The sequence below is a fragment of the Rosa chinensis genome, chromosome 6 (genome assembly GCF_002994745.2).
Source record: "Rosa chinensis cultivar Old Blush chromosome 6, RchiOBHm-V2, whole genome shotgun sequence".
In the NCBI taxonomy this organism is placed as follows: Eukaryota; Viridiplantae; Streptophyta; class Magnoliopsida; order Rosales; family Rosaceae; genus Rosa; species Rosa chinensis.
In genome coordinates this window covers 57318338-57420378 of record NC_037093.1, presented here as the reverse complement: position 1 = coordinate 57420378, position 102041 = coordinate 57318338, and the positions used below count along the sequence as shown (strand labels likewise).

The 102041-nt window shown below is 37.7% G+C and overlaps 8 protein-coding genes, 1 long non-coding RNA gene, 2 other non-coding genes and 2 pseudogenes across 23 annotated transcripts; 5 read left to right on the top strand and 8 right to left on the bottom strand.

Moving 5' to 3' along the window:
- Positions 1 to 34541: 34541 nt before the first annotated feature.
- On the bottom strand, positions 34542 to 36002 carry LOC112174422. The gene is made up of 3 exons (XM_024312191.2): positions 35812 to 36002; positions 35430 to 35498; positions 34542 to 34926 (listed from the first exon to the last, which is right to left on the bottom strand). The coding sequence occupies exons 1-3, from the start codon at positions 35971 to 35973 to the stop codon at positions 34732 to 34734; spliced, it is 426 nt and encodes a 141-aa protein (XP_024167959.1). The 5' UTR covers positions 35974 to 36002; the 3' UTR covers positions 34542 to 34731.
- Positions 36003 to 36019: 17 nt separating this feature from the next.
- Positions 36020 to 37766, top strand: LOC112174423. Its single transcript, XM_024312192.2, has 3 exons — positions 36020 to 36161; positions 36300 to 36397; positions 37254 to 37766. Exons 2-3 carry the CDS (start codon positions 36351 to 36353, stop codon positions 37552 to 37554), a joined length of 348 nt encoding a protein of 115 aa, XP_024167960.1. The 5' UTR covers positions 36020 to 36161; positions 36300 to 36350; the 3' UTR covers positions 37555 to 37766.
- Positions 37767 to 37991: 225 nt separating this feature from the next.
- On the bottom strand, positions 37992 to 41321 carry LOC112171642 (agamous-like MADS-box protein AGL104). 5 transcript variants are annotated; one of them, XM_024308796.2, is made up of 12 exons: positions 41198 to 41321; positions 40203 to 40488; positions 40038 to 40091; positions 39912 to 39927; positions 39782 to 39843; positions 39611 to 39641; positions 39389 to 39450; positions 39174 to 39273; positions 39041 to 39091; positions 38823 to 38950; positions 38512 to 38732; positions 37992 to 38223 (listed from the first exon to the last, which is right to left on the bottom strand). In XM_024308796.2, the coding sequence occupies exons 2-12, from the start codon at positions 40385 to 40387 to the stop codon at positions 38102 to 38104; spliced, it is 1032 nt and encodes a 343-aa protein (XP_024164564.2). In that variant the 5' UTR covers positions 40388 to 40488; positions 41198 to 41321; the 3' UTR covers positions 37992 to 38101. The 5 variants fall into 5 exon arrangements, with proteins under 5 accessions (XP_024164564.2, XP_040365164.1, XP_040365163.1 ...); XM_040509230.1 differs by having other exon boundaries at positions 38512 to 38729; XM_040509229.1 differs by having other exon boundaries at positions 41234 to 41257.
- A 6322-nt stretch (positions 41322 to 47643) lies between these two features.
- On the bottom strand, positions 47644 to 48964 carry LOC121050080. The gene is made up of 2 exons (XR_005801695.1): positions 48654 to 48964; positions 47644 to 48386 (listed from the first exon to the last, which is right to left on the bottom strand). It is a non-coding gene; the product is annotated as an uncharacterized LOC121050080 (long non-coding RNA).
- A 525-nt stretch (positions 48965 to 49489) lies between these two features.
- LOC112171640 lies at positions 49490 to 54883 on the bottom strand (annotated as a pseudogene).
- Positions 54884 to 58987: 4104 nt separating this feature from the next.
- On the bottom strand, positions 58988 to 61565 carry LOC112174674. 7 transcript variants are annotated; one of them, XM_040508725.1, is made up of 8 exons: positions 61428 to 61527; positions 61244 to 61274; positions 60770 to 60912; positions 60542 to 60680; positions 60354 to 60455; positions 59862 to 60261; positions 59671 to 59764; positions 58988 to 59461 (listed from the first exon to the last, which is right to left on the bottom strand). In XM_040508725.1, the coding sequence occupies exons 3-8, from the start codon at positions 60881 to 60883 to the stop codon at positions 59000 to 59002; spliced, it is 1311 nt and encodes a 436-aa protein (XP_040364659.1). In that variant the 5' UTR covers positions 60884 to 60912; positions 61244 to 61274; positions 61428 to 61527; the 3' UTR covers positions 58988 to 58999. The 7 variants fall into 7 exon arrangements, with proteins under 7 accessions (XP_040364659.1, XP_040364658.1, XP_040364657.1 ...); XM_040508724.1 differs by having other exon boundaries at positions 61215 to 61274; positions 61428 to 61501; XM_040508723.1 differs by having other exon boundaries at positions 61383 to 61474.
- LOC112174672 (DIS3-like exonuclease 2) lies at positions 61313 to 67330 on the bottom strand. The gene is made up of 7 exons (XM_024312472.2): positions 66817 to 67330; positions 65960 to 66366; positions 65793 to 65846; positions 65636 to 65704; positions 63152 to 65386; positions 62508 to 62579; positions 61313 to 62388 (listed from the first exon to the last, which is right to left on the bottom strand). The coding sequence occupies exons 1-7, from the start codon at positions 66926 to 66928 to the stop codon at positions 62011 to 62013; spliced, it is 3327 nt and encodes a 1108-aa protein (XP_024168240.1). The 5' UTR covers positions 66929 to 67330; the 3' UTR covers positions 61313 to 62010.
- An 8650-nt stretch (positions 67331 to 75980) lies between these two features.
- Positions 75981 to 77258, top strand: LOC112172562 (40S ribosomal protein S5). Its single transcript, XM_024309954.2, has 4 exons — positions 75981 to 76162; positions 76247 to 76518; positions 76618 to 76821; positions 76971 to 77258. Exons 1-4 carry the CDS (start codon positions 76064 to 76066, stop codon positions 77023 to 77025), a joined length of 630 nt encoding a protein of 209 aa, XP_024165722.1. The 5' UTR covers positions 75981 to 76063; the 3' UTR covers positions 77026 to 77258.
- A 797-nt stretch (positions 77259 to 78055) lies between these two features.
- On the top strand, positions 78056 to 78117 carry LOC112174922. The gene has a single exon (XR_002926233.1). It is a non-coding gene; the product is annotated as a small nucleolar RNA snoR101 (small nucleolar RNA).
- Positions 78118 to 78258: 141 nt separating this feature from the next.
- LOC112174921 lies at positions 78259 to 78320 on the top strand. The gene has a single exon (XR_002926232.1). It is a non-coding gene; the product is annotated as a small nucleolar RNA snoR101 (small nucleolar RNA).
- A 1756-nt stretch (positions 78321 to 80076) lies between these two features.
- On the top strand, positions 80077 to 84188 carry LOC112169031 (G-type lectin S-receptor-like serine/threonine-protein kinase At5g35370). 3 transcript variants are annotated; one of them, XM_040509089.1, is made up of 2 exons: positions 80077 to 80739; positions 81449 to 84188. In XM_040509089.1, exon 2 carries the CDS (start codon positions 81544 to 81546, stop codon positions 83977 to 83979), a length of 2436 nt encoding a protein of 811 aa, XP_040365023.1. In that variant the 5' UTR covers positions 80077 to 80739; positions 81449 to 81543; the 3' UTR covers positions 83980 to 84188. The 3 variants fall into 3 exon arrangements, with proteins under 3 accessions (XP_040365023.1, XP_040365024.1, XP_024161732.1); XM_040509090.1 differs by lacking the exon at positions 80077 to 80739 and having other exon boundaries at positions 80773 to 82423; positions 82745 to 84188; XM_024305964.2 differs by lacking the exon at positions 80077 to 80739 and having other exon boundaries at positions 80774 to 84188.
- Positions 84189 to 86964: 2776 nt separating this feature from the next.
- LOC112173441 lies at positions 86965 to 90201 on the bottom strand (annotated as a pseudogene).
- Positions 90202 to 91006: 805 nt separating this feature from the next.
- LOC112173037 (flavonol synthase/flavanone 3-hydroxylase) lies at positions 91007 to 95704 on the bottom strand. Its single transcript, XM_024310584.2, has 2 exons — positions 95164 to 95704; positions 91007 to 91809 (listed from the first exon to the last, which is right to left on the bottom strand). The coding sequence occupies exons 1-2, from the start codon at positions 95661 to 95663 to the stop codon at positions 91263 to 91265; spliced, it is 1047 nt and encodes a 348-aa protein (XP_024166352.1). The 5' UTR covers positions 95664 to 95704; the 3' UTR covers positions 91007 to 91262.
- Between the last annotated feature and the right edge of the window lie 6337 nt (positions 95705 to 102041).

Genomic DNA, 102041 nt, shown 5'->3' with positions numbered 1-102041 from the left:
GGTAGAAGAGTTGGATATTAGGGAGCGATCATTTTCACATGTTGTGAAGGTGAACGTCAAGTGGGAAGTAATTAGTAATTGGTATCGGTCAAGATATTTTGGTTGGTTAGTTATTTATTTACTTTTTACTTTGAAGATATTTTAGTTAGTTAATTATTTATTCACTTTTTACTTTGATTCACTTGGCTGAGGATATAGCTCAAGAATCATGAGTCGTGTGAAGCAATTGACTCTTCCCCAGTATACTAAATCCGTGTGGCCAACACATTATTTTGTGCATGCGTACTCTTCTATCTTAGTACGTTTTAGAAAAAGGTTCGCAAAGGTCAAATTGTTATAATTTAAGTAAAAATTTTGGTGAAACAAAAGCTGTCTTTAGTGAAATAAACTTGAAACTCTTGATGAAAAATAATTTGATTCGATTTTGATGAACTTATGAGCTAAAAAATAGAAAATAAATCATACGTACAGTGGTTCTGTAATAGTATTTATCTTTCTAAATATTTTCATTAGCTTTTCCATTATTTGGCAAAAATATAGTGGCCGTGTATACCATATTACCATTTGAAAATAATTAGTATCGTTGGAAACTTTGAAATGTTCTTGCTTCTAGTATGAATAGTGAAGTTTCATATTTGCAAAAACATCAATGTAATAGTGAAGTTTCATATCTACATTTCCTCCTGACCATACTTCTCATTGATTTTTTAAACTGTTCAAGGTTGAAACGCTGAGTAGCAAAATTAATTCCCAACCCCATAGAATAGTTACCTTACTTAATTCTTTAACTCAAGTACTCGCAATCAAGTTCTTATTTTAATTATCATCTTTCTTTTTTCGTAACTTCTATGTTCCTTCCATTTGCTGTTCTGCTAAATAAAAGAAAATTTTATCGTCTTAATTTCTTATAGCAAAGAATATAATTCGTTTATATATGAACCAAGCAGACCAAAAACGTGTACACGAGGAGTCTAGCTAGCTAGCTAGTTATTATACGAGAGAAATGAGAACTTTTCTTTTTGCTTCAAACTTCGACAACAGTGCCACACATAAACAAGGAAGATGTGTAGTTTTGCTTACGAACGAAAGATGCTCTTCCAGTCTTCCGCATGTGCTGTCCATTTCGACGAAGCTCAATAGCATAAACCCACTAACGTACTAATTTCGGGACTTCTTTTTTGACCGCGGAGGGATTTTTATTCCGGAGTTGTGTTCTATGTACTCATATATATTATAATTACACTGTTTTAGATGTCTACTAATTTATTTTTTGTATAAATGTTAAATATTGAACCCTAAACTCATAACTTTAAAATGATGGTCTGAATTTATACAAGCATAATATAATATCAGTAGAAAGTAATTATAAAAAAAAACTTTTTCATATAGACATTTATCGTTCATGTTATGGATATGTCAATTGTCAAATCTAGTGAAAAAGTAAATGTAACTTTTTGAAAAAAATCTGGATGACAAAATTCTCATGTGAAGTATATCGCACAATGGAGAAAAAATGACATTGCAAAAGTGCTTAGAAGGATGTGAGTGATCTCTTCATTCGTTACTAGTTGATTTTTTGTGTGACGCTCAAATTACTCTTTTATAATCACGTATCTAAAAACAAATGCATAATTAAATAAATACGAGAGTGCTCTAACTGTGAATTGATAAATAAAATTTGGGGAAGGAAGTGCAAATGGAAAAGGCATACATGGAAACAAGCGGAGTTAAGGGAAATAATAAGTGCTTAACAGCAAATTAAACTCCCGACATACTAGAGTAATAGTACGACTATGGGAGAGCGACCACTTAAATTCGCGTAGAAATCATCAAAGTGAAAGCTCCGCTGCTGAAAAGGGCTTTTGGACAAAGCTTTAACCGCATGCATACAACAACATACTTACTCAATCTGAGGGAGTAAGAGTCGACTGTAACACCACCTTTGTCTCTGGCACTTACGATTAAGCTATTCCAAAGCCTTCGAAAATTCTCAAGGTGAGTTTGACTGCCCCGGGACACGTCACAGTCCCTCGCCGGCTTGACCGGCTCGTTTCAACTTACTTCTTCATCAGTTTTTTGAGAGGGTCGACTGTGAGATTGAGATGGACGTACGTACGTACGTGGGTAAACGTTTGTTAATTTGGATTAATCAAAGAGAGAGGGGTTCATGAAGTTTGATTAGTCGATCTGCCACCCACTAAGTTCTCACTTTCTTTCACTTTCATTTGCCAATTTTTGCTTTGAGAATGTCTTTGTGTCTTTGGCGGAGTTGGATCATGCCAAGGGTTTGAACAATGCAGCAAGCTAGGTCAAAAGTACGTGGTTGGGGAATGAATTCACTTGATGCACATATGTAGTATAGGACTGGGTACCCTTGATTCACACCTAAGGTATAGGATTGGGGAACCCATTTTCGTGAATTTAAGAAAGCACAAATATTTCTAAATTACGGAGTAACGTATAAAAATGTTCTCCGGTCCAACAGTTAAAACACAAGGCATGCAGGAAACAGCAACTTGTGCCAGACGTTTCTATATATTGAAAAGGGCAATGATATAGGGCCTCAATGAGGCCTAAGATTTGTGGCCTCAATCCTAAGTGTCAAGCCATGTCACCTATACACCTCACTAATTTGTCAAATCATGTCATGTCATTCTTGAATAAAAAGACTATCTTATCCTTTCAAAATCTAATGGCTCTAAATTATTTTAGCTTCTAAAAAAAATATTGTTTGGTTTTTTTTCCTTTCTTTCTTTTTCATTATTTTGGATTTTTTTTCATTATACATATTCAAAAAAAAGTATGGGTGTATATATATAATTCATTAAAAATAAAGTTATATATATATAATTCGTCCAAAAAATTTATATATTTTCGATGGAGAATGACTGTGGTGTGTATATATATATATATTAATATCGTAATTATAATCCATGAAATCTGATAAATTAAAGTAATATTTAAATCTTTTAATAAATAAAATTAATGGAAGATTAGTTACCTTACATTAACAAGTTAATTTGAAAAGTCAAAAATTAAATTGGATTCACAAAAATGGAAAGAAAATGTATTTAAATCGTAATTTTAACTCATAAAATTTGGTGATTGAAAACCTAGATATCTAAATTGATTGGGAAGTTGATATCTGAAGAGAAATTGCTTAATATGGAATACAATATATTGCACATGAGGAAATTAATTTTTGAAAGTATACTTGTTTTGTTGATCCCAAATTTTTCAATAGACAATAATGATTTTTAAATGTGAATGATAGCTTCTATTTTAGTGTAAATATGTCATTAGAAAAAAGTTCCAAGTGAACTCTACTTGTTCATTATTAGCTACTTAGTACTTTTTTGTTCATATAAGACATGTTAGTACTTAGCTGACTTTCAATTTCAATGTGAATGATATATGGCTTCCATTTTAGTGTGAATATGTTATTAGGGAAAGATTCCCCATTGAACTTTACTATCGGCTACTTAGTACTTACTTGTTCGTGCAAGACACATTAGCTTATTTTAAGTTTTAATGGATGATGGCTTCTATTTTAGTGTGAATATGCCATTCGGGAAAGGTCTCTAGTAAACTTTACTGGCTCATTATTAGCTACTTAGTACTTATTGTTTGTGTAAGACATACTAGCTAACTTTAAATTTCAGTGTGGATGATGACTTCTATTTTGTGTAATTATGTCATTAGGAACAGGTCCCCAATGAACTTACTAGCTTATTATTGGCTACTTAGTACTTATTTGTTACTGTACGACAATGTGGATGATGACTTCTATTTTAGTGTAATTATGCTATTAGGAAAAGATCCTCAGTAAACTTTACTAGCTCATCATTGGCTACTTAATACTTACTTGTTCGTGCAAGACATGTTAGCTCTTTCAGTTTCAGTAGATAATAGCTTCTATTTAAGTATGAACATGCCATTAGGTAAAGGTCTCCAGTGAACTCTACTAGCTCATCATTGGCTACTTAGTACTTATTTGTTACTGTAAGACATGTTAGCTGACTTTAAATTTAAGTGTGGATGATGATTTCTATTTTAGTGTAAATATGCCATTAGGGAAAAGTCCCCAATAAACTTTACTGGCTCATTATTAGCTACTTATTACTTATTTGTTCGTGTAAGACATGTTAGCTGACTTTAATGTTAATGTGGACGATGACTTCTATTTTACACCTTCCTTAATTGCACTTTTTCTTTGATTATTGTTGTGTTATACACCTATTGTTCATTGAATTTCTACATAGTATTAATAACATTATAATTGTTTTTTCATGTAAAAATAAACGAACAGTTGTATTAATGAAGTCTCACTTGACCTTTAAGGAACACTTCCTAATGTTGCGTTTGGATGAGACAATATTAAATTATCGAGAAATTTAGAAATGATGGAATCTAGAATTTTATCAATTCAATTTATTAATGATATTTTCTTACCTCTTCAATTACCAGATTTCATAGGTTTTAATTACAACTTCAATACTTTTTCTTTCCATTTTTGTGGATCCAATTTAATTTTTGACTTTTCTAATTAACTTGTTAGTGTAAGGTAAACTAATTTTCCATTAATTTTATTAAATTCATTTATTAAAAGAGTTGAATATTACTTCAATTTACCAAATTTGATGGGTTATAATTAAGATATTAATATGTTTTCTTTCCATTTTTGTGGAATCAATTTTAAATTTGACTTTTTTTTAATCAAATTTTTTTTATAAATTTTGTGGGTTAGAATTATGACATTAATATATATATATATATATATATATATTTATACACACAAACACATATTTGTATATATATTTTTTTTGACGAATTATATATATATAATTATATATATAACGAAAAAAAAAAAAACTAAAATAATATATTTTATTTTTAGATGAAAACCAAAATAATTTAAAGTCATTAGATTTTGGAAGGATAAGATAGTCTTTTTACTCAAGAATTACATGGCATGATTTGACAAATAGGTGATGTGTGTAGGTGACATGAAATGACACCTAGGATTGAGGCCACAAATCTTAGGCCTCATTGAGGCCACAAATCATTTTCCTATTGAAAATATATACATCCCACATGGGAAAAATGAGACATTGTCTATGAGTTTATAAGGGATTGAGCCACTTCATCCATTGCCAATTGGTTTTGGATGTGAACCCCAGATTACTTTATCATGATATCAGAGCGGATTACCCACGTGTGCATGCCTCATGGCCACACGGGCTCCACGTCACCCAAAGTTATCCACGTGTATGGCTTGAAAATTCGGCACATGTGCGTGGGCGTGTTGAGAATATATACATCCCACATGGGAAAAATGGGACATTGCCTATGAGTTTATAAGAGTTTGAGCCACTTCATTTATTGCCAATTGATTTTGGATGTGAACCAGCAGGGGCGTGTTGAGAATATATACATCCCACATGGGAAAAATGGAACATTGTCTATGAGTTTATAAGGGTTTGAACCACTTCATTCATTGCCAATTGATTTTAGATGTGAACCACAGATTACTTTATCACTATATAAGTCACATATTATACACAAGATTTCTTTCATTTTGACGTGCTCGATCAATCTACATGAAACAAAAGAAAATTTCATTAGCTTTTGCAGCCATCATCAAACTTCTATTGTCGCCAAAACCTACCCTCTAATGAAGGCAAAATTTGGTTGTCACCAACGATTCAATACAAAGTAGAATTTATGCATCGCAAGTGACATAATGTTCACCAACAATTCAATACAAAGTAGGATTTATGTGCCACAAGTGACATAATGTTCACCGATAATTTCAACCTAGATTGACATGAATTCGCAACTTGTGTTAGACATTTCTACATGAGTCACAGAGTTAGAAAAATTATATTTAAGACTTCTCGTCTTATAGGTCATAAGATTTTATTAATTTCGACGTGCTCGATCAATCTTCATGAAACAAAAAAGAATTTCATTAGGTTTAGTAGCTCGCGTCATCTTACTTTTGCTGTTGCCAAAACCTACCCTGTAGGAAGGCAAAATTTGGTTGTCACCACATACTACGTTTTAGTTAATCAACCTAACTTTTACGGTGTAGCTTATGACACTACCCTAAATAGTTTAGCATATCTTGTTTAATTTATGATCTCACATGGAAAAATGGGGACATTGCATATTAGTTTATAAGGATTTGGGACAACTTTAATCATTGCCAATTGATTTTAGTTGTAAAGCTCACATTACTTTATTATGTTAACAGAGCAGGTTATTCCAGATGTGAATATCTCGCGACCACACAGGTGGATTCAGGGACGTAGCCAGCAATTGAAAATGGATTAGGTTAATTTTAGCCGGGGACGGAGCCATGATGTCAAGTTCGGATGGGCTAGAATAATAAGCTATTTTTTTCTGCTAAAAGCATATAAATTTAAAAAAAAGATTGATTTTATTTTTAATACCTATGTGATACACGTTTTATCGATTAACAATTTGCACCACAGTAAATAAATGAACTTAGAGAAATACATCTCATTTACTATACTCAACCCTATCATGTAAAAGAATAGATAAAACTATAAATATTTTGATGTATAATTAGTAAAAAGAATAGACCCAGAAAAGAAAAAGAAAATGAAAATTAGTAAAGGAAGAAAGAAAGAAAAGGAAAAAAAGAAGAAGAAGAAACCTATTATATTGGTGATTGAACCAATGGCCTAATCTGTGTTATATCAAAGCTTTAACCAGCTAGTATGTGAGAAACTCATGGAAGTATGCTACATTTTTGGGAGAAATTTGGGTTGGGCTACAGCCCAAGCAGCCTTGTACATGGCTACGTCCCTGGGTGGATTCTAGGTCACCCAATATAGGTTGTTCACGTGCATAGCTTGAAAATTCACTATACATGCGAAGCGTGTTGAGAATATGATCCCATATGGAAAAAATAAAGACATTGTCGGTGAGTTAGTAAAAATTTGTGTCAACTCCAACTATTTCAATTGATTTGATATTACATTATCGAGATCAATAAAGGCAATTTCTTTTCCAATCAAGTCAATTTGTCCCAGAACAACCATCATAAATAGAGTCGTGATTCATGGGGACGCACACAAACTTATACAAATCATAGAATAATTATGCCGTTGGTGTCACATCTCTTTATTAGCTACGGAAGATAATTGTTTACAATAATTGTTGGTCACCAAAAAATAAGACAAAGAGTTGCCCTAGGAATTTTACACGAAAGGTATGTCTCTAAACATAGCATCGAGGGGTTCTACTGATTATGAGATTACACTCTTTTTATCAATAATTTAGAGTCAAAGTGCCTTTTCGACAAAGTTTGAAAGTAATACCTCAAATTCCTTGACTTTTCTTTTTAGGGTTACCGATCATGTAATCTTTTTTTTTTGTCCGAAGTGATTACTGAATACTGATAACCCATAAATTTATGTATGTATGTGCAAACCAGCCACCGATTGGCGAGGATATGTGATGGTAACCACGAAATAAGGGAATAGTTGTAATTCAATAGTTAATCTTATGTTACTGAATTGACAAAGAATTCTTATATAAACTTGAGGATATGTAATCTAATTATATGATGGTGAGAAAAAGTGAAACGGAAAGGCATGCATTAATTGTGATATATGAAGTAAGCATAGTACAGTATCAAAGGACACACTTTTGAACAGTAAAATTTCAACAGATGTAGGAGTGATTGTACTTAAAAGATTAATTTGTTGGTTTGAAGTTTAAACAGACATTTTTAAATTGGCATTAAAAAGTTCAAGTTTTTAATTTTTTTAATTTTTGTTTTTATAAGCCGAGGGGGCGTCAATCCATTAAATGTAAAAGTAGGTAACATTACAAAATGACTCATCGAGATCTCCCGGCTACGAAAAAATTGAGCCATGAATAGAAACCCTAAAATAAAACCTTAAAGAATCTAACATAATGTTACCTTAGAGTGAAGCTCCAAGTAACCAATGACCAGTAACTTGACGGTACTAGAGAAGGCCTCGAACACAGTCAAAAGCCTTCTCCAATATATTGAGAACCTAATAAACTTGGTCCTCAATCCACCTGGATCCCAAATACGGGCCCAAAAGTGAGCGGGCCTAACCAACACAACACAACCCCAGAACCAACGGGTCTTGAAGCAGCCCATGACACCAGAAAGCAGGCCCATGCCCCTGAAGAAGTGCTGAGGGCACCCAGACCACCACCCCGACGCTGCCACGTTGAGCCATGCCACCGTCAGAGTCCACCATCTCCATCAGCCTCTGCGACTTTCGTCCTCACGGGTAACTGCCACTGCCTAGAACTCAAAGCCATCACCAGCCCACGAAGATCACCGATCTTGGAACAAATCGAGGAACACCATGAGGCCATACAACCTAAAGCACTGCCGCCGCCATAGGCCAGATCAGACCTAGCCACCACACGCCCGGACGCCCTCAGACTCCTAGATTGGAAACCAAGCCGACCTCCCAACAGAGAGCGAACTTGGTCACCATCACAATAGCCCCACCTTCCCCGTGAAAGAGAAAAAGTAGAACCAGGATCCTAAACTCGATTTTCCGCATCAGAGAGAGACTTCGTACGACGAAATTCCCTAAAACAGTCAATCTCCCAACCTCTCTCCTTGTTAGCACCATTGTGTAGTTTTGAATAGCAAGCCAACAAGAGTCGGATGCCACAACCCACAGGTTGAACATAAGGGAAGTACGACCTCAAGAAGCAAGACAGACAGGCTTCACGGGGGGAAGAAGCCTCCTCGGATGCCAAGGATCTCAACGAGCAAAACTCTAGAGATAGGGTCTACCGCTGCCAGAAGAGAGGGGGGCAAGCTCTCATATGCAAAAGCTCCTACTTGTTTGATATTCTTAAGTACAAGTTCAAGTTTTTTTTTTTGACTTTGTTAAAGGAACCCAAAGGCTTCCTAGGCCCAAGATAAACCCATTCGGCTCATGTGAAATGCTCTAACTGTGCATTGCAGCATAGTGCCTGATAACTTTGACAGTTTCGGGGTTCGAACCTAGGTTGAGAAGCACAATCAACTAGGCAAGAACCACTAAGCCACTTGCAGTGGTTCAAGTTCAAGTTAGCCAAGAGACAGTTTGAGATATATAAATAAGGTCTCAAAATGGTAAAACTTATCTTCAATGCTAGATGCAGTAATTTCAATAAGCGCTTGAAATCTTTTTCTAAACTCATGGTAATCGTCCCAATATGTTATTCAATGTAAATTTAATAAGTTGCTTGTATGTAGACGCATTAATCAATAATGATATATAGCAATTTTCTTTGTAATGTACAAGATATATTGCTAGAGGATTATATTCGATCAATGTTTGTCAATTACTGTACCATCTAAGGAATAGATAGATGGCTATTACATAAGATGATTGCAATGATCTGATCCATTGATTGAGGGAAGCTAGATCATCTTGTGGTTTATGTTTATCTCTATTTATTTCTCAATAAATAAAATTGTACGCTTTTGCATGACATGAGCTAAGTTGTAGAAATGTTATTTGTCAACAAAAAAAAAAAATTAATGCGAGTTAATTAGTAACTTTATTATAAGGGTTATTATCACAAATGGTATCTGAACTTATCATCTATTTTATCGATGGTACCTGAATTTCAATTTTGATCACAACCAGTACCTGAACTTTTCGATTTCATTTTAAATGGTACCTAAGACCACCTTCAGTCACTATTCCGGCCAAAAAAGCCAAATCTAAGAAAACAAAAAATAAAAAAAAACAAGTTCAAGACAAGTCTATTACCAAAAAATCATCACTATATATGTTTGCAACCCTCGAAATCATCAAAAATCATCACTCTAATCGCCTTTCATGTCGTTTTTAGTCGGAATAGTGATCGGAGGTGGCTCTAGGTATCATTTAAAATGAAATCGAAAAGTTCAGGTACTGGTTGTGATCAAAATTGAAGTTCAGGTACCATCGATAAGATTAAGGTATAGTTCAGGTACCATTTGTGATAATAACCCTTATTATAATGTTACTGAATTGTAGTAGCTTTCAACGGCCGCACGAGAAACATACACAAATGCAGTTTCAAATTTTTATGCTTGCGACATGAGCAGATAACAAAATACCAGTAAAACCTCTCTCCAATGAGTCCAAAACTTTATTGCATTTATTATTTATCTACAATAACCGTCCAAAGTTTTTAAGGATGTTGCTTGGATTTGGGCTCATTCTTGGACCAAAATCATGGGCTCTAGTTCTCTAGAGTTTCATATTAGAGATTCCGGCGACTTGATCCAAAAAACTACGTCTATGTTTGACATTTGTGGTACTAGTGAATCTTCTGGAGTAGTATTGAAGGATGATTCAAGCTATTCTATAATGGCGGCGTATGAAATGTCAAATAGTAGACCTATTTCTATGTACCACCGTGGGTACTACCACATCTTTTTATTCTGTCTGTTAATAGCAGCGGAAAGGTATGTAATGACTACTCTCTTGCCATAGGCTAACACAAATTTCTACAAATTTGATCACGCTCCACGAATGTTATATGAATGTGTTACAATATGATTGTAACCAACTCTATTGAGTTCCTATCTATAAAGTCATTTTCTTGATTCAAAAAAAAAAAAAAAGACTAACAAAAGTAAATGACACTTGTAGAAATAACTGTATCGTTAATTTCCTAATAATTAAAAAGAAGTTATAGAGATAGAGATAAATAAAGTATCTTCAATTTCAAAAAGACCATATTAAAAGTGATTTTTTTTATTTGAGAGCGCTTTTTGGCTCATGTATGTCATTGGTAATGACAGACCTATAATTGGTTCATTTCTTAAGGAGAGAGTGGGGAGTTCTTATCCATACCGATCATTCTCATATTATGTAATTTTGGTTAGTTGAATAAGACTTCTTATTCTCAATAAAAAATATAAAAAATATGTAAAAAAATTTCGTACATCCACCTTTAGCATGCGGACCTCCTCAAATTTTTGTAAATATTTATATCCCACTATACCTCTCCAAAAAATTGAAAGAGAAAAATATAAACTAGCAAGCTGTCTTCCGTCTTCGGCTATCTTCTTCTATGATTCTCCCTCACGTAGTCTTTTTCTCTCTGTTTCTCCTTTTCTCTTTCTCTCTTTGTTGCTTCTCTCACTGTTTGTGTCTTGTTGTGATATGTGGGAAGCTAGTATTTAATTGTTTATGCCAATTATATTTCCAAGTTTGGAGGATGCTTCCTTGTAGACTTGAATTATATGACAATTGCAGGATTGCAAATTGCAACTGCTAAAACCACATAGCAAAATACGTATGGTATAAAACTTGATAAAGTAGAAAAGGATCGAGATATCAAATCTAATGACAACATAGAAATATAGACCCCCGCAACACAATTTACCCTTTCTATACAGGAAGAAAGGGAGAATTTCCCAAATCTAAAACCAAAACCCCATCCTTGAATCTCAAATCTCAACTCCTGCCAAAATTAATTGGAAAAATAAATCTTCAACCAAAGAGAGTGAGAGAAACAAAGAGAGAAAAAGTGATGAGAAAGTCTGTGAGAGCAGGAGAGATGGAAAACGACAGTCTTGGTTTTCGTATTTTTTTTATAACTTTTTCTTTGTGGAAGGGCAAAATAGGATTTAAAAAGTTACAAAAATTTGTGGAGGTCTATATACCAAATATGGAGGTATGAATAGAAGTACTCTATCAAAAGGGGTGTCAATTCATTAAATAAGTAAAGAGAAGCATACAATACACAATAGAGGTGGCAAACGGGCTGGCCCGGCCCGACCCGGCCCATTTTAAGCAGGCCTAGTCATGCTCCGTGCTGTGCTTGGGCCGACCCATTTATTATCGTGTCGGGCTCGTGCCGGCCCATTTACATAAACATTAAGCCCCGTTCGGCCCATGGCCCGAGCCCATATCGTGCTGGGCCGTGCTCGTGTCGGGTCAATAAACGGGCCGTGCTCGTACCTACCCATTATAAAGCACGATTTTAAAATCTTAATTTGAATAAATAAAAATTAATTTTATTTAACTATTTAGAAAATTAAAATAAATTAAGTTCTACAATATTTTTCTTAATCTTAGCTTTTTAAGATTAGTTTTCTAATATTTTTGAGGACTAAATACTGTTTAGTCCTTGAGCTTTTAACCATAAAACACTTCAGTCCCTGACCTTCTAATTTCACACGTGTAGTCCCTGTACTTCAAAATTTCAGACCAATAGGTTCTTACCGTCTAAAAGTAGCAGCGAAATGTTTATTATACTCTCAGTTTTTTTTTTAATTAATTAATTATTTTATTTTTTTTGAAAAAGGATTTTTTTTTCCTTTCTTTCAGTTTGAAAAAAATAAAAAAATAAATAAAATAAAGAAAAAGAAGAAAAAAAAAGAAATGAATAATTTTATTAAAAAAAAGAACTGAGGGTATAATAGACATTTCGCCGCGTCTTTTAGACGGCAAAGACCTATTGGTCTGAAATTTTGAAGTACAGGAACTAAACGTGTGAAATTAGAAAGTTAGGGACTGAAGTGTTTTATGGTCAAAAGCTCAAGGACTAAACAGTATTTAGTCCTATTTTTTATATTCCACTACAAGAAAGAAAGAAATAAAAAAATAACTCAAAATATATTGCTTGTAGTATATTATTGTGAGATTAATCTTTATTAATATAATGAAGATTTAGTATCATATTATTCTTTCCTTCATTCTATAGTCCTATTTTTTATATTCCACTACAAGAAAGAAAGAAATAAAAAAAATAACTCAAAATATATTGCTTGTAGTATATTATTGTGAGATTAATCTTTATTAATATAATGAAGATTTAGTATCATATTATTCTTTCCTTCATTCTATAGTTGTATTATGAGACTAACAGGGCCCACCCACTATATGTGTGGAGAGAAATTAAAGGTAGTGGAAAAACTTCCCGTACAACTACCACATTTTATGCTTTTAATTTTTTTTTTCTATTTTACAATTTACCATATTATCCTTATTGATTAATTATATTTCATAGTTTTTTAATATATAAAAGTTAAATTAGTAAAAAAATTCAATTTTGGAGAGCAAGCTCTCTTCACTTAATAATAGTATAGATTAGAAAAAATACTTTATGTCAAAACAAGGATATAATGTTTTATTTCACTATTTTTAAAATATAAAAAAATAATATTGGTGGAATTGTCGTGAGATTTTAAATAAAGATGTCTAATATTTAAATATCATCATTTGGTTTTTAAATATTTTTAAAAACAAAATGAAATTTTGTGTTTGTAACGGGCCGGCCCACAATATGTGGTGCTCGGGCCGGGCTAATGGACCAATTTTCCTAGGCCCAACCAGGCCCGTTATTCTAACGTGCTCGGGTCGTGCTGGGCCACTAAAGGGCTTGGGCCGTGTCGGGCCTCTTTTAAGCGTGTCGGGCTAGTGTTGTGCTCGTGCTTAGCGGCTCGTTTGCCACCTCTAATACACAGTAACTCACTCATAAATAGGCCCGTCATAATCAAATTACTGCCTAGAGACCCTAGAATACCTAGAGCCCTAAGAGCAAGTTTACCTATTGGGTAGGTCAAGGTCATTAATCACTGGGTTAGACATTATTCACTTCTTTTTTTATGTTTGTTTCCACCCGTTGAGTCTGGGTCACTGGAGCAGTTTCTAAACTAACCTGGGTCACTTTAGGTGAGTTTGTAGGTCAGGGAACTGACCCAGAGAGTGACCTAGGTTAGTTTGAAAAATGACACAGTGACTCAGACCCAACGGGTAGAAACAAACATAAAAAGCAGTGAACAGTGTCTGACCCAATAACTTGACCTAGTAACTCAACTGGTGGAAACAAACATAAGAAAATAGTTAACAGTGTTTGACCTAGTGACCCAACGGGTGAACTTGCTCTAAGTAATGATGTATTAGACCCTAAGTTAACTAGTAGAAAGAAATAAAGGAAAATGAAAACTAGTAGAGCCTCTCTGCTAGGGTTGGGATTTTGCCTACTCTGGCCTGGCTTCTCAAGAATTGTCCCTCATCCTCGATGGGGCTCGTTTCCGATATCATCAATGGGATCAGATGATTTGTCTTCATTGTCTGGCGGTGCCATGCGACAGGGGCTGTTTGGTGGTCAGGAGATCGAAATTTGTGGATTGCGATCGAGCTTTGGCCAAGGATTTAAAGAGCCGTCTACGATGGGCCAGATCAGAACTTTGGCTGAACACCTGAAGCCTTTTCTTAAGGGTAAGCCGTCCGGCGGTACGCAAATTGCGGCGACAAATTGGACAATGTGTGGGTTGTCGATTCGACGTCTAGGCGGATTGATGACGGTAGAGAGCAGTGGAGGATCAGAGCGACCAAGGCGGGCGAGACTTAAAGATGGGGCTAATCAGTCTGATTTTGTGTCGGAGGAACTTTCCCGGTGAGTGATGGCAGGGTATCAGTTTGTAGGCATCGGCTGTGCAGCAATCAGGCTTGGAAGTCAATCCAGTCTAGGTGATGGCTATTGGCGTCAACCTGATGGTGTCGGATTGGACCTTTGCCGGGGAGATGATGGGGCCGGAATGACTCTTCTTCGGCGAAGGACAGTGGTGCAGCGGCCGGGCACGAGGTCAGGGATGGCCTGGGTGCGAAGAGAGATGTTGGGTGCCCAAAGTTGGGCCTGGGCCTCTGCTCTGTTGGATTGCTCTAGCAGGGTTTGGGGTTGGGCTTGCCTACTTGGGTTCCTGCGAATGGTGGTTGAGCCCGTTGCTTTTAGGGTTCGTATCTGGGACCCGGGAGACTTTTTATAGGCCCTAAATTTTTCTGCATTTTGGAATGGCTTCTTTGGTTACTTAGGTAGAAGATTGCTCTCTATTCGGAGTATTTTTTTGTGTGGAGTAGGCAAGGTCGGTCACACTACCGCCGGTCATCTTGATAGAAGGTTACCCTCTATTCGGCGTATATCTTTGTATGGAAGTATGGTTGACCATACTATTGGTGCATTTTACATAGCCCAGATCTTGTCCGGTGCTTCATCAAATGCCTAATTGCATCCCTGTTTAGGTTTTATTTCCGATGTTTTGCATCTAGTATTAATCTTGTTATTTTATATGTTGATGTAGCTTCTGCATCCATAAGTTGTAATTTTTCTTATGTTTATTATTAGGATTAATTCCGGTTTACCTACCTGAACTTATGGTCATTCTTCATGTTAGTCCCTAAAATTTCAATTTCATCAAGAATACCCCTAGACTTCTAATTTTCATCAGCCGTGTCCAATTCTTAAAACTCCATCCAAAATTTCCGTCAACTGATGATGTGGCAGGAGACAGAAGGGCTAAAATGGTCAATTTACATTTCATCTGCTTTTTTTAAGATTTTTTTTTTTATCTGAAGGGGATCATTTTCCTTTTCTTTTTGATATCTTCGACATAAGGACCAAGCTTCACATCTTCTTCTCTGTCTCCGACACCAAGGATCTCCAGATCATGAACCTCACTCTTATGGTTCTCTATCACCGTGAGGTGAATCGCCTCCATTAGATCTTCAAAACCCTAGGGATCAAGTACGACGAGAAGGTCCTCCCTTCGGCAACCGCAGAAAGGCCTCACGGCGATCTGCTTGTGAAGCTAGCGTCAGAGTCAAGGTGGCGGAAGTGCTCGAGCGGCTTTGATGGTGGTAGTGAGTTCATGGACGACTTGGGTCGCCGGTATTTGAATTTCGTTGGTTGGGATTTTCTTTTTCTGTTTTGTTGCTGGGTTCAAGAACGTAAATATCTAGAATTGATGGATTCAATTGTTACAATTTGGATTCAATTGCTGGGTTTTCTTCTAGCTAGATGGTTTTAATTATCTGTGAATTTTTGGTGTTGTGGTTTCCAATTTGGTAGTGGAGATGAGAGATTGAGGAAAGCATATAGGTTTAGAAACCTGCTGCAATTCTGAATTTAAGAATCTATCGAAGAAAAATACATGCTTTGGAGAGATAGGCTTGAGATAAGGCCATGGGATTAGATAGATTGACCATAATATATAACTTAGAGAGGCTGCCAAATCTAGCACCATTCAATTTCCGATTCGATCGAGTGCGAGATGCGGAGCTGGCCGTACACTAGGTCTGGGCAAGCTAAACTTGGCCGGAAAAACGTACCTGGAAGCTGTCAGAGTCATTTTGCTTCAGATCGAAGGGACTGGTCGAGGTTCATTTTCTAGGTATATAACTATATACGCCTTTGTTGAACTCGATTTGTTTATTTCTAGGATCAAATTCACAATCTTTAATCTGAAATCTCTGTTTCCGTTGGTAGAATGAGGAATTGAAATCATGTCTATGAGCTGGATATAGAAAATCGGTGGGGAAGGGGATAGAGAAGTGCAAAGTGGTCGATTAAATTTTGAATTGAAGACTGAAGGAATGGGTTTCGGAGTGCGAGAGACTGAGACTCTCAGTTTGAGAGAGAGTTAGATAGTAGACTGCTGAAAAAAAAAACTGAACAAGACTTGATATTGTGGCTCAGAGTCTCAAAATCTTGGAGGAGATGTTGTGTTCATATAGAAGAAAGAATTTGTCAAGAAATCGTGATTATGTATGAATACAAGACTTGATATCGTGGAAGATATTATTCCTATAAGTTCTTATTTTCATTTTAAAAACATTGGCTTTTTTAATTATCGTTTTTAATTATTATTTATTTATAATTATAATCAAATAGGGTTATTGTCGGAATTTCGCCCTTCTGTCTCCTGCCACGTCATCAGTTGACTGAAATTTTGGATGGAGTTTGAAGAATTGGATACGGCTGATGAAAATTAAGAGTCTAGGGGTGTTCTTGATGAAATTGAAAGTTTAGGGACTAATATGAAGAATGACCATAAGTTCAGGTAGGTAAACCGGAATTAATCCTTATTATTAATAAAGTGGTTGACTATTACTCTAAAAAAAAAAAGTAATGATGTATTGGACAACGATGTAAATATTACTAACCTAACACTACTAAAATTTGAACTGAACCAAGCCAAATTTCAAATCTCAATTTATTCATAAAACTTATAACTATGTAGAGGAGGCTTCCCCATAAACACCTACCATCTGATTAGACAACTTAACCTGCATCAGCTTTCTATGAATCTTTACTCCCTTAGCCATGGTACCCTCGTGAGCAAAAGGAATTTTTGACTTATTCTTGCTACCACGCGAGCGACCAAGCCTGCGCTTCTTTATGGCCCCAGTTTTATATGACAAAGCAGAGTAGCATCAAAATCAAGCTAAATCGGCTGGAAAGGATCGGAATGACCTACTTCGCTCGTTTAGTATAGGTTATTAAGTCTGACTCCACTCCACGCTTAAACACAGAGACCGGAGCACCATCAGACTGATTAAAAGAATTTGTTTAACTATTATATTATATTTTTTTATTTTTGCATAACAGTTATCGCAAAGCAATAGATGATAATCAAATACAAGAATTTATGAAAGAGTAGTACTAGGTATTGCAATGCTGTGATCCATACACACCTTTGAGTTATTTGTATGGATTTGTTTGCAAAACACCTGAATAAATTAATCCTTGAAATAATATATATGAGTCATTTTAATCAAAACTTAACAACCACCTTACGATTTTGATAAAGCACATGTATCATAACGTTAATTATCACACTAGGATTCATTCTCTACCAACATAGCAAATTTTTTTTTTTTTTGTTGAGAAAATAAGAAATTCCATTAATCCAAAAGATTACAAAGACAGGGATGACATCTTAAAATCCCAACTACTCCAACAAGAGAATATGACCTACTCATACCCCTACCATAGAACCGGTGGTTACAGATACCATGAGCCGATAGGGGCTCAACTCTAACCACATGAATCGCCCTTTCTTCCGGGCTACAACCAATCAACTTTTTCCAGGAGTCTAGATACATCCTTACAGCCAACCTCAAGAAAAGACTAATCTCCTTCCACACCATATACCAATAACGCCAGTATACGTGCAGGGACATCTCCCCATTACATTGACAACAAGAAAACATCGAAATTAAAAAAATTAGTCCCTGGAGATGATACCATAACAATGGCACAACCAATGGGGAAGACCACCAAAACCCTCGCTCAAAGGAGGAGGGACTTATTAAATCTAACCAAAAACCAAAACATAAAAACCTAATAAAACAAAGTACTAAGCTATGTTGAACCACTTCCATCTTCCTCACCATTGACAACAAACCACCGGCAAACCACCATGAGTGTAGCCAAATAAGCGCGCCCCACCATCCTCCTTAGCTGAACTCATTACAGACCCATTGTGCAAATCCGTCCCAAACTGACCTGAAACCAAACCGGCTTCCCATCAATTCGAGAACCCCTTTCAAAAACTCGAAACTCCACCCAACCATTCGCCTCAGAAAAGAGACCAGTGCCATACAATCCATGGCCTGCCGCCACCATGATCTGGTCACTGACCACCTTCCCGTCACCGATAGCCGAGCACCCGTCACCAACGTCTGCGCCATTGCCTGAGGTAGAAGAAAAGGCATACACAACCAAGACCACCGAAAACCAGAGAAAAAAAAGAATCCTAAAGTCCCAGGAACCCGTCCGGCCGCACCCACCACTCGTCGACGAGGCAGGAAGCCGCCGTCAACGCGGGGGCGCCGCCGGACAAGCCACAATGCCAACCCCTGTCTTTCCAAACCGTAGATCTCTCTCGCCTGTTTTCTCAAAGCAACGAAAGAGATTGACCCTACCGACATAGCAAATAGAAGGAAACATCTATCTAACAATAACAGAAGAAGAAAAAAAATCCCTTTAAGAAAAAGAAAAAAGAAAAAAAAAACAGAGAGAAAAAAGAAACCTCAGCCTAAGCTAGGTTTGTAGTTTCATAATGCTTCCATGATATCTGTTCATCCATGTACCTTACGTAGCAAGATTTCTGCTATATATTATTGGTCCAATATTGAGATGCAATGCAATTGGGTTTTAATAATTTTTTATTTATTATTATTATTATTATTATTATTATTATTATTTTTTTTTTTTGAAATAGAAGTTGAATTCATTAAATTAATAGCTAAAAGGTTAGAGTCTACCATAACTTATATAAGTAAAACTCGGCAAGAAAACCTGAACTAAACTATCAAAGGTAGAGCAGATCATTAAAATATCTGGGATGCTCACATTTAAGCGAGCCTATACGAGAATGAAAAAAACCTCGCCTCTTACGGAAAAGAAATCATTCAACTAGCTCCCACTTGTCAATCACGTAATTGTGATATAAGCAAGACATTAGAAACGTTATAGAAGACTCATAGAAGTTAATCCAACCTCACACAGGCTTAGTACCCTAATACATTAGGGCCCTGATTGCCTTAACCTGAGCCCAAACTCGTAGGCCCAAGCCCAAATCAAGTCTTGCTTAGCAAGAAGATTCCCCTGCTTCATGAGCCCAAATTTGAGCTCAGGCCCAAACCCAAGCCAACAGAGAAGGAGAATCATGCTGCTCCTTTGCCTCCATCGCCGTCATGTCCTCTGGCGACATACTGTTTGACCACAACTCTGGCAGCCGGCTTTTCTACCTGTGCATCAACATCGTCGACCTGTTACACGCAGTCAACAATCCTCAGTCCCACAAAAGACCGACTGAAAAAGAGAATCCCCACCGCCCTGACCTCAATGGATTCTCCCTGGCCTCGGCGAAACGGAATCTGTGCAACGTCGATACCCAAACACCTATACCTGTTCCACTTCCCGATCTGGCAATCCCACCAGCCCGAGATCTTATCAAACACAACGATCGTTGTATAAACCCAACCACGAAAGCCAACTCTTTCTCCCTTTGAAACCGCGATCTAACAAAGGCTAGAGACCGACTCAACTCGATGTGGAGAGAGACTGTCGGTCCCATTTCTGCCGTCGTTGCTATTCTCAAACTCTAGGGTTCGCTTTATCCTAGTGATACTAAATTACCCTCCTTGGCTTCATTTAATTTTCTTTCTTCTGTTAATTAAATCAGCTAATTAATAGTAGTGTTAATATCCAGTCGAAAAAAAATAGTAGTGTTAATATAAATACTTTACATACTTGAGCAGAATGGGATAGCAAAGGTGACGAGAGCAACAGTGTAAAAGCCAGATATATTAATCCTAGTCAAAGCACCTCTATTATTGGCCGCGTCCCAGAAAATTATGGATACGAATTATCTATTGGCTAAGTCCTAATTGTCAACTCCCGTAATTAAAAAATTCAGGAATAGAAAGATGCACTCGTATATACCTAGTAATTAAAGATTAAACTGAAGATTCTCTGTCGCTTCCAATGGCATAAGATTCCCCCTTCATTATAATATTTTTAGCAACTATTGCTTCTGCTAGTACAGCGGTAGTACATGTTATGATAAATTAACCATTTCAATTTTATTTTTCACTTGGAGGTGGCAAAATCTGATCTTTTGGGACATGAACCTTCCTTTTTAGGTCAACCTTTGAGGACTCTTAATTCTTCATATGTTTCTAGTTTTTCATATGCTAGATCTTATTGTCTGCGTACGCTTACAAATTAATGGCAATAAAATAAGGGGACATAAGGGGATGATTTTCACAACTAATTTTTAACAGTAAAAAAAAAAACTAATTTTTAACAGTTTAGGCATGCACTTCTCTTTTTTATGTAAAATGTACTTGAAACGAGAGCACAAGTGAAAAAAAAAAATTACAAAAATAATATTAATCCGAACTTGATACTTTTATATATGTATTTACATAAAAAGGAAATTACTTCAACAAAAATTATAATAGAAAGAGGTGGCCTGAAGTTCGGAGAAAGTGAAGGAAAACGCTGGGTTGAATTTTTTATTTTTTTACTATATACGATTCCTTTAGTTCGGAGAAAGTGAATGGTGGGAGAGTTAGCTATGTGCGTCTTTCAATTTATTTATTTATTTTTTTTCTTACAGGTTGGTGTGGAAGTGTTTTATATATAGTGTATATATAAATGATATGTCGGTTACAGTTCAGAGAATCAATACCTGGGTACTGACCAATCGATTCACAGCAGCCAGCTGCTCAAATACAGATGATATCCGTATTAATTAAGCCATAATCAAATTGTGATTAAGCTAATCACGGGCTGTGATTTATATTATATTCAATGATGAAATTAGTGAGTCAGGATTAGGGTACTGCTTCTCAAACAACCAGCAGATCATCAGCGCAAACTGGTGGGATTAAATTACAATACAAAAGCTCGGGAACTTGAACCTTGTTGTTTTACTCCTTGTCTGTGTTTGTGATTATTGTTATATTAAATTACGTAACCAACGAAAAAACGTCATACTTTAATGGGTTTGGAAATTTTTTATGCACCGACGGTGTAAGTGACCCAACCTTTATAAAATAATCTCAATCCTTGATATTTATTATCAACTTTATTTTTAATAAACAAAAAGTGTATTTAATGCAATCTAACCATTCATTTATGTTGGTGCAAGTGCACGGCGGTGCTCTGAATAATCTCTCAAACTGATTAATTGTAATACTAATTAATGCGTTAAACTGATACATGAGAAAGTTGTTTTCTATTCTTAATCCTCCCCCAATACACTCCCCGTTAGCAGGTCAAGTTCATTTTTGTAATTATGTTTATATGTGTGTCAGTGTGTGTCTAAACACACACACACACAGAGTTTTGTTTAGAGATTAAAATAACCGTCAGTGCACTTACACTGTCGGTGCATACAATCTTCTTAGCAGCTATTCTACATCTTTCTAGGGTTATCTTCACTCCTAAAAGTTTATGACCTCATCTATGATATGATGCATCCCAAGATATGGTACTTTAGTAATTAGATGGGCAAGCCATAAATAATAAAGAAAGAACAAGTGTTATTACTAGCTAACTGTATATTTGGCCGGCTTTCCACTTCGTTCTTTCTAATTTTTAAAAAAATCTACTTGCAGTCAACTTCAATATAATTAAACTCACACATTCTGCTAAAATGAAGTCCAATATAACAATGTTGAGGTTAAAGACTAGTTAACAATTAATTAAATTAACAAAAACCTTGCTTTTGAGCTTTAATCAAGGTAGTTCATCCATTTACAGATTTGCGGTTATTGAATTAAGGTAATGTTAAACAGTTTGGAGTTGATTGGAAATTCTATGAAACTACAAAACCTTATGTGTCAAAAATTAGTACTACAAGAACCACAGTTAAAAATCTAATATTTGTAATTTTGCGAGATGAAAGAGTGCGAGTGAGAATCGGATGGAGATCGCATATTGACATCTTTTTATCTTATATCTCATTATCACGTTTATTGTACTTGACTAAAATATATAAATATAATATGTAGAACCTATAGTTACGTTTTACGTAAGTCTAAGCATAAAATTTATTATAACGCATTGTAACCCATCATAAACTTGTAAGAAACACACGAGAGGAAGTTAGATATATGTATAAGAATCCTCGGAAAGATAGGAAGACATGCAAAGGGAAGTCAACCAAAAATTTAGGTCCACACAAAAAACACCACAATTAACTCAGAAAGTAATAAGAATTAAAAGTTCGTTGCAATTTTTTCTTTCTTTCCAATGGTCCAACTATTATATCTTCGAGAGCTGACATATATTTTGTGGGATAGTTGCAAATAACTTAATAACCTGCTCCTAGCTAGTATTTTCACTTATCTATCTCAATAAAGCTTTTTTGTCACAAATTCATCTAATGCTACTTCTGCTCCCATGAGAGCTTTGTTCATGGACCCTTTTCTTTTTTCTTTTTATGCAATTTGTTTCCCCGTCAAAAAAGAAAGACTGAATAAAATAAATGTTCACCATATTTTGGCTCGACTGTTAAAGACAAACTTCGTGATGGTTTGAATTTTGAAGTACAACAATATTTTGGTATTTTCAATATGACAGTCAATGTATCCACTTATATATATATATATATATATATATATATATATATATATATATATAGAGCCGTTCAGAAGAGGACATCCGCAACTCAGAAAAAGTGCGGACGTCCCTCCTCCGGCGTCGAGAAGGTGGCGATAGCTGCGCTGTGGTTGCCGAATGAATCCTCTGGACATCCTGGACGGCGTCACCATCAAGGTGAAGGGTCAGCTGATCGGAATTGAAGTTGTGTGCGGCGAGCTCGCCTGAAACCATGGAAGCTCATCGAGGTTGACTTCGAACTCTTCATCGACGACTCCAGCAGCAAGTAGAGACTTGACATCGAGGCCTGGTTTGGGTCCGGCAACCGCATCGTAGCCATCACAGCTTTCTCGACGCCGGAAGAGGGACGTCCACACTTTTTCTGGGTTGCAGACGTCTGCTTCTGATCCAACCTGATATATATATATATATATATATATATATATAGTTTTTTTGACAGAACTTTTCTACATACATTACAAATTTACAAGTCGTGGTTTTGGAAAAGCTCTAAACCACGTCCTTCATTATCTAACTTTAGACTGAGAAGTGTTTAGGTTGATAGATAAAACTAATATGCACAGTTTGATGATGATCATCCATCCATTAGATATTTATCCATGTATGCTATAGTAATAAGGCTTTTGATCCCGTAGCGTACGATTTTCATATATATAACGTCTCAAAAGGACCCAGCAGAGAGTCTACTTGTCTCCTCACAGGGAATGATATATATTCTGGTGTCTCTCGTCTTTTTCTCTGATATGGTTAGCTAAGGGGAGTGACATTAAGCTCTCTTTTTTACATTCTCCACTCCCACTTCAGTTTTTGTATTAATTTATTGAAGGAAATTCCAATTTTGCCCCAAACAATTGTGCAATGCTACTCTCTCTTATCTCTGCTTCCAGCAAAACTTCTTCTCTGTATATTCAGTTCTGAGGTTGCTCGAAATGGGTTGATGGCAATTGGCAAATCCGTGTCAATCCAATCATCCTTCAAATGACCAGACCTCCACAGAGGGCTCCCACTCTTGGGCAAAGGTGAAGTCCTTCGCTTCCATATGCATATTATTCCCTTTGGCAACAATTTTGATATACCCTTATCAAACAGGTTGTCATTCTACTGGATCAGAACCCTGGTGCCTAGCACAAGCTGGTAATAGGCAGATAGAGATTGTCATTGTGCAAGAGGCCTGATGGTAATGTTAGTGTGAGTCATCGTTCCCTATTAGGAATTGACTATAAGGGAATATATCGTTGTAATTACTTACCTTGTATAGGTTGTGTAGTACGTTGTAGTACGATTGTAATCTGTTTATATACACCACAGAATGGGTGTAATAATATATCAGAAAATTCATTCTCTATCTCTTGTCTTATTTGACTTGGTATCAGAGCAGAGATCCGCAAGGACTTTGTCTCGTCGTTTTCATCTCAATTAAGGAGTTAGAATCCGTTGTTAGGGTTCACCTCTTAACTATATTCTGAGCGTCCGTCAAACAACAAGGTTGTTTGACTTCGGCGGTATCATCTCCAAGACCAGATCCGGCATCAAAGTCTGCATCGGAACCGACTCCTTTCGTCTGCATCAAGCCCGAGTTCCTTCTCGTTCCGGATCGCATCGGACCCGATTCCCTCCTCGTTCCGGATCGCATCAGACCCGATTCCCTCCTCGTTCCAGATTGCATCGGACCCGATTCCCGGACCCGATTCCCTTCGTCTCCTTCGCTGTCGATCTCTAGATCGCCCAGAATCAGCGATCCTTGCTCGTCCAGAATCAGCGATCCTCGCTCCGCCGTCAGTTCCCTGGACCAGACCGGCCTCGCCTCTTGTCAGCCGCCTTCGTCTGCCTCTTACATCACATCAGAGCCTGATCTCCAATTTCTCCAATCGGTCACTCGGTCAAACTGGTTCAGTGAGTCAACTCGGTCAACTGGTTCAGTGAGTCAACTCGGTCACTCGGTCAACTGGTTCAGTGAGTCAACTCGGTCAACTCCAGATCTCCGAGTCAATTCTAACAGGTTCAAAAAAAAAAAAAAAAAAAAAAAAAAAAATCTGTTATTATTAATTTTTTGGAGCATTCTATTCTTCTTAATTCCGCTGCGTACTTTGGGATTCGTGTGTTTATTGCTCTTGTACTATTACAATGGGTGGTGATGACAGTCAAAGTTCTAAGGCCAATGAGGTCCAGAAGGTTGAGGTCTCTGTCAAGAGCTCAGAAGGTGGTTCTTTCGGGGGTACCAAACTCACTGGTACAAATTTCCGAACGTGGAAGAAAATTATGTCAGTTTATCTCCGTGGAATACACAAAATGGGGCATGTGACTGGAACAATTAAGGCTCCTGGTGAAGATGATGTGGAGGCCTATGCTAAGTGGGAAGATGATGATGGGTTTGTAATGTCAATTCTATTTCGAGCCATGACTGATGATGTGCTACAGATGGTGGAGGAATGTGAAACTGCTGAGGCGATCTGGAAGACATTGGGGGATTTGTATACTAACGAGTCTGATTTTATACAGGTTCATGAATTGATGTGTAAAGCTGCTAGTATGCAACAGAATGGGCAACCAGTAGCTGTGTATTTCACCAAGCTGAAGAATGTATGGGCTGAAATTGATCAGAAGCGTCCTTGCAAGATCAAGAATCAGGAAGATCTTGTGTGGTACCAGAAGGAGAAGGAGCTAGAAAGAGTTCATGTATTTCTGAGAGGGCTTGATGAGAAGCATAGTAGTGCCAAGGGAGAATTGCTCAGAATGACAGACCCTCCTAGTTTGAACACAGCTTTTACATACATTCGTAAGGATGAGTCTCAACAGGAGAGTGTCAAACATGCACAGATTGAAGTATCTAGCTTAGCCATTCAGGCCAAGTCACCGGCACCTTTCCTTCAGCAGCAGAACTCAGCCTCATTTCATCAGCAAGGTTCACCACAAGGCTTCACCAACCGTCCTCGTCCTCAATGTTCTTATTGCAATGACCTTGGGCATGTTCGGGAGACTTGTTGGAAGTTGAACCCACACCTTAAACCTAAAAAACAAGGTTATCGTCCTAAGGCGAAAGCAGCTGCTGTTCAATTGGTCCAAGAACCGGATTTCTATGGAGTAGTTGGCCAAGATCATCATACAGCAGGTGGAGTTAATCCTACAGCCTCTATAGCTGGTCGAGGTAAAATTGGTATGGCTTTAAAGGTTTCTACTTTTGTTGGTTCTGATACATGGATTATTGATTCTGGTGCCTCCGATCATATGACTTATGACAAATCATATTTTACTGAATTGTCTTCCCCACCAGTGTCCTACGTAACTAATGCCAATGGTGAGGCATTTCCTGTGTTAGGGTCAGGGTCAGTTCGTATTACTCCTACCTTAGAACTTCATAATGTGTTATATGTGCCTGACTTGTCCCACCATTTGATATCTGTTCCCCAGTTGAATACTGAGTCTAAATGCTCTGTAACCTTTTTTCCTATGTATGTGATTTTTCAGGATCTTCTCACCAGGGAGATAATTGGTCGGGGGTATCTGAGGGGCAGGTTGTTCCATCTGGATCAGACATACGCAGGAGAGAAACCAGGAGCACAGTCCCGCGCCGCTTTGACTTCGAGTTCTGATAAGCTAAGTGAAATCTGGTTGTGGCATCGCCGTTTAGGGCATCCCTCTTTTAGTCTTATGAGAAAAACCATGCCTACTTTGTTTATTGGTGTGGATGAGTCTAGTTTACATTGTGAAACATGTGTTTTGGCCAAGAGTCATCGTGCTACTTATTCTCCTAGTATTTCTAATAAAAGTGTTGCTCCTTTTGAGTTGATTCATTCTGATGTTTGGGGACCATCTAGAGAACCCACTGTGTCGGGTATGCGATACTTTGTGTTATTTATTGATGATTGTACAAGATTGTCGTGGGTTGCTCTGCTAAAAACCAAAGATGAAGTCTTTCCAGCTTTTCAAACTTTTCGTACTCTTGTTCAAACACAATACCATAGCACCATTAAAGTCCTTCGGTCTGACAATGGGGGGGAATATGTTAATCATGTTTTCCAAGAGTTTTTTACAACTAATGGGATTGTTCACCAAACTACATGTCCACAAACACCAGAACAAAATGGAGTGTCTGAAAGGAAAAACCGTCATTTACTTGATATGGCTCGTGCCATTCTCTTTAGTGCTCATATGCCTAAGTATCTTTGGGGCGATGCTGTACAGGCTTCCTCCCATCTTATTAATCGTCTTCCATCTAGCGTCCTTCAGGGAAAAATTCCATTTGAGGTTCTTGCATCTCATGTCTCCTTACCTTCCTTTCATAATCTTCCAGCTCGTGTCTTTGGTTGTGTTGCCTTTGTCCATGTTCCTAAAAACCAGAGGTCTAAGTTGGATGCCCGGGCACTTAAGTGTGTCTTCGTTGGCTATGGAGGGAATCAGAAGGGATACAAGTGCTATCATCCACCTACCAGGAAGTACTATGTCACTATGGACGTTACCTTCTTTGAGGACATGAGTTATTTTTCCTCTTCAGATACAACTCTTCAGGGGGAGAATTCATATTTTGAAGAGCTGTATCATGGAGAGGGGGAGGAAACAGAAGGAGGAGAGGAAGAAGTCACACAGACAGGAGGTATTTTGACGGATCCAGTTGAGACCATAAGCTCGCCACCTCTTGAAGCAGTAGCTCCAAGCATCCAGGCACCAGTTTCTATGGCTGAAAATGAAGTTGAAGACCCGACTGCCCCTCCTGCCATCGCTTCTACCCCTGACCCACAGCTTCCTGGTACGGAAGATCACTCATTTGAGGTATGTCCACCCACTAGTACTAGTAGTAGTGAGTCTAGTGTTGAGCAATATGTGTTACCAAATAGGACCACTCGGGGTCAATCAGTCAAAAGATATGAACCTACTCTTACTGCCAAATCAAAATACCCAGTAGCTAATTATATGTCCACTAGGAGATTGTCTAAGTCATATGAATCATTTGTGAATCATATATCTTCTGTATCAGTACCTAACAAAGTGCAGGATGCGTTGGGGGATCCAAAGTGGAGGAGGGCAATGGAGGAAGAGATGGAGGCGTTGCAGAAGAACAACACTTGGCAACTTGTGCCTCCACCACAAGGCAAGAAGGTTGTAGGTTGTCGTTGGGTGTTTACTGTGAAACATAATGCAGATGGATCAGTGAATCGGTACAAAGCACGCCTTGTAGCAAAGGGGTTTACTCAGACATATGGTATAGACTATGATGAAACATTTGCCCCTGTTGCCAAGATGAACACTATTCGGGTTCTGCTCTCATTTGCTGCTAGTTTAAACTGGCCACTCCGACAGTTTGATGTCAAGAATGCATTTCTTCATGGAGAGTTAGCCGAGGAAGTGTACATGAGCCTTCCACCTGGGTATGTAGTTGCTTCTCCTGGTGATTTTGTCTGTAGATTGAGAAAATCTCTGTATGGTCTCAAACAATCACCACGTGCTTGGTTTGGAAGATTTTCACAGTTTATGCGGAAGGTTGGTTACAGGCAGAGTAACTCAGACCATACCTTGTTTCTCAAGCATCAACAAGGGAAGGTAACAACTCTAATTATTTATGTGGATGATATGGTAATCACTGGTAATGATACTGTTGAGATGGATAGACTGCAGAGACAGCTAGCCTCTGAGTTTGAGATGAAGGACTTGGGTGAGCTTAAGTACTTCTTAGGAATTGAGGTAGCCAGGGGGAGAGAAGGAATCTATCTGTGCCAGAGGAAGTATGTTCTTGACTTGCTGACAGAGACAGGTTTGTTGGATTGCAGACCTATTGACACTCCTATTGAGCAGAACCATTGTTTAGCTGAGTATCCAGATCAGGTACCCACTGATCGAGCTCGCTATCAGAGGTTAGTTGGGCGCTTGATTTATTTGGCTCATACTAGACCAGATGTTGCATATGCAGTGAGTGTGGTGAGTCAGTTCATGCATAATCCGAGTGAGAGTCACATGGATGCGGTTATGCGGATTCTGAAGTACTTGAAGTCAGCTCCAGGAAGGGGAGTACTATTTTCTAAACATAACAACATTCTTGAGGTTTGTGGCTTCACAGATGCAGATTGGGCTGGAAATATCACAGATAGGAGATCGACATCAGGTTACTTTACCTTTGTGGGAGGTAATCTGGTTACATGGAAGAGTAAGAAACAGAAGGTTGTGGCACGTTCTAGTGCTGAGGCCGAGTATAGAGGTATGGCTCACGGAGTGTGTGAATTGTTGTGGCTGAGAAATCTGTTACGTGATCTGGGTTTCAAACTCAAAAATTTCATGCAGTTGTATTGTGATAACAAGGCAGCTATTGACATATCACAGAATCCAGTACAGCATGATCGTACTAAACATGTGGAGGTTGATCGTCACTTCATAAAGGAGAAGCTAGATGCCAAAATTATTAGCTTTCCTTTTGTTCCAACTGAAGAGCAACTTGCAGATGTACTTACCAAAGGAGTTTCCAGGAAGGCATTTTATGACTCACTTAGCAAGTTGGGCATGGTTGATGTATATGCGCCAACTTGAGGGGGAGTGTTAGTGTGAGTCATCGTTCCCTATTAGGAATTGACTATAAGGGAATATATCGTTGTAATTACTTACCTTGTATAGGTTGTGTAGTACGTTGTAGTACGATTGTAATCTGTTTATATACACCACAGAATGGGTGTAATAATATATCAGAAAATTCATTCTCTATCTCTTGTCTTATTTGACTGGTAAATGGGTTTCCAATCCCATCTTTGCTTCCAACAAAGAAATGTAAATTGACGACATAGTTAATGCAGTAGACAAAAATGGGTTCTTGTGGTATAGACCCAAAGACTCCATTTTATGTCAAACCTCTGTTAATTGATCTCTGTTACTAAAGAAGTTGAGCTTTGAATACAATTACAAAACAAAACCTTGCCTAAATTTCTTACTGTTCTAAACTATTTGTTAACTTTCTTAGAAACCCGGTCCTTAATTCCCTTTCTCCATTGACTTACCCATAAAAGTTCAATTGATTTTCGAAAGCACGAACTCAATTTTTTGTACGTTTAGCTGATTACAATATTTTTGAAACTTACATTACATTGATACAATTAAATCTAGAACCTTGTAAACACTTACATCAAACAAAGAAATACACAGCTGAAAATTAAGAGAGGGTCTCTATGAACTAAGAGATTGGTTTTGTGAAACACAACAGAAGAAGAGAGTGAAACCAATAGGGCATGCTTTGTTAATCTTCAATGACATCTGGTCTTTATTCTGCTTTGGGTCGATAATTTCTATAGTGAATCTCATAAACAAAGAAGAAGAAGATGAAGATTCAAGATATTTTGGAGACCAGAGACCAAAGATGCCGGAGGATTTGATGACACTGGTCTGCGTTTTTTGGAGACTGGTATAAGGTTAAATTGTTGTTGATTTTGAGGGCAAAGTTGGAAACTCAATTAACAAAAAGTGAGCAAGAGAGCATAATGTAAAATTTACACTCTCAATTTCACTCTGTTCAGCTAATTGACTCAATTGGGTACGTGCATACATTAAAATTTTCTCATACATATCATATATTTTTCTTTTTTTTGATATCATATATTAAACAACCCAAATTGAAATTTCTACTCTCATTTATCAGGTATCTTTATAATTATGTGCTAATGTGCTTCGACAACTGCCATCTGCCGGACTAATAATTGATTAAGATAAGCTAATCATGATTAACAATTCATAATCCAAGTCAAGGCTTACTTTGTAGAAAAAATAAAATTATTAATTAAGTACTAACTAGTTCATGATAATCGCATCTAATTTCTTAAACATAGTTAATGATTGTCAACTGCCATCAAAATGTCAAATGTATACTAGGTATCCATATGTGTGTGTAACATATTTATCAAGTGAGAGATGAGATTCTTAGTCTGTGGCAAGTTTTCAATTGCAGAAACAAGAGATTCCCTTCTCTAAAATAAGCTTCATTAGATTTAGGTCAAAGATGACAACGGGCAAATCGTGAAACCCTACACGAAGCACACCAGCAGCTAGCGTGCATTGCGTGATCACCAACATATGTGTGCGGCAATGATGACCGTTAAATTGTTAATGCAAGGGTTTTAGGGTTTCACAACACCCACAACCTTCCTTACTTGTAACGCGAGTTGAGCCAAACATATCAAGAATATTTATTGGGCAACATAGAACTGACACGGTCTTAACAGTTATATGATTTAGGTTTGTTAACAAGATTAAGAAAAATAATTCACACATGCATCTAAGCCACAACTAATTGCACATGAGCATAGTGACTTGACTTTATAAACAAATCTTCTTTTTGATAAATATTTCATAAAATGCTCTATTGCGCATTATACTTTTGAATTCGGAATACAAATATAACCATGCCCTAGAAATCCAGAAATTATACAATATGTTATGTAGTGATACATTAACACTCTGATATTGTTAAACTTGATATATAGACCAACTTCATGCAGTTGTACTTGTCAAAAATAAGGGAAAAAAAAAAAAATTTCTTCCTAAAACAAGAAGTTGAAAGAGATCAGAGTTTCGTACTTTTACTTTTCAAGTTCATGCCTTGGATATGTATTCTGTTAGGTTAAGTAAAGAAAATTGCATGATGCATACTTTTCTTTTCAGTTTTCTTATTTTTTTTTGGCTCTCTTCTTGTTAAACTATATAAATCGATGACAGATGCGTGACTTCTTTTTAATTTCTGGAACTGATGATCTGTGGCTGTTGCAACAAATATAAAAGGAATTATAAATTATTTAATCACAGATGACAAATCAAAGCAACATTCTGTGGTTGTTGGACGTAATGAAAGATTACAAGATGGAACTCGGCAACTCCCACTCCTTTGTTTTTCTCATTGTCTTTGCCATTAGATACTTTCCTCTGAAATCAACGAATTAAATGCAACTATTGGAATAAAGTCTCTCTCTGAACAATTAAAGGTACAAATAATTATATGCATTCTATTCATCTAGATAAGTTTACATAAGGTCAATGTCTTGGCCCTTTGATTTTCTAGGACATTTTAGGGTAGATTTTGGCTGAGCTTCATGATCTTTAAAAATGTTGAATTACTTAGGTAGTGAGTCAGTCCCACTGGGATGGATCATTATGTGTAATTTCGCTGATCAATGCAATGAGTTGACAATTCTCTAAAAAAAAAAAAGTCAAAGCATACCAATACATTGTCTACCACAACTTCACATAATTGATGATTGTAGATTAGCTCCGTGCCTATATGAATTTGCCTATCTCGTTCTGGAGTTGGTCTACTATTGCATTGAGCGAGTTTAACATTATTGAAAAGTAAAGCACTGGTTTGCTAATGCACCTCAGGGAATCCTACTATATATATAAACACGCAGACACCCAGTAAACTGATCACAACTTGGATGAACTTGAAAAATCAATGGAAAAGGGAAAATGGCTCTTACTGAGTCGAATGGCTAAAGACATGTATAAAATCAACTCCAAACTTGACAAAAGAGATCAACTCCAAACAGTTGGAGTAAACGCTTACCCTTTGTCTGTACGAAAGATAAGAATGAGCTCTAAATGCAGGGGCAATTTCATATTTGCATATTTTACAAGTCAAACTTTTCTTATCAATGAATTCATAACATGTCATGACATGTAGATGTGAGTGAATCCTTTACAGTGCCCGTATACATTGGCATCGAAAGCAACGGGTCTACTGTACCATCTTAACTTATTATGCCAAGCAAATAGCTCAAAATTTCGGGTCCATACTTATCATCATCTTCTTTTTCTAATCTCATCCTTTTTAAAATGACTAGCAAACCTACTAGTTAATTTGGCAACCACCACTAAAATGATGCCTACTGTGAGTCTGGTAAACCTTTGCGAAATTTCATAGAGTAGGTAGATTCCTGCTATGCGAAATTTCATAGTGTAGGTAGATTCCTGCTATAATGTAAGTGGTAGTTAACCAAACCAAAACCAAAACCAAAACCAATTTGGCTTATAGTGTCTTTCAAGTTTCAGCCATATATGAAGATGAACAGGACATTTAAACAGCGTGATGCATATGGCAATCTTACCAATAACATATCTCAAAGAGGAACGTGCTGGTCCTATATGTCAACTAGTTCGACACCACGTCCTAATGCAATTTTAGCTCCATAACTGAGACCAAGTACAAATATCTATTAAAATAGATAGATGAGGCATGTAGACCTAGGTTGGTATCAAGCCCTACCAAGTCTAAGAACTAGGAGAGTATGTGTGTGTCCTCCACGTGGAGAGCGAGCAGTTGTTCCACATCTTGTGTTCAAAATTTTATCAATGGAGATGAACAAGAGTAACGGAAGTTAAGTTTGAGAGGCAGTGATGTTACAGCTTCAGATACATTAAAAACTAATAAGGTAGTGACAGGGTGATGGGTACTTGATTGTCTTATTCGGCGAGAATCATGTAATTGTTTATGTTAAGATTTTAAATTAGTTTCAAAGAATCACCAATTGGGGAGTTTTTTAGGGCACAAAAGACGGTGACCTTATTATTTAAGAACATGCAAATTGCTGCACTTTGATTACAGACCTTATTTTTTAGTCTTCTTCATCTGGTGACGCCATGGTTACTCTTGGAACTGAGTGAACCAACCAGGATACTCATCTCACCCTCCATCTAGAAGATATTTCCTTAAAGAAATAAGCTTCCAATCTTAAACAAAGAACTCAAGTCCTAAGCCGGCTCGCTACCTGGGTAGCAATGTCCCTTTGCTTGAGCACTAACCCCAACTGGATTAGCAGCTTAGCGCCCCATGATCTGGGTATTTGGGGTAGCATGCTGATCGATGATACAAGAAGCATGCACATGATCCCCTCACAGAACAGCTAAAACCTATAAATGGTATGTCATCATCTATCAAATAAATGGTTTTGGTATATTACCTATATATGGACCTGCGGTTGGGTTTTATTCTAAATCCAATATCCTTTCCTATATGGGTTGGATTTTGATTTGAGAACACCTAGATTTGGCAGAGAAATAAACCTCACTGAGACTGTCCAAGTGGACTAGAGACACCTTGTAAAAGCCCACTATGGTACCACAAAAAGAAATAATAGCTTATTGGTTATAACTTTCAACAAGGAAACGGATCTTCGATATCAGGAGGAGATGCCATGACTCAACTATTGGTAGCTTATGTGCTTTAAAGACTGAAAAAATAAAACAATAGCAATCTAATTTATCAAATTATTGCATCAATTTTCTATGCTAGTGAGGCCATGAATCCTCTATCCTACTAAATCTTATGGAAACATTCTGAAAAAGATGCCATACTTAACAGGTTTCTATGTTCAAAAAGATCTTAAACAGTAGAAACCAGGAATCTCAGTTCCACAAGTCATTCTCAGCAACAAGCAAGAGAGAGGGTTCTGTTCATTTATTCATAGGTGTATCGTTCGTTATTACATAACACTGGTTCACTTTCTTACTCCTTTAGATGACCAAAATCTCATTTTTGTGTACACAGACTGGACTTAATTCATGCTTGCTCTTCTTTATGTTGGCATTCAGCCTCTTTAGATCAGAAGGGTATTTTATAACTGAAGAAATTAAGTCAACCACAATTAATCAGGAAAAGCAGCTCAGACTCATACTACAATGAATTTTGTCTCGTAAATATCTTTTACATTATATTAACAAAAATAAGAAAAGTCAATATCTAATACTGGAGGGAGCCTCGCAATTCCTAAGAGTTGGTATTTTTCAGTTTTCCTCTGAATCAAATGAACTAACCTGTTCTGGATGAAACGTAGATCAGTTGATATTTTGATTGCCAATGAGTGAACCCTCTTTTTCATTAAGTGAGGCATGGACAACCCTTGCTGCTGCTATGGCAGAATCTGCCCTCTTGATAACTTCCTCAAGATCTCCAACCTTCTCTGACAACAATGTGACATTTGAGTTGGTTGTCTTAACCAACTTGTTTGCAGTTTCCAGAGCACCGCATAGCTGCAATATTTAAAAAGATAATCAGTGTCTATACAATATATTCAAAGTCTCGGTGCTTGTGATTTTTTTTACCCTACACGCCACTGTATAATTTTTACTAAATACCCTTCACAAATGACAAATGATAGAAACCATCAATAGTTTTTGAAACTTATCCACTTTATACATCACTTTAATATGTATCAAATGGAAACTGAGAATGATAACTGTAAAGCAATCAATCATTGTTAAGGTAATCCTACAAAACTTAAGCAAAATTTGCTCACAACCAAGTAACCTACAAGACACAATAGTGAAAACTTCAATAGAAAAGATATGTAGCTGCCATCCAACAAGTCCTTGGAAATACTTGGATCAAGTAAACAGCCTTTCAGAAACAGATTGAGGACAAGTATTCAGACGCAAAGATGCATGTGCAACAATGTGAGTGGCGTACACTAATCATCCATACAGGATCAATATATAAATATGACATTCATAATCCTCAAAAGATAATTCATCACCTTCAGAGTAAGAGCTGCCCATGAGTGGTCTGTACCGGCAAGCGCCTCATTCAGCTGCTCATAGTTCTCCTAGAACAAAGTAAGAGAATGTGAGCCAATTTTGCGCAAAGAGCAAGCCTTTTATCTTTCAGAGCAGCAGTTAGCAAAATCTATACAACAAAATCATACAATGTAACACACTTTACATGATGAAACCCAAGTTTCTCTGGAGTTCAAAGGTCCAATTCCAATAAAACAATTATGCAACTCAAGTCTAAATTACTTGTCTTTTTGCTAATGGGTATTCAAATTTCCAAACACAGAAGCAAAACATCCGCTAAATTGTTAACAGGAATCACAGAACAAGAATCAAATGGCAATGAGATTGTGTAACAAGGAAAACCTGGAACAAGTTGGTAAGGTCCGGGTTTTGACTAGTAGAGGTGGAAATAGAAGCAGAAGCCGAGGGCTCATGGTGTTGCGGTGGAGCTGAAGCATCTGATTCTCCCACATCGCTCAGCAGATCGCCTATGCATAGAAGCGGTCCTCCCACACCTTTCATCATCTGTGACACTTTTGCCCTGTAAACCCCCCTCTTTATATAATCTGGGCTGTTTCTGGGCTTTTTAGTGAACGACCCGACCCGACCCGGGAAATGAAAGAAAGAAGAAGAAGAGGGGTCTCGGGCTTCAGAGCACGAAATCAAGTTTTTTTTGAGTGAGGAGCTGAAGGCTTGGTCTTCCCGGTGATCAGGTGAGCTTCGTTTTCCGACCTATGAGCTTTCTTAGGGTTTTGTTGATTCGATTTGGTCTAGTCTATCTCAATTTTGAAAAATCTCCCAAAATAAAACTCCTCCACAGAACTAATTGTAATGGATTTCTGGGGAAACAGGGTTGAAGTGGATTGCTACTACTGAGCACAGTTGGAGCTTAAATTAGAGGAATGGGGGGCCAAGAGGTTAAGCAGCTTGAGGATTGCACAGTTGCCAAGTCAGTTTCAATTTTTCTTGCTGTGATTGTGTTTCACCTTTGTGCCTATTATTATTGTTAATGATGGTGTTCAATTTCTTAATATCGGGAAGCGAAATTTCGGTTCGTTTATCGTTTGCATTTGGAGCTTGGCCATTTTAGAACAGTAGTTACAGCACTGATTGTGAATTGCTTGCTATTCCTAGTGTACCATTCATTGGAAGCCTATGAGTCACTTATGGCATTTTCTGGTTCTTAGAAAATAAGATTGAATGAGAGAAGGGTGTGCCCAAAATGAGTCTTAGTTGTAGACTCTGTAAGCTCTGCATAACTGTTCCACAGATTAGTCATTATAGTGCTATACATTTTGGTGGTCAGTTGTCGAAAAGAGTATCATATATATATATATGTAGTCAGATTTAGACCAATCTACTGAAACTTGTATAAGTATTCTGTAACTGTTTAGGCAATTGCTCGCATCAAATCCAGAGTCTTTGGATTCTATGTCCATAGCTAATCTGCTTTGTTTGGTTACACCTTTTATTATCTTATGGAGATTGATGCTTCTGATCATCTCACTGATCCATGATTTTGCGTGAAAGATGAAATTGATTTGACATTTCATTAGCCCTTATCTACGTTTATAACTATAAATAATGAATAAGCTTTATGGATTATAATTCATTCTGAAGTGTATTTGGCTAAAGCAGTACACCAACTAGCTTCAACACAGCAAGTCAAGCTCATAGTACAAGACACATTAGCTATGATTCTCTTTTTGGGATCATATATAGAATCTTACAATCTTTCCCTTTTTTTAGCTTATCCTGCTTCACTCTTACCTGTATAAGTCTTATTGAACATGATTCATCTGCAGTGCGTTGGGCACTTGGGTATTCTCAGTAGCAGGGGCTCTGCTAGCAATTCCGGTGGGGATAAAAAGGAAATCTTTAGGGCCACTTGTCTTCTTTGGCACAACCGGTACCATGCTTGACATCATTATGGGTATCACTCAGTGTGAAAGAGAACATGCAGAACGCCAAGCGAAGCTTTCAGAAGCCCAAAATTCTACAACCAATGCTTCTTTTTCTGAGACTGGAGCCGAGTTGTCTTCTTTGTCTGAGACCAGAGCCGAGTATTCTTCTTTTTCCGAAACTGGATCCGAGTCTTCAACTTGACAATATGCAGCAATATGCAACATGTTTCGACTGCTCTCAGATTTTACTGTAAAAGCTGAATACTTTTTGCTGAATGACCTGTGGTTTGAATTCTGCCTTCACTCTGCATGAGTTAATAATCACACTAAAGTAACTTCATTTGATCTTTCTTGCTTGTAATTTCCTAGAGTTCATTCCAAGCACAGATTTATGTTGCCTTTGTCTTCAACTTTAACCTTTCCTGATGACCAAGTTGTTGGCCCAGGTTGTTTTCCAATTTCGTTCAACTTTTGAAAAAAATCTTGGACTACCATTGTCAACGGCCAAATTGTCGCCCTGAGTTGTGCTTCAATTTAATTTAATAAAATCTCAGACTCTGTTCGCTGTCATCGGTACATGTTTTTCAAAATTATAAGTAAAATCTCATTATTCTCATAATATCTTTGTCGAAATACAAGTTGTCAGTAATGGTTGTCTTCCAAATTAATTTGAGCAACATCTCATCTATAAGTTGTTGGCCAACGTTGTTCCAGTTTACATGTATCTCAAGGATGCATTGTACAGTGACTTAAGATGTAGAGGTTGAAGGAATGCATTGTACAGGCACCAAGGGAAATAAGCATCCATACGTGCATGTCATATTTGATGTGTGAACAGCTGAGACATATGAAGTACTTGTTGTCGTCTTTGCTGTGAAGGAGGAATGGGTGCGTTATTTCCTGCTAATAATAATATCTCCATCATTAACACATCTATGTTTAAGTTTAAAGAAACAAGTGCATGAAAATGAAATAAATTCATGTACATATTGTCTTTATTAGTGATTGAAAGGAAACATTAATAAATAACCCAATTATGTTTCCTTACATTACATGATTATTGTGTTCTCATGCATGACTCGCATTACACCAATTACAATTTGCATATTTTTATTCTTGAAAGCCAAAATTTTAACCTATATGCACATCAAAGTTGTACCTGTAGGATACAACTGATTCCATTGTAACAAGTTGACATCAGTGCCTTGTTCGATTTCAAGATGTTCTTGTTGTACTTGCGCTACTATTGATCTCCTATTGTTATTTTCACCCTCAAAACCATTTGCTAGATTGATCATGTCATCATCGAGATTCGTGTTTTGGCTATCAAGGGGTAACATTGGTGCTACTACAGCAACTGGTTGGGGCGCTGAATCACTACTGCATGCACAAAAATTTATCAAATTAGACAAATAAATTATTATAAAAGAACACAGATTGATATCCTATTATGTATCATCCATCAATCACCTGAGGGGAAGAAAGCCATTTGCACTCAAGAAATTTAGGATCTCAACTTGAGGGTCCAGATAAGTGGGTTGAGTAGTACTACTTCCTGCTGCAATCACAAGTTCATCTGCATTTGGAGGAAGATGAATCTATATACAAACACAATCAAACATATCAAACTATATTAATTTTGGAGCTAGACACTTTGTTCTTAATTATCAGAAGTTTACGTTAATGACCTGTGGTTGTACTGCTATAGCAGAGGAAGAATTACACACTCCTAGAACTTGCTGTTTAACATAAGTTTATAAAGATCAGACTTGGTTGCATCGAAGAGGTTGAATATACACATAATACATTGATTAAATATACCTTGCACATGTATAGACGATTAAGAGTTTTCTCGAGGATCTGCTCCAGTAACTCAATATCGGGCAGTGTTGTGATCTTAGAGAGATCACCTTCAAATATTCTAAACATAATTAATTAATAAATATATATAAATTATTCATCCATATTACAAATTTATAGAATTATAGTTGATTTATATTTAGATATATTAATAGGAAACAAAGAACTTAATACACCTGAGTTGATTTTCCACTTCTTCCATTTGTGACTTACAGTATAGGATTTCTTGTTGAATCTCCTGTCATTGATATGCAGTGACAAACAATATACCAATATTAAGAATTTGATATTGAATCCAATAAACTAACTCATTCGATTAAAGAATCCAACCAATGAGAATCAACTTCAGGTGTGTTTGATCTAAATGAAATGACTTCTTAATTTCATGAAGCACCTACCTGCACATGATCAAAATCTGCACTAACTGGGCTGCAGAGACAGCATGTCATTAGAACAGTGACACCAAATAAAGAGTTAGTACTATAATGGGATAGTTGCCGGCGATTCAATACAATCATCAAATTAGTAAAATTATAATAGAAATACTGGAAAAAAATAGAGCCAAATACCTAATTGTTTGAAACGTTTGATTAACTTCACTCTTCAGCTTATTAAGAATGCTGCGAAGAATCTAAACATTTCTTTTTATTATAATATAATCAAAAAACATATATGCAACTCTGAGTAATTGATGCTCACCTCTTCATTATGAAGACTTTGATACAATTAGATGGAAATGTGAATATGCATCACAAGATAAGAATTAAAATTAGTCACATATATGTTATACTCGTTATCAAGACCATGATCAAATAATCAGCTTACCTTCCTCGTTCATGTCTTGAATAATTGATATATCGTGCTAAAATGTCTTCAATACTTTAAAAATTAAGGAAAAAAAATTTTAACGTCAACTAATAGAAATGGTAAACTCCAATAAAAATAACTAATAAATAGAAAGTAATTAAATAATATAATTTAGTAGTACACCTTTTATTGCCAGAGAATAGACTAAGTCTCCTAGACGGAGAAAACATGATGAGAGCTACATCAACATCACAGAGAACAGACAGTTCATAAGCTTTTTTAATAAGTCCGTTTTTTCTCTTTGAGAAAGTGATCTGTCTGTTAGCAGTATTCTCAATTCTCTTCATCTGAAGTTTTACTCTCCCCATTTTATTTCTTTTCAGGTTTCATTCACACTGTGTTTCCACCTTCTTTACAGATTTTCTTCCTGAGTGCGCTTCTGACCCTTTCAGATTATATTTCAGTAAACCTGTATGTGTGAATGAAAATAATCAGTTGTGATAGAGAAATCTAGAGAAAACTTATAAAACTTTCTCTTTCAATCATAACTCAGAATAGGCAGTTTGACCCGTATAAGTTATAAATGATAAAACCTCTAGAACATATGAGTAAACATGAAAAATATTAAGATAAAAAACAATTACATATGACAACTGTATCAGTTGTGATAGAGAAATCTAGAGAAAACTTATAAAACTTCATCTTTCAATCATAACTCAGAATAGATAGTCTGACCCGTATAAGTTATAAATGATAAAACCTCTAGAACGTATGAGTAAAACATGAAAGATATTAAGATAAAAAACAGTTATAGATGATAATTGTATCAGACTATTTATAGAGACTAAATCTGTAATCGATATGAGTAACGTATAAACTAAATTTGCAACTGATATGAGTAACGTAAAAACTAAATCTGCAATTGATATGAGTAGAGCAAAAAAGATGAAGAACAACAGTGAAACAAATATAAATGACTGTAACTGTCTCTATTAGGCAATTTATAGACTGTCAGAGATAAGCATATAGATGATGATCGATGCATATTACATGAGATTCAGACGATTAATACGAATATGAAAAATTTTGGATAAATTCAAAATTTACAGAAAACATAAGTAACTCTGCAAGTTCAATCAATTTGAAAATCAAAACCCAGAATATATAATAAAACTTAACTAACTCTTCCTACTAAACCAGCTTGAAGACCAAACCTTCCAAAGATGACTTGCTTATGATGGGTAAGGGGTTGAATGATGAAGTGAAGTAGCTTCTATGCTAGCTAGGGCTTCAGTATCTGAATCTGAAGGCCAAATAGTTTGGTATATGAAGGCCAGATACAAAGGCGTCTATGCCTCTGTTCTTATCTGTTTCCAAGAGACGAAAGAGGACATGTGGGGGTCCCAGATAGCACATAGAGTGCCATTTATGGTTGCGGGTTTTGCGTAAACGACGAGAGTATATCTGCCACCAAAACTAAGAAATGCTACGTGTTGCTTTGCTCTTGTTCGGTTCAAATCGTTCATGTCGTTTTATGCACTAATTCTCACATCATCGTATTCGAAGCGGTTCATTTTTGTTGTTCCTGGCGGACCTACGTGACTGTGACTCACCTTGTCGTCCCTGCTAGTGCTACTGCAGCACTGCTAGAGCTCATGGCTTTCTATATATCGGCAGAGAGCGATAATATCGATCTCCGAAATACTCTAATATCTTCGATTTGTATCGGAAATCCCCGATATTTACCAATATTTCGTAGAATTTCGGCTACCTTTCGAGTCGGGTTGCACCGATATTAGCACTGATCTTGTTGACTTTTATGTAAGTTGCGATCAAATCTGGATAGTGGTTTGGTGATGTGAGGTTTCTGCTTCGTTGATGTTCTGGGTTGGGACATTGGGTCGCAGCTTTTCCAATCCTGTGGGTTTTCTAATTTTGTTTTAATTAAATTAATAATATTGTTAATGATTAAATTCAGTTTACTCCCCTGAATTTTAGGCCTAAAATCAGATTGGTCTCTCTTTCTGAAAATTGATTACGATGGTCCCTATACTCTCAAATGACATCATCCGAGTCCAAAATTTGAATTTGGCTCGAAACATGACGTCAGCTGCTGAGTTAGAACCGACATGGGGGGCCCACAATGAGGGCAAAATGGACATTTCAAGTTTTTCTAATTTTTTCTCTCTTTTTTAATCTCTCTCTCTCTCTCTCTCTCTCTCTCTCTCTCTCCGATCTGCTCTCTCACTCTCTATCTCTCTGTATCTCTCTCCCTCCCTCCAATGTCGAGTTCCACCCACTCCTCCCTCCACCTATGTTTGAACCCTCCGACTCCTCGTCAGTCAAAATCAGAATCTCCACCTGGCGAACCGGGCCAGGGATCCTATCATTGAGATCGATGCCAAGTCCGAACCGCATCGTCAGCTCAGTTCCAGAGTCCCGGAGTTCGTTGATACTTGAATCGGTGAGTTCCATTACATGCGTTGGGGTTCAGAGATTGAGGTCATCGTCGTCAGCGCCGGTACCATTGTTCACGGTTTAGATTTTTCAATCTCTGCTCTCTCGAATCGGACGGCTCAAATTCTCCGGCGAGGTTCTGGTTTTCTGAGACACATCAACCCAGTCAGAAGCATGTTGGTTGTGGGCTTCGAATCACCAGTTCATCATCAACCCAGTCTCGACAAGGAATTCTAGGAAATTGAGTTGGTTGCAGTCAGTTCTCGAAGGTATATTCCCAACCTTTGAATCAAAGTTTTACTCTTGTGGTGATAATTGGAAGCAAAGCAACTGAGTTTGGTTCGATTTGGTTGAAATTGAATTCTCCTTGGTTATTGATTTCATCAGATTGTCGTAGCCTTGGTGGTTAATTGAAGATGGGAGAAAATTTGGATGAGATGATGAATCTGTTATTGGTAATAGGACTGGAATTAGTTGCGCCATGTTTTGGAAGTTTGGCTCGATTGTCTTATAAACAACTGATTGAAATCGCTCATGGGCTTGAGAATTCTAAGCAGGCTTTTGTCTGGATTATTGGGAAAGTGTTTGCATCTGAGAATGAGGATCATGAAGATGAGAAAAATTGGCTTGTGGGTTTTGAGAAGAGAATGAGGGAGAGTCAGAGGGGTTTTGATAAGGGGATGGGCTCCTCAGATTTTGATGCTGGAGCATAAGTCTGTGGGTGGGTTTGTGAGGCACTGTGGGTGGAACTCGACATTGGAGGGAGGGAGGGAGGGAGGGAGAGGGAGAGGGAGAGAGATAAAGATAGATAGAGAGTGAGAGAGTATAGATCGGGGAGAGATAGAGCATATCGGGGAGAGAGAAAAAAAAATTTAAAAAAAGAGAGAAAAAATTAGAAAAACTTGAAATGTCCATTTTGCCCTCATTGTGGGTCACTATGTCGGCTTCAACTCAGCAGCTGACATCATGTTTCGAGCTAAATTCAAATTTTGGACTCGGGTGATGTCATTTGAGAGTATAGGAACCATCGTAATAGATTTTCAGATAGAGGGACCAATCTGATTTTAGGCCTAAAGTTCAGGGGAGTAAACTGAATTTAATCCTAATGTTAATAATTGCTGATAAATAAAGAAAGGAAATACAGATTTAAGGTTAAAACACTTACTGATGAAACATGAATAAGCAACTCTTTCCATAATTCGAGTTGTGTATGTGTTCAATAGTAGGTAGCTTCGAGGTAGAAGAAATTGCCTATATATGTTTGAATTTATAAATTGTGTAATAAATTATTTTTTTAAAATATTTTTAAAATTTCTTCAATAAAAGATATACATTCGGATATAATATGGTTATATCTATAAAAGTTTATAAAATTTTCTCGATAAAAGATGTATCTATCGATATGATAAGAATATATCTCTGAAATTGTGTTTTAAAAAATATTCAAAATATTCTCAATTATAAATAATAATTCATTTTCATTGAGATTTGAGGTGCCCAATCCCTAGATTTTGTGTATATAATGATCTTTCTATTAAGGTAAAGCCTTAATAAATTATAGTGGATAAGATAAGGCCTTAAGCGTTAGAGTTTCAACCCACCTTATATTTTGGCCTTCATTTAAACCAATAGATAAGAGTATTGAAATATAGTTTCACGTCTTGAAATCATTTGCTAGAGATAAAACATATCTTCTAAAATTAATTATCAGCTTCTTAAATTACACCCAAAAAATCACACGAAAGTCATTTACAACTCTTTTTAATATTTAACATAGATGTTGCTTCCTGTACATTGTTCACTGAACAAATTGTGTTATGTATACTAATTCTCATAAGTGTCAATGTAAGAGAAGTAGGATTTGAGAACTCTACCCAGCTTACTATAAGCTCAAGAAATCATTGCAAGCAGGTTTTTTCCTTAACGAGTCGTGTCGGTTTATGGATTTTATTTAGCTTTAAGGAAACGTGAGAGAGTTTATTTGCTACTAGCCTAACTCATATATTGGATACCCGAGAATGGGTAATTGGCCGGTTTTATAAAAACTTTCTTTTCAAGTAAGCCGGGTCTGTGGAAATTATCATTGACGTTGTGTATCGATAGTGGGAGAAAATGCTTGATATCCCAAATAATTTTATCAAATATCAATACCAAATGATATGGCAAGTGTCATATCATCAAACTATTTTTACTTTTTAAAATAAAAGGATCAATAATTAAATTTTTTTTATTGTTGTTAAATTAGAAAAATGTATATGATAAACAACAACAAAAGGAAGAAAGAACCCTAAATCAAACTCTTCAATCGTGGAGACTTTAACATGCAATTGTAGGAAAATGTCATCAGTCAAAACATAAAACCAATAGAATATGAAGCTATGTATGTCTTAATTAGTTAGTGGACGGGCAATTGAATAATGATTTACTACTATTAGTGGTGGTAGCTTTCATTCTGGAAATAGAGATATGCAGTGATGGAGTAATGATGATTTTCAATTGATAGACGGATCCATCTCTACTGGGTTTCATATGAATTTATATGAATTCTTGGAAATTTGGATTTAATAGTTGGGTTATTATATACACTAGGGTCTCGTTTGGTTCACGGAATGGATTTTTTAGGAAAGTTGTCCTTTGTATTTCCATCGAGAAAGGAAATTAAGATTCCTATTAATGTGTTTGGTAACATTAAGGGCAACTCCAACCATTGGCTCTATTTGGGGGTGCTATTCTCATTTTAGCACCCCCCTTGTTGCACTATTCATATAAGACTCAATTCTCATCTCCAACAATGAGGTGCTATATGGGGGTGTTATTTTCACTATTCCTGATTAAAATATAATATGAGTATAATGAGATGGAGGATATTTGGTGTGAGGAAATATAAAAGAATGGGTTGATATTTATAGAATTTCCTACAATTTACTGTTTCCAACAGGTATATTTTTTTCCCTCAATTTTCGGGTAATTTTTTTAATTTTTTTTGGAACAAAAAGGAAATAATAACCCTTCATTTAATAAGAGCTGTTGATAAGTTTTTTCCCCTCAAATCTGAGCCATCATATTGAAAATAGTTCAGTTTGAGTAAAAAATATAAAATAAATAAAAGCACATCGGACCGTCCATATTCAAAATGGAGCGATCTTAGCCGTGGATTATGTTCCCAATGGTAGGCAGCAGATGCGCGGCCCACTGGAGCAGACCACTGCAGCTGCTTTTCCTCTCTCCAGCGCAATTGGGCGCGTCTTCCTCCTCCCCAATTCTCCCTTCTGCGCGTGCTGCCCGCCGAACTCCTCCAACACGTCCCTGTCGATGTTGGGCTGGGTAAGCAGAAAGTGTGGTCTCAGGCCACTGTGCTGAGTCTTGGTCTTGGAATTGTCTCAAATATGAGACTACAAATGAGTCTAAGTCTCATATTTATAGGACCAGATCCACCAAAACCCATGGTTGGAGAAGCAAAGTCTTATAATTGGCAAAAATTTTGTTTGGCACCCAATGGTTGGAGTTGCCCTTAGGAATGGAATCAATAATTAATAGTATTATTGAAGAAAATTGGTATTTATTTTTTCATAGAATTATTTTAGCCATACAAATAGTATAATAAATGTTAGAAAATGGTTCCTTAGGAGAATGAAAGGATTCATTTTCCTTCTTATTTTTCCTTGCAAATGGAACCATTTTCTTGACGTTGCACTTACCAAACACAGGAAAGTAAGCACTTTCGCTTTCCCGAGCTTAAAATCCTTGAAACAAACGAGGCCTAGATACTTAATTACCCACTTACATTAAAATGATGTTGATTCGACTTGCAGTGTCATTCAGTAATCGAGAAAGATGAGTTCAAGTCACAGCAAGTCCTGGATGACGTGTAAGCAATTAATACAGTAATCTGATTGAGATGATGTTTTCAATTGTCTATGGTCATAGAATTATTCCCATTATAGTATAGCAATTTAAATGGGTGAATTTGGCTAAATGAAGAGCTAATGTGGAGTATAGGGTATTGTATGAGTCATGGAGATTATAATGTAAAGTCATTGGCACAATTGGTGAGGTGTTTCTGTTATTACTGACTTTTGATCATTTTGAAACCTATGAGAAAATAGGGTGAGCGAACTATGATTTGTGTGTTAATTAGAAATGTATTTTCAAGATTGAAAAATAGAAATTGCTTGACTAAATTTTAATTTTCGTTCTACGTTCAATTTGAGCTATATTTCTCATTGAGAATGATGTAGTTTTGGTTTGGTTAACAATGAGGCCTTTAGCAAAATCTGCAGCTGAGGGAAGAAAATTAAACGAGGAATATTAGAGGGGTTATTGTCAGTTATTGTGAAGAATAAGGATTATGCGGTAGAACATTTGTTTCTTTGTTATTAAATAAGCAGCTAACAACCACCATGCATACAAAAACAAAGAAACAACCACCACGCGAGTGGAACGACGGTTATTAGAGGCAGCTAACACAGTCGGACTTTCCTCCTCGAATCTTCCCTATATATATATATATATATATATATATATATATATATATATACACACACACAGCAAGGTTGCAAAGAGGACGTCCGTGATATACTTGATCTGCGGATGTGCCATTCTCAGCCGTCCATTGCTTTAAATGAAAACAAACGGCTCAGATCGAGATTTTCCAAAAACAATCACGGGTCAAATATATAGCTCGTGCTTCAACCCGACTCCTCTGAGTCAATGACAAAACCAGAGTTCTCGTCTCGACTGCTCCGACCAAAATCCAGTTCTCCAACCCGACTCCCAGCGATGCAACCAAAGTTTGGTTCTCCACCCAAAATCGAGGTCTTCTCGTTATTGATACTAGAAACTCGTCTCAGGTTGCACGATTGTTGCAACCCAATCTTTCTTTTTTTCTTCCTCTCATGAAAATTGTAGTTCTCTTATGGTCCCATATCCTCCCTTGAAGTTTTCGCGTCAAAAGTTGGAGACTTGGAAGCAAAGAAGCACATCTAGAGTATGGGTTCTCTCTCTTTTCTGATTTGTTTGATTTCCAATTACAAAATTTAGGGTTTTTTTTTCCCTATTTGGGACTTTTCTTCTTTCTGTTTCTGGGTTTCTTCAAGGCTTGCTAGAATACACTTCCTTGTTTAATTGGTTAGTTGTTTTATTGTTCTTTGTATACCAGATACCATAATTGGGATTTTTGCTTCTTTTTTTTCTTTCTTTTTTTTTTCTTTTTCCCGTTTCTACTAGTGACTCTGGTTTACTCTTAATGTTGCAGCATTGCTGGCATATGCCTCATGTTTACTGGGAACTCGTTTTTTCTGTGGGCTAAAAGGAAAGGAAGGTTCCCTCGACTGTTTATCATAGTTAGACGAATGTCGGATGGAATGAAATGGAGTGCTTTTATGTGTGCTTCTATGTCATCCTTGTTATCCTTTAATTGGTCACGTGAATCTTCTTCATTTGCCTATTTTATAGTGTTTGGCTGATGCCTGAAAATAGAGGACCATTTCTAATGCGAAGGGATAGTTGTGAACAAAATGGTCCCAAAGTAGAAGAATCTGAGCCAAAAAAAGCATATATCAGTTCTTGGACTGAAGAAATCATTTACATAAGAGAATCAAGAACTTCTTGCAAGTACCCCTTGGATCACATGACTTTATTTTGTAAATGCCACTTTCTTGATCCAGCTTAGGCTATTCTAGTGGAAGGTATAATAGAATGAAAAAAACTCATCAAGACAATACTATGGCATGTGTATTTGTTAGTAATGCTCGATTTGTCTTCTCAAAGAAGGATCATCATTAGCTTCCACTCCATTTCATTCCATCTGACATTCGTCTAACTATGATAAACAGTCGAGGGAACCTTCCTTTCCTTTTAGCCCACAGAAAAAACGAGTTCCCAGTAAACATGAGGCATATGCCAGCAATGCTGCAACATTAAGAGTAAACCAGAGTCACTAGTAGAAACGGGAAAAAGAAAAAAAGAAAAAAGAAAAAAAAGAAGCAAAAATCCCAATTATGGTATCTGGTATACAAAGAACAATAAAATAACTAACCAATTAAACAAGGAAGTGTATTCTAGCAAGCCTTGAAGAAACCTAGAAACAGAAAGAAGAAAAGTCCCAAATAGGGAAAAAAAAACCCTAAATTTTGTAATTGGAAATCAAACAAATCAGAAAAGAGAGAGAACCCATACTCTAGATGTGCTTCTTTGCTTCCAAGTCTCCAACTTTTGACGCGAAAACTTCAAGGGAGGATATGGGACCATAAGAGAACTACAATTTTCATGAGAGGAAGAAAAAAAGAAAGATTGGGTTGCAACAATCGTGCAACCTGAGACGAGTTTCTAGTATCAATAACGAGAAGACCTCGATTTTGGGTGGAGAACCAGAATTTGGTTGCATCGCTGGGAGTCGGGTTGGAGAACTGGATTTTGGTCGGAGCAGTCGAGACGAGAACTCTGGTTTTGTCATTGACTCAGAGGAGTCGGGTTGAAGCACGAGCTATATATTTGACCCGCGATTGTTTTTGGAAAATCTCGATCTGAGCCGTTTGTTTTCATTTAAAGCAATGGACGGCTGAGAATGGCACATCCGCAGATCAAGTATATCACGGACGTCCTCTTTGGAACCTTGCTGTATATATATATATATATATATATATATATATATATATATATATATATATATATATATATATATATATATATATATACTAGCCTTCCTGCACGCGCGATGCGCGTGCGGAAGTGCCGCGCTCGCGCGTGCGTATTGTCCTCTCTTTCTTGCTACGCATGTTTGAAATGTTACTCATGAGTGCAGTATAATTTTTGTGTTGCATATCACCTAACTCTAACCCCATACAAATATTATAAAATATTGTATATGTCTTGCGCAATCCATTAGTAAAAAATATAAAACTCTGTACAAAAACATATACATAGATTAAGAGTATTGGAATTGATTAACTACCACAAAAATAAAAATATATTTAATGGAAAAGAAACAAAGCTTAAGAGTACATACTCTGTATGCTTCTTTTTGTTCCATTCTTTCAAAATAAGTTTACTGAGATAAAAAGTGTTCATTTTTATTGATTGTTTTCATGCACCAACCACATAAAAATATGGAAACATATCTCCTAAAGCTTCTGTCTCAACCATTCCTACAAATAGAAAAAATTACACAAAGTTACAGATTGTAATGTAAAAAAATTCAATCAAATATGTATGTTTATAATCAATTAAAATGTTGATGTACCTATGAAGACAATCGATCATTTGTGTTTGAATGAAGCAAAACTTCTTTAAATACTACATTCTTCGTAAATACGCCATCTTCACCAACTATGGATCCTTTTTTAACCAGAACTTTTGTGGTTGACTCTGATACTCCTCTCGACAATGCAACATATAATTGTCCATGACTAAAAACATGATCTGCGAGGTAAACACCTACATGTAGGATAGTCTGACCTTGAGATTTGTTTATGGTCAAAGAGAAGCTCAGTTTGACTGGAAATTGCTTTCTTGTTAGTTGAAATGGTAGCCCAGCATTTTTTGCACTTTTCAAAGGAATTCTAGGTAGAAAAACTCTAGTCCCAGCAAACTATCCTGTTAGTATCTCAGCATCAATCAGATTTTGGTACGAACCATGACACAACAATCTAGTACCGTTACACAATCCCAATTTAGGGTCAATATTCCTTAAAAGCATGATTGGAGCACCTACTTTCAAAGTTAACTTGTGGGGTGGCAGCCCACCTGCGGTTATTGAGTTCAGACACTCTGGTTCGTACAAATTTCTCATGTCATCTTCAACAGAGTCAAATGAGTACAATGTAATTTCTTCACCTGGAAACATATTGATTATCTTTTCATTCAACACGTCCACATCATCGTTTATAGGAGTAATCAATGCTCTGTCCACCATGTATCTTGCATCATTTACATGATCACCCAAATTGGGAAAAACTTCATCAATAATTTGATTGATAGATTGGTCACCTTCCCATGGAACCACCATGCGTTCTGGTAATCTCATCATTTCGTCGTCAATGACTTGTTCACTCCCATGGCCAACAAGAAGTAGAAATTCTGCAAATTGGTGGTCATTTATGGATCTCATATTCTGTCTCAATCTCAATATCTTTGTTTGTGCCCAAAATGTTGCTTTCACAATGGAGGCTTGAATGAGTTCAGACTTCGTTCCTTTAGGAATAACAGGGAGAACTTGCCTAAAATCTCCCCCAAAAATCATTATCTTTCCACCAAACGGTAATTCGACATCCATTATGTCTTGAAATGTTCAATCAAGTGCTTCAAACACATGTCGATGTGTCATAGGTGCCTCATCCCAAATAATTGCAGTGGAATCTTGTATCAGTCATGCTAGAGCAGACTGTTTACTTATGGAACACATGGATGATGCATCTACATTGAGTGGAATCTTGAATCTAGAGTGAGCTGTCCTCCTGCCGGACAATAAATTTGCAGCAATTCTAGATGATGCTGTGGCTAAGACTATATGATTCATTCTTCTCAACTTTGCTAGCAATGCACGATATAAGTACGTCTTCCCAGTACCTCCAGGACCATCGATAAAAAATAATGCACTTTCTCTTCCCTCAACTGCGGCCATTATGGTGTTGAATGCAATCATTTGGTCGTTGTTAAGGTGGTCAATTGCATCAATATCTTCTTGCGGGATATTTATAGAAATTTCCTCTTCAATACATCTCGGTATTCCTAGACTATCTTCTGGCTCACTTGTCATTTCAGGCAGATCAAATTCTCCAGTGCCCTTATTAAATTGTTCTAGCATTCTATTTAGATCTTGAAGTAGCCTGTTTCTGACAGAAATATCGACAATATCACTTGAAGAAGAATAATCTTCAATCATGAAAGGATAAAATTCATCCCACAATCTTCGAACACCAGTTGGTTGACTATACACCAAAATTGTGACGAATAATCTTCTCAAAGCTGATGGCATTCTAATTGTAGAGGCCTCTAATAGACATTTTCGGATGCTATTGTCATCTTCCAGCAAACCTCGTTTCTCTGCCGCTTCCTTAAAAGTAGTTTGCAGAACTCCATTAATAGTAAGCAAATCACGAAATGATCTCGGTCCTCTTATATGATTGAGAAGGACACGTAGGTAAAATTTCTCACCTTCAGAGGGTGAAACACTGTATATTCTTCTAATTACCTTATAGTTGTTCCTTCTTTTCACCCAAGCTTTTTGCTTACTATCCCACCTATAGTATTGAGGGAATTCTTGATACAGATATCGTCTTGCTTCCGGATCCATACGGGTCATGGTGAAATATTCAGTAAGCATAGACTTCTGTGCATGCTCATCTGCTAGAATGTCTTCTACAGTCTCATTTGCATCGAATCTGATTTGTTGCATGTTTGGAAGATGTATTTGTAATCTGTCGACTGTTGGATATATTTTGTTCATTACAAATTTAAATATCCTCCATAAAGCCTCTGGTGCACAAACCCACCTTGCATCAACAAATTGTCTTATTTCATCGAACTCCGGGTCAGATTGCACTTGAACTGCAACTCTATCAGGACCTTTGTAGACATACTTATATAAGTATTTGACACTCTTTATGCTCCCACATATTTCAACATTGATGTGACAATCATACCGTAGCAACAACCACGGGTTATAAGGAACAACCCAACTATCATCCACCAGTGTGTCTCCAGATCTACGTAGAGGGACTGGTAAGCGACTTGCTCGTCTTCGATATATAGGATATGCATCGTTTCCTTGCACAGTGAAATTTGCAAATGATTTTGGATAACTTTTATTGCATCTCCCATTCTTCATACATGAAGACTGTTGGTTTAAGGTTCCACATGGACCGTGAATCATATGTTTCAACACCAGATCATAAAGTTGAGGCTCTTCATCTTTATCTGGTATTTCTGCTCTAACAATGCGGTCATAATCTTCAGGGTTATTAAGCTTATCATTTTCATCCAACATGACCAGCATGTGTACATGTGGTAGGCCCCGTTTCTGAAATTCAACGACAAAAGCATGAGCAATAACTCTTCCCAATACCCCTTTGGTGATGATGTCTTCTTTTAGTTGCTCAAGTTTTGAACGAAATACCCTGACCTCTAAATCTGGACGATCTTGTGATGTTTGTCCAGGGAGTAGCTCACTTTTAATTTCTTCCCAATTCGGGTTACAAGTCATAGTGATAAACAAATCTGGTCTGCCATACTTTTGAACCAAAGCCATTGCATCTTGGTACTGTTGGTACATATCACGTGGACTTCCAACAAATGATGATGGCAGAATTGTCTTATGACCGACGTTACCTAAGAAAATGTGAATATATATTAAATATTTCTACAATTGTACAATTGAAAAACTTACATATCTGATATATAGGTGAAAGTAAAATATTAATTCTTACCTGCATTGTTTTCCCCTGCAATAAAAGAGTCTTGAAGTCCTTGATAAAATTCTTTCCTAATTGTATCTTGGTTACTGCGAAGCCATCTGAGTTTTTGGGATTCAATTTTCACGTAATTATCTACAACATACTGTTGTAAGAGCCGTCCACCTCGAAGTAGGGGATTTTCATCACCTGGGCGCAACTGCACAATCAATTTTTTATTTATTTAGCAGGTGTTTAAGTATGATTTTTTTTTTCATTTAATGCAATAGGAACTAAAGTGGAAAAAAAAAATGTACTAACCTGTAACATATATGCATAATAGTCGCAACATGACATAGGTCTTCCATTCTCATCATGACTATTAATATCCCACCCATATGTTCCATAAGGTAATAACAAAGGATACTGCATGGGGTCGTAATATCCGACCAAGTCTTTAACGTTCCAGAGTCTTCCACTAATTGTTTGGACTATTAAATCTCTTCCATTCAGATTGATGTCGCCCCCTCCTACTATAATAGCAGCAACTTGTGATGCAGATGGTAAACAATACTGACGTTGATTAGAAGGCTGCTCTCTTATGATGAGCCTGCAATTGGGCAAGTCTTGGCGCTGTCCGAGGCTTCGAAATTGATGGACAAATGGATTATAGTGATTCAATATCTGTTGTATCTTTTCAACCAGTGCCCTGTCTAAAACTACACTTTCAGACAATCGATTGTCAAGTTCATGCTCGGTGTCATATATGTAAGCTTGTAGATATCGTGGTCTCGCCCCTTCACTTGGTAAAAGCCCACCAATCTTATGATATATAGAACCTTGTGCACGAAAAGTATAAATTCCACGACCTTGAAGATTAATGGATTCATCAACATGCACACCCATTGAAGTGAACGCAAACACATTATTATATGCTCGGATATTTTGTCTGAATTTTCTACCCACATCTGTTTGGTTAGAAAAGAGCTGCATCATCTCTGGCGGAGAGGGTATTAGAGGCAGAACAATATTTCCTTTCGAACAACACAAATTGAAGGTCTCTCGATGAAATAACCGTGCATTGCAGTATGGACATGTTTTTAGTGCAGGCAATCGACAAAATGGGACACCCCATCCCTCATTAAAATCTCTAGAGCAGTTGTAATTTACTACTGCTCTCCTTGTACGCCGCACTGGGTCAACACTGCTGCTGCGCTGATCCTGTGGGTTATTCTCTAGCTCAGTGTTGTTGTTCTGATCCTCATGATTATTCACCATATGCTCGTTGTTATTGTGGTCCTCATCGTGATTATTCATTGTGACATTAGACATCTCTATTTATAAGTGAAAATATACAATTTTAGCAAAAACACCTAATAAAAATTCACTTATATGAATAGGTTGGATATAAATATTTGGTAAGCTTACCGTAAGGCACAGAATTCTGAATAACCACATTGCTCGGTCGAGACGTAGTTGAACGGGCTAATTGTCTTATGTGGGTCAAGCGCACCCTTGTAGCATCTTGGTCATGGTTTTGGGAATAGGATGAAACTCTTGAACTTATGCTCTCGTTGTCGGAATGTACTATTAACATAATAATAAGCAATTGTCAATTATTTTAATTCCAACTATTAAGTTTAGAATTTTTGTTTCGTGTTATTAGTACACATATCCATACATCGTGTAACGGTAAACTCTAGCGATGTAACTTGCAAGTATTAAGAGAAAAAAATAAAAATAAAAACTCTTAACAGTGGCATAGTTAAGAAATACAAAAGTACCTGGAGCTAGCCTATTCCTATTACTTGGGCCCGCCTCTTGTCCATGGTCACTTACATTTTCCACGGCTAGTCGCTTTCCCCTAGCATGAGCTCGCCACCGTGCCAAATAGGCTTCATGTTGTGTAGAACTCATCGATTGTCGCCATTCTTGATGGCTAGCACGTGCACGCTCTCTATAATCCATTTGTGTCGTGCCTGTTCCTATAAAAATATAATAAAATATTAATATTTTTCCAAAGCTGTTGCTCCGTTCATCTCTCTTTCTATACTTTTCAGTGCAAGATAACAAAAAGATCTTTAGCAAAACTGTTCCTATAAAAATATAATAAAATATTAATATTTTTCCAAAGCTGTTGCTCCGTTCATCTCTCTTTCTATACTTTTCAGTGCAAGATAACAAAAAGATCTTTAGCAAAACGGGCTGAAAGTAAATTATTAATTTTCATATTATGTTATTTTCTTTAGTTTTTTTTTTTTTTGATGACATGTTATTTTCTTTAATTTGAATTGTGTTGATACCTGACATTTTTATTTTTATTTTGTATTATAATATTATCTTCTTCTTTTTTTTCGATCTTAGTTTGAAAATAGAAAAGTTTGTAATTGCTAATTTCAGAAAACACATTCAATTTTAGTCTCCCTACTAAGTTTAACCCATTGTTGGGTCTGGCGGAGAAAACTGCTATATCGTTTGGTAACTATCAATTGGCAATATACCTTAATTGTTCTTTTGTAGCCATCTCTATTTACAACTCATAGACAAAAGATATGATTCACTGATTTATAAATAATTACATTACGGATGAAATTAATCATATCATTACAGGTTGCAATGAAAATGTCTTTTTCAAACTCATGCTTACTTGCGGCGAATGAAATGATAAATCATTCTAAACACCATATTTAGATATATGGTTACTTTACCCACAGCCAAAAACAATCTACGGGTCCATTGTCATCAACACCTTACTTGCTTTCAAACAATTAAATGATCGAGTGGTAACAGTGTGTTACGGTAACACCGCATCAAAACATAGCTACAACTCCTCTAGTAATTTTATGCTAGTTTCAGTATTAGCCATTTAGGCCGGTACGTACTTGAAGTATCCACATTCTGGGTTGCCCCTGATTCGTCTCTGTGAACCTGACTCGGTCTAGTATGTGAACCTGAGTCAGACATAGTGGTATGTGAACCCAACAGGACCCAATTTAATCGTCGAGTTGCCCAGTCTTTTGGTGTTTACTGCATGAAAAGACGTACACTATAAAAAATGCTTAATCAAATAGAAAAATCGACACATGACAAAAATGGAGCAAAGGATCTTAATATTATTAGGATTCTAAAAATGACTTGGGGCATAATTAAATAATTGAGATACCTTGAATATAGATGAACAGGACCTTATGCTTCAGCTATTAGTTTTGCTTGCTGGTCATGATTTTGTCTGTAGTGTCCAAGCTGCCATTCATATATATATGTTGCAAGTGAAGTGAATGCTGAAGCATCAGAAAAAGAGAACGAAATACAAACATATAAATGGATCCACAAACACCAAAACAAAGATCAAAAGCAAACCTTGAATATATAAAAATAGGTTATAGGTCCTCAGCGATCTGCTTTCAGTTTTGCTTGCTGACAATTATTTTATATCTACTGTCCAATCTGGTATTCATATATACATGCTGCAAGTAACCCATGATTATCGAAGCATTAGAAAAACGAAAGGGGAAAAAAAACTCTTCATGACGTTGGTGGGAGATTATCAAGCATAAATTTTTAGTAAATCTATAACGGTACGTCCACAAAACAGGAGATAGATCATAATGCATTATTTCGTCAATAGGTTTTATGGTCTATCTTACTAAATCCAACAAAAAACCTAAGCCAAAGAGCCTAATTAAAAAAACCAATAAAAAAAACAAACAAACAGGAAGAAAGAAGAAGAATGGGAGCTTGATTCATCACCGTGTCAGTTTATGCTCTTCCTTTTTCTCTTCAATTTCTTGGTTCCTTCGTCTCTCTAATCTGCAGAAGTAATTAGTTTGTACGTATATAGTGAACATAACATTTATTTTATTTTAGTGATAACAACAAAATTGAGAAAGAAAAATTAGAAAGATGGACAGACTCTAGAAATCAGGTAATAACCTTAAAGCCTTGTTCAATATGCTCCTTAATCCGTCACAGCTTTGAGCAATTCTTCCTTAATTGCTAACACGTCATGTTAATCTTATATGGAGCAAATTACCAATTATCCTCTCTCAAATAAATGCGTACAAAACCAATCACAAATTTAGTGCAATCGTAAACTACAAACCAATTGAATCGCTGATCAAGCATGTAATGGCATACCTAATATGGACTTCAATTCCAATTTGCTCAAACCAACTAATATCCTTACTTCCAATTGTTGCCGGTAACTGTAAAAAGAGGGGCTGGGTTAAGGCCTATAAATTGCTCAATAGCTACATTAAGATGAAGGTACTGCACATCTAGGTGCAATCACATAAAGAAACAGATTCAAGACTTTTACCGGAAACAATCAATATGACATAAACATTCATATTTCACCATCAGAATTGTGGACCCAAACCCATGCTCTGAAGCTTACTCTTAACAATCAGATCCACTCCAAGCAATTCACGCGTTCAAGAGAAACAAAGGTCATCAATGAGTTTCACTTAGACAACGCAAGAGAAGTAAAAATGTGATTAGGGGGCAGACACATAATTTATTGATGAGGACAAAAAAGAAAAAAAGGAAAAAGGGATGCTCACATCAGTTTTATCAAACAAATACTACCTCTTAGAACCCAAATTACTGGAAAATTCAGCAGGAACCAAATCTATCCTCTTGGGTTTGATCCTTGATGGCAGAACATACTTTGATATTATTGCATCAAACCCGTGGATTGGATTATAGAAAACCCGAAAAGATAACAAATTGAATATGAAAATCAATGAAATATGAAATTTGAAAATTACCCAATGGGAATTATCAAGTCTGCAAGAGTGGATTCTTCTTCTACTTGAGCAAAACAAAACCCAAAATCTAAAATGACCCAATGGCAATTAGCAAGTCTGCAAACCGTCACCCGATTTGTTTCTTTCTCTTTCTCCTCCTCCTAGGTTTGATTGTGCTCTGCTCTTCTTTCTTTCTGTGTTTCCTATTTTCATATGAACTGTAAATTGGAAGAGGGATGAGTCCTGATGCATCCATTTGTACACCGATTTTCTCCCACGTTGTCTTGTGCATTGATCCGTGTTGAGATCGTGGCCCGGCAGTTCTTCTCTAGTCTGGAGATCGTGCGCGACTGCGTCTTTGTTCCCTCTCTCTCTCTCCCCCCTCTCTTTTGCCGCAGAATTGTTGGGAATTTATTTCTCCTTCTCTTCTCTGCCACAGCAGAATCCTCTCCCCCTTATTTTATTGTCAAGATTACCATCATAGCCTTCGTACAGTATTTATAGATATATTGAGCTTTAATAAACCGTGGGCATTATAGGCACTTCAAAAATTTAACCATTCTGCCAGAAATTGGCTTAATTAATAAAGATATATATATATATATATCCCGGAGTCTCTACACAGTCGATCATTCTCCAAGGCATGGGGTTGGGATCAGAGTTTTGTGTGACGGGCGCCTCCGGTTTCGTCGGCTCATGACTTCTAGAGCGCGGCTACACTGTCCGAGCCACCGTGCTCTCCCTGGTCCGTCAATGAGTAGTAGTATTATATATGGATATGTTAGTTTGATGGATATATATCATATAATGAAATAATGTTTCTAACTGTAACAGCGAACATGAAGAAGGTGAAGCATCTTCTGGACTTTCCGAAGGCAGCTGTGAACCTGACGCTGTGGAAGGCGGACCTGGATGTGGAGGGAAGCTTTGATGACGCCATTAAGGGCCACGTCGTAGTGTTCCATATGGCCAGGTCTATTTCGAGTCCGATGACTCAAAATTCATTGGCGTGGCCACATGAAACACTCCGGTCGGACTCGAAATAGGCGTGGCGACATGGAACACTACGACGTGTCCCTTACTAGCTACTACTAGCAAGTCGATTCTCAACTGACTAGGGACCTCAAATCTCAATGAAACCGAAAGTTGAAGAACGAAGCGCTAGTATCTATGATAGGGAAAATTTCAGAATTTATTTTAGAAGACAATTTCATAGAGATATCCTTGTACTCTGCATTGCTTAATCTAAGTAATCAAGTTTTGTGGGATAAAGTTATTTTAGCCTCTTCAGAATTCAGGTCAGACATGGATGTTTAGGACACTTATGTCTCACCCACCGTTTGATTCAATAGCAAGAAAAGACAATCCCTTGGTGTTAAATTAACTTTTAAATATGCTCTGGAGATCGCTTAGTTCTTAAGCATGGCATCTGCACAGAAACCATTTCAAACCTCCCATTCTCCCAATCCAAACTGGCATTTACATTGACTACAAATTTCAAAAGGCTGTTCGTTCTTTGCTGCAGCATAGTTTTCAGAAGAATTAACCAAATCCTATAGAAGTCCATGGTCCTCTGGAAACCAAGTTTTCCCTCCCATTCTAAGCTCCTTTTGTCTACAGCTGATGAGCAAGAAACCAGAACTCCTCCCTCAGCAGCTTTAGGTTGTGAAGTTGGTTTTGCACTTGCACCAGTTTCTGTGTCAGTGTCTTTGAAATTAACTTCTCCGTCATGTGGTTTTTCCTTATAGCACGAATAGACTCTTTCAGCTTTGATGTTCCCAAACAAAAGCTCTGCGGCTTTGTTTTTGACCAGGAGTGGTGCATAATCCGAATCATCCCATACATATAACTGCAGTTGGATCATGAGATACAGAATTGTTCAACGTGTATAAAAGAACATGTTGGAAAGCAATTAGAACTATGGACAAAGATGTAGGAATTAACATGGTTTCATGTATGTGGCAGAAACTGATCCATTGTAGAAGCACAAAACGCTGTTCAATTACAAAAAGGGTAAAACTCAAAAAATAAAATCAGTGGGGGGAAACAAAACCCTACCATGAAAGGCCTGTATATGAGGCTTATAACATGAAGGCGGTTCGAGCTTTCCAAACAGTAAAGGGCAGCTGCATTTTGCTTAGACGTGTTTTCACTGCAATAAAAGAAAAGCAAAGCATTCAACATTCACATTCAGTAATCAAAAGTCGTGGTAGCAAAACATAAGCTGTATCCAATGCTCCGATCCATACCTGTTGGCCTCCAAGGGGGAACCGCATATCCGGCAACCTGTACAAATAAGATGTCTTACCAAACCAGGATCTCCTTTTTTACAGAGTCTCCTACTTACAAACATGTCTTCCTTGTCACACCAAGACTCACATTCAGCTTGTGGCATAAAAATTTCGGCAACAGATGCATCAAACACTGCCTTGCAAGAATTAGTTAGATGTGATAACCGCGAAACTGAGCAACAATCCTCAGGTTTTTTACTCTCTTCTGGCAGCTTCCAGTTCCTCGGGAATTGCCTCTGCTGCAGCTGAGAGCCGCGGAACTGACGAGTGTTGCTCTTCTTCACCCATTCTACTACCTTTCTTAGCTTCTCCTTGGCAGCTATCCCAACTCGACACCCCTCTATCAACTCATCCACACCTAAACATTGCAAAACACAAATTTGTAGCCTCAAAGTTTAGGAAAATCTCAAATGTTACCAATTTTTCAAGCTCTTAGTAAATTTTACTTACCTTTAGTTAAAATGGATTCATAAGGATGAAGTAGACGGTGTAAAGACGACTGTGTCACGGTTTTAGCTTCAACAACATCACGATATTTTACTATCTTCACATCTGAATCAATTAACCAAAAATAAATTAATTAATTTGACTGAAAATTGAGAATTACAGTAGTAAACTAAATTTTGCAGCGTGCTCACTTTGTAACAAAACGACGTCGCCGTAGACGGCCATGGATCCCATTTGCTTTTGCCATAGGGATACGGAGAAAAACGGCCTCGTTTCGTCGCCGACCTGGATGTCGGTCCGGATTACTTCTCCGCCGTTGGATAATTTATACTTTGGAAACACGAAATCCCCATTTTCAGCATTAATTGAAAACGGAGAAGAGAAAAACGACACGGCGGAAAGAGAGGCATATTATATACCTGAAGAGGAGTGATTCGGTGGATGAAGACGACCAGCTGAACGAAGTCGCCGATGTGAAGCGCAGCCTTCGACAGGTCGATTAGCGGTCCGTACCATCCGATCGCTGACGTCATCCTCTACTTTGCCGCGAAACACTGTTTGGCTGCGCCACCATTCTTCATCGTTAACTCTCTATTCAAATAATAGTTCTAGAATTCTGCAGGAAAAGGAGAATTACTTTGCATTGAAATTCCTCTTATGCCCTCGACTCTAACTCGCATATGACACGACAACATTTAAGAAGTAAACGCATTTTGAACTGCTTTACTGATGATGAAATTTAAGAGTAGACGCATTAACATTCTTTGGAAATGTCAGGGGAAGAACAAAATATGTCAAATTTATCCAGCAATCTTTCTTATTGAAATTCCATAATTTTGCTATTGGTGAAAGTACAAAATTTACTTGTTTAAGAGCTGATCCAAGTAACAGACCTCAAATTGCATGTGGTACTCTATCGAATCCCTACAGAAAAACAGACATACAAGTAAATTACGAAGTAATTCACCGGAAGTTTCATTTCGTATTTATCAGAAGAGAGAGATAATATCCTGTTATTCAACCGGGGTATACCTAGCCAGTCACTCATTTAGTCACTTATGACAGACCAACACATACCTAATACCTGAAACAAAGATACCAAATCACGACCACCAATCCTGGCCACCCAAAGCCAAAAACATTATTGGGCTGCAATCCAGGAATAACACAAGAAAATTACATCACAAAATATTGGCTAAGAAACCTGGCGTTAGCGCCGGACATGGGCGCATCTTGACCAAGCTCAACACAGATGGAATGGAAACCGGCCAATAAAAAGAGGGGCCTATTCCAGCATCAAAAGCAGCACTGTCAAAAACGGCTGCTACAAGCCAATGCCACAACCACCCCCACCCTTATCTACACCTCTCCAACCAAAACGATTCAGCATCAAGCAAACCCATTGAGCATCAGCAGATCTGAAAATAAATGACGTTTTATTATTTTTTTTCTTTTCTTCTAAAACTCTATTTTCCGACTATACACTAATTTTGTATCTATAACAGAACTAGTCCATTGCCCTAAGAAAGCCCTGTCCACAAGTTTCATCCAACTGCAGCAAGCATATCAACCCCATTCAAAACGCCACCTCGACAGCTCCCGTAAGCATTCAATTTCATAAGTACCATTCTGAAACAGGCAACCAACTCAAAGCCACTATCTAGCAGAGGTATGAACTCATGTACAGCCTTGCCCCAATATCAACAGGTCCATCATCCCCACCAACTGCATGAAGTACTACATGAATTGTTGAAAGAAGACGCACTGTAAGAGGAAAAACCATGGGCTCAACTTCACTATTCAAAGAGCAACCATTGGAGCTGGGCTCATTTGAACTCTTTCCAGCTGGACTAGGTTCAGCTTGGAGGTCATAAGGACTAACAATCAAAGCCGCATCTTCAAGCGCCCTCCATTTACCAGGACTGCCTCTCCTGAATGTGCGCCTATCAGTACCTAAAGAAAGTACCAATGTGGATGTAGCATCTAGCCACTCTACCATCAAGCCTTCAACTTCATCATAATTAATTCGACGTTCAACCTAAAAGAATATAGGAGTAGAAGTTAGTTGCATGGGCAATTTTCAAAACAACAGTCATTCTATAAAAGAATAATAAAAAAACTTTTAAAAAAAAAATCCTAGAGCAGAAAGATACTTACAGCAAGCTTTTGGATATAAATGGACATGAATCTAGGTCCCAGACCCATTACTCTTGCTTCTGAGAGTAAAATCTGCAACCAGAAAAAAAAAAATATATATATATATATATTAAAAATTAAGCAGATGACCAAATACTGAACATCAGAAGTGCAAGGCAAATGAGAGCAGTACCAATACAATATACAATCAATAGAAAGATTAAAAGTAGCTGCTATGGTCACTATTGCATCACCAAGACAACACCAAATTGATACAAGATAAAGGCTCATATATTCATCTTAACACATAAATTTAAGAACCACAACTAGATTTGCTGGTGATAAGGTAAAAACTAAATACTATTACCAACTAGTCCTCCAGCTAAAAACATACTACAAAGAAGACATGGATCTAATATTTCCTCTTCTTTTTTGGCGGAGATGTTAAACGGGTTGAAACAACATAATAAACTTGTAACTATATGGGGGGACTTCTAAAGTGGAAAAAAAACTACCAATATTAGCAGCCGCCCATCAACGTATAAATAAATAAAATAAACCAATACCAACTCTAGCATCATATCAAGCCATGCATTGCAATATCATTAACCAACCATAAATCAAGGTACCAAGAAAGAAAAGGAAAACATAGTTAAATATCATACCTCCTTTTTCTTCAGCAGGGACCATATGTGGAGCTTATCACAAGCATCCTTGACATGTCTACTGGCCAGCTTTCTAACATTGCAATGAGCAGCAACATCAGTAAGCAACTCTGTATTGGGAACTCTATGCTTCATTGCTGCAGCTAATAATGCTTCCTGACTTTCCCTAGATTCGGCAGCATCCTTATCAAAATGAACACCAGTGAAACACCTCATCTTAAATTTGTCTCCCCTGTTCAAGTTATTCAACAATCTCTGATGTTCCAAATATAACTCCTCAGCCTCTATAGCAGCAGCTAGTGTGCGATGCACTACAATATCAGGATACCTCCGTAGTGGTGATGTGAAATGAGTATACAGAGGAACAGCCAATCCGTAGTGACCCCAATCATTTTCTTTGTGTTTCAATTCTCCACTACAAAAGTAAGTAGCCAGCTGCATAGGTTTTGTAGCATAATTCATGAGAATATTAAACAGAACAGAATCATCCTTGAGCTTTTCCCTAATTCTCTCCAGTGACTGATGGAAATGACCAGAAGAAGAAGTATCCAACTCTAAACCATGCTTGGAACAAAATGCTTCAAATTCTTTAAGCTTGCGCATATTAGGCTCTGGGTGCCTCCGCAGTAGTGCACTGTTAGGGAAAGCTCTAGATATGACTTCAGCCGCTGTTCTGTTTGCTAACAGCATAAACTCCTCCACAAGAGAATTTGATTCCTTCCTTTCGGAAAACAAACTATCATATGGATCTCCATATTCATCAAACAGAATAACAACTTTGGAGTTATCAAGCTGAAGGGCACCATCACTAAACCTCCTCTCCTTCAAAGTTTTGGAAACTTCAGAGAGGTTCTTAACAGATCTAATTACATCCGACCATTCAAATTGGCCATGTATCTGAGGACAACTGTCTTTGAAAGTGTCAAAACTTTCAGAGTTAAATTTGCCATCAATAATATCCTGAGCATGCTCATAAGAAAGCTTGCAACATGATCTTATCACAGTCCGGCCAATCCATCGATCAACAACATCCCCAGCATTATTGAGGTCCAAGAAAATTGAAAACGAAAGTCTCTCTGCTCCTGGATTAAGCGAACCGATATTCTCTGAAAGCAAAGAGGGTAACATAGGAATTTTGCGATGTGTCATATACACACTTGTTGATCTAGATTGAGCTTCTTCATCTAAGGGTGTGTCGGGTAACACAAAATATGACGCATCAGTAATGTGGATACCAACTCTGGAAATACCGTTGGAAAAATTCTCAACAGAGAGAGCATCATCCAGATCGGTGGCAGTGGAAGGATCAATGGTGAATATGCACAAATTTCGAAGATCCTTTCTAGTTTGAAATTCCTCCCGAGGCACCTCCCATGGGAGACGAGGAAGACAAGAAAGTGATTCTGGGGAAAATTCAGATGAATTAATCGCATTTTCAAATAAGATTGCTTCAATGTGAGGCTGTACTTCAGTTCCATGTCCAAAAGCACGTAATATTAAGGCTTGTGGAGCAAGACTTTCTTCACCCCATTCATCAACTCGTGCAGAAAACAACTCCTTTTCAATTGTTTCATCACCATTCTCCAATCTTTTCTTGATTGCATCGGGCAGATTTCTCACAAGGACCACCATTTTTGGAAACCTTGGGTCAGTCGGTGTCATCTGGATGTACTCATGGTCAGAGTATGACAAACTTTTGTTCTTTTTCATGTCTTTTCTGCAAAATTCCCTGTAAGAAATCCACTTCTTAACGTTTAGAAAACCTATGACAGCATCTCGACGTTTAGACCTCTCAATGATAGCAACAACCCTTCCAGTTGGTCGTTTTGAAGGGAATGAACTGATGATGGCACACATCCTCTCGACTGGAGTTTTAACTACATTCTGCTCACTAGAAGAACCTGCTTGGGAAGAATCTGAAGCCAATTGGTACTTTCCAGCAGCATGATCACAACAAGATTGTCCGATTGGCTCTGAATGAGTAGAGTCACGCAAATACGTGCTTTCCTCAGAACATGATCCCCTCTCAGGAAGCAGATAACTTGTGCGACTATCATACTCACAATCCTCATCTACCTTGACTTTACCTTTGCAGTTACAACCAACTGCAGTATCTTCTAGATTTAAGTTAAGATCCTCAACTGGTGCAGAACTCTTACAAGCGCCAGCAGATCCTTTCATCCTGGTCCATAATGGTAATGGATCCATCTTAATCGCAACAATGTCTCCTTCAACCTACACATACAAAGTGAATACAGAGCATTTATGAAATCCATTCCAGCGAAAAAAGTATGGTGGAAAAAGAATACACATAAAGGTCACAACGGCTACATGTGTAACACTATGCGCAGAGAACTAGCAAATGTGTCAAGTAGAATAAGCAATTGTACAGAAAGCTTTCAATCCAAGTAATAATGCAGACTGTATTATACAGGCAACTATAACAAGTATGTGCTGAAAACTTAAAAGTAAATCCAGACTTACAGCTCTATTCTGCTCAGCTAGTCCACCAATGAGAACATCTGTAGGCACTCCATCAATTTTGCAATAGGCCTACCAGCACAGAACACGGTAAAAGTTATGAAGGAGCTTTGAGAAATCATAGGTCAAATGTATAAACATATAGGAACAGATCACAAACCTCAATTCTGTTGTGTGCGTTGACGCGAAACAGAGCTTTAAAAGCATCACCTTTCTGAAATCAGAAAGCTAATTAGTTTCTTCAGCAACAGATTCATACAACTTTGAACAGGCTTGTACAAAATGAGTAAACAACACATAACGTACATCGAGACTCCACAAACATACCTCAAGAGCGTCATTAACATCCTCCATGGACCAGTGTGGAGGAAAATACTTTCTTTGAGAAAAGCCCTCAAAATGCTGAGGAGGGGAACCCTTGTTTGTAAGGATTCCAGGTGACGCTCCACAGGCAGCTGGTTCAGGACAAGATTTTGCAGACATCTTTCCACCAAAATCAGATGGGAGCAAACGTTGATTTTCGGGACTTTGCACATCAAGGGATTCAACAATGTGCATTGTTGGCAAAGAACTGAAAGCCAAGTTAGATGCTTTAGTCAATTCCTGCTCATATGGAGGATTCATGTCCAAGTGGCGTTGCTTCAAGGATGTGGTTACATGATTTGCCATTGTTCCATTTCCTAAGCACTCAGGTGACACTTCACCATGCAACTCATTAACTGAACTACATGATACTATTGAAACAGGAAAAAAAAAAACAAAGATATGTCAGTACCAATAAATAGAACAAACAGAGACACAGCAAACAAAGCATGAGTCAAATCATGCCGCTTCTTTACCCGAGCACAAGGAACACCATAAAGTAAATAAGAAAAGAAGACCCATAACAGCAATTCAGGAAATAAAAGAAATCACCATTCAGCTCCCTATGTGACTTTTTCGGCATAACAACCTCTTAAAACTGATACAACTAGTGATTAACTTGGAATGTTCAGGATAAATTCAGTCATCTACTATGGTTTAGATTACACAGTAGCCAAACAGCACATAATGTGTTACTAATACCAAATTACCAATACCCTGAATCATCTTTATGTCTAGATTAAGTAGTAGTCAAAGCTGTAGTAATGTAAAACCAGTAACCAAAAAAAGTGCGATATCCCAAAACGCAAGGAAATACAAACCTGATGTGGAGGGGTTTTGCTTAGGTCGCCGATTGCGGGGGCGCCGCTTCTTCTTCTCCTTATCACCATCTTCAACCCTGTCAACGACGGCTTCTACAACCGCGGCTTTCATAATTTAGTACCAAAAAGAAAAAAAGAAAAATCCAATCTCCGAAACACAGCGAAGAGAAATCGAACAAAAAACGATCGGAGAGATAAGTAGGAAAGATAAAATAGAGAATTCAGATCTTCGGTGAAGGATCTGGAGTAGAATCGAACCTTCTTCTTCCGATTGGTAAAAAATATACGGAAGAATCCGATCGGAAACTAAGGAAAGAATGAAACGGTAAAAAGAAAAAGAAAAAAAATTGGAAAAAAACGGAGAGGGAGAAACAAGAAAAAAAGGTTGGGGAGAGGGAGTTAGGGTTTTATAAGAAAGTGAGAGAGGGGGGGTTTGGTGGTGAGGGAGGACAGAATGGGAAGAGGTGGGGGAAGAGCGGAAAAGGACGTGGGGACTGGTCGGCGGGGTTAACTAAGACGTGGGGCGCCGACTTTCGATTCCTTTGTCTTTCTCTTCTCTTTTCTTTCTCTATCGGCCTAGACTAGACTATCTATCCCCCCCCCCTCTTCTTTTTTCTTTGCTTTTGCTTTTCTTTTTCTTCACTTTTTCTTATAAAATTGGTTCTTGCACTAGTTTGATTGATGCAAAGAAAGATGATGACGACTCAGGATCGAGAAAATTATGACATTTGAAACATGTTTTTATAAAAAAAAAATTATTGTTTTTTAATATACGTGTAACATACGGCACAATTAAATTTAATGAAATTAGATGTCGATTTTTCCTTAAAATATGAGGTTGGTCATGCGTTAATTGTGCTCGTCTTTGATTTTTTTGTTTAGGGGTTTGAGAATTGAGCTAGCATTAGGTTCAGAACTTCAGATACTCAAGCAATTTTACTAAAGTTATAATTGCAAAATATTCTGCCATGCATGTGGAGGCTGAGGCAATGCGTGTTGGGCTACTTGTTGTCATATATCAACAATGGAGCTAAGTTGAGTTCAAGGGTGATAGTGCTTCAGTGCTGAATGCCTGGGCTAAACATGACGAGGACTTGTCCGAGATTGGTGTTATCCTAAATAATTGGAAATTTTATTTGCAAGCATTCAATTTTGTTTTACTTAGACATATCTACCGTAAAGTAAATAATATAGCACATAGGCTTGCACACCTTACTAATATATCATTTTTGAATGAATTTTGGATAGGTGATACTCCTCACATTATTCATGATGTCTTGTAGTTATGTACAAGGTCCAAGCTCTATATCCCTCTCGATGTACTATTTCAATATTAATAATAACACAGAGAGGAGACTCACCACTTCAACGGTTCAACCTAATGGGAGTCCTTGCCCTTTTAAATAATAATTGTGTCTATTGAGGCTGCATCTTATATGATTCGTATTGATGATTTTCATTTATTTTGCACTTGCTCTCATTTCTCAAATATGAAAGTTGAAACCTAGCATCAAGACCTCTCATGGCTAAAGTGTGTGTCTATATATATATATATATATATATATATATATATATATATATATATATATATATACAGATCCTATCCAGAGCGAAGCATCGCTTTGAAATTTTAGAGAGAGGTTAGGGTTTAGGGTCACTTTTCAGTCGCATATCCACATCTCAACCGTTCAGTTTCTAGGTACTAATGCATAGATCATCTCTGCAAAATGTCAGCCAAATTGATGGTCGTTAAGGCATTGATAACTGCCTTAAAGCTAGTACGGTTCAGGTTGGACAGATTCAGTTCGTCCATTGGTTTAAGCGAGTTAGATACCTTAAAGACCATCAATTTCGTTGAAATTTTGCAGAGATGATCTATACATTAGTACCTAAAAACTGAACGGTTGAGATGTGGATATGCGACCGAAAAGTGACCCTAAACCCTAACCTCGCTCTGAAATTTCAAAGCGATGCCTCGCTCTGGATAGGATCTGTATATATATATATATATATATATATATATATATATATATATATATATATATATATATATATATATATTTTAACACATGACTAAAGTATTAATGGACTATCCTATTATCCAAAAGTGAACGGATATTGAAGTTCTCTGATCCTTAATATATCAGAGATTAACTAAGAATTGAGGTTTACTCTGATGAAATACAAATGCGGGTCACACTAGCCCTAATTGTCAGATGTTAGACTCTTTATTTTGATCGTAGCAATATAAAATCATAGCTCAAAGTCAAGCCAACGGCCAAAATCAATTTGTTGTGAGTTTCCAATGGTCACTAAATGTCAAATCACTAGATGCCCAATAACATTTCCACAAGAACAATTCTTAGGTTCACCCCTAGGGTGAATTAGCATATTCACCCTCCCTCATTGTCGATTAACATACTTTGACTTAATAAATTTATAATCCAACCATTCATGTTGTATAACGTAATACAAAGATTAGCTCTATAAAAAATCAATCAAATTGAATACCTTTTAGTTATTCATTTCTATGAAATATATGGACGGTTCATCATAATAGTAGTAAGTGTTGTTAGAACCATCCATTTGTTTGGTTCAATTAGATAATTAAACGATTTCCGATTCGATTGATTTTTTACAAAGATGATCTTTAAATACTAATTTAAAATATGGACCGTTAGATTATAAATTTATTAAGTAAAATTATGTTAATTAACAATGGAGGTGAATATGTTAGTTCACCCTAGGGGTGAACCTAAGAATTGTTCTTTCCACAAACGCCCCGATTCGCCAAAAGTATCCATACACAGAATTGTAGTTAATTGTTGCAATCGTAATGATGTATGTTATAGAAGGGATTTCAAAATTTTAGCTAAATTCAAAGAATTTTTCTTTATGATTTACTATAGTTTGTTTAAATCCGATACTATGATAGATTCATTTTTGGACTTTCGGCTGATGAGTTGGTTACCACAGATTATTATGCAACAGATCAAGCACCAGCTTTTTATCTTTTACAGTGGAGATAGAGTTGGCATGCCATGATCTATAATACAAATTTGACCACATTGTGTCCTCCATTTATGCCCAGCTAGCTTCCATTGATGCTCCTTATCTAGAAGGAGTTGCAGTTCCACTTCTTTTCGAGCTAGTGTATATACATCAGATCATGCCGCAGATATTATGAGGCTCAGAGCTTGCTAATTTTTTCCACCAACCATGTAACTCGTTGAAAGAATAATGGCTAATTTGACATGATTAAGCATAAAGTGATAGAAAGGTCATAGGAGGGAATATACTTTGCTTAATAGTGTCTGTTTATTTATCTGATTATTCTGATATCTTTATTTGTACTTTGATTTTGGATCACGCTTTATTTGTACTCATCCATATCCATTTTTTTGTTAAGAGAAAGAGAGACAAAGACAAAATTATTCTCTAATGGTCATTGCACATGAATTTGTTGAGATAATTGCTAGGACAGACATTTACTATACATGAAGGGGTGTTATTTCATTTGATAAATGTGGCAAAACTGTGACACATTAAAACCATGACTATATACCCCTTTTCAAAAAAAAATCCATGACTATATAGTGAGATGATGAACTTTTTCAGTCAAACTCGAAACCTTCTATTTAATAATTTATACAAATCATTATCAAACATTTTGTAAATTTATAATCATGACGAACGATCTGAAGAACAAATTAGTCGACATGTTTTATATTTTGAGTTGAAAAAGGTCATACTATATTAAATTAAAGGGCTTATATAGGAGAGATGCAGAATGCATCCAAAAAGAAAATCAACAATTATGAAAATAGATGCAACAATTGCATTGAAGTTACATGGAAATAAAAATATAACAAAAGCACAAATGCGAAGTTGTTTTTATCACTACAGAGTCGTGCAGTGAATTTTGTAGTCGATGATATGACTACCCATGCATATCCAATACCCGTAATGACGAAAGTTAATCTTGCGAATAATTAATAAAGAAAAATCTTCCAGCAAAAGTTTGAAGCCAACCAAGGCCTGCAGGACTCATATCAGGAAATGTACCGAACCACCTCTTCGAAGAGTGACTCGTCGAATGGGATCGCCAGCGGACCTTGGTTGGAGAAGCCGTACTCCTCCTCGACTTGTACAATGAGCATCTTGAACCTGGTGTGGTTCAAGTATGACGCGAGCATGACGAATCTGGTGTAGTAGGCGCCAATGCAGATGGCCACATGTCTAGCTGGGATATTCGTCGGTGTACGGTTGTATCAGAATGTGGTCGTCTTGGCTTCTAAATCCCTTTCAAATAAATTCTAGGCCTGGGCACGGGTCGGGTCGGGCCTGAATTTTACCAGAACAGAGACCGAGCCAGAAGTAATCGGTCCGGGCCGGTTCAGTCTATTTAGGATGTGAGAACCGACAGGAGCCCGACCCATTATGTTTAGTGTCGGCTTTTCGGGCTTTTCGGTCTGAAACAGTAGTGGGTGAGGTTGAAGACGACAGCAGTCCCAACAGCCAAGCCACTGCTTCAGCTTCTTTGTTCAAGCGAAAGGTCTCCAGATCCAGATCTGTCGGCTGCGGCAACCGGAGCTTCTTCGGCGACTTTCGACTGGTTTCGGCAATTGCATCTCAAAAGGGTCGAGTCTCAAAGAGAAAGCAAGACCAAACACTCATCATCATCAACAGCTCACAATGGCGCCGAGCGTGTCAAACATGATGACTTCATCTTCTTCATCATCTTTGTCTTCCTCGTATTGGGTGTCATTCTCGAATTGAAATGAATGGAATTGGAATCGGATTCAGAACTTGAACTTTGGGAAGAAATTTGTGTTGATGCCATTAATTTTGGGATGAAATGAATTGGGTTTTAGGTTTTCAAATTGAATAATCGAGGATTTGGGAAGAATTAGGGCCTGAGATGGTTTAGAGAGAGAGAGAGAGAGAGAGAGAGAGAGAGGCTGAGAGCCTGAGAATGAGATGGTTCGATCATGTGGCATACTAACATGATAAGCTCATTCTTTAATATATTATATAATAAGCCCATTCTTTAATAATTAGTGTAGGAGACAAACTGACAAAGTAGAGACAAAGTGTGGGCTTGTCGCATCAGTTTCACTGCTTTAGGGTTTTTTATATTTAATATATTATAACATCACCCAATAATAGAGGGAAACGTGGCAAATGAGGGAAAATGGGTTAGTTCGGGCTTTAGGTCTCATAATATGTGAAGCCTGAGACCGAACCGATATAAGTACATTTGGGTCTGGCTTTGCACTGAACCGAGAATTTTCATATTAAAACCGAACCGAATCGGGCTTTTTTGCTTGGTTCGGATCTGGCTTTCTGTCTTTCGGGTCCAAACGCCCAGGCCTAATAAATTCCATAACTCTGGTTCCCAAACCCAATACCAAGAAAAATCATGAGTCTAATCTTACTGCAGTAACTAGAGAGGATCTCATCATCCTAATAAAGAAATTCAATTTAAAACCTGATATTCAAGTATTATTGGACTTGGTTTAAATAACGCTTTTAGATTTCTCCAATTTTTAAAGAATATTAAGTGAATGAATGAAAAATTGCAAGACATCAAAATGAGATTAAAAAAAAAAAAAAGGGCTTTGGAACCCAGTTAAGCTGGGAGGCTCAATCTCATGTCCATATTATTAATTGGGCCCTTGACCCAAAACACCAAAATGAGCAAAAATTATCTCACTTATCCCAACAACAGATTTTTGTTCTCACCTACACAATTTAACAGCAAATAACCATTTTACCCCCAACCCAATTAAAGAATTACAACCATTGCCACTCTCTCTCTCTCTCTCTCTCTCTCTCTCTCTCTCTCTCTCTCTCTCTCTCTCTCTCTCTCTCTCTCTCTCTCTCTCTCTCTCACCGACGACGCTCTCGCCCACTGTCGTGCTCTACAAGAACGTCTACTTCATCGACTTCATCAACTTCATCACCGATCTCCATGTGTTCGGCAAAGTCTATCTCCACAGATCTACCGCCGGAGCTTAAATTTCAGATAGTAACATGGATGGTTCCGAGGTCCTGAAGCTCCGGCGATGTCTCAGCTCCTTGGAGACCGGAGTTCCGATCAAGCGAGGACAACGAGCTACAACGGAAGCAAGTCCGACGAACCGTCAGGGAAAGAAGGCATAGCCTGCAAAATGAATTTGCAGCCACTTCTCAAGCCTTTAGGAGGGCTTGACAGCAATTTCTCAGCTTTGGATTGTGGAGGTGACACGTTTCTGGTTTGGTGAACCGTTGGCAGCTTTAGAAGGTTCCTTCAGTAACTCAGGGATATCATCCTCCATTCGTTTGGCCCTTGATGATGATAAATTATTGGCAGTCAATGTCCAATTGTTTATGTGGGCAATGGTGGATCGCATTTCATGCTTTACAACCAGACCAAACAACTTCAAGAAAATAGCAGAAGTACAGAAGGCATATATATTAGTATACTAAATGTAAGGCTGAGCATTAGTTCTAGTTTGGTGGACCTTTGGGGAATTGGGGGATAAAAAATTCCTTACAGTAACTCATATATATCATCATCCATTCTTTCATAACTGGCACCATTCTTTCATATATATTAGTTCTCCTTTCCCAAATCAATTTCTTTTTTTAGGTAAAATTGGGGCAGAAGGTCCAGAAGGAAAGAAAAATGGAAAAAAAAAATTTCATATTAGGGCAATAGAGGTCTGTTAAATGTCTATTGGGAGGCAATAGACGTTTTTAAATTTATAAAATCTCTTCGTTTTTTCTTTAATCAAAGTTTTATTTGTCTAATCTTAGAAAGATTAGTTCTCATTCCGACTACCAAAAGTTCTATTAGGGGCAATAGACGTCTATTGGGGGGTAATACATAGCTAATAGACGTCTATTGGGGGGCAATAGACCTCTATTGCCCCTCTATTGGAGGACAATAGAGGTTTTCAGAAAAATCCGGTGTGACCGGAATCTGACGATCGGTGACAGGAATCTGGCACCGGTGAGGGAAATTAGGCGGCCGGTGACGGGCTCCGGCGAAGTCTCCTGTGGTTTCTCTCTCTTCCATTCTCTCTCTCTCTCTCTCTCTCTCTCTCTCTCTCTAAGTAACAAAGGGGTTAAGGGTAAAATGGTATTAAAAAATAATAATAATAATAATCTTAATGAAGTATTAGAGAAGACTCCCTTAGAGTGTATTGGGTAAGAAAGAATTAAAAAAACTTAATGGGGTTAGTGGGAAAAAAATCCCTAGAAATGGGGTAAAAGGACAAAAACCCTTATTAATTAATGAAAATGGGAAGAAATTAAAGATAACATTATGATGAAACTGTTACACTAACTATCAGTTCCTAAAAGAAATTATATATACTAAAACATCACTTAAAATTGTGTAAAGAAAGATAAGTGTTAATGTGTTCATATGCTATTCGTCATAAATTCATATGAGAATCCTCACGCAGACGGTGTTAACGGCAAAACACCACTAACTTTAGATATTTTTTAGTAAAAAAAAGGAATGAACTTTTTAAGAAGAATGTCAAGATTTCGATTGACAAATAATAAACGTAATAAACTACATGAAAACGTATTTCGGTTGAAATAACATGTCACGATCCCAAATGTGTTTGCTTGTAAATAGATAAAGAGGACTCTCGAGATGTTGCAATGTTAAGAAAATAGGAGTTCAAAGTGATAAGTTGAAGCCACTGCTATTATGGTCATTCCACTCTCCCACCATGCATCTGTTGATCGACAAGTATGGCCTCACACGTCGAATGGATGCTGCTCTGTCAAGTCCGGATATCACCTTTGTCATCTCACGGGTAACCCTCTTAAATTAGTACATCCTCACACCTCTTTCCAAGTAGATTCTACTGTTTGGAAATGGATCTGGGGTCTTTGTGCGACTCCCAAGGTGAAGCACTTCATATGGAGAGCCGTCTCAAATGCATTAGTTACCGGCGATAATCGTCATCGGCGTCATCTTGCGACTTCCCCTATATGCCCTTTATGTGACTCACAACCGGAGACTATTGAACATATTGTCTTCACGTGCTCTACAGAAACAAAAGTATGGTTCATACATCCCTTAAGCTATAAGGTTCCTATTGCTCACATCTCTACTTTAACAGCTTAGATTCATCAACTTATCACAGACTGGCAATCTGAACATTTTAATTCCTCGAAATTTACCGAGGTGGCCTACCTACTCTAGCAGCTATGGAAGCATCACTGTGATTGTATTTTTCATCGCAAACCACCCGACCCCTTTGCTGTGATCTCGCGGGCTACTGCCGCAGCCTACGAATTCTCTAAAGCTAACCACAAGTTGAGTCACATTGACAATGGGACCACTTCATCATTGTCCTTACAGCTTTGGAAGCCACCTCCCTCTAGTATCATCAAGATAAACGTAGATGCTTCCTGGCACTTAGAATCACTTGGAGGTGGAATTGCTGCTCTCTTTCGAGACTCATCTGGTTTGCTCCTCCACGGTGTGGCCAAGTATGTTTGTACCTCTTCTCCACTGCTTGCGGAAGCCTTGGCTTGTAGAGAGGCTTTACTCCATGCTCATGATCTCTCTCTGACAGATATCATCATCACTTCAGACTCTCAAGATCTTATTCATGCCCTTTCGCACTCATCTTATCATTCTCATTGGTCTCTAGCTCCTATCGTCTCTGATATCCGAATTTTGGTTGCTTCTTTTAGCAGCCTCAGCTGGTCTTGGACCAGCAGAAAAGCCAATGTTGCGGCGGATCACATTGCTGCTTTGACATACAGGAGGGTGTGCCCACCCACGTGGGTTTCGCAACTGCCTCCCTCCTTACAACTTATTTTGCTTTCTGATGTTACCTCAACTGAACCTTAGTTAGTTGTTCTTTTCCTAGTTAGTTTTGTCTTCTTTTGCTCTCCCTCTTGTATCCCTCGTTTGGCATGAATGAACTTCAGTTGACAAAAAAAAAAAAATCTCCCATGTAAAGCCAAACGAAAAAAATTTCAATATGGAGGCATTTTTTTCTTGGGTCGCAGGCCAACTCAAACCAGGAATTATTCAAATTGGGCTCATCAGAAAAAAAAGGCGCCCAATATGTCCAAATTTTAGCCCAACCCTTATGGCCCATCACTCCCTATATTTGTAAACCCTAGTTACAAACTCCATCATTTTGCCTATGCGCTTCTGCCTCCTCCCTCAGCCGCTCTAGCTCTCCAGTCTCCCCCCAGCACCTTCTTTCTCCGATCCCTCTCAGCCATGGCAGCCGCCGTCGAATCAGCTCCCGTTTCCCAAGAGAAAATTCTGCCCCACAACGACGTCAAGCTCTTCAACCGCTGGAGCTTCGACGACGTTCAGGTCCGTATAAAACCCTTCACTCTTAACTCAGTCTCGATTGCCTTTGAATCTGTTTGATGAATGAAATGCCGAATCTGTTTTCAGGTGAGCGACATCTCCCTGCAAGATTACATCGGCGTCGCTCAGGCGAAGCACGCCACCTATGTGCCTCACACTGCTGGCAGGTACTCGGTGAAGCGGTTCAGGAAGGCTCAGTGCCCAATCGTCGAGAGGCTCACCAACTCTCTCATGATGCACGGAAGAAACAACGGCAAGAAGCTGATGGCTGTTCGCATTGTCAGGCACGCTATGGAGATCATCCATTTGCTCACTGACCTCAACCCTATTCAGGTCATCGTCGACGCTGTTGTTAACAGGTATATATGGATTGCCAACGTGTTTAGGGTTTGGGCTAATAGCATTTTTAGCATTGAAGGGATTGTGTGTTAATATGTGTGGATATTTTGCGGTGACAGTGGTCCTAGGGAAGATGCAACCCGAATTGGGTCTGCTGGGGTTGTGAGGCGTCAGGCTGTTGATATTTCACCGCTCAGACGTGTCAATCAGGCCATTTATCTGCTGACTACCGGGGCTCGTGAGTCCGCTTTCAGGAATATCAAGACGATTGCAGAGTGCTTGGCTGATGAGCTGATCAATGCAGCTAAGGGGTCCTCTAACAGGTACCGATCATGGAGTGTCCTTTTTTTGTTTTTGACTGACTGGCATGCGTTAGTGTGATTGATTTGTTTTTGACTGACTGGCTTGCTTTATGCGATTGATTTGATTTGCTACATGGTTTTTTTGCTCATGATGAGTGTGTTGTGTGCAGCTATGCTATTAAGAAGAAGGACGAGATTGAGAGAGTTGCCAAGGCCAATCGTTAAGGTGCTGCAGAGAACAATGACGCAACAATGGGAGAGTTTTGCTTGCATTCTTTTCTTTATGCTTTATTTAGACTTGTCTATTGAGATTAGATAATTCATCCATTTAGATTGGATGCTTTAAATTAAATGGCTGAATGTTTTGGATGACTTGAATTTTGTTTATGTTGAGTTCATTTGAGCTGTGACAATGTTGAGTCCCTTTATAGGTTTCAATCTACTGTCTGTTTACCCAATTGCCTTTCTTCTATATGTTGTGTTTGTTTTATTATTATTGTTATTATTATGCCTCTGTTAGCACTATCTATCATTGCATTTGCTTTTGAAAAAGTAATCTGCTATGCTGGTTGCCTCTTTAGCCTGGGATTGTTAATGCTGTAGCTCTTTATCACATTAAACTTGGCTGTTTGTCAGTTGATCAAACTAAGCTTTCAAGTCTTGCAGTTAAGCTTTATATTTGTTACACTAATAGAAGCATAGGGAAGCGTACTAGGGCGGTCAATTAGGGGCTATCAATGATTAGTTCCAGCAGCTCTAGTTAGAGTATTCTTTGTAAGGAAGTGATTACTTCCAACTTATTGACACCAAAATGCATGCAGGTACATAATCCCCTATGCTTCCTTAAGTTGGTGTCATTAAGTTGAAGTAATTGTTTCCTTACTGATGGCCAAAAATTTAATAATTAGTTTCAGGAGCTCTAGTTAGAGTACCCTTTATAATCCAAATAAAGCTTGCTTTCAGCAAGAGCATTGCTGTGGCTGGTCTTTGCAGAAGCTCTTCAACAGGAATGATTTAGTAATTTGTATACAAAGTCTAGAGTTGAATGAACAAATTTATGATTGAGTTTTTGAATCCACTGAAGTTCCAGCAGTATAATTCCGTGGACCTTGGTTGAGGTATGGTGGTGAGAGTTGTTTTGTCTTTTCTCCACCATGGTGAAGAAGGTCTGACTGAGGACTCTGGAGTCTATAATATTTCCAGGTAAGTTTTTCCAAGTCAAGAGACCAAGGTTAAAAACACAATTGCAGATGATGTTTTACACTTGATCTCTGAACTTAAGGTAAGTTCAATGTTGACAAGCTATCAACTGATGCAATTTTCTTTGTACATCTTTTCACACTTTCCTCTTTATTAGTAGCACAGGGGAAAACTGTGAATTTTTTGGAGTTTTGTGACATTGCTAAAACACAATTGCATCCTTTCAAAAAAAAAAAAAAAAACACAATTGCATATGATGGTTTACACTTGATCTCTGAACTTAAGGTAAGTTCAATGTTGACAAGCTTTTAACTGATGCAAGTTTCTTTGTATTTATATCCAAAACTGTGCTAAATGTGGTTTGAGTACTGTATGTGTATGTCTCTGTGCTGGAAATATACAAGCAGAGGCAAGGATTTTTGGGGGGCAGCGTTGGGCTTATATCTAGCCCAGTTTCTTAGCTGTGTTGCTTCACAGCTTTGTCCCACATTTTTCATTCTTTGGTTTTTCCCTATTTCAGAAACACATGAATTGTGACATTTTACTTAAAATGTCAATGATCATACAAGTCTTCCCTCCAGACAAAACTGTGGTCAATTTTCTAAACTCTGCAGAAATGTCCGTATCTGTTGTGCTTTCTATTGGTTGAACCATGTGTGAAAATGACAATAAAACATGTAACACATGAGAATGCTAATATAATACTTGCTCAAGTGTATTCAAAAATATATTACTAGCTTAAGTGACCTTATCATTTGACAATTTGGCAAGCAATTGGCATTTGGCCAAGTGAAAAAACGATGAGGAGAGCCGACTTTCACATCACCATGTTGTGATGAAAGTCGTAATCCAATTATTCAACAATATTTGACAGCTTCACGTTTGAAACTTTTATCATTTATATACATTCCCACTCGTCTTATCAGGCCGAGTATGACATTTTTGAAAATGGCTTTAAACTGACCGTACGTATAGCTTTTACCCCTTCAACTCGTCTACTTAGCTGATTGGTCCAACTTGGCAAACTGATTAACCTAATCTGGATCTTGTTCTTACCACATTAAATTCTGTGTTCTGAACACGGTGACGTTTTATCGAGTCTTGATGAATTCGTACTTGATGCAACTTTTGTTTTTTTGAAGGGTTGATGCAACTTATTTAAGAAATTGATTTTTTGAATTTAAGGTCTACCACTGGCACTGAGTTCTTGGGGGAGCTCAAACCCTCAAAAGTCAAAACAAGAGCTCATCAATTGGTCAATAGTCAAGGGTTTTAAACACTCGGAACTTGAAATCTCAATATGTTGAGGTCTCCATTTATTGAAACGACTGAACTTTTACTCTCGATCGAAAACCCTATTAGCATAGAAAGCATTAGTACAATACTTGAGTATCCTATGTCAGACCTGGTGTGGGGGGAGTATAACACATTAATTCGAAAATCGGAGCTAATTAACTGTCATTACGAATTTTCGAATGATTGATTAGTGTTGGCCAGTAGATCCAACTGGTGTGGGATGAATGAGTTGTCTCCCGGATTTGAAGGACATCGAAATCATTTTAAGGATACTGATCTCCAGGGACACAGATGCATTGCAGTTTATTCCTATAAAACTTCACCAGCGAACTTGCAGCCTAGGTTGATGTCATTATGTATAGTTTAGGGACCCTAGCTTTGGTGGCTATAAATGGGAGACTAGAGAGAAAGAATTGCCAACCATTACTTGTATATTATATTAAAGGGCCTTCAAGGTGTTGCTATGTACCCAATATAATAAATTGAAAACCTAGTCAATGCTCACCTCTTAAGATACACTGCATTTGTTCATCTTGATCTGCATCATTCGGATGACAATGAACCTAGCTGCGCTGATCCAGCATACCATGATACACTTGCCCATATTTAACATGTGTAATCATTTAAGGGATGAATCTTAAAAATACGCTTCGATATTTGTTTTAGTTTTTTTCAATATAATTTCTATGATTAGAAATGTTATGTTGTTTATAACGTTCAATATGACTTATATAATTTGAATAACAAATTGTTAATGCTAACCGGTTTTGACGAAATGTGGTTTCTACACTTGGATACGTCAAGTTTTCTACTAAGCTGATTGAGATTTACATCATTTGAAATTACTAACTTCAAAATATTTCTTCCTTGGTGTTCAAGGAAGAGTTGAAGACAAACCTCCATTGAAACCCTAAACCTATTTGATCGGACTACGAGTGAGGATGTTACTTCCCTAACCGATGAACCAGAGCTCCCATTTGAAACTAGCATGAACTTTATCACCACCCATCGTCTTGTAATCTCAACCAAACCATCCCAATTGATCAATACCAGTCACCCAATTTTCCAATCTATCAAACAAAAAGTCACTTCAATTCCCCAATCCCCCACACCCTTTTCTCACATTACAATCTCCAACTCACTATTCCTCCGAGTCCACTCACTTTTCACAACTCCTATCCAAAACCCAACACATTCCTGAAATTCTCCTCCTCTGCCTCCGGCGTCTTACTCCCCCGATTTCCCTCGCCGGTGGCAAACTCTCGTCGCTTTTGCTCCAAAAGCCCAAGCCGAAACCAGCACCTATCCCCCACACGTTGGCGAGCCATTGTTGCTCGTGAGGACAGAAGGTTCTTTAGCCATTGTGGGATTGACCCAGTTGGGCTTGCCCGCGCACTGGTCTCCTTTTCCGCCCTTGGTGGTGGCAGAACAATCACCTAGCAGGTACAGTAATCCGTGCACACCATGTGTTTGATGCATTGCCTAAACGAGAAGTTTGCAAAAATAGCTCATTTTTTTTTGTTTGTTGCTTTTTTTTTAAAATCAAGTGTGATCAATGATTGAGAATAGATTATGCAAAAGAGAAGAACTACATTAAGACAATAATGTCGGAATAAAAATATTTTGTTTTCCGGTCACACTGGTAGTTAAGTCTTCACATCTTAGAAGCATGCTTCGTGGGTTTTGGTTTTCAAATATAGAGAGTTGGAATGATAATTGTGAGCTGTAGCATTTATAGCATTTATATAATAAGACGGTGAAGGATATAAAATGGTGTTTATGCACTGCACTCCAATCTTCTTCGTTTGGATGACGACTTCCTCGGGTTTGACCGCCACTGAGATTTTTGTAAATTGTAAGCGCTGAATAAACGATTGCATCTACTTTGCACACCAATTAGGAACAAGTAGGTGGGGGATAGAGAGAGGGAGAGAGAGTCAACGGCAATGTGAAGCCTGGAAGCAGAATTAAGGAAATGGAATGAAGATAACCACAGCATTCCACTTTCAGCTTTAAAAATACACCCCTTCTTCCTCAAACCCTTTACTTGTTTTCTGTTCTTCCTTCCTTCAAAACCCCTGCATGGGATCCTTCTTGTTCATCCCTGCTGTTTTCTTATTCTTTGTTGCTGTCTCTGGTATTTCTTTCACAGAGTTTATATACCCGCCTTTCTCTGCTTCACACTATCAATTCATTGACAACGCTGGTACCTTCTTGTCTTCTCGAAATGGGACATTCAGAGCTGCTATGTTTAATCCTGATGCTCAGTCCAACTTCTACTTGAGCATCATCCATGAGGTATCCAATACCGTCATCTGGTCTGCCAATCGCAATGCTGCCATCTCTAGTTCTGGTGAGATGAATCTCACGGTTAAAGGGCTTAGCATTTCAGATGCGGATGGCAATCCCGTTTGGTCAACTCCAGCATTGAAGTCATCAGTGTATGCATTATTGCTGAATGAAGTAGGGAATCTAATCCTTCTTGATCAATTCAATGGTTCTCTTTGGGAAAGTTTTCACTACCCAACAGACACGATTGTTATTGGACAAGAGTTATCAGTTGGGTCCATTCTGGCCAGTTCCAGTGGCGCAACAAACTTTTCAACCGGTGATTACAAGCTCGCACTAAGTTCTTCTGATGTGATACTTCAATGGCATGGGCAGACATATTGGAAGTTGTCAATGGATACACGGGCTTATAAAAACTCAAATTACGTAGCTGAATATATGGCTATCAACAGAACAGGTCTTCAGCTTCTTGGTCTTAATGGAACAATGGTCGTGATTCAGGTGCTCTTGACACCTTCTGACTTTCAAATCGCTCAGTTGGATCCCTCAGGAAAGTTTATTGTCAAAAGCTTTTCTGGTTCACAGTGGAACCAGGAATTTGTGGGGCCAATTGATGGTTGTAGAATTCCATTCTTTTGTGGCAGAATTGGTTTGTGTACAGGCTCTGCATCAACTAACCCTACATGTTCATCATGTCCATCAACTTTCCATGTAAGTTCCCAAGATAATGGTGGTTGCCTGCCCAATAGTCCTTATTCTCCGCCATTACCCTGTAACTCAACCAATAACGGCAGTCAGCTGAATTCATCAGCCGTTTCATATATCAAGCTTGGCAACGGTATGGATTACTTTTCCATTCTTTTTTCTGAGCCTGTAAAATACGGTGTTACTTTGTCCATCTGTCAAGAACTCTGCTCTAGCAACTGCTCTTGCTTGGGAGTTTTCTATCAAAATTCGTCTGGTTCTTGCTATTTGCTTGAAGATGAGTTGGGGTCCATTATTTCAAATAGTAATGCTGATGTAAATGATCCATTGGGTTACATCAAAGCCCTTGCCCCAACAGACACTAATAACAGTAACAATCCCAGTGCTGGAAAAAGAAACTTTCCTGTAGCGGCTCTGGTGCTTTTGCCATTTACTGGGTTCTCTCTGTTGGCAGCTCTAGGTTTTCTTCTGCACGGAAGACGGAGACGGGCAAAGGAAAAAGAGATAAAATTAGGGAGTTTCGACTCACGTTCTTCAGGAGATATGGATGGCTTCTACATCCCAGGATTACCTAAGAGGTTTGACTTTGAAGAACTTGAAGTGGCTACAGATAATTTTAAGACCCTGATTGGGTCTGGTGGGTTTGGTGCTGTCTATAAGGGAATTCTACGTGATAAAACTGTCGTAGCTGTAAAGAAGATAACAAATGTAGGAGTTCAAGGGAAAAAAGATTTCTGCGCTGAGATTGCAGTGATTGGTAATGTTCACCATGCCAATTTGGTTAAATTGAAAGGGTTTTGCGCCCAAGGCAGACGTCGCCTTTTGGTCTATGAATATATGAATCGTGGCTCGCTTGACCGGACACTTTTTGGTAGTGGACCAGTCATAGAATGGCAAGAGAGACTTGATATAGCTCTAGGGACAGCGCGTGGGCTCGCATACTTGCACGGTGGGTGTGATCAGAAGATTATCCATTGTGATGTAAAGCCAGAGAACATTCTCTTGCAGGATCATTTTCAGGCAAAGCTTTCAGATTTTGGCCTTTCAAAGCTTCTCAGTCCGGAACAATCCAGTCTATTTACAACTATGAGAGGCACTCGTGGCTATCTGGCACCAGAATGGCTAACTAACTCTGCAATCTCAGAAAAAACTGATGTCTATAGTTTTGGAATGGTACTTCTAGAACTTGTCAGTGGAAGGAAAAACACACTAAGACTGCAAAGCCATAATCTGAATGACAGTAGCAGCGGTGGTGGTCAGTCATCATCGTCATCTGGGTCAGGACCTGTTTATTTTCCATTGTTTGCACTAGAGATGCATGAGCAAGGGAGGTACTTGGAACTAGTTGATCTAAGACTGGAAGGACGGGTGACAAGTGAAGAGGTGGAGAAATTTGTGCGTGTTGCATTATGTTGTGTTCAAGAGGAACCAGCACTCAGGCCAAATATGAATACTGTTGTTGGCATGCTGGAAGGTGGCATCCCTTTGAGCCAGCCAAATTTTGATTCGTTGAATTTCTTGCGCTTTATTGGACGTCGATTCACTGAGGCGTCTATGATAGAAGAGGGAACTGAGAGAAATGATAGAGTGCTGTATCAAGAGTCAAATTCTTTTCCTACGCGGACAACAATTGGCTCGCATACTTGCTTTTCTTACGTCTCTTCACAGGAGGTTTCAGGCCCAAGATAGTGTTAACTAGTTGAGTAGCTTGTGTATAGTCAATTGTGGATGGGAAGTAAATGGTTTTGATTTTGTATTTAGATGTTTTTTCTTTTTTGACGTTGTATTGGAATCTACTGTATAATTCTTATATCTTTCCACAAGGCTTCAGGGTATCCTAAATGGCTGTAATTTAAGAGTTTTTTTTGAGCAAGTAATAATACATAATTGTGTGGAAATTAGATGTAGCCTTTGCATTACTTGCCATATATGTTACCGTAATAGTGTTTTCACCGTAGGTCTGCTGTATGAGAGGCCAAAAGGTTGTCACTGATGTGGGTTCTTAGCTGAATGGAATTTATGTTCTGTTTGAGTATTCAGTTTCATAAATATAACTATTCTTTTCTTCTTTAACCTACTCAACAACTAATTTCGTTTAGTAACTGTTTTGGAATGGTCACTTTTGCCTTGCAACTTACCAAACACCTACAAATTGCTTTTCGTTCTCACAGCACACTACCAAACACCTCAGCTGCTTCTTCTCACAGCAAGTTCGGAAGTGCTTCCTCTCACAGCACAGCAATCCCAAACTAAGCCTTAATCCCACATGGCAGCTGGTGAAAAATACTTTCCTGAAAAATGAACGCACACTGTCAAGAAAAATGGTTGAGGCGGTGTTGTCGCTAGCTTTGGAGAGGACATTGTTAAAAGGGGAGATATTGAGCTGCTATATGAGCAAGGTCAAGTATACTTCTCAATTATCAGATATTCAGATCAGTATACTTATTTTGTCTGATATATAGTATTTGTGATTACCTGTTTCTCCACAAATATAGAATTTACAAGATTGTCCTGGATAACATCTCTCATTAGTGTTGTTCAAACTCACTCGTGTAGAACTTCCCTTCTCATATGAAAATGAAATAGTGATTAAGTAGAAACAGTAAAGACGTTCTCTTTGCGTCCATTTCTGGATGCTTAGTATTTGCCTGAGTAGAACTACCTCCACGGCTCTACCTGATCTGTGAAGGAAGAGGGTCTGTATGACTGTCCATCTTCAGGGATTACTAGTTCTGAATGTACAAGACAGATCATTAGCTATTTTCATATATATAGTATAGATATAATCATATACATTATGGAGCATGAGAATGTATAAATTGAAATGTAGCAATGTCCTCATTTTCAATTGTTAACCAGATTCATGAATGGATATCATATATAACAGAGGTAGGATGTGTAACAGATATACTGGGGACATGGAATATATGGCATTGAATCAGCATCCAAATTCTATTTTGGGAAGCACCCATCTCTTCTAAGTTTGGGGGAGTCTGCATTCCTCGCTGGACTAATACCTGCCCCAGAACTTCAATCACCACTCAGGGATGCTTCTAGGTTTGTCAGTGCCATAATTATTGGAATAACTTCCTTTTTCATTTTTTTTTCCAGAATTGTAAAGCTAGTTTAGCATGACTTTTTCTTTTAGTGATTTGCACTCCATCCAAATTCTATTTTGGGAAGCACCCATCTCTTCTAAGTTTGGGGGAGTCTGCATTCCTTGCTCGACTAATACCTGCCCCAGAACTTCAATCACCACTCAGGGATGCTTCTAGGTTTGTCAGTGCCATTATTATTGGAATAACTTCCTTTTTCATATTTTTTTCCAGAATTGTAACGCTAGTTTAGCATGATTTTTTCTTGAGTGATTTGCACTCCATCCAGTATCTAGTTTATCTAGTTTCAGGATTATTTTCAGATCAAATAAACTAATTTCTTTACTCTGTCACAGGGGAAAAACGTTCCAAGCCAGAGTTTTGAAGAGGATGGTGGAAGTAGGCTTTCTTGACATTCGAACAGCTCTTTTAGTCGTGAAACAATTTCTTCCTCTGCAGGTTAATGACGCAGAAGCAAATATTACCTTTCTGCCAGCAGGTATGTGATTTTCGTAGGTATCTATCTCAGTAGTGACTTTCTGAAACTCGTTTCCCCTTGCAATATCTAAGATTGAAAAGAAGCTTGTACTAAATAGTACACCCACAATTATTTTAGAAAACGAACTTGTTTCTTCTTGATCTGCGATATACTGTATCACATCGATATCTTTTAGACTTTAGGTAGGAGATATATCCATAGATTTTGGGAGTCACTGGAAGCAAGGTTTGTTAATATAGTGGGCAGGGTTGATTGTATTTCTTGCCTTTTCAGTCTGTTTAGGGCATAATTGGTGAAGTTGCCATCAATATGAATGACAGGATTTTACCAAAAAGAAACGAAACAAAAACGAGAAGCCAAAACTCTAGGAAGTGAATTACATGATTCTTAGAGTCGTTCTTATTCCAAAATGCATGTAAAACGTATTTGATGAATACATATAACATTTATGCTTACATGTTATCCAGAGGTTAGCCTGGTCATCTATAGCAAAAACTTTTATATGTGTTCCATCCAGAGAGTTGATATTCTTTTAGATATTGTGGGCCAAAAAAGCAAAAGATCTTTCTTAGCTATAGGATTTGTTTGGTTAAAACTTATATTGCGTGATTAATATAATGCAGGAGGTACAGATTCTATCTTCAAGGATATATGGGATTGGGAATCAGAAAGCAAAGTATGGGAATCATGTGAGGACATGGAAAGATGGGCTACTGAGGTTCGCCGAAGGACTTGCAAAGCGTTAATAAGCCTTCTTGTTGTAAGGACTGGTGTGACTTGTAAGTTGTAAGTGATCCCAGTACACAACTTCATCCTCCCTTTTCCTTATGCCATTAGTTTAGCTAGTTACTAGTTTCTGTTCATCTGCCATACGTTATAACAGTTATTGATAGCTAGCTTAAATCCAATCATTGCCACTGGCATCTGTCTGTACTCGTAATCAAATATTGAAACAGTTCATATTGGGTTCATGAGTTCATCATTATTGGAGCATTAATACAACAAAGATTGATAACGACAATGAACTGACATAAAATTCTGAAGACCCTCATAAGGTTCAACTACTAAGTGCGAATCCCCACTCTACCTACTTAGACAGCAAAACATATAAATCTGTGAAGAAATTCTTGAGTCCCAATGAGAAACATACTAACTAAACTACTCATCTACTGTGGGATCTTGTTGAATTTGCGGTGTCGGTATTCACCATATGTTTTGGTTGAGTATTTGGCAGGATTTTGCTCGTCCACAAGCTCCGGAAGAGGCCCAATCACAGCCTCATGTGGTGGCGCAATGAACACAGCCCATGAAATGCGCAACCGTTCCTTGTTCACCAAGCTCCTGTGAAGAACACTCTTGTACTTACCATTGCTCAGGACCTCCATCTGATCACCAATGTTAACAAAGACTGCATTTGGCAGGTAATTCACAGCAACCCAATTGTCATCTTTCCACAGCTGAAGGCCACGAACATCGTTCGAAACCAGTAAGGTGAGGGCGGACATGTCGGTGTGAGGCTCAACGCCAAGGGCTAGTTGGGGTTGTGGGCATGGCGGGTACATATTTATCTTCATTTCCAATTCCACTGCTCCATCTCCCATATGGGATTTCAATACCTTCCTATCCAGACCTAGACCCTCTGAAAGCACCTCCAATAGCTTGTCCGTTACTCTCAGCATTTCCTTCTTGTACTCTTCATTCACTTGCCTGTGTCACACCTATGGTAAAACCGTAAAACATAGGAACACAAGTAAAAAAGTAGCTAGTCAGTTTTAGTCTTCATCTCCGGCACTTTCTCTATAATTAGTTATTTACGACTTTATATATTTTTTTAAATTAGAAAAGAAAAAAAACTTAAAAAGTGTATTATACATAAGAGTGCTTATATTCATACCTCTAAAATTTCTATTTGGACCTCCAATTTTTTTGAAGTGATAATTGATCTTATCAACTTCAACTCTATTGAATGACCAATAAAGACACAAACTGTAAAAAAAATAAAATAAAATAAAATAAAAAAGATCATCTTCCTGATCGTCAAACCCATTCAATTAATCTCTTTCATTTTTCTCTTCAACATATATAGTTTCCCCTCAAATCAATCTGTCATGCTAGATGATACATCCATTATGTTAAACAATTGATTTGAATCGAGTTTCTTTTATAATTTTCAAAGTATAACAACTCATAAATTCTTTTTCCATCTCTTCTAACCTTTAACTCCAATTTGTGCATCAAAATCAATGAAAGCAAGTGATGGTTTAGTAATTACATCTTCTTTCGAAGCCTTCATATATGTATGGTTTTGCATATTTCCATTTTCCCTTTTTCTATTGTTTTTCAATCTGGGCTCAAAGAACTTCTGTTTCATAAAAAATATCTCCAGCGTCAGAAGTTTTTCTTCAACCCCCTTTTTGTTTTGATATCAATATGTTAATGGCTTATCAATAAGCAAGATTGGCATTTTCAATAACTTTGAAGCTCTAGATTGTTTATGTACTGGGCCATTTAAACATGAAGGACGAAAACAAGCTGCTACAAGGCAATTCTAAAATTCTTGGCTTATCCGCTTATAAATAAGTATCCTGATTAATCCTCTTGATCACTATACTCCATGTTTCAATTATATTTCAATATCTTTGCTTTAGCTCCTTTTGACTCCCTTGTTTCCCTTGCCCTTTCAATGATGGTCTCGTCTGATTCCTTGGGTAAAGGATGAGTGGAAGGAAAACTTGCTTGTGGGAGAATTTTAGTTTTTATTCAAGTTAAGGGCATTTTAGAAAGATTAGAGAGGTGTAGTTAGTATATAAAAAGCAAATAAGTCAAGAGGTCCAAATGTTAATTTTGGAGGTTTGAATAGATATTACACAAAGCAATTAAAAAATTAATATTTTAAGTTTAGCACAAATAACAAAGAGTCATTTATACTCTAAGAGAGAATGTTTGTTTCTAGTTTTTCTAAACATACTGGCAGATTGATTTTCCTAAACATATTTTCTTAAGTAGCCAAAATACCAAAATAGAGATGCTGAAAGTGGTCTTATTACTATCCAAATACCGTAGACATTATACCTAGAAAAAGGAAGAACATTGAAAACTAATAAAACAAACAGAGAACTTAATCAGAGACAAAAATCAGTGCTGGAACTGTGATTAGTTACCTGTATGATGGAGGATTCTTAGGCCATATATCCTAGTTAACCTTAGATGGGGGAGCAGTGTGGTGAAAGAAATAGTCAATCCACTCAACCTTGTCATCATGGTTCTTGGTCATCCTAGTTCCATACCCATCAAATCTGCCACTAGCAGGGTCATTTGCATAGGCCTCTTTTTCCTCCTGTGGCAGCATATAAAACTCCTTGCCAACCTTCTGTAACTCCTCTATCAATGAAGCTGGTATCCCATGGTCAGTGATCAGAAAGAAGCCCCATTGGGCAGCTGCCTCGGAAGCTTCCTCGACGATGATGTTGTGTGGCTTTGCTAGGGAAATGACCGGCACCGCGATTTCCTCCACGGCCTTGGTGTTCAAGGGCTGCTCGTGGGCTGGGCGGATGAACTTTTCCGGTAACTCGTTGAGCATGCCGAGGGCCAACGCCTGAACTCTCTCTACCTGCATTTTTGGTTCTGGGGAATAACGTTATGGTTATCTATAATCACCAAGTCAATATGCTTGTTGCAAAACGGAAGAGCAGGTTCGATCAGGTTCAGCCATGAAGAATGAAGTGCAGCTGGTGCTGTAATATAACCTATCTACCTAACTTTCCCCTAAGATTGATTTTCAGTTTTGGAGATGAGTGCATTTGCATCACCACATTGGAATGATAGGCAGTAGGCACTGTCATCTATATCGTTACCCTACATTCTAAACCGCGCCTACTTCTGTTTTGTCTTTCTATAAACTCCGTTCCTGACCATATAGAAAAGGTTTATTTTTTATCGAAGCATTAGGATAAAGAATGGTAGCTCTTGCTGAATGGCTTTTGCAGGCGGAGCAGCGGAGCCAGACCAAATCGCTGTCAGTGTCGGCGACGGGGAGGAGGAGCACATCTGGGTTTCAATTTGATATGGAGATATAATCTTTAATTTCAATTGTACTATAAACAAATCACTAAATCAGTATATTGATTTATACAATCTTATTTGACCACTTCCCTTAGCCCAGGTTCACCAGAGATAATGGAAGAATGTGACATACAGAGAGGGAGGATCAAAACGTACACAGAGAGAGGGAGACTGGGAGAGCAATATCAGTTTGCTTTCGATAGAGAGATTAAGGGTAATTTGGGAACGCAAATAAGAGTTAGAGAAGAAATATTATAAAAAAAATAAAAAAGTATTGCAGAATGTAAAAGGGGGAGTGAAATTTGCACTCCCCTTTGGTATGGCTTTGAATTATTGGCGACCATTGACTTCTGCGTTTTGCAAGACTTGGTCTTTGCTTGGAATTTCAGATTCTTTCTCTTTGTGGAGGACTGAGGTGGGTGGAAGCTAATTCCCATGTTATCTCTATACTTGAGCTAATTAAGGTACCAAGATCTTATAGCAAAATCTTCGGCTTTCACATTTTGATTCCCAGTCTTTGATCTCTTGGATTTAGTTCACCATTGAAATTTAGCTTTTGGGTGCTTGAGATCTGATCTAAATTGAAGTATTTGGGTTATTTCTAGTTCTTCAGTCCACCCAAAAGCATTGAAAATCAATATAGAACTTGTAAGATCAAACATTTCCAACATCCTCACAAGGAATTCTAGTTCGAACATTAATGGGTCTTCATCTACCTCTTAGAAAAAGACAAGGATGAGCAGCTAATGAAGAAAAAAAATTGAAGTCCGGGTTCAAACTTCAAAGGACATTATAGGATTGATTTTGAAGGTGATGATTTTACCAAAAAAGAGAAGAAGAAATTGAAGGTTGGGGTCTAATTGTAAGCTGGACTTCTGGGATTGAAGGTCGGTTTATGATCATTCATCCACTCTTGAGACGGGACAGAGATTGGTGTAAATGAGCCTCCATGGAAGAGCTGATTGTTGTTGGGTATTGCAAGAAAGATGCTTATGGGTGATAGGACATAAGGGCAAAACGGTAAAAGCAACGATTGAAGTTATAGAATACATTAAAATTAGAAAGTTGAAGTGCAGAATGTAATTTTACTCCCCTTTATTTTTTGTTCAATACAACAAACAGAATTAACCGAAGAAAGAAATAACAAAGCACCAAGTGCAGAGATTGCATCACAAATCCCCACTTTATATACTTTTTATTTTTTTGGACAAAACCCCACTTTTTATACTCGGACAAACAACAAAACATATGAACCTTATGAAGAAATTATTTTTACCCAATGAGCAACTCAGCAACACATTAATTAAACCACTCATTCACTGTGGGATTTTGTTGAATTTGCGGTGCCGGTATTCAGCATATGTTTTGGTAGAGTATTTGGCAGGGTTTTGTTCATCCAAAAGCTCTGGCAGAGGCCCAATGACCGCCTCATGCGGCGGCACAACGAACACAGCCCACGACATGCGCAACCGTTCCTTGTTCACCAAGCTCCTGTGAAGAACACTCTTGTACTTGCCATTGCTCAACACCTCCATCTGATCACCAATGTGAACGAAGATTGCTCCTGTCTTGGTTAGGTAATTTACTGAAACCCAGTTACCATCTTTCCACAGCTGAAGACCAGGAACATCGTTCGAAACCAGCAAGGTGAGGGCCGACATGTCTGTGTGAGGCTCAACTCCGAGAGCCAGTTGCGGCTGTGGGCATGGCGGGTACATGTTTATCTTCATTTCCAGCTCTATTTTGTCACCTCCGACATGTGATTTTAGTACCTGCTTGTCCAGGCCTAGACTCTCGGAAAGCAACTCCAGTAGCTTGTCTGTTACTCTCAGCATTTCCCTACTGTATTCTTCATTTACTTCCCTGTATGTGTTGTTATATATGTAGATGGTTAAATGCTAGCTCAAGTAACTTGGTGCAACTGCTCGATGTAGGTAACTTTTATGTTATTAGAGGTAAAACCAGAAGCATACACACACACACACACACACACACACACACACACACACACACTTGTTGTAAATAATTATGGATAAATCATGTAAATAGATGTTGAATAATAGGTGCCTCTCCCTATAGATTGGTAATTGATAGGATTGTCTGTAGGAGTAAAAGACGTTGCTATTAAACGTTACATTTTTGTGTACACCATGTACTCCTATATAAACCTCTTCATAGTGAGATGAATACACACATTCTATTCTCTACATCTAAACTCTCTCTCTCAAATTCTAGCTTTCAATATTGTTTTACAACAACACTATTATTAAGAGAATATATATAGAGAGAGAGCACTAAAGTCCCCGAGTATCATCTTTGTACTCAGCATAATGAGTAAAGGCTTACGGCCAATTTATGTACCACCCTACGTTTATTTTAGTCAATTTTCTTTGAGTTGAAGGAGGTTAGACATTTTTATTCAATATGGAAGAAGCAATATTACACAGTGACCCGCTCCTATAGGGCGGTAAGAAAGAGACACCGCTAAACGCAATACCACTTCACTTATTAAGTGAAGCTCGGGGGGGGGGGGGGGGGGGATAAACTAATAAGAAACTGACAATAAAATTTTTCCGCAACATCCATCAGTAGACTCGCTAACAAGCTCAGACTAATAATCCCAGCAGTTCCTCGCGGTATTGATCCCAAACTAAATAAAAGGTTGGATATAGAATCGAGAGCTGTCCCGGATCCCAAGTTTTGATAGAAAAACCACCTGGATCATAGATCCGGATCCAAGACTTACTAAGCCTAATTTCTACTGTTATAGCCAGCCTAAAAAATTTTAGGTCCAAGTCCAAATAATAGACTGGAGCCCAAGTCGCATTAGGTCATCTCCTAACAGTCAACTCGTCTTGGTAACATGCCCTGTTGTTGCTGGCGCACCAAAACCCTACACCAGTACCCCGCGCACTGCCTCACTAGCGAAACTCCACTTGCGATGCCATCGCCGCTCGCCTGAGAGAATGAACCACTCCCTCTAACAACTCGATGGCAAAACCACAGTAGCCAAACCCTTCAATTCTAACAGACAATCTCCGCCACCAACAATTGGCCACCGCCACAAAGAAACTGTAGGAAACCAGCAGCCAACGACCTCTGTCATCCAACTTCTAGATTGGATTTCCATGACGCCTTCAAAGAATCTGGATCCTGATGTGCTCATATTCTCCTATATTTCTATGCCTCTTAATGTCGGTTTTTATGTTTAGTTCTCCTTATTTATGATTCATTTACATCTTTTAGTGTTTTTATAGGTTTGTTCCATAGAAAGAAGAAAAGAAGCCAAAATGAGCTAAGTAGGATTAATTGAAAGACAATGTGCAATCTGAGACTGGGAATCTGTCTGTGTAGAACATCCAACTTCGCCGAATTACTGGGAGTTATCCAGATCGAATCAGACAATGACCCTTATATGCATGGAAATCTACAAATGTCTACTTTTTGTAGAATTTTATGGATCTCGATTTCAATACTTCTGGAGAAAGTTATGATTATTTGAGTGAAGATAGGTAGGACATGAAATCTGCTCGGGAATTTACAACTACTCGTGGAGAACTCAAGTTCCGTGGCACAAGATCATCAATCCTAATGTTTCAAGGAAGTTAATTCAGATGATGATTAAATGATGAACTTATTCCTACTTCTACAAGAGATATTTCAAGGTTTTCCCATTCCAAATGAATAAAGGAATCTAAACCCAAGTTTTACAAGGAAACATGAAGCCAAAGATGATCAGAAATCTTCCCTATATAAGGGAGCACAAATTTACATGAGGAAGGAGTCTTGGGAGCACAATGTAGGCAGAGCAGAGACGACTATCCATCTTCTCCATCTTTTCCCTTCTATTCTTTTTATGTTTTTTTTCTATGTTTTATTTATTTATATTTTGCTAAACCTTTGTCTAGGGTTAAGATGATGCCCTATCATGATTGTTTATGTACTTTGATGTTATATTGATGGATTTATAGTTTCTTTATGATGAATTCTTAGTCACTATTTGAATTGATGCTTTATGTTTAAGTTCTTTGATTGATCACCTTAGGGCTTTGCATCTAGTAATTAGAAGATGAATTTGAGGCGTACCTGCAATATAATTCAAATTAGCTTCTTGTGATTAAGAGTTGTGAATTACATTATTGTCGTACCTGAAGTAATGGTTTGCATGTTTCTCTTGTTTTCTAGAATGTAATGAGTTCTATGTGTTAAATTTATGCCGTACTTGGATAAACTGCATGTTAGGATATACAACCTCTGCCATACCTGGAGAGAATCATACACTCAAGAAAAACTATGGTCTAAGTGCCGTACCTGGACTTAGATACGAGAATTGTCATCAAAAGAAACAAAATAATCCGTTAATTGTATCGAAACATAAATTGGATTGTTAGTGGTTGATTCTAAAACCCTAAATTCTATCATCTTTGCTTTTCGACTTATAAACTTTGTTTGTTTGTTTCTTTCTTTCATTTTCACATTATTTGTTTTGTTGAAAACCTCAAAACCATATCTTCTTTAGTTTGATTGTTTATTTGTTTTTGTAGAATTGAGTTAGGATTGAAATTGATTATCAATCCTTAGTTAGAACGACCTCGTACTTGCACACTATACTAACGACGATTCGTGCGCTTGTGAGTTTTAATTAAAATTTCACAACAAATCCCAAATCCGGATCTGACCCAGGACCTCCCTTTTCCATCGAAAACTAGCCAACCACCCTCACTAGTTCGCCAAACCGAATTCAACAATGGTTCCCAGGTCGTGGCGACTTGAGAGAGGAATAAAATCACGATTCACCACCACAAAAGAAGACGAAGACCACGCCTTCATGGAACAAAACAGAAGAAAAGAAGAGACAGTTTGCACCACTCTCAAGGTATACGACACTAGGGGAAGCGCCGACAGTGTTTTACAGAAACTCCCACCCATCGATGCCATTCTGTCAAACCCTATTTTAGTCAATTTTCTACTATAGGTCTTTAAAATTAATCAAAATACTAAATTTTCACAAATTAACTTGTTTGCCTCCGTCCGACCAAACATTTACATGTGCTATATGATTTGTTATATGAAAATTTACCCAAAATGCTCAATTATCTAATTTTAAAAATATTGGATAGCAAATTAGTACTAAGATAAATCTTTAAATAGCTAATTGGTATCCTTTTGTCAAACTAATAACGTATCTCGGGCTAGCTATATATAGACTACACGTACCTGTATGATGGAGGATTCCTAGGCCAGATTTCATCGTTGACCTTATATGGAGGAGCAGTGACGTGAAAGAAATAGTCAATCCACTCAACCTTTTCATCAAGGTTCTTAGTCATCGTGGTTCCATACCCATCAAATTTGCCATTAGCAGGGTCATTTGCATAAGCCTCTTTTTCCTCCTGTGGCAGCATAAAGAACTCTTTGCCCACCTTCTGTAACTGCTCTATCAAAGAAGCTGGTATGCCATGGTCAGTGATGAGAAAGAAGCCCCACTCGGAGGCTGCCTCAGCCACTTCCTTCACGACAATGTCATGTGGTTTAGCCAGGGAGATCACCGGCACGGTGACTCCCTCCAAGGCCTTGCTGTTCTCGGGTTGCTCATGAGTCGGGCGGATGAACTTCGCTGGGAGCTCGTTGAGCCCACGCAAGGCCAAGGCTTGGACTCTCTCTACGTCCATTAATTTTGCAAGGACAATTACTAAGCAAAGTAGTGCAATGTGCATCTACATCTATGATGCATTGGAGGTATATATATAATGTTATAATAGCGTGCTTAAGAATAAGTTCGTTATTGGGGCGAAATGTTTAGAAGAGCAAAGAGCCAAAGAAGCGATAAAAAAGAAAACGTGCGCTTCCAGTTTATCTTTTGATAAAAACACCACCTAACAATTCTTATTTAATTGTTAGGTTGGAAAATGGATTGGGAGAGGACTAGTTTTAGAGAAAGTCTTGGGTAGGGGCTGCCACGTGGTAGGGCAGTGCGGCCCACCAATCAAAATTCAAAAAAAAAAAAAATTTTGTTCCAAAACTGTCCTCAATTTGCAAGATAAAATACCCAAAATACCCCCCTTGCTAGACAATGATTGGAGGGCCGCACTGCCCCACCACGTGGCAACCCTACCTAAGACCTTCTCATAGTTTTATAGGTGAGCTACTTGAGCTTTATACCAAATAACGACATGTTATCTAATGGTCCACACTCCACAATTCCTTCTTTTATGTCCCTTTCTCTCTCTTATGTTCTTCTTTTCCTTACGTTCTTCACTCTCATGATCGAAAATCACTCGGATAATCTTTAGCTGAAACAAGTTCTTTCATTTGATTAATTTGATAGTCTACAATAGATTTGAATTTCATTTGCTTTCCAGCAAGCATAGTTTTTGTTTTCGTTGCTGGTCCCTTCCTTTCTCTCTTTCTTCCTCCATTAATGACGCTGAAGAAGACACTAGCAGAGGTCGAGGATTTCGGTGATGAGGGATGGTGAGAGACTGATAGTGGTGGTAATAAATGGATAATGAGTGAGCTTCTTGAGATTAGAAATCAAAGAACATGCTAACAAAACAAAAAAAACACAAAAATCAGAGTTCGTGATGGAATGAATACAACAAGCACATCATTTGAATGGAATTGCATGTTATCATTTAGACTTTGAAGAATTTTTGGGATAGACCCAGATGCAAGAGTTTCTTCTCATCACTTGAACTTTGAAGAATTTTGGGCTAGACCCAGAGGGAAGAATTTTCTCTTCATCAATGAATTAAAGTAGAGATGAACAATGATTTCCTCTTAATGTTTAATTTTGCCTTTTTTTTTTTCTTTTTTTTTTTTAGAATGATTTAATTTTGCCCTTTGGTGCTCCTCAGAAAGACAAAAACAGAGGAGAGAGGAGAGAGAAGAGAGGGACACACTATCAGTCTATCAGAGAGGAAAATGATAAGAAAGAATAGAGGAAAGAGAAGAGAGGGACACACTATCAGTACAATCATAACTCAAAAAAGAGACGTAGTCCATTGGATAAGAAAGAATGGAGGAGAAAGTAGAGACAAAAGTACTTACAATCATAACTCAAAAGAGATGTAGACAATTGGATGTGATATTAGCCATGTGTCTTGATATGAGTGAAAGCTCAGTAGCTTGGCTAGAAAACTAGCTTAGGAGAGGATCCTCTCCCCTAGTTGATTCGTGATTTGAATTTTAGGTTTTGGAACTGCAACAACTCAAGTGAGGTAGGTGAAATTTTGCTAACCCTTCTACCTATTTTTTTTGGATAGTGAAAATCATTCATTAAGGGACAATGCCCTTATACCTAACACATTATGGAGATAAGTTGGAGGCCAATTATTTCGAATAGCGATGCTCCCTGCAAATGGTCCATGGGTTATCCCAGAGCTGTCGTTGGGTCTGCCCCAATAGACTTCAATAACAGTAACAATCCCAGATTTGAAAAAAGAAACTTTCTAGTAGTAGCTCTGGTGCTTTTGCCATTTACTGGGTTCTCGGTGTCGGCAGCTCTAGGTTTTCTTCTGTTGGGAAGACGGAGACTGTCAAAGGAAAGAAAGATAATGATGGTTTTTAGAAGGCTTAGGACTTTGAGATTTAGGACAAGGTGTAGGATCATTTTTTTATTTTTTTAGAACAGAACATATCCATTAATCAATCACGCTTACAATTGGGGGGGGGGGGGGGGGACATAAACCTAAACCCCAAGAAACCACGGTTACAGAGACCATACCACGGTTACAGAGACCATCAGACCAAAGGGCCCAAACTCTAACCACCAAGCGCCATCTCCAAGGCTACCTTGAACATTTGACCCCGAAAATTCCAGTAAAATCTTATAAACAACCGCCAAGAAGGCAGCGTCCTCTTCAACACCGTGTCCAATAGTGCTAGACCACGTGTAAAGGATCGCATACCAGCAAATTGACGACAAAAGTAAACCGGCTTTGAACAAAATCGTCCTCGTCCTCGGGAATGACACCATTTACATGGCCGAACACCTAGACCAACTCTTAACTCAACAGAGTAGGAGACCCACCCTAGCTCAGAAGAGTAGGGACTTATTAAACCTAACCAAACCAAACAAAAAACCCTAATTAAAACACAACTAGAACCAAAGTAAATTGAAACCAATCCCCACCACCAAGGCCCAAAAACAGGGGCCCGGCCCAACACCCATTTCCCCGAGCAGTACTCCACCAATGCAGAAACCCAATCCTGCCGCCGGCAAGCACCATCAACGCCACCCCTGCACGGCCACGCCGCCTCCTGATTCCACCGCTCCACCGTGCCAATATGCAGACAAATTCTACACCCAATTGACACCGCAACCAGATCCAGAAACCCGACAGAAACAGAGCCCAACCAGGAACCCTCCTGCCATGAATTGCCTGCTTCTACCATACCCCAGATCGCTTCGTTGATGACGCCAACTCCCACCGCCGGCCAGAAACAAGGTGCTGCATCCCCACAACCGCTGTCGCCCCTGATCCGAGAGGGACCGATCGAGAGATCTACCCATCCCGAGATCAAGAACCCACCCTCCTCCCTTGGGCCGAGTCTCTGCCCTGAAGACCCACCGCTAACTAGCAACGCCATCCCCTCCCGGGCCGGAACTCAAGGGCAGGATCGCCGGTGGCGCTCGGCCAGGAGAGAAACGAATCACGCCGGGTTTTCCTTCTCTTTCGCGCGCGTGGGGCGCGTTCCTCCCGTGTGTGTTAAAGCCACAAGGTGTAGGATCGTTAAGGTGACCTAGAACTAGAAACAAAGGAGCTTTTGATGAGCTTTTGATTGTTGGTTAATTACTTACAATTGTACAAAGGCTTGATACATATTTAAAACTTGTAAACTGACATTAGCTAACCCATTGAGCATTGGGGGACCTACGTTGTGACTAATGGGGGCTGCTGCTCTCACTCAAAATCCTTTGCATACTTCTATATAATTAACATAACCTTGCTTCCTTACCAATGCTATGAAGAAATTGAATAAAATCTCAAGGTTAGCCCGCACTTAGAATGAAATTCAATGCATGATTCTAACATTGATATATTAATTGTATATGTAATATATTTTGGGGAAAATATCATAAATGGTCACTGAGTTATGACCCATTCGACACTTAACTCACATTTTCAACAATATCAGTATATCACTTAACTCACTCACTTTTACATCAATCTTTCACTTAACTTACTGTCAACCACTGCAAGTGGCCTAGTGGTTCTTGCCTAATTGAGTGTGCTCCCCAACCTAGGTTCGAATCCCGAAGCTGTCAAAGTGGCCAGGCACTGTGCTGCAATGCACAGTTAGAGCATTTCACATGCGCCGAAGGGGTTTATCTTGGGCCTAGGAAGCCTTTGGGTTCCTCTTGACAAAGTCAAAAAAACTTACTGTCGTTAATTCTATCATTAAAAACCATTAAAATTGCAGGTATATTTGTCCAAACACTAAAAAATGCATTTCTAACTTAAAAAAAAAATGAAAAAAATTGACAAATATTTATTTTCAAATTATATTTGAATTAAAATAAAATTATTTTTTATTAGAAATTTCATTAATTAAAAAAAATTGAAATTAAGTTAAAAATGTATTTTAAGCATTTTGACATATATACCCTCAATTTTAATGGCTTCTAACAGTAGAATTAACGGCAATGAATTAAGTGAAAGACGGATGGAAAAGTGAATGAGTTAAGTGATATTGTTGAAAATACAGTGAGTTAAGTGTCGAATGAGTCATAACTCAGTGACTATTTGTGATTTTTTGCTTATATTTGGAGACATATATATACATATTCTGTTACGTGAGCTGCAACACACCAATCTTGACAAAGTTGTCCATACTACATTAAGGCTTTGACAAAAATGTATATGTAAACTTCCCAACTGTAATATTGGTAGGATAATTATGGTAGGAGCTCTATAAGAGCATAATTGAAAAATCAATAAGGGTGTGCTTGAATATACAGCAATACATTACCAGATTTGACATATTCCTTCTAACACATAATACATATTTTGTATGCATTCATACACACATTTTAGCTTGGTGTTTTCACATACCTCATTAGTGAAAATAAATAAAATAAATTTCGCCCCCACAAAATTAAATTTTTGGGTCCCCCACTGAGCTAACCATTCCCACCAACTAATTAACTTACCGATCTAGCATATGTGGTTAATTGCTAACCACTCACTAATAAACAATTCTAGAACACACAACACATGATTAATTACATGATCATTCTAGACTTAGACATGTTCTAGACACAAGATCTAGATAGCTAGAGAAAGATCTAGAAAATTTCAATGTGCATTACTTGTTTTAACAGATAAAATTAGGGAGTTTTGTGTAATTTGTATTACTTTTAATATGAAGAATCAACACACAAAGTACATAGATACAATTGTACAAGCACAAGGCACATGATCATATTTGCAGCAACATGAATATGTAAATTGATCTTGAAGAGTCAACAAAATTTGAAGAGGCTATTGAACTTCAAACACTGATCTTCTACACTTCTCACTACTGTATCTCTCTATGGGATGAGTTTCTGAATATCTGGTGTGTAGTGAGAGTGCAAGGACCAGGTTTATATATGACTCGAGTTAGAGTTAGGCCTCCTCCCATAAAGGAAGCTAATCAGTACAAATAATATATTGCTAGATGCATATTATTAATACGTAACTCATTTACTATATTATATGAGATTTCCTACCTTAGTCATTTGGATACAAAATAACTAGGTAATATGAAATTCAAGTTAGTAGATTTCCCATTACTTAGTCTGCAAGTAAATGATGAGTTATCGAGATCTTTATTGAACTTACTGATTATGTCCATTTTAGGCTTACATTTCGACTCACTTTCTTCAGGAGATATGGATGTCTTATAAGATTGGAGGTATTCGGAGCTTGTTGATCTAAGACACTACAACAAGAAACATAATTTTTGATGGCTAAATTCGGTCGGAAAAGACATTTTTTGGTCGGAAATATGTGTTTCCGACCAAAAATTTCCGTCGGTGGTGGTCGGGAATATTCTCGTCATAAATACTCTTTTAACGACCAGTCGTCGGAATAACAAGCATTTTCGACCACATTTTGCCATCGGTGGCGGTCAGAAAGATTAATTTTTCCGTCAAAATATTCCGTCGAATATATTTTAATGCCGTCAAAAATACGTTATGTAAACGACGACTCATGTATTTTCGACAACATATTTATGACGACTTACTTCATCAGAATAATTATTTCTGACTAAAACATTTTACTATAATTGACCAATAACATTCGTCAAAACTAACCATTTTTGACAATAGTATTTCCAAAGATTTGGAATAAAATAAATTATATTTTCAAGCATTCTGTTTGAATAAAAATAAATATTAAAAAGATAAATAAGATTCCACAACAAAAAAGATTAAGTTACATTTTATTGAACTAAGAAATTCATCATCGAGTCTTACAAAATAGAGAAAGTCATAATAACCATAATTGTAAAAATACTAGGGAATTAAAAATAGAACATGAGTAAAGAATAGTGGAGAATAAAAATATTCGGTTCTTAAACCATATCTTCATTCTTCACTGCTTCTTACTTTTAGATAGATAATTCTTCTACTGATTTAACATTAGCAAGGAAGTAGTACTTCTTGTAGCTATCAATTATCCTCATGGTCTGCCTCTGAAGTTCTTGTAGTATTTCCCTAATAAATAAGCAAACAGAAATAATAGGTCTCACTTCCTGCATATTATTACATATTGTTTGATTATGGAACTCAAGTCAACTAATATCATATGTAATATTGTGTTGATTTAAAAGTGCGCTAAGATCAGTTCACTTAGTTGCACAACTCATCAGATAACCATAAGGTAAATTAAACTTGTGCATTTTGCAGAGATTGGAGTACAAAATTATTTAAAACTTAAATGAGTAAAAGAAAAAAGAAAAATTAAAGTTGGGAGAAGTTTTCATGGTAGTGTTCTGTCATTGGAGAATAGAGATAGAAAAATAGAAGGAAACAACTGTGATTCTTCCTTTGCGACAAGTTCCATTATGCTAAAATCATGTTCATTTTATCCTAATTAAACTCA

Bases quoted from the DNA above. Each gene is read 5' to 3' on its own strand.
- LOC112174422 (XM_024312191.2), bottom strand. From the start codon at position 35,973: ATGATGAAAGGTGTGGGAGGACCGCTTCTATGCATAGGCGATCTGCTG. The intron at 35,499-35,811 runs GTTTTCCTTGTT...ACTTTGTTCTAG, and splicing joins ACCTTACCAACTTGTTCCAG to GAGAACTATGAGCAGCTGAA. The intron at 34,927-35,429 runs GTGATGAATTAT...TAAATATTGCAG, and splicing joins GGGCAGCTCTTACTCTGAAG to CTATGCGGTGCTCTGGAAAC.
- LOC112174423 (XM_024312192.2), top strand. From the start codon at position 36,351: ATGGGGGGCCAAGAGGTTAAGCAGCTTGAGGATTGCACAGTTGCCAA. The intron at 36,398-37,253 runs GTCAGTTTCAAT...ATTCATCTGCAG, and splicing joins GAGGATTGCACAGTTGCCAA to TGCGTTGGGCACTTGGGTAT.
- LOC112171642 (XM_024308796.2), bottom strand. From the start codon at position 40,387: ATGGGGAGAGTAAAACTTCAGATGAAGAGAATTGAGAATACTGCTAAC. The intron at 40,092-40,202 runs GTGTACTACTAA...TAATTTTTAAAG, and splicing joins CTATTCTCTGGCAATAAAAG to TATTGAAGACATTTTAGCAC. The intron at 38,224-38,511 runs GTACAACTTTGA...CCTCCTTCACAG, and splicing joins GAATCAGTTGTATCCTACAG to CAAAGACGACAACAAGTACT.
- LOC112174674 (XM_040508726.1), bottom strand. From the start codon at position 60,883: ATGACGTCAGCGATCGGATGGTACGGACCGCTAATCGACCTGTCGAAG. The intron at 60,456-60,541 runs GTGAGCACGCTG...TAATTGATTCAG, and splicing joins CGACGTCGTTTTGTTACAAA to ATGTGAAGATAGTAAAATAT. The intron at 59,765-59,861 runs GTATGGATCGGA...CTTTTATTGCAG, and splicing joins TCCCCCTTGGAGGCCAACAG to TGAAAACACGTCTAAGCAAA.
- LOC112174672 (XM_024312472.2), bottom strand. From the start codon at position 66,928: ATGAAAGCCGCGGTTGTAGAAGCCGTCGTTGACAGGGTTGAAGATGGT. The intron at 65,387-65,635 runs GTAAGTCTGGAT...TTGTATGTGTAG, and splicing joins TAGCTGAGCAGAATAGAGCT to GTTGAAGGAGACATTGTTGC. The intron at 62,389-62,507 runs GTAAGTATCTTT...ATATTCTTTTAG, and splicing joins TTTATATCCAAAAGCTTGCT to GTTGAACGTCGAATTAATTA.
- LOC112172562 (XM_024309954.2), top strand. From the start codon at position 76,064: ATGGCAGCCGCCGTCGAATCAGCTCCCGTTTCCCAAGAGAAAATTCTG. The intron at 76,519-76,617 runs GTATATATGGAT...TTGCGGTGACAG, and splicing joins GTCGACGCTGTTGTTAACAG to TGGTCCTAGGGAAGATGCAA. The intron at 76,822-76,970 runs GTACCGATCATG...TGTTGTGTGCAG, and splicing joins GCTAAGGGGTCCTCTAACAG to CTATGCTATTAAGAAGAAGG.
- LOC112169031 (XM_024305964.2), top strand. From the start codon at position 81,379: ATGGGATCCTTCTTGTTCATCCCTGCTGTTTTCTTATTCTTTGTTGCT.
- LOC112173037 (XM_024310584.2), bottom strand. From the start codon at position 95,663: ATGCACATTGCACTACTTTGCTTAGTAATTGTCCTTGCAAAATTAATG. The intron at 91,810-95,163 runs GTACGTGTAGTC...CAACACATACAG, and splicing joins AGGAATCCTCCATCATACAG to GGAAGTAAATGAAGAATACA.